Genomic DNA, 108,954 nt, shown 5'->3' with positions numbered 1-108,954 from the left:
AAGTTATGTAAAAATTATGTAAAATATTAGCATTTTCAGAAATCTCATATATACAGTCGTGGCCAAAAGTTTTGAGAATTACATAAATATTGGAAATTGGAAAAGTTGCTGCTTAAGTTTTTATAATAGCAATTTGCATATACTCCAGAATGTTATGAAGAGTGATCAGATGAATTGCATAGTCCTTCTTTGCCATGAAAATTAACTTAATCCCAAAAAAACCTTTCCACTGCATTTCATTGCTGTCATTAAAGGACCTACTGAGATCATTTCAGTAATCGTCTTGTTAACTCAGGTGAGAATGTTGACGAGCACAAGGCTGGAGATCATTATGTCAGGCTGATTGGGTTAAATCGGCAGACTTGACATGTTAAAAGGAGGGTGATGCTTGAAATCATTGTTCTTCCATTGTTAACCATGGTGACCTGCAAAGAAACACGTGCAGCCATCATTGCGTTGCATAAAAATGGCTTCACAGGCAAGGATATTGTGGCTACTAAGATTACACCTCAATCAACAATTTATAGGATCATCAAGAACTTCAAGGAAAGAAGTTCAATTCTTGTTAAGAAGGCTTTAGGGCGTCCAAGAAAGTCCAGCAAGCGTCAGGATCGTCTCCTAAAGAGGATTCAGCTGCGGGATCGGAGTGCCACCAGTGCAGAGCTTGCTCAGGAATGGCAGCAGGCAGGTGTGAGCGCATCTGCACGCACAGTGAGGCGAAGACTTTTGGAAGATGGCCTGGTGTCGAGAAGGCCAGCAAAGAAGCCACTTCTCTCCAAAAAAAACATCAGGGACAGATTGATCTTCTGCAGAAAGTATGGTGAATGGACTGCTGAGGACTGGGGCAAAGTCATATTCTCCGATGAAGCCTCTTTCCGATTGTTTGGGGCATCTGGAAAAAGGCTTGTCCGGAGAAGAAAAGGTGAGCGCTACCATTATTCATGTGTGGGGTTGCTTCTCATCCAAGGGAGTGGGCTCACTCACAATTTTGACCAAAAACACAGCCATGAATAAAGAATGGTACCAAAACACCCTCCAACAGCAACTTCTTCCAACAATCCAACAACAGTTTGGTGAAGAACAATGCATTTTTCAGCACGATGGAGCACCGTGCCATAAGGCAAAAGTGATAACTAAGTGGCTCGGGGACCAAAACGTTGACATTTTGGGTCCATGGCCTGGAAACTCCCCAGATCTTAATCCCATTGAGAACTTGTGGTCAATCCTCAAGAGGCGGGTGGACAAACAAAAACCCACTAATTCTGACAAACTCCAAGAAGTGATTATGAAAGAATGGGTTGCTATCAGTCAGCAATTGGCCCAGAAGTTGATTGAGAGCATGCCCAGTCGAATTGCAGAGGTCCTGAAAAAGAAGGGCCAACACTGCAAATACTGACTCTTTGCATAAATGTCATGTAATTGTCGATAAAAGCCTTTGAAACGTATAAAGTGCGTGTAATTATATTTCACTACATCACAGAAACAACTGAAACAAAGATCTAAAAGCAGTTTAGCAGCAAACTTTGTGAAAACTAATATTTGTGTCATTCTCAAAACTTTTGGCCATGACTGTACATACGGCAGGGGTACTCACATACTTTTTGTAAAGGTCCATAAACCTGGGTCTGCCGCAGGGTGAAGGTCTGAGCCGCAAAAAGAAATGTATGGAGGGACAGCACCAGTGGCCTGCAGTGCTCTGCGGCAAGTTTTTTTTTTCTTACAATAAGCAATGCCTTTAATCCAACCCAATCCCATTAAGGTCCCAATACCATAAGAATGCCCCCCTTCCCAGACAGTAATGATGCCCCTTAGTGCCCCTCAGGCAGTATGATGCTTCTTTAGTGCCAACAAAGAATATGATGCCCAATATTGCCTCCCCTCACAGTATGATGCCCCTTAGTGTCCCCATGCAGTATTATGCTCCTAAGAAACTAAGTAGTATCTTAGGAGCAGCACTGCTCACACTAGGATACCCTTTAAGTGCCCCCACACAGAACTAGGCCCCTTTAAATGGCCCCCATATAAAGTGATGCCCTCCACGTGCCTGCCACACAGTATTAGGTCATCTTAAGTGGGCCCACACAAAGTGATTTCCCCTTGAGTGCCTCCTTCCCAGAGTAACCCAGAGTGGCCCCAGAATTATGCATCCTTAAGTGCCCCTTAAATTCCTCCAACACAGTATGATGCCCTCTTCAGTGCCCCCTCAAGTGACACCCCCTTAAGTGGCCCCCCAAACAGTATGATGCCTTTTTGTATCTCCTCACAGTGCTGTCCCCTTAAGTGGCTCCCTCACAACGATGCCCTCTCAAGTGCTCCATCACTGTCATGCCCCCTTAAGTGGCCCCCACACAAAAAATATGATGGTCTCTTAAATGCCTCCTTGCATGTCCTCTTAAAGGGAGTCTGTCACCAGATTGTGACCTTATAGACCGCTTACATAGCGCTCTAGCATAGCAGTCTATGATTCTAATGGTACCTTTGATGTTTGCTTGTGAAGTTCCCCCAAGGCAAAAACAGACTTTTATTCATATGTAAATTAGGGCTCGCAAGTGTCCAGGGCGGCGTTCCCCTCGTTGGAGCCCAGGCTGTTCTGCCTCTTTTCATCATATCTCCGCCCCAGCCTCTTCCTCTGCCCGCCCCGCTCTTCCTTTGCGTCCTCCTTCTCTGCAGCGATATCCCGCGCCTGCACTATCCATTGCTTGGCCGGGGCATGCGCACTGCGATGCCCATTGTGGGCACGGCATCGCAGTAGCTACTACGCATGCGCCGGCCAATGGCGAGAAACAGCGGCGAGGAGGCGGACCAGAGACACCCACAATGGGCATCGCAGTGCGCATGCTCCGGTCAAGCAATGGATAGCGGGGCGGGCAGAGGAAGAGGCTGGGGCAGGGATATGACAAAAAGAGGCAGAACAGCCTTGGCTCCAACGAGGTGAATGCCGCCCTGGGCACTTGCGAGCCCTAATTTACATATGAATAAAAGTCAGTTTTTGCCTTGGGGGAACTTCACAAGCAAACATCAAAGGTACCATTAGAGTCATAGACTGCTATGCTAGAGTGCTATGTAAGCGGTCTATTAGGTCAAAATCTGGTGACAGACTCCCTTTAAGTGCCCCTTCAGTTTCCCCCAAAGACTGCAGAGTGTGACCCGCCCATGAAGGGATGCCCCGCATTGTCTCTAATTGAAATATTCACCTTCCGCACACTCCCCCACTGTCAGCTGTGTGGAGCAGACCTTCACTCTGTGCTTTCTGTGGCTCAGTACAGCAGGGGAAATGACATTGCATCACGCCTTCCAGTGCTGAATCATCAGCAGTAAGGTAACAGTCAAACAGGGAGCCAAGAGCTCCCTGCTTCATTACTGTATTCAACTTTTGAAAGGAGTAGTCTGGACAGCTGGCTACCAAGGTCCACTAGTTGAGTACCCCTGGTATGTTCATATCTTCACTGCAGAATAAAGTTTCCAATATACTTACCATCTCAAAGTTGTATGGATTGGCTGTTCTGGAACCTGGTCACATGACAATCCTCTTTTTAAAATCCTACCTGTACATTCACTGGCATCAGGTCCTTTACCAGGTTTCCAGTCTGGTCTATGAACAGGGATGCCACTTCTGAAGTTCAGGATGAGAAAGATGCTATGGCCAGGACCAGAACTATTTGTCTCCCTGGAACATGTGCAGATGAGGAAGATTCAAAAGTTTTCACATGCACCATGAAGACAATTTTTTCTGCCTCAATTCAGAGCACCTCCCCCATCCTGGACTGTGGAAGTAATGTCCCGAACCATAGACCAAGCTGGAAACCTGATAAAGGGCTTGATGTCAGCAGATGTACAATTTTCTAAAAAGGAGCATTCCATGACAGTTTCAGAGTGACTGATCCATGGCACTTTGAGACAGTAAATATATTGGAAACTTTCTTCTGCAAGATATGATTAATTAAGGTAGGTTGCTTGATACAAGAAAACCCATTTAATGTTGTGGCTAGTTAACATTTTGATGTGGTATTTAAATGGGTTTCGTGTGTGTTTAAAATTTATGGTATATAACATAGTAACATAGTACATAAGGCCAAAAAATACATTTGTCCATCCAGTTCGGCCTGTCATTGCAACGGGGTGCCGAAGGCGCACTCGGTCTCCCATCAGCCGCAGACCTGCTGCTTAGCTTCGGGAGCGAGGATCTGTGTTTGACCTCGTTCCCAGGGCGGCTTTGCTAGCTGGGAGGCTCCCTGCTCCTATGTCTGCCTTGAGCGCCGAGCTGATCACTCTGTGCTCGACTGGTTGGTCTGTCGGTCATGTGACGCTGGCCACGTCACATGACCTTCACTCCCCACTATAAATACAGGCAGCCTGCTGGCCACAGGTTGCCTGTTTAGGTTCCTGGCAGTTGTTGGATACTTGTGTACTTACCTGATCCTGTTCCCTGACGATCCTTTTCCTGCTCCTCCTGTACTGCGCATCCTTCCTGGTATATTGACCTCGGCTTCCACCTGACTATTTTTTGCGTACTCCTTTGGTACTTCTCGACCTTTCTTTGCTTATCCCTCTGTACTGCGTTGTCATCTTGGTTTTGACCCGGTCCGTTCATTATCCGTTATTTGTCTTGTCTGTCCTTCCCGCACGTATCCTAAGTTAGGGACTGCCGTCCAGTTGTCCCCTGTCGTCGGGACTCGTGAGGCAAGTAGGCAGGGCCAGGGGTGAGGGTGGAGCGCAGTGGTCACTATCCTCCCCCCTGTGTGTGTGTGTACGTGACCGTTACAGTTATCCTGCAAGTTGATCCAGAGGAAGACAAAAAAAAAGGTAGAAGCCAATTTTCCCCACTTTAGGGGAATAAAAAATTCCTTCCCGACTCCAATCAGGCAATCAGAATAACTCCCTGGATCAACGACCCCTCTCTAGTAGCCATAGCCTGTAATATTATTACACTCCAGAAATACATCCAGGCCCCTCTTGAATTCCTTTATTGTACTCACCATCACCACCTCCTCAGGCAGAGAGTTCCATAGTCTCACTGCTCTTACCGTAAAGAATCCTTTTCTATGTTTGTGTACAAACCTTCTTTCCTCCAGACGCAGAGGATGTCCCCTCGTCACAGTCACAGTCCTGGGGATAAATAGCTGATGGGATAGATCTCTGTACTGACCCCTGATATATTTATACATAGTAATTAGATCTCCCCTCAGTCGTCTTTTTTCTAAAGGGAATAACCCTAATTTTGATAATCTTTCAGGGTACTGTAGTTGCCCCATTCCAGTTATTACTTTAGTTGCCCTCCTCTGGACCCTCTCCAGCTCTGCTATGTCTGCCTTGTTCACAGGAGCCCGGAACTCTACACAGTACTCCATGTGTGGTCTGACTAATGATTTGTAAAGTGGTAGGACTATGTTCTCATCACTGGCATCTATGCCCCTTCTGATGCAACCCATTATCTTATTGGCCTTGGCAGCAGCTGCCTGACACTGTTTTTTGCAGCTTAGTTTGCTGTTTATTAAAATTCCTAGATCCTTGTCCATGTCAGTGTTACCGAGTGTCTTACCATTTAGTATGTACGGGTGACTTGCATTATTCCTTCCCATGTGCATAACCTTACATTTCTCAGTGTTAAACCTCATCTGCCACTTATCTGCCCAAGCCTCCAGTCTATCCAGATTGCTCTGTAGTAGTATACTGTCCTCTTCAGTGTTAATTACTTTACACAGTTTAGTGTCATCTGCAAAAAAATTATATTTTACTATGCAAGCCTTCTACAAGATCATTAATAAACATATTGAAGAGAATAGGGCCCAATACTGACCCCTGAGGTACTCCACTAGTGACAGTGACCCAATCTGAGTGTGTACCACTAATAACCACCCTCTGTTTTCTATCCCTCAGCCAGTTATCTTCACTATACATTATCAATATCAGATTGGTGGGGGCACCCCTGCTGATCAGCTGTTTGACAAAGCCAGAGCATTGTGGCCTCCTTGCAGCTTGCCAAGCACTGTGCTGTCCATTGTTTAGCAGCTGTGCTTGATATTGCAGCTTAGCATTCACTTTATTGTAACTGACCTGCGCCTAAGCCATGTGTTGATGAATGTGACATTACTGGCCCAGGAAGAGGGCTCAGCACTTACCGGTGTGCCACAGCCTCTTCAAACAGCTAATCGATGGGGTGTCGAGAATGGAACCCCTGTGTGAATCAGATATTGATGACCTATCCTGAGGATAGGCCATCAATATTGAAATATCGGACAACCCTTTTAACCTCCTAACAGTCAAGTTAAAATTGGAAAACGCCCTCCCAAAAATGTCACTTTTTTATAGTAGATTTCTAATGTGTGTCTGCAGTAACTCTTGTTGGCGTGACATCATTAATTTTCATCTCAGCTTGCGCCCAGCCAGCCTCGCCACAACTGCCGTTTGAAGCGCCGCCCAGCTCATCAATATTCACTTCGCTGGGCGGCGCTGGGCGGCTACTAGTGTCCCCGGCTATCTTCAGCGCATGCGCCCGGCACCCTCACTGGCCGGGATCGCATCGCGCCTGCGCACAGTCTCATTCTCAGAGGCAGCTGGGATGAAACGCCGCCCCTTGGGCAGATTGAACCCGATTCCAGCAGGTTATAAAACTTCACATTACTGTAGTTATAAGGTGGACAGGGGGGATACTTACATGATTCTTATACACTTTATAATACCTGTACGGTCATATATATACCTTAATATGCTTTTTGGCCCTGTCAGTGTCCCTTTAAGGACCAATAATACTTTCCCCCTTTGTGTTCTAGCAGTCATAACTATTACATTTTTTCTTCTAAATATTTTTTATTTATCGGGATTAGTTGTAGGTTTTTTAGGAACCATTTTGGGTTATATAGTGTATTAAATAACTTTTATTATTTTATTTTTAGGGGGAAAGTTAAAATAATGTAATTGTATTATGTGGGTCAGTACATTGATGATAATACCACATTTCTATATATTTTTCTCTCCTCCTGCAGCCTATCAGCTCTGCAGCTGCTCCCTCATTCTCCTCCAGACTGAAGGGGGGGGGGCTGCTTTAACTGCTCATATCTCTGGTTTGGTACCAGCCTTCAGACAATACCAGAATGACAGCAATACATTCGGTACAGGGGAAGATATCACTGATAGAAAGGGAAATAAAAAAAAACTGATTTAACCTGCCATTATTCCTGACTTGATTTCTAAAAGTGATTTCTCCTTTGGAATGTCAGCTTTCAAACAAGACCAGTTGCATGTTTCTAGCTGCTACCATTAAGGAGATAGTAGCATCTAAAGCAGCTACTTCCTCCATTTACTGCACAAGCCCAGCTTAGGCAGAACAGTTAGCTGGACTCTGGGAAAACAGTTAGGTGGTTAAAAGATCTATTCTCTGTACACAGCAGCAACAACTGTTGCATATACAAAGATAGGAACCTGCCTCTTTTTTATTTAATAACAGAGTGTTTTTTACAGTGCTACTGTATGTCAATTAGTAATATCTCAAAGCAGTAATAAAGCCTTGACCTGTAACAATACGTGTGTAATTAGAATTCCACCCACTTTATTTCTCTGACAAAGGTGCTCGTTGGGGATAATTGGAAGAACAGGAATGTGTGCTATTTGACTACTAAATTGTTTTAAAGCTACCCTCTGGTCCAGGGACAAGATTTGACATATGATTAAGAAAGGAGAATAACATTTGGTGTCTTCCTTTTGTACCCTTTGCCTTGGATACCCTCTGTCTTACTACAAAATAGCTACTAGCTTTGGGGGGTGGGGGTGGGGCGCTCTGGCCCCTTAGTGTCCCCCATGTAGTATGATGCTCCTAAGATACTCCTAAGTAGACTGCTCACACTAGATGACAGTATGATTGGAAGAACAAGAATGTGTGCTATTTGACTACTGAAATGCTGTAAAGCTACCCTCTGGTCCAGGGACAAGATTTGACATTTGATCCCTGGATCCGCAAAACACGGACATCGGCGATGTGCGATCTGCATTTTGCGGACCGCACATCGCCGGCATTCTCATAGAAAATGCCTTTTCTTGTCCGCAATTGCGGACAAGAATTGGACATGTTCTATTTTTTTCGGGATCGGAATTGCGGACCCGGAAGTGCGGATCCCATAGAAATGAATGGGTCCGCAATTCCGTTCCGCAAAAACCGGAACGAAATTGCGGACGTGTGAATGGACCCTAAGAATGAAGAATAATATTTGGTGTCTTCCTTTTGTACCCTTTGCCTTGGATACCCCCTGTGTTTTCACAAAATAGCCACTAGCTTCTGTGGGGGGGTCGCTCTGGTAGAGACTTAGTAGCTGTGCAGGAAGCAGGGACGGGGGGAGGGTCCCATTTGCTTCTGGATGACATCAGCAGTGTCCTGTAAGTGCTGGTTCTGGGACTCAGTCAGAAGGTGTTGCTCTGCTGTCACTGCCTCCTCTGCTGCTGCAGGTTCTGACAGACCCCCAGCGCCAATGTGGACAGGACCCTGCAGGGAACACAGAGGAGCAACTAAAGCACTGGTAATCAGCCCTCATCCAACCAGGAGCAGAAGGGGAAGAGGAGTATGTCAGACTGAAAATGAATAGTCCAATATGTTGGTGGCCATTTTAGGACTAAACAGAGGGGACTGTAATACAGTTGATCCATTGCAGAGGGCAGTAAAAAGAGGGCGCCTATAATATTATACCCTATTCTTCATCATATATAAAATATTGTCAGTGGATTGGAGAGACACTTTAAGTATTAACATAGCCTTCTACAGACATGTTGCTTCTTATGTTTTCACTTCTTAGAAAGCCAGGACAGTCAGGTATCCAGTAGAGCTGAATAAAATGGATGTTAATCCTGAGAAATATTCAAGGTGTTGTCCGATAATGTATCCAGCAAAACACAGGCAGAGGCAGACATTTCTTACCTATACTAACAGGAGTAAGGATCGCCGTGCACATTAGGCAGATGATGAACAAATGCTTTTGTGGCCAGCAGTTATTCCGTCCAACCCCCCCCCCCCCCCCCCATACTCATGCACAAACATGTATGTGTTCCAAACGGGGAAATTGAAGTAAGCTACTAACTTATCTCTCTTTAGAAAGAAAAGGATCAGGCAAGTTGAACTTCAACTGCCCAAACTTTCTCTCCCCAGAGATCTGCTCTTGGTGGAGAGACAGGAGGCCCCCATATACATAGGATGATCAACTGGTTCTTCCAAAATTGACGGGTTCGGCCGACATTAATGTAATATCTATGTCCAGCTTAAGGCAGGGTGTTTTTCAGTCTGTGATTACTCTATTCATAGGCAGCAAGTTTCAAAATGGAACTGAAACGCACATGCGCTTTCTTCATGTAAACTTTTCACTCCTTTAGAGAAGCTGTTATAATACAGTTTCTACTAGAGTTTTTCTTCTTTAAAGGACTCTGGTCACGAGATGACATGAGAAGTGACCCTGTCTCATGAAAGTGGCACTTTATTATTACATAGTTTATATACCATAATCAGTGGCATTCTTACAGAGGCCAAGGTTGTAGTTGCACCAAGGTTGTGGTGCTTAAAGGGGTTGTGTCACCTCATACATTGCGGGTATATCAGTAGGATATGCCCCCAATGTCTGATAGGTCCAAGTCCCACCTCTGGGACCCACACCTATCTCTAAAATAGAGCCTACAAAAAGGAGAGAGGACCACACATGCGTGGCCGTCTTGCATTAATTTCTGTGGGACCGGTGAAATTTGCAGAGCGCTAGCCCAGCTATTTCCATCAGCCCCTTAGAAGTGAATGGAGCGGTGGCTGCACCTGCACAGTGTGCTTCCCATTCATTTCTATGGGAGTTCTGAAAATAGCCAAATGCGCCGCTTGGCTATTTGACAGAGGGAGGCTGCGCAAGCACAGTCCACTCTCCTTTTTGTTTGTGGGCGCTATTTTACAGATAGGTGTGGGTCCCAGAGGTGGGACTTGCACCAATCAGACATTGGGGGCATATTCTAGCGATATGCCCTCAATGTATTAGATGGGCCGATCCCTTTAAGTGATACTGCCCCCCACCACGCGCGCACACACACCGTAACCTAATAGAACAGCAATATTTTCAATGGCAAACAATGTTTTGGAGAACCCTGGACAGATCCTGCAGATATACCATTCCATCCTTAATTACCCGTAAAACAACCTCTACAGAGTACATCCACCAATTTTGTCAGTCCTTATTCTCTTTAATTCTCTGGTAAGTGCCGCGGCCTCCTAGTAGTTTACCAAGCACAGTGCCATCCATTGGATAGTGGCTGTCCTTTGGATCACAGCTTAGCCCTATTCACTTGAATAGGACTGAGCTGCGCCTAGCTCATGTAACCAATGAACATGATGTCAATTACATGAAAAGAAGCAGTGACGCTCACTGGAGCGCTATGGTCTCTTCAAGCAGCTGATTGGCAGGAGTGCCAGGAGTCAGACCCTCTCCAATCACACACTGATGACCTATCCTGAGGATAGGTCATCAGTAAGAAAACAGTTGGACAACCTCTTTAAAATAACTTGGACCTGTCACTTCATTTTGAATGAAACAAATTACTTAATGTTAGCTGGACATGTTCCTTAGCAAGACAAGGAGAAACAGCTTACTGTGCAGTGAGAATTCTATCTGACATAGATGTTAGATGTCAGAAGTGCCACTCAAGTATTGATCAGGCAAGTTTAAATTAGCAGACACCACCCATGCTGATTTCACAATATGCCACGCACAAATAATCACACACATACACTATGCACCATCAGAAAAAATTTATGCAAAAACAAAAACAGCATCTGACCCTTAATCATTCATGTCAGCCTACCGCTACTTAAAAGTGACTGCAAAAACTACAAATGGTGGCTGTCTTCAAAAATGAAGTTAATGGCTCTGACCCTAGAGTCACAACTAAATTACATTCTTGTTTTTCAAACAATTTAATTAAACATGTTTTTGAGCAATATTTTCCAGCATTGAAATTGTTGAGATAATAGTGAAGCAAGTGAAATGGCATGCTTCTCAGAATACAAAAGATGAAAAGTAAAATGGAACCATGGCAGGCCATCCCTTTACAAAGCACTAATCAACGCAAGCATAATGGTTTATTCTGCATATCACATCTCAGGCTTAAACTCCATACACTACCATTCTGCTAAATTAGCAATCTATACAGATTCAACCAAACCGATTAATACATGGATTGAATATTGTATTATATGTATTAGGGCTCATTCAGACGGCCGTATGCTGTCCGCAAAAATACTGAATGCTATCCGTTTTTTTGCGGATCCGCAAAAAAAATGAAACATGTCCTATACTTGTCCGTGAAAATCAGGACATGGCCCCATTGAAGTCTATGGGTCCGCAAAAATACTGAATGCTATCCGTTTTTTTGCAGATCCGTTTTTTTGCGGATCCGCAAAAAAACGGATAGCATTCAGTATTTTTGCGGACAGCATACGGCCGTCTGAATGAGCCCTTATTTGCATTTTGTTATGAGACGCAGACAGCAGAGGATTTCTGTCTTCTGCTCTCCAAAAGCAAATCATAAAATACTCCCACTTAGGTAAGTGTCTCCATCAATCCACTAAATAATTGAGTTATTACATTCCTTTAATAGGCACGGACGTTTCCACGAACTTTGCATAAATGAATAGTTCAAGTGAATATAAGGAACTTTATAATAAATTTTATTAGAGAAAATACCTCTTTCTCCACCAAAGAGCCACTTCTCCTCTCCCTCTTTCCTGCACTGATCATGTTTCCTCAATTCACTGCTAAAAATCATAAGATATGGTTTTATTGAGGGATCTGGTTACATGCTGTCCATAGAAATTCTGTAGAGGATGAGTGAGATGCAGGAGGGAGACAGAGGCACAGGAATGCAGAGACACTGCAAAGGCTCTAGTAAGTTTCTTATCTTACCCTAGTGTTGGATTCACAGCTACACTGCTCATTACTGCTATATAAGGTCCTACAAACTACTGCTTATGAGGGTGTGCTACAGTGAACCAGAATCTCCTCTTATCTTTTTGTGCCCTGTATGGGAGATGTCATAGCCACAAGTGTAGATATCGGTTCAGCAGCACCAATCCATTGGCCCCCCAGTGCATGTTTACAACTGCAAAGACACATCCTAAATCTGTGTTTCCACAATCAGGTTTTGTTCAGGTTTTTGTTGATGCTTTTTAACCACTTAAGGACCACAGGTTTATACCCCCCTAGTGACCAGGCCCTTTTTTACAAATCGGCACTTCACAACTTTAACGGTTTATTGCTCGGTCATGCAACTTGGCACCCAAATGAATTTTACCTCCTTTTCTTCTCACAAATACAGCTTTCTTTTGGTGGTATTTGATTGCTGCTGAAATTTTTTGTTTTTCTGATATTAATCAAAATAGACCGCAATTTTCCAAAAAAATGTGTATTTTTAACTTTTTCTGGTAAAATTGTTCAAATATAATTAACATTTCTATACAAGTTTGTGTAAGAATTTATTGTGCTACATGTCATTGATAAAAAAACAAAACAATAAGTGTATATTTAATGGTTTGCGCAAAAGTTATAGTGTTTACAAACTATGGTACAAAAATGTGAATTTCTGCATTTTGAAGCAGCTCTGACTTTCTGATCACCTGTCATGTTTCTTGAGGTGCTAGAATGCCAGGATAGTATAAATACCCCCCAAATGACCCCATTTTAGAAAGAAGACACCCCAAAGTATTCGCGGAGGGGCATGGTGAGTTTATGTATGATTTAATTTTTTTTCACAAGTTAGCGGAAAATGACACTTTCTGAGGAAAAAAAATAAAAAATAAAGTTTCCATTTCTGCTAACTTCTGGCAAAAAAATAAAAATCTCCCATGGACTCACTATGCCCCTCAGTAAATACCTTGGGGTGTCTACTTTCCAAAATGGGGTCATTTGTGGGGTGTGTTTACTGTTCTGGCATTATGAGCGGGTCTAAATTGTGAGCAACCCTGTAAAGCCTAAAGGTACTCGTTGGACTTTTGGCCCCTTTACGCACCTAGGCTGCAAAAAAGTGTCACACATGTGGCATCGCTGTACTCAAAAGAGGTAGGGCAATGTGTTTTGGGGTGTATTTTTACATATACCCATGCTGGGTGAGAGAAATATCTCTGTAAATTGACAACTTTGTCTAAAAGAAAATCAAAAGTTGTCATTTACAGAGATATTTCTCACACACAGTATGGGTATATGTAAAAATACACCCCAAAACACATTGCCCTACTTCTTCTGAGTACGGCGATACCACATGTGTAACACTTTTTTGAAGCCTAGGTGCACAAAGGGGCCCAAATTCCAATGAGTACCTTTAGGATTTCACAGGGCATTTTTACGCATTTGGATTCCAAACTACTTCTCACGCTTTAGGGCCCCTAAAATGCCAGGGCAGTATAAATACCCCACAAGTGACCCCATTTTGGAAAGAAGACACCCCAAGGTATTCCGTGAGGGGCATGGCGAGTTCATAGAAGGAATTTTTTTTTTTGCCACAAGTTAGCGGAAAGTCTCATATTCCACTAACTTGTGACAAAAATTTTTTTTTTTGCATGAACTCACCATACCCCTCAAGGAATACCTTGGGGTGTCTAAAATGGGGTCACTTGTGGGGTATTTATACTGCCCTGGCATTTTAGGGGCCCTAGACGCTAATCAGCGACTAATCAGTGACTGCGGTGCTGTGGGCTGGGCGCTAACTACCTAACAAGTAGCTAACTAACTGGCGGTGATAAGGGACCCTTAGGCCCCATTCACACGTCCGCAATTCTGTTCTGCATTTTGCGGAACGGAATTGCGGACCCATTCATTTCTATGGGGACAGACTTTGTCCCGCTCGGATCCGGAATTGAGAATCTGCACTTCCGGGTCCGCACTTCCGTTCCGCAAAAATATAGAACATGTCCTATTCTTGTCCACAATTGCTGACAAGAAAAGGCATTTTCTATATAGTTCTGGCAATGTGCAGATCCGCAAAATGCGGAAAGCACATTGCCGGTGTCTGTGTTTTGTGGATCCGCGGATCCGTGGATCCGCAAAACACATACGGACGTCTGAATGGAGCCTTACAGGGGGGTGATCAATGACAGGGGGGTGACAGGAGGGGTGATCAGGGAGTCTATATGGGGTGATCAGGGGTTAATAAGGGGTTAATAAGTGACAGGAGGGGGGGTGTAGTGTAGTGTGGTGCTTGGTGCTACTTACAGAGCTGCCTGTGTCCTCTGGTGGTGGATCCAAGCAAAAGGGACCACCAGAGGACAAGGTAGCAGGTATATCAGACGCTGTTAACAAAACAGCGTCTAATATACCTTTCTGATGCGATTTTTTAAACATCTACAGCCTGCCAGCGAATGATCAGCGCTGGCAGGCTGTAGTTTAACTTCAGAGCTGCGCGCCGCTGTTCACGCAAAATCTCGGGTCTCACGAGATGACGCCAATAGGCGTCGCTGAGACCTGAGAGCGCTGCCGCCCGGACGCCTATCGGAGTTACAGTGGCGGCAAGCGGTTAAGCCCCCCCCCCATCTTCACAACATACAATAATGCTGCCTGGCAACTACCCAAACCTCTTTCCCCTAAATGCAAAGTTGGGGTGCCTTCACACGTGGCAGATTTTGTGGCAGAAAATTCTGTGACTGAAAATCTTTTCCATTCATTTAAATGGGACAACAAGCACATGGATTTCTGCAAGCCCCATTAAGGTAATTTTTAGCCACAAAGTCTGCCACTTGTGAAGGCATCCTTGCAGACCTCAAACCAGGAAAAAAAAAATCACCATTCACCAAGCGCCACGACCACCGCTTTGGCTTTTCCTGCATAGCAGAACTGTCTCTCGATGCCATATACAGCTCCATAGTGTGAACTACGTTCTGGCGATATACACTATTGGGACCTAAGCAGCGCTGGCACTTGCAGAAGAGGACCAGGGATCAGTGAGTAAAGCACAAATTAATATGCTCAGTGGACGTCCTGTCCTTTAAAGCTATAATGGAAGTGCTCATTTGTCAATAGTGCCTGCCTGTTGCGCCCCCCCCCCCTTGGGGTAGCGACGTGGCTCCCAGTGCAGTCACACCCCTAGCCCAGTGCTAGAAATGGCCCCATCCTGTACACAGTCAGTATTTGTGCTCTTTGTGTCCGTCCCCCCCCCCCATGGGCCTGAGTATGCTTTAATGTTGCCCCTTACACGTATCTTTGCCCCTCCAAAGCATTTGACACTGTACCGCATAAAAGGTTAGTATATAAAATGAGAATGCTCGGACTGGGAGAAAACATCTGTATGTGGGTAAGTAACTGGCTCAATGATAGAAAACAGAGGGTGGTTATTAACGGTACACACTCAGATTGGGTCACTGTCACTAGTGGGGTACCTCAGGGGTCAGTATTGGGCCCTATTCTCTTCAATATATTTATTAATGATCTTGTAGAAGGCTTGCAGAGTAAAGTATCAATTTTCGCAGATGACACTAAACTGTGTAAAGTAGTTAACACTGAAGAGGACAGTATACTACTACAGAGGGATCTGGATAGATTGGAGGCTTGGGCAGATAAGTGGCAGATGAGGTTTAACACTCGTTAAAGTTATGCACATGGGAAGGAAAAATGCAAGTCACCCGTACATACTAAATGGTAAAACACTCGGTAACACTGACATGGAAAAGGATCTAGGAATTTTAATAAACAGCAAACTAAGCAGCAAAAACCAGTGTCAGGCAGCTGCTGCCAAGGCCAACAAGATAATGGGTTGCATCAAAAGGGGCATAGATTCCCGTGATATGAACATAGTCCTACCACTTTACAAATCGCTAGTCAGACCACACATGGAGTACTGTGTACAGTTCTGGGCTCCTGTAAACAAGGCAGACATAGCAGAGCTAGAGAGGGTTCAGAGGAGGGCAACTAAAGTAATAACTGGAATGGGGCAACTACAGTACCCTGAAAGATTATCAAAATTAGGGTTATTCACTTTAGAAAAAAGACGACTGAGGGGAGATCTAATTACTATGTATAAATATATCAGGGGTCAGTACAGAGATCTATCCCATCATCTATTTATCCCCAGGACTGTGACTATGACGAGGGGACATCCTCTGCGTCTGGAGGAAAGAAGGTTTGTACACAAACATAGAAGAGGATTCTTTACGGTAAGAGCAGTGAGACTATGGAACTCTCTGCCTGAGGAGGTGGTGATGGTGAGTACAATAAAGGAATTCAAGAGGGGCCTGGATGTGTTTCTAGAGCGTAATAATATTACAGGCTATAGCTACTAGAGAGGGGTCGTTGATCCAGGGAGTTATTCTGATTGCATGATTGGAGTCGGGAAGAAATTTTTTATTTCCCTAAAGTGGAGAAAATTGGCTTTTACCTCACAGGGTTTTTTGCCTTCCTCTGGATCAACTTGCAGGATAACAGGCCGAACTGGATGGACAAATGTCTTTTTTCGGCCTTATGTACTATGTTACTATGTTACTATGTTACTATGTATCTAATAGACAGCATGAAGCAAGTTTTACGTTGACATTGGGACCTCAAACTTCTTGGCCCCTCTGCATCTGCACAAGTTGTGTGCATGGTATGTCTGCCTTTGTGAGAGCTGCTTTAGTAGTTGGGGTCATACAGTACAATTTGCAAATATGTCATCTCTTGCACTGCTTTATAGCATTTCATCTTCCAATTTCAGGAAATGAATGTCTAATGGAACTTATTTCCTAATTCTTGTAGAAGAGAAGGGCAACTAATCAGTAGGAAACCAATAGTTCAGATCCTGTGTATCACTAGAATAAATGGCTTGCAGGGTAAAAAAAAAATGATAAGAGTGTAAAACCACTTTGTCTCCTGCTAGCTTCCCTCTGCATTTTCTGGAGGCTACATGGTTGGCCCAATGTATAGTAGTCTGTAAGAAGAGGAGCAAATATTGTCAACTTTGTATTACCCATCAGCAGCAGTCATAATAGTTTGAGCTTCACCTATCAAACATCAGTACAGTATCACTATCTGTACTTAGAAATAAGCATCCAGACCATTAGAAACCATGAAGAATCTAGAGTATTGAAAAAGATGGTGGCTTCTATCACCAGCCAGGAAACACAACTGAACATTTCAGTGCTTATCCAATGACTCCAGCGTTTTAACCAAGATGATGACCCTGCTTTGTGCTTTCCCTATAGACCGAGAAGTAAGATGTTACATGTAGCTTCTGCTGTCATTGCGTCCACACAGAGGTTACTTTTGGGTCACAGTGTGGGTCTGCGTTTATGTTACATTTTAATTAAATCTAACATTAGATCCTTTTGGATGATATTCAGGTTTATGTGTGACCAAGTACTGAAAACCCCAAATCAAGTGGAGTACTCGAATTCCATTAATGTATATAACCTACTAGAATAATCTTCAATTTTCCATGAGGATAGACATCGTTTTTATACTATATATTATCTTTGCTTTTTATATAATAGTGTTATGTTTAACAGTACACAACATGTAGCTGTAGAGCCTTAAAAAAAAATCTGAGAATATGGGATAGTAAGAATAGTACACATGCCATAAGTATCAATGTTTTACAACGTGATTTACTTAGGCTACATGGACACGACGGTGAAAAAAAAGTCAGTTAAAAACAGATAAACTGTCCATTTTTAACGGACATTTTTTTCACGGATGCCTTTCTAAGAAATGGATTCAATTGTATGGGGTCAGTCGGCAAAAAACGGACAAGATAGAACATGTTCTATTTTTTTACGTCAGTTATTCACTGGTCATCAAGAAAACTGCTGTGTGAATAACCCCATAGACTACCACTGGTCTTCAAACAGATATGTGATGGTTGTTAAAAAAAAAAAAAACGTCCACCACACGTTCGTTTTTCACTGTCATATGCATGTAGCCAAACAGATCCAGGAGTCATACAATGTGAGGTGTGGCTTATAGTTATTATCTAATGTTAGTATATATGACACCTACTTACTATACGGCCACTCGTGTAGCTGCTTCGCTTATACATCTCCGGTGGTGAAAATAGATCATCTAAAAGCAACTTAGAATAAATGAAGACATGAAAGTAGTGCAAAAAACATTTCAGATGAAATTACGCCTTGCACTTTTATTGATCAATCCCGACAATAAAATGTTATAAAAATGCTAAGTCTAAGTGATTATTTTAATGTGCTGCATTAATAATGTATAATTATTAGAATTGATGTTTCGGAAAACCTAACCACATGTTTACAGTAATAATAAGCTTCCATTACAAATATACATAATTACATTTTGAAAAGATGCACGTCTTGGGTTCATTTTATTTTATATTCATGCTATGGGTAAAATTAAAGGCAAATTGATTAGGAAAAGACGAATTTCTACGTAAGCTATTTTTTTTTTTTTTTTTTAATACGTCCCTACTATCCCTCGATGTAAACGCCATGTTGCTATGGCAGCACAGATGGTACTTAACTCTAGGCTCCAGCAGAAGGTGAATAATAGACATGCATTCTTTGTTGAATAAGCAAGCAGCTGGTTTTCGACACAGCCCATTCAACAAAGTACAGATGGGTTGATTATTCGAAGCTTTTCAGTGGTCCCCCTTTATTCACGTAGACACTAATTACTTTGGATTGTCATGCAATGACCTGCACTCATTCTGAGGGGAAACAGCACACTGAATTCGGCACACGCCGCAGCAGATCTGCTCCTAGCTCCTTGGGTAAAACAGCCAAGCAAAGTACAAACGATTTTATAGATCGGGCCCTTGCGAAGGTGACTTGGATATATTTTGGCATTAAAATTTAATAGTATCTGCAGCAGATTTTTTTTTTTTCCCTCCCTCTCTTCCTTCTGCTTTCTCTATGGGCTGTGCTTATAAGGAGATCCGTTTACTGAAAAGTGGGAGGAGATTGACAGACAAAATCTCCCCTGTATTCTTTTTTTTTCTTAAGAGCTAAGCTTCAGCACAAAGGAAAGATCCGTGTATTTCAACAGACATCACACGCTTGGCCGCTGCACAACCTGTCAGTGCAGGAAGATTTGCCAAGATCAGGTAAGACCAAAGAATTCAACTCACCATTTACAATGCACTTTAACTAACGGACAATGATATGACTCCATCAACAGAATGAGACCACGGATACAGGACACATCTGTATATTCCTAATCGTGGCTATCGAAGCATAAATAGGTTTGTCTTTAGCTTGTGTTTCTGTTCCTTAGCATACAAAATGGCTTTGTATTTCAATGTATATATCACGTTCATTCTGCCTTACAAAACAGTCTCGGCAGGGAGCATGAAGCTTTTTACAAACAGATACGGTTCCTCTGCAGTGTTCAGAACAAGGGGCTGTAGAAAAATGACAAAATCCACGAGAGCTACGCTGTACATTAGCGTTCGAAAAGGTAGCAATATGTTCAGCGTATATCGTATACGCTAATCGTATAAGTTCAAATTGCTTTTATGTGTATAAAGCGATAGTAATCCTACCCTAGACAGTGCAAAATGCTGAAATGTATAGGCAGGGTGCTTTGAGATTTTGTCTCCTATGTTCCCTATTAAACAATAAGCGCAATAAATTATTAAGATTGTAGGACAAATGATAAGTTTAAGCTTATATTGAAATATAAAAAGTTACGATTGCTTGATAATAATAGTACCTAATATTATATTCATTATGCTCTAAAGCATTATTAAGATTCGATTTTTGCTGTATTTTTCAGAGGGTCCATCGTACTGTCTGAGGGAAGGATGAATCCACCAGCAGGTAAATATTTGATGATGCCGTTAATAAAACATTTCAAGTTATTTCATTGCAATTATCTCCTGGTATCTTTAATATGTGAAGGCATACCACCATTTTCTTATACAGTTGGGGATGCATTGCAGTGAGCAGCATGCAAAATCTATCTCGATCATATTACATTGCATAGAACGGTCTGGAATCTGAATAATTTGCATGGATAAACGTTTATGAAAATGGAATCATTACATTGTATCCATTATGTGTGAATGATTACATGGTGTCCATTAGGTAAACATTACAATTAGCAGACTGCATTCGGAAAATGAATGCAGAATTGATCTATATTAATAAATATCGTATACATATATTATTTGAGACTTGTTAATGCTGTTGAGAGGCAATTGATGTAGCTTGGAATAATATGGAGATATACAAAGGCTGATAAAGTTTATGTCATTCTGTGGGTTTAGGACTGAACTAATTAGAACACAGAGATTATTCTTGGATTTCTTGGCATCTATACTTGTGATGTCCATTATATCAGTGCTGCCCTCTTAATGTTGGCATCTGTGCAATTAGTTGCTGCTCTGGGATAGGATTTTAGGATGAAAGAACACAACAGCTTTTCATTTTTTTTCCTCTCATTTATCCTACTATAGCTCGGAGGCGTTTCTGACTATACACTTGTCCAATTCTGCATTAGATCATTGGGGGTCGGTAATTGGCCATAATAACATGTTACTAGCCTAAACAGCATGATGAGATTGAGATATAGTAAAGTAAGGTAGATGGAATTCATATGCTTGATAAGTTAATATCAATTTGTATACACATCAATTATCTTTACTATACCTGGGTCCATGGGTTTCATGCTGACTCATGTGATGGTTTAATAGTGAATGATTTTTACGTCCACCGATGGAAAGGTTTAATGTATACGTGTGTTTATTATTAGGTTTGTATTTTACACTCCTCATATTTTATTGCATTTTTTGGCTTTAGCTTATTCATCTCCCCGCTTTTTGATTTGGCAGAAATGTGAATTTAATTGTCCCACCATCTCCTGGGAGTACAAGATTTGCAGAGCTATCTGCTCCAGATAACCGACAGCTGCTGCATAGAGCCAGTGCTGTACAGAATTTTTATTTCACTGTTTGAACAGATTGTAATAGCCGCACAAAGCACTTACATGGTACTGTAGTTCATCAAACTGGAGAGATTGCGTCAACAAGGGTTCAAATACTTTAGGGTTTGCTACATAATAGCGGAATACATTCTAGTTAAAACAAAATGTATTACAAATTATGATCATGAAGCTAATTATTGGCTTTTCAAACAGATACAGTGTGCATATAAATATTGATGTAGTAGAGCTCAACTTGTCAACTAACATAAAATTAAGGTTTACTGCAGTCCAATGGAAAAGCCAGACAGAACATACACATATATCATCTGTATCTAACATAGTAACATAGTAACATAGTACATAAGGCCAAAAAAAGACATTTGTCCATCCAGTTCGGCCTGTCATCCTGCAAGTTGATCCAGAGGAAGGCAAAAAAAAAACTGTGAGGTAAAAGCCAATTTTCCCCACTTTAGGGGAATAAAAAATTCCTTCCCGACTCTAATCAGGCAATCAGAATAACTCCCTGGATCAACGACTCTATTATCTATCTCTTCTATCTATTATCTATCTCTTCTATCTATCTATTATCTATCTCTTCTATCTATCTATCTATCTATCTATCTATCTATCTATCTATTATCTATCTCTTCTATCTATCTATCTATCTATCTATCTATTATCTATCTATCTATTATCATCTATCTATTATCATCTATCTCTTCTATCTATTATCTATCTATCTATTATCTATCTATCTATCTATCTATCTATCGATTATCTATCTATCTATCTATCTATCTATCTATTATCATCTATCTCTTCTATCTATCTATCTATCTATCTATCTATCTATCTATCGATTATCTATCTATCTATCTATCTATCTATCTATCTATCTATTATCATCTATCTCTTCTATCTATCTATCTATCTATCTATCTATCTATCTATCTATTATATATCTCTTCTATCTATCTATTATCTCTTCTATCTATCTATCTATCTATCTATCTATCTCTTCTATCTATTCTATCTATCTATCTATCTATCTATCTATCTATCTATCTATCTATCTATCTATCGCCTATCTATCTAGGGGATCAGCAACCTTTGGCACTCCGGCTGCTGTGAAACTACAACTCCCAGCATGCACACTAATATATACATATTGTAAAGTTACACAATGTCTAATGTAAATAATTTCATACATTTCCTAATATTTTGTCCTAATATCATGTTCAGTATGAAAAAATAGATGGAAGAACTGCATAGCCTGTATTTCATCTCTTTTATTTGATATTTTAATAGTGTTTCTCAAGGATCTGAGCTGGCAATATTTCAGTAGATTGTAATTTAGTCATTTGCAGATTTATGCCCGTTACATCCACCACTTGCTCATCTTATTGAATTGCAGAGCTGCAGCCAAGTGTCAATCAAAAATATCTATTTTCTAGTCGATTGGATGCATAATAAAAGCTTGAGGAGTGTAACAGAATGCAAATATATCTGCAAAGGACTATTTTCAGCCCAAAAAATGAAGCTTAATGAATACATCCCTTAAAATGTCCTAGGAAACCATTTAATTTGACAATTGTCATGTAAATGACTAACTTTAGTTTCGGGTCTAAAATTTCTAGAATAGTGGGGTGACATTTTTATATTTATTTCCTTTTTGTTCACCTTCATAAACTGTAACACTCTATAGGCTTAAGTCATTGCAGTTTTAAAATGTCATGGACTCATTTAGGTCAGATTGTGTAACGGTTTGCTTTAAAATAACCATATTGGATTTTTTAGAATATATAAAAACAAAATAGGTCATTGTTTCAAATTATTCTTTGCTATTATGGAGCTTAAAGATAAGCGTGAAAGGTTTTATAGAATTGTATGTATATATGAAAAAAAAAAATCTGCAATGACTGAAGGGAATTTGTGAGCTCTCGACAGAAGCTCGATGAATTTTATTGATTATACTAATAAAAAAGTGGTTACATACTGAACTTGTATTAACAACTGATCTCCAGGTCAAGGAGTTTGAAGAGGAGCTCCCAATGTCATGCAGCAGGGAGTCTTTAGACTGGAGCTTCAATATCTTTTAGCCATTTGTTTAGCTAAAATAAGCGTTTTTGTGGTGTTTTTGCCCAAATAGTGTTTGATTACCTGACAATTTTTTTTTTTTTTTTTTTTTGCGGGCCTTGCATTTTCATATAGAAAAGTAAGTATCATCTGATGTCACTTGCTCCTTAGAGCAACATTGGGAAACACATTATTAATAAAAGAACGACATGCAAAAACACCATTAAAAATACACCATATGCATTACTGCTTGCGTTTTTTAAAGCAGGGTGTGCAAACAAATCTGTGAAACTCTACTGAACTAAAATGCCTGAGATAGAGGGCGGAAAATGACACACCTAAAGCATGCTGTGATAAAAAAAAAAAAAAAACGACTGACACAAAAAACACTTCAAGTGTCAGAAAAAGCCACTACAAAAATAAATTATGTTTGCTACATTTATTATTTCCCATAGACTTCCATGCAACATCTGGAGCTGGTGTTTTTTGCTTAGAAAATGCAGAAAAAAGGGGCAGTAAAAATCCTATATGTGAATCTAGCTTTAAAGTTAAAGCTCCTTGCCATATAAACTAATACTTAACAAATCTGTGGAGGAGATGCACCAGGTTGGACTTAACTTTCCTCTTGGAAGAAATGACACAAGTCCTGTGCTCCATGCGTCTCTATAGCTCCACCTGGGTTCCTGATGTGTAGAAATAGTGGTGCAGGTTTTTTTTACAATATGAAGTTCAGCCAAAACATCTCATTCTTCTATGTATTTACACTGGGAAATTGGTGTAAAGATATTGATTAATGGTTTTAATAATCAACCTGTTCACATGATAATTATTGACTAGGTTATTAAATATAAGTAGATTGGGCGGTTAATTAGAGATTTTTAAAAATGCTTTCTGGCTGCTTTACCACAATCACAATTGGTACGACCCCCAATCATTTAACTGGAAACCCAAAATGCCTCACAAATTTTATGAACATAGAAAGGTGCATCACACATTTTATGAACATAGTAAGGGACAGCAATGGTGTACTCTAGTATTAATGTACATAGCATTTATAGAGGCTAAAAAACATCTAGAGAACACTACACAGTCCTCATAACTCCTAGGTCGGAGATACTACAGTATATCTATCTAGCCATCACCTACACATTAAAAACAGTGGTTCCATTTTTATTTATATTTAAATATTATAAAAAAAATGATATTACCGAATTCTATACTTTCCTTTACTTACATAGCCTTTGACTATACCGTAGAGTTTAGAATCAGGATACATACCAAAATTCAAACAAATAGGCAATTGTTGACCCAGCTCATTGGAGCATATGATCTGAAGGAGAGGAGGCTAGTGACAGATTAGTTAGCGGTGTCTATATTTTTTACAATGGACAGGCCGCATTCGAGTACAATAGGGATGTATAAATAATGGTGAATGAGGCGTTTGCACAGCGATCATCCGTGTGAGCATAGATAGAAAGGAAAAAATAATGTGGTAAATATAAAGGATAAGAGAATGAGCAACTGCAGATGGAAAAACTGTTCGAAAACAAGAAAGCAAATAAAGGCTTGTGGAAAATAATACCTAATCTAATACATACTGTACATACTTGCAATATTAATGTGAATTCTAACCTTGTATTTACTGGGTTGATATTAGAAATCATCATACTGAGGATTACTATTGGATTATGTTTCCTTTAAGATACATACTCAAACATCCCCTCTATTTTATGAATGTCTGCCATGCACAAGGGTTTAATTATAAAATTACTGATAGTTTAATTGGTCTCTTTTTATAGGATTCCTTTATTTGCTTATTTTTAAACCTTATGTTTGTATATAGTTGTACAATCTATGATTTATATAGTATTCTGTCAATGTGTAAGGGAAGGACATGTATACTTCTTATATACTTGATCATTTCACCAGTGGGTTACAATTTGTGCCAGTATACCATTTATCTAAGAACAAGGAGGACTGTGAACTATAGTGGCAGGCCCTGCCATTGTTATAGGGGAACCGAAGGTAGAAGAGTGGTGTTGAACCGCCCCTCCCCCGAGTGCAGATTGGGTTGCCTTCATGCTTGTTATCAATAGCACTGTGGGTGTCAGGTAATTTTATACAACCTACAAAGTGTAATTGATCGTAGTCAACGTGAATGTGTAAATTATCAAGGGAATTTAATTATGGGGCTATCGTTTTGTATATCTGTGTCCTGTTTTAAGGTATGTCCTACACCATTGGTATTTTACAAGATCTCTGTAAGAAAAACATTATATGAACAGTTGGCACTAAATAATAGCTCAGCACCAATATGCATTTATAAGTTTACCTCTATACAAAGGATCAATTGAAAAAACAAAACAAAAAAAAACATGGTAGAATAATAACTGACATTTTCATTTTTTAGCTAATAAATTGTAAAGCGGAAAATGAATTCTTTCGGCCAAAAATTCGCGAAATATCGCGATTTCGAATATTGCCTATGCCGCTCATCGCTAATTTTCAGTAGCAGAAAATTCTGCAACAACATTTACTGCTTGTGAATTCACCCTTCAAGGGAATCTGTCACATTGAATATGTAGTCTGATGAGCCAGTATGTTACAGAGCAAGAGGGTGTGTGCATATTAATACTGTATACATGGTAGTTTTGTCAGATAAAAAAATTACAATGCAACAGCACTCTGCAAACCAAATAAAGTACAATAATGCCATAGTTATAGAAAATATTCTGGTGTGAGACTGAATAACTTTGGACTTAAATTTTTAAACTTGAAAACCAAGATCTGAAATTGGCTTCAGAACTAGGTACTAGCCAGTGTCAAAGCTGATTTCGGACCCAAGTTTTAAAAAGATTTTTAAGTTTAAAAATTGATGCCCAAAGTCCCGTGAGACTTCGGTGATAACAAATTTCACCTCCCAGGAGCCGATATATTGTAATGCTGTATGGAGACTGATCTCCGCACAGCATCAAAACGAAGTTTTGAATGAACCAACTTCAGATCTTAGATCCGAAACTCGATTCGCTCAACACTAGTCATATGAGTAGTCCTTCTCAGTGACTGAGAGCTATCTTTGTAGGGGCACTCGCACAAAGAAGGCTACTTTAGAGTGGGACCACCCACTGGACTCCTAAACCCAGAATGAACAGAGACTTAAATGGAAACAATGCAAGTTGTACTGAATCTTTTCCCATAAAAATTTACATAATTTCTAAGGTGTCATATTTCCTTTAAGGTGACAACTATTATTATTTTTTACAAGGCTATTGAATTACTTTTCTTTAAAGGGGTTGCACAAGCATGAATCTTACCCCCTTTTCACAGGATAGGCAATAACTAACTGATTGGTGGGGGTCTGACTGCTGGGACCTCCATCGATACCAAGAACAGGTGTCCCACATTCCCATCATGACGGAGAGCCAGGCCAAGCATGCTCTCTATGGGAATGCCAGAGATAGCCAAGTACAGAACTCGGCCATTTCTGACAGGTCCCATAGAGAATTATTAGAGTGGCAGGGAGCATGCTCAACCTGCAGCTCTATAAGGATGAGAACTGTGGATAGGGGATATCGACTATCTATCTATCTATCTATCTATCTATCTATCTATCTATCTATCTATCTATTTATCTATCTATCTAATGGAAAGGCTATGAGATATATCTGTTCTTGTTCCACCTTCTAGAATGACTGTAGAATACCCCTCTGGCCTGTGATATAGTGATATAGCTGAACTGTAATTCAGAAAGTGTCTGTTCAAATTGCACAACTGTCTAAAATGTATTCAGGTGGTCTGATCTGTGATTCAGTCTATTACTGGCAGATTGGAAAACTTTAGAAACTAAAACGCAAGGCAGTCAACAATTTAATGGGACAGAGAACTACAGCTCCACTTTATTAAAAAGCTTTCTCCATCTAAATGCTGTTTTTGATGGGTTTTCTTCAAGTTGTTTTAGAATCATATAGCCAAATATAAAATATTTTGGACGTGGTAAGGATAATTGTCATCTACTGACATTTAAATCCTTCTCAATATCAATATTTTTTTCATCAAAATGACACTACGCAAATATATACTAAGGATTCTTATATAGTGACAGTTGATCTATCCATCAATGTGATGTTGTGTGATCCTTAATGTGTGATGTAATCTTCATAGGCTTCAACGTGCCTTGATGGATCCCATCCAAACTTGATCCAACTTAAAATAATGCAGTGTGTTTTAAAATAAACAAATGTAACTGTAACTGCGGAGGCACTGCTTCTTGCTGTCCATTTCATCCAATCACAGCACAGCTTTCATTTTACAACAGAGGTTCTGAATCTGCCTCTTCCTGTGTGTTGTCTGAAAATAAGGACTTTTGTCATTCAGACTGGCAATTTCCCTACCTGTGCTGTCTAAAGAACAGTTTGTTGCCCATAGCAACTAATCAGTACAACTCTCATTATTGCCCATAGCAACCAATAACTGCACAGCTTTTATTTTACTACAGCGCTTTTCAATCTGCCTCTCCCTGGATGTTGTCAAATAATCAGGTCCTTTTTGATTCAGAGTGGGGAATAATTTATATGTCTGGTAGATCCAGAATGCCTCAAGAAATGGAAACCTATTGGACAAGTTGAAAGCAAAGAAAGTAGAATTACTGCAAGTAACTGAGACAATGGAACAATGTGACCAACAGCTTAGGAATGAGTGGGGAAAGATCCAGGACATCAAGGCCATTAGAAACCACAGAACAGTGTGAGGCACAACTTTAACATATTGTGGGAAAGTGCTAGTACATCAAGGGCTGCAGAGACCCTGGATCAGCATCAGACCCATCCCAAATTAAGAGGGAAAGAGTCAGTACATCAAGGGCTGCACAGACACCAGAACAGCATCATGCTCAAATTCTAAAAGAGTTAGTACATCAAGGGCTTAACAGACCCTGAAACAGAATCAGGCCCAAATTAAAAAAGAAAAGGAAAAAGTCAGTACATCAAGGCCTGCACAGACCCTGGAACAGAATCAGGCCCAAATTAAAAGAGAAAAAGTCAGTACATCAATGGCTGCAGGGATTGTGGAACAGCATTGTGTCCACATTCAAAAAAAGAGTGAAGGAGTCAGTACATCAAGGGCTTCCTGGGACAGCCTCAGGCCTGAATTCAAAAAGAGAAGGAAAGACCCAGTGCATCAAGGGCTGCAGAGACCTTGGAACAGCATCATACCTGAATTAAAAAAGAGAAGGCATTCAATGGCATTCAATTTGTTGTTGAAAGGTTTTCAATATGATCCTCACAAGGACTACGATCAATATATGAATGTTATTATTGGATGAATAGACCAAATATGTAGCTTACCGTTCATTTAGAACCACAGAACACAACTTTAAGAGCCTTTTTTAAATTATAGCAACAGGACCCATTTTCAAAGACATTGCTATATTCTGCGGTTCCCCGATATTACACGTCGAATGCATAAAAAAAGGTCTTCTTTAAAATAAAACCAAGCCTACCATTTCCACTGATGCAGTTGCCAGTGAAGCCCTGGATCATGTCACCACAGTTAATCCAAATTATGCTGAATATTTTTTTTCTCAGAATGCCTCTTCATACAATTCGAAGACCATACTTCGTGAAGTAAATGGCAAAGTATGTCAAACATATTCAGAAGCTTGCCAAAAGTTTGGTTTACTTGAGGATGATCAACACTGGGATATTACATTATTAGAAGCAGCATTATGGCCTTTTCCATAGCAAATAAGTGATCTCTTTGGCATTATACTGATGACCTGCAACCCATCCAACCCTAATAGTTTATAGGAAAAATATTGAAACAGCATTAGTGAAGATATACTTACCAAAGTCCAAAGTGATAATTCATCTATTGATTTAAAATTTCCCAAGGAAATTTGAAACAAGGAGCTTATACTGTTATAAGATAGATGTCTAGCCATCAGTAACAAGACATTAATACAGTTAGGCGTACAACCTCCAGAACTAAGTCAGAATGTTCTTATGAGAGAAAAGAACAACAATATTGAGGAACTAGGATTTGTAGAAGCAAATAGAAATCAACAAACACATTCAGGATCAAATAAAAGCATATGACACCATAATAGATTACATTGGTAGGCAACAAGGTGGAATTATTTACCTTGATGCTCTTCAAGGAACTTGCAAAACATTTTTAATTAATTTACTTCTTGCTAAAATGAAAGCACAGAATTATGTGGCACAACCATCGCTTCATCTGGGATTGCAGTCACATTCAGCACTGAAATTATCCTTAAACATAGCTAATGAACAGAATTCCAGGTGCAATATTAAAAAAATGAGTGGCCATGCAGAAGTGTTAAAAATATGCAAAGTCTTCATGTGGGATAAATTCACCATAGCACACAAGAAAGTGCTTGAAGCCCTTGATGGAGCTTTCAAAGATTTAAGGGTGAACAATAAACTGATGAAAGTAGCTCTGGTAGTTTTAGGCTACTTTCACACTAGCGTTTGGGTGTCCGCTTGTGAGCTCCGTTTGAAGGCTCTCACAAGCGGCCCCAAACGGATCCGTCCAGTCCTAATGCATTCTGAGTGGAGGCGGATCCGCTCAGAATGCATCAGTCTGGCAGCGTTTGTCCTCCGCTCCGCTCAGCAGACGGACACCTGAACGCTGCTTGCAGCGTTCGGGTGTCCGCCTGGCCGTGCGGAGGCAAACGGATCCGTCCAGACTTACAATGTAAGTCAATGGGGACGGATCTGTTTGAAGTTGACACAGTATGGCTCAATCTTCAAACGGATCCGTCCCCCATTGACTTTCAATGTAAAGTCAAAACGGATCCGTTTGCATTATCATGAAAAAAAAAAAAAAATTTTTTTTTTTTTTGTTCATGGTAATGCAAACGGATCCGTTCTGAACGGATCTAAGCGTTTGCATTATAGGAGCGGATCCGTCTGTGCAGATACCAGACGGACCCGCTCTGAACGCAAGTGTGAAAGTAGCCTTAGCTAGTGACTTTCGACAAACTCTTCCAGTCATACCAAGGTGCTTGCCTTAAAACTTTAGCTCTTTGAAGACATACTGTATTATAAATATTACATGAGAGTATGACTTCTACAGGATTTATCTGCCCAAGGTTTTGCTGACAAACTTAAAATTGGTGAAGGTACTCTCCCCACTGAATTGTCAACTGGAGAAATTGTTTTCCCAGATGATAGGTTTAACCTAGTGATCCATTGACACAGTCATCATAGATTCTGATGAGGCTGCAAATTATCCAATGGAGTTCCTTAACTTTCTCAACCTGCCTAAGATGCCACCACATCGTCTACAACTTGGCACACTCATCATGTTGCTTCAGAATCTCAACATTCCTAGGTTATGCAATGGTACGAGATGTTACTTAAAAAATAAAAAGCTTCCCAATGTCATAGAAGCAACAGTACTGACTGGGAAAGGAAAGGGAGACAATGTATTCATTCCTCGCATTGTGATGATTCCAACAGATTTGCCTTTCAGTTTTATGTGATTACAGTTCCCAGTACGGCTGGCATTCAGTATCACCATCAACAAGGCACAGGGCCAGTCAATCAAAATGCTGCGGTATTAACTTGCAGTCACTTTGTTTTTCCCATGGGCAGTTATATGTGGCATGTTCATGAGTAGGCTCACCAAATCATTTCTTTATCTTTGGAACAGGTGGAAAAAAACAAAAAATTTGGTTTACAGACAAGTATTACAAAGATTGTGCCTGCCGGGGGGCATCATGTATCACCATCAATAAAGCACTATAGCTCAGAATAACAAATACATTGCATGTTCTAGAGAATGAAAAGTTACTAAATACATTTAAATAAAAATGATTGAAAAATGAAGAGCTGTTAAGTGCTAAAGAAAAAACATATGGGGTTATTTATCAAACTGGTATACATTAGAACTGGCTTAGTTGCCCATAGCAACCAATTAGATTCCACCTATCATTTTTGAAAGCTCCTTTGAAAAATGAAAGTTGGAATCTGATTGGTTGCTATGGACAACCAAGCCAGTTCTACTTTTAGTTTGATAAATGACCCCAATAATTAAAAAAATTGCATATGTTTTCTTTACCTCTCTAATTGGGCCAAAGAAAAAGATGAGTATTTCTAAATAATAGATAGATGTACATTCGGGCAATGCCGGGTATATATGCTACCAATGGCTATATCTGTTGAGGAAGCAACTGGATTTCAAATTCTCTCTTTTAGTCACTAAATTGTTAGATGTGTCATACGTGATATTGTAAAACACTGCTAGCAAGTAGATAAAGAACTTACACTTTGGGTTCCATAAATATAAGTTAACAATAACTAGAGATGCAAAATTAATAAAAATAAGGCACCACTGCATGGTCACCTATACAGTAGACATGAGCAAATTTGCAAAGATCCTTTATTAGATTCGGATTTGGATCAGTATAAATTTGACCTGAATTGAAAGAATCCCAACTTCCCTAAAAATTTGTGTATGAAATTCTCAGCTCTCCTAATACTTTATCCAACCTCTTTCAAGCGCTTTAACACCATGACATCAATTAATAATGACAAAAATGACAGTGACATATATGGCTATGGGTAAATACACTGTACCCAGTGGTAAACAATACTGTTGGACGAACATCGTCCGGGACGATTCGCGAACGCAATCAAATGTTTGCGAACCGCAAGTTCGTGGCAGGCCCCATTCACTTTAATGGCAGGCGAACCTGAAAAACCTTCAGCTCATATTTGCAGCCACCAAATACTTACCAGAAGTGCACAAATAGTCCCACAACACGGACAGTGACATACGCGAGGGGGATCAATGACGAAAATTCCCACAAAAAAATAAGTATTTTAATCATGGTCCATTTTTATTAGTCTTAAAGGGAAATTCTCAAAATGTGCCCTGCTGGAGCCTAGAAAAAAATTATTTTAGACCACAGGAGTACGGGCCCTAAAAATTAGGCATTCGCCTGACATTAAATAAATTGTGATTATGTGGCTCGAGATACATTATGCGGTCACTGAATAACAATTTTAGGCCTCATGCACATGACCGTTGTTTTATTCCGTGTCCATTGTTCCGTTTTTCGTGATTTTCTGCGGACCCATTGACTTTCAATGGGTCCGTTGAAAACTCGGCTGCTGCACCGTTTGTCATCCGCGTCCGTGGTTCCAGTCCGTCAAAAAAATATGACCTGTCCGATTTCTTTCACGGAAAACGGTTCGCGGACCCACTCAAGTCAATGGGACCGTGAAAAAACGCGGAGGCACACAAGATTGTCATCCGTGCGTCCGTTTTTTTCCTATCATTTGCATGTCAAAAATCAAGGAAGAAAAACGGAAACGGATCACGGAACAACGGAACCCCATTTTGCGGAACGGAACACAACAACGGTCGTGTGCATGAGGCCTTACTGTAGCCCACTGGAGTACATGCCCCAAACATTAGGCATTCACTGTACAGAAAAGATCAAGTGATTATGTGGCTCGAGGTACATTGGATGGTCATTGGATATCAATTTTACTGCAGGCCAGTACAAATATTTGTCAAATACATATGTTTAAAAGAACTAAAAATATAAAATTGGATTAAAAACATGGCTAACAAAATCCCCCTTCTCAAATAAACCACAGATCCTCATTCCCACAGCTAAGCAACAGGTCTACGGGTAATGGGGGACCAAGTGCACCTTCGGAACCCCGTTACAGTACTCGCAACTGTTTCTCTGCGGATGGAAATTCCTCTGCCAGCGCCCGCAACAGCAGAATGCAGCATCTCACAGCAAGGCCTGGAAATTCTGCATTCTGACAGCCCTCTGTGATGCTGGTAACATGTTCGCCATTTTGTATTTGTCCTGGGGGTCTAAGTACGTTGCCACCCAGTACTGGTCATTACCCTTTATACTTTTTATACGGGGGTCCCTCTTCAAACACTGGAGCATGAAGGCCCCCATTTGCACTAAATTGGAAGCGGTGGAGCGCCCTGGCTCCTTCTCATCACCCAGGTGAATGTCGTCCTCCGTCTCCTCCCCCCATCCACGGACAACACCAGGGATCCCATAAAAGTTTAAAGCCTGCTCTTCTTGCTCCTCCCCCTCCCCCTAGGCACTATCCTCCTCTGACACCTCTTTAGATTCCTGCTGACTTGTCTCAGATGGAGTAGCCCCCCTGGGAATTCATTCAGCATTGCGACTTCCTCTTCTTCCAGCTCCTGCTCCTCGACGGCTTGATCAAACGCAATGCACGCTCCAGAAAGAAGGTGTAAGGTACGATGTTACTGATGGCGCCCTGGCTGCGACTGACCAGTTTGGTGATCTCATCAAATGGCCGCAGAAGTCTGCATGCATCGCGCATGAGCAGCAACTGGAGCGGTGGAAAAAAAAACAAGCTCCCAGAACCTGTCCTGCTACAGAGTTCGTACAAGTAGTCATTAATGGCACGTTGTTGCTGGAGCTGCCTATCAAGCATATACAAGGTGGTATTCCAGCGTGTCAGGCTGTCATAAATCCGACGTCTTGCAGGTGGTGTCGCCACTGAACGTCAGCAAGGCAAGCCACAGCCGTGTAAGTTCTTCTAAAATCGCCAGAGATTTTCCTGGCCTGCCGCAAGATGTCCTGGCAACGAATCGCTAAACGACTAAGTTCAGGACGTGTGCTATGCACGGATGCGCAGTACAGGAGGAGCAGGCAAAGGATCGTCAGGGAACGGAATCAGGTGAACGGAATCCGTATGTCATTTTGCCCTGTTTCAGCGTGCTCAGCAGATTGGCACCATTGTCGCACACCACTTTACCAACTGTCAAATTGAGCGGGGTTAGCCACTGATCGGCCTGTGACCGCAGAGCTGAATGCAGTGCAGAACCGGTGTGTCTCTTGTCTTTCAGGCACAACAGCCGCAGCACAGCATGGCAACGTCTCACCTGGCACGTTGAATAGGTTCTGGGGAGCTTGGGGGTGTAACGGAAGAGGCAGTAGCAGTGGAAAAGGATGAGTCAGCCAAGGAGGAGACGGAGGATGGAGTAGGAGGAGAAGAAGAGGCAGGCCTACATGCAATCGGTGGTGGTAACACCAAATCCACACGGTTGCCACGGGTTGCATGCTTGACAGCCGTCAGAAGGTTCACCCAGTGGGCAGTAAAAGTTATGTATCTTCCCTGCCCGTGTTTGCTAGACGACGTGTCTGTGGTCAGATGTATCTTGGCACTGACACTGTGTGCCAGAGATACATTCACTTGTTGCTGAATGTGGCCATATAGCTCTGGGATGCCCTTCTGGGAGAAATATTTCCTTCCGGGGACCTTCCATTGCAGTGTGCCAATGGCCAAAATTTTTATAAAGGCCTCCAAGTCCACCAGTTGATATGGCAGTAGTTGACGGGCTAGCAGTTCTGACAAGCCAGCGGTCAGCCGTTGAGCAAGAGGGTTATCTAGTGTCATCAACTTTTTACGTTCGAACATTTGGGCCACGGAAGCCTGCTTTTTGCCAGATGAATGTGACGATGGCACGGTGGAAGGTGGAGTGGAGGACAAATGGGAGGAGAGAAGGAGAAGAGGAAGGACGTAAAGCGCCGGGAGTGTGGCTTTGTGGGTTATGACGGTGTTGCTCCCACTGGGCTCAGTGATGGGAGGCCAGGTGCCTTCTTAAGGAGGTTGTCCCTAGGTGAGTGTTGGGCTTACTGCGAATTGACATGCGCTGACAGCACAGGCTGAAGATGACAACACTATTGTCAGCAGCTGACACGTAAAAAAAGCCCATACTGCGGAGCCATGTGCCGGTGTCCTGGGAGCGCCAGATGTGACCATGCATGGTGGATGGCTTGCTCCAGATACATTTGCAGTCTGCTTTTTGCCTCCTGTGCACTGCGAGTTCTGCCTGCTTCTCTTCCTTCTACCCCCTATCTGCTGCTCTCTTTCTCCCTCTGAACTACCCTCCTCTTCCTCTCTTGTGAGCACCCACGTGACATCCATCGACACGCCATCATCGTCACCTTCACCACCACTGACATTAGAGTAGGCAGCAACAGCGGGTACCTCTGTTCTTGGGCTGATATGGGTACTGTCGTCAGAGCACTGGGTGGCGGCTGTTGCTACCTCCTCTTCCTGATCCGATGCCAAGAATGGCTGCGCATCGGTAAGGTCTGGGAATGGATGGGAAAATAATTCCTCTGACTCGAGTGTAGGGGCTATGGTGGTGGTGGTGGTGTCTTTAGGGGTGCACACAGCATAGAGTGAGGAGGGTGCAGATACAGAGGATGAGGAGGGTGCAGAAGCTGAAGGCTGAGTGAGCCACTCAACCAACTATGGTGCGTCCTTTAACGTAATCGCACGCATCTTCTCAAGCTTCCCACTTAGGCTCTGGCCTGGTGCACCTGCCTGTACCTACCACCCCTGCAGAATGGCTTGCCTAATCCTCTGCCTGTCATTTTCAAAATGACCCTGTGACAAAGTCACTACAGAAGAGCAATGTTTATGGAAGCGGGTATATCGCAGGCCTCAATCAATATTTGGTGAAAGCCGGTATATCAATCCCCTCTATCAGTATTTTGTGGAAACAGGTATATAGAACCCCTTAATGAGTATTTGCTGGAAGCTGGTAAATCAAACACCTTAATCAATATTTGGTTGAAGCCGATGTATCGCAGGCCTCAATCAATATTTGGTGGAATCAGGTATATAAATCCCCTCTATCAGTATTTTGTGGAAACAGGTATATAGAACCCCTTAATGAGTATTTGCTGGAAGCCGGTAAATCAAATTCCTTAATCAATATTTGGTTGAAGCCTGTGTATCGCAGGCCTCAATCGATATTTTGTGGAAGCTGGTGTATCACACCCCTCAATCAGTATTTTGTGGAAGCTGGTATATCGCACCCCTTAATCAGTAATTTGTGGAAGCAGGTATATCGCACCCCTTAATCAGTTTCTTTGGGGGCAACAGGTAGATCACACCAGTTGCAATTAGTTACTTCAAATAGCGTTTGTCCCTTTATCTAGCTGCGGTATCTCAGCAGAACCGCACACAACTGCTGCACAATACAAATGCACTATAATATACTTTCTATGTTAGAAAGTATATTATAAGTATTTCACACCCCTCAGTATGTCACACCTATCAATAGCACACTTATACCAGTCCTTAAAATGACTTTTGTGGCCCTATTAGCTAGCGTTTGGTGTCCATAACAGTCTGTCCCTGCTCCACACAGTCTGTCCCTGCATCTTTTTTTCAATTCCACCCCATTTGGAATTTCTTTCCCTCTTCCCACTACATTGTATGCCATACTAAATGATGGCATTAAAAAGTTTAAATTGCCCTGCAATGAAAAGTGGCCCCCATATGGATATGTGAACAGAAAAATAAAAAATTATGACTCTGGGAATACAGAGAAGAAAAATGAAAATGCGAAAAACAAAAAAACCTCTGGTATCCAAGGGTTAAAGGCTATGGAAACCGTAAAATGTATTTTACTCATTTTGGGCTATTTTTTTTATTTATTTGGTCTTTATTTATATTTTTCAACACATGCTGTTAAAAGGCACCTGCCATTACAGAATGCAGTGCTATTTGCACACAGGATGTTATAGAGCAGGGAGAGCTGAACACACTGGTATAAAGTTTTATGGGAGAAGATTCAGTAAAACTTGAAGTTTATTCAAATAAACCTCTGCTTTTTTTATGTTTGAGAGTCATGTGTGCGGAGCAACTCAGTGATTGGCAGCTAACTCTTAGGTCCCTTTCACACAAGCGAGTTTTCCGCGGGGGTGCAATGCGTGACGTGAACGTCTAGCACCCGCACTGAATCCTGAGCCATTCATTTCAACGGGTCTGTGCACATGAGCGTTGTTTTTCACGCATCAGTTCTGCGTTGCGTTAAAATCGCAGCATGTTCTATATTCAGCGTTTTTCACGCAGCCCTGGCCCCATAGAAGTGAATGGGGCTGCATGAAAAACGCATTGCATCCGCAAGCAAGTGCGGGTGCGATGCGTTTTTCACTGATGGTTGCTAGGAGATGTTGTTTGTAAACCTTCAGTTTTTTATCACGCGCGTGAAAAACGCATCAAAACGCATTGCACCCACGCTGAAAAAACTGAACAACTAAACGCAATCGCAGACAAAACTGACTAAACTTGCTTGCAAAATAGTGCGAGTTTCACTGAACGCACCCTGAACGCATCCGGACCTAATTCGTCACGCTCGTGTGAAAGGGACCTAAGGCCCCTTTCACACAAGCGAGTTTTCCGCGCGGGTGCAATGCGTGACGTGAACGCATAGCACGTGCACTGAATCCTGACTCATTCATTTCAATGGGTCTGTGCACATGAGCGTTGTTTTTCACGCATCAGTTCTGCGTTGCGTTAAAATCGCAGCATGTTCTATATTCAGCGTTTTTCACGCAGCCCTGGCCCCATAGAAGTGAATGGGGCTGCATGAAAAACGCATTGCATCCGCAAGCAAGTGCGGGTGCGATGCGTTTTTCACTGATGGTTGCTAGGAGATGTTGTTTGTAAACCTTCAGTTTTTTATCACGCGCGTGAAAAACGCATCAAAACGCATTGCACCCACGCTGAAAAAACTGAACAACTAAACGCAATCGCAGACAAAACTGACTAAACTTGCTTGCAAAATAGTGCGAGTTTCACTGAACGCACCCTGAACGCATCCGGACCTAATTCGTCACGCTTGTGTGAAAGGGGCCTTAGGTCCCTTTCACACGAGCGAGTTTTCCGCGCGGGTGCAATGCGTGACGTGAACGCATAGCACGTGCACTGAATCCTGACTCATTCATTTCAATGGGTCTGTGCACATGAGCGTTGTTTTTCACGCATCAGTTCTGCGTTGCGTTAAAATCGCAGCATGTTCTATATTCAGCGTTTTTCACGCAGCCCTGGCCCCATAGAAGTGAATGGGGCTGCATGAAAAACGCATTGCATCTGCATGCAGGTGCGGGTGCGATGTGTTTTTCACTGCTGGTTGCTAGGAGATGTTGTTTGTAAACATTCCGTTTTTTATCACGCGCGTGAAAAACGCATCAAAACGCATTGCACCCAAACTGAACAACTAAACGCAATCGCAGACAAAACTGACTAAACTTGCTTGCAAAATAGTGCGAGTTCCACTGAACGCATCCTGAACGCATCCGGACCTAATCCGCAACGCCCGTGTGAAACCAGCCTAAGCATACAGGGAAGGATGTCAATCACTAAGTAGGACTGCCCACATGAGTCTGATACATAAAAAGAGCAGAGATTTCAATGAATACATTTTACACATTTTTTCCCCACAAACTATATATACATTCTGATAAATTCCTCTTGCTTTAGAACATGCTGCATGCAGATTACACAGCACTTTGTGATAAGTAGTTTGATTTAAAAATCAGTCTATTTACAGACTGTCCCTCCTGAGTTCCGTCAGCTGACTGCTCATGCTAAGCCGTGTCTCTGATCTCCAGAACTCCTAAACACTCATTATAACTAAACTCTTATCAAACTGATAAAATCATGGATTAATTGAGTATTTATTAGGTCAGGAGATAAGACATAAGGCTTCACATGAGCCATCAGTTGATGGAACTATAAGGACAGTCTGCAAATGATTTTTAGCCCAAAATTAGTAAAATGCATTCATAAAAAATTGCCCCAAAGGTTTCCATAGCCTTAAACTAACTAAATACAACAGAGGTTTTGGGTCACTGAAAAGGATTTCGGATGGATGCTTTCTGCCAACATGAACAAGCTTGGCAGATGCTGACCAAAGACAGATATGTCATAAAGTTCATTTGTCATGGTGGATTTTTTCAGTAATTTTTTTTTTTGTATTATCACCCAAGATGGCAGCATTCAAAGACCAACCATGGTAAACAAGTTGTTTAGAAGGCATCCATCTGAAATCCCTAATGTATGGCCAGCTTTTGTCAGGTCCAGTTTAGAGCTTGTTTCCTGATTGAATTGATTTAAAGGGATTGTCTCACTTCAGCAAGTGGCATTTATCATGTAGAGAAAGTTACTACAAGGCACTTACTAATGTATTGCGATTGTCCATATTGCCTCCTTTTCTGGCTTGATCCATTATTCCATTGCATAAATATATTGGAGTTACGGCCACCTCTGCAGTGCAGATACGAGGTGGTTGCACATGCGTGCCTATGTGCGCTCCCATGGTCCCGGCCACCACTGCTATTTTGCAGGGTGGTTGTAACCCCTGGAAACGAGCAGTGTATTATGTGATGGTAAAATGAATCCAGCCAGCAAAGGAGGCAATATGGACAATCACAATACATTAGTAAGTGCCTTGTATTAACTTTCTCTACAGCAGGCATGGTCAACCTGCGGCTCTCCAGCTGTTGTAAAACTACAACTCCCACCATGCCCTGCTGTAGGCTGATAGCTGTAGGTAGCCTGGGCATGCTGGGAGTTGTAGTTTTGCAACAGCTGGAGAGCCTCAGGTTGACCATCCATGCTCTACATGATAAGTGCCATTTGCTGAAGGGAGACAACCCCTTTAACAAGAACACTCCCTTTTACGCTCATGCTGATCCTGTGCTAGTTTATGAGTATGATTTATTTTTAGGCCTGCAAATTTCATTGCTTTCAGTTTTCATAGTTATGACAAGAAATCCCCTAACGTGTGATTGATAAATGATTGGTAAATTTACTTGAGCCAATAAAAAGATCACTCTCTGTGATAAGGGTAAAATCCACTGCACACTTAATAATGTAATCTATTATCCATAAAGCCATATAAATAAATCACTTCTTTAGGTGGTCATAATATACAGTTTTACAGAGAGATACTATAAGAACATGTCCGATAGGTCAATGTATACCTCAGGAGACATTCAAAACATAGGGCACTATAATATATCCTTCATAGCCTGTTTATTATCTTCCATCATCACCAACATTGAAGAAAACCTGACACCACGAAATGCAATGCAAACTGCAAGCAACATAGAGCAGATTATAGAGCAGGAGGAGCTGAGCAGATTGACTTTGATATAGTTTTTTGGGAAAAGATTCACCAAAACTTGTAATTTATTGATTACCACCCCTTCTATTTCTGAGCGCATTTGCTCAAGTGAGTGGATAAGGCCTGGGCTACACTGAGATTTTTTGTAGCGTGACTGATTGATTTTAACTATTGAGTGACAGCTGCAGTCCAGGATATTGCATTCAACTGAATATATGCATTTGGCCTCATGCACACGACCGTTGTTTTCTTCCGTGTCCGTTGTTCCGTTTTTCGTGATTTTCTGCGGACCCATTGACTTTCAATGGGTCCGTTGAAAACTCGGCTAATGCACCGTTTGTTATCCGTGTCCGTGATCCGTGGTTCCAGTCCTTCAAAAAAATATAACCTGTCCTATTTTTTCACGGAAAATGGTTCGCGGACCCATTCAAGTCAATGGGACTGTGAAAAAATGCGGAGTCACACAAGATTGTCGTCCGCGTCCGTTTTTTTTCCTATCATTTGCATGGCAAACTTGACTTAGACTTTTTTTTACTTTTCTTCATGTCTGGTGATCCTCCAAAAATAAAGGAAGACACTCGAAAACGGAAACGGATCACCGAACAACGGAACCCCATTTTGCGGAACGGAACACAACAACGGTCGTGTGCATGAGGCCTTGGACTGAGCTGTAGTTCAGTAGTTAAAATCGAGCAGTCACACTCCAAAATGTTGAGTGTATCCCAGGCATAAGTCTGCCCATTTGGATTACTGAGCTCAGAAAGAGCAAAGATTGTGATGAATAAATTGCAAGATTTGGTGAATCTTCTTCCACAAAACTATATGAGCTGAGCGGATTGATATATAGCTTTGTGGGAAAAGAAGCAGTAAAACTTGCAATGTACACTCACCTAAAGAATTATTAGGAACACCTGTTCTATTTCTCATTAATGCAATTATCTAGTCAACCAATCACATGGCAGTTGCTTCAATGCATTTAGGGGTGTGGTCCTGGTCAAGACAATCTCCTGAACTCCAAACTGAATGTCAGAATGGGAAAGAAAGGTGATTTAAGCAATTTTGAGCGTGGCATGGTTGTTGGTGCCAGACGGGCCGGTCTGAGTATTTCACATTCTGCTCAGTTACTGGGATTTTCACGCACAACCATTTCTAGGGTTTACAAAGAATGGTGTGAAAAGGGAAAAACATCCAGTATGCGGCAGTCCTGTGGGCAAAAATGCCTTGTGGATGCTAGAGGTCAGAGGAGAATGGGCCGACTGATTCAAGCTGATAGAAGAGCAACGTTGACTGAAAAAACCACTCGTTACAACCGAGGTATGCAGCAAAGCATTTGTGAAGCCACAACATGCACAACATTGAGGCGGATGGGCTACAACAGCAGAAGACCCCGCCGGGTACCACTCATCTCCACTACAAATAGGAAAAAGAGGCTACAATTTGCACGAGCTCACCAAAATTGGACTGCTGAAGAGTGGAAAAATGTTACCTGGTCTGATGAGTTTCGATTTCTGTTGAGACATTCAAATGGTAGAGTCCGAATTTGGCGTAAACAGAATGAGAACATGTATCCATCCTCTGATGGCTACTTCCAGCAGGATAATGCACCATGTCACAAAGCTCGAATCATTTCAAATTGGTTTCTTGAACATGACAATGAGTTCACTGTACTAAAATGGCCCCCACAGTCACCAGATCTCAACCCAATAGAGCATCTTTGGGATGTGGTGGAACGGGAGCTTCATGCCCTGGATGTGCATCCCTCAAATCTCCATCAACTGCAAGATGCTATCCTATCAATATGGGCTAACATTTCTAAAGAATGCTATCAGCACCTTGTTGAATCAATGCCACGTAGAAGTAAGGCAGTTCTGAAGGCAAAAAGGGGGTTCAACACCGTATTAGTATGGTGTTCCTAATAATTCTTTAGGTGAGTGTATACATTTAAGGCTCCTTTCACATTAGCGTTTTTTGCGGATCTGTCATGGATCTGCAAAAACGCTTCTGTTACAATAAGGCTACAGCTACACAACGACATTTGTCGCGCGACATTTTGTTGCACTAATGTAGCGCAATAATTTTTATAATGGCAGTCTATGGTGTCGCACTGCAACATGCGACATGCTGCGACTGTGACGCAACAGTCGCAGAAAATCCATTCGAGATGGATTTTTCTGAGACTGTTGCGTCGCAGCGCAGCATGTTGCATGTTGCAGTGCGACACCATAGACTGCCATTATAAAAATTGTCGCGCGACATTAGTGCAACAAAATGTTGCGCTACAAATGTTGCAGTGTAGTTGTGTCATATCTGTATCTATCAAATGTCGTGGTGTAGACGTAGCCTAATACAACCACGTGCATCCGTCATGAACGGATCCGGTTGTATTATGTCTTCTATAGCCATGACGGATCCGTCTTGAACACCATTAAAAGTCACCACATGGCGGACAGAAAAAAGCTGCAGGCAGCGTTTTGGTGTCGGCCTCCAGAGCGGAATGGTGACTGAACAGGGGCAAACTGATGCATTACGGGCAGATCCTTTTCCATTCAGAATGCATTAGGGCAAAACTGATCATTTTTGGAGCGCTTCTGAGAGCCCATTACGGATCTCAGAAACGGAAAGCCAAACGCTACTGTGAAAGAGCCTAATGCCCCTTTCAACGCATTGCGCCCGCACGGAATCCAGACCCATTCATTTCAATGGGGCTGTGTACATGTGCGTTGGTTTTCACGCATCACTTGTGCGTTGCGTGAAAATCGCAGCATATTCTACATGCTGCGATTTTGACGCAACGCTGGCCCCATAGAAGTAAATAGAGCTGCGTGAAAATCGCCTCCGCAAGCAAGTGCTGATGCGTTTTTCACGGATGGTTGCTAAGAGATGTTGTTTGTAAACCTTCAGTTTTTTATCACGCGCGCGCAAAACGCATCAAAACACATTGCACCCGCGCGATAAAAACTGCGCAACTGAACGCAATCGCAGGAAAAACTGAATGACTTTGCCTGTGAAATCGCGCATCCGTTCTGTGGAGTATTTACGCCACAAATGAGATGCCATAGGAGAAGTATCATAACTAGTACCATGGAAAGATTAAAAATTTGCAACTGATCAGGTGCCTTTTTTATTTTGTAAAGGATCTTGGATTCTGATGCTATAAGCAATCCTTCCACTTTTCTCTTGCACAGGGTTTACTAACCCCTGTAGTCTTTGCTGTACCCGCTATTCTAACCCCAAAACATCTCAATTATTTTGAGCAATTTCATATTTAGTAACAACCTTAATCATGCCCTGTGAGACTGTTGGGGTTCTAAAAGTAAAATGTATATGACTGGACCTGCTATGATTAATGATGCTTGAAGTCTTTCTTTCTTTTCATGTCCTCCTACAAGGGTTGGTCTGGGAAGAATATTTTTCTGTATTTCATCTTTTGCTTTCACATTCATTCCTCGTGCAGTCATTTACACATGGATTCACACTTGGAAATTGGGTCTATGCTCATAGGAATTGTTAGATTAAAATACCAGACCTAGGGAGGTGTCTGCCAAAGTTTCACAGCAAATGATTCTGCTACTGTTATGCTTACATGCGACAATGTACAAGTGTGTGTAAAATTTTAATTTAAAACCAGTTGTGCGTTTAATTTGCTATGCCCCCTTATGTCAAAGTATTGTGCATTCTGAGGAACACTTTCTTTTTAAAGTTATGATACTAGTATAGTATAGTATAGTATTTTTATGTTAAAGAGGTTATCTGGAAATTTTAAATTAATGGCCTATCCTCAGGATAGGTCATCAATAGTGATGAGCGAATTGACTTCGGATGAAACATTCGAAGTTGATTCGCATAAAACCTCATTCTAATACTGTACGGAGCAAGAGCTCCGTACAGTATTAGAATGTATTGGCTCCGATGAGCCGAGGTTATTGCTTCGCGAAGTCTCGCGAGACTTTGCACAATAACTTCATAAATTAATTTGTAATGTAAAAAAAACATTTCCCGAACTCGGGTTTGGTTCCAAGTGGTACCTTGGAACCGAACACGAGTGCGGGAAATGTTTTTTTACACTCCAAATTAATTTATGAAGTTATTACGTGAAGTCTCGCGAGACTTAGCGAAGCAATAATGTAATAATATTACTGTAATAGTATTGTAATAATATTACAGGCTATAGCTACTAGAGAGGGGTCGTTGATCCAGGGAGTCATTCTGATTGCCTGATTGGAGTCGGGAAGGAATTTTTTATTCCCCTAAAGTGAGGAAAATTGGCTTCTACCTCACAGGTTTTTTTTTGCCTCCCTCTGGATCAACTTGCAGGATGACAGGCCGAACTGGATGGATAAATGTCTTTTTTCAGCCTTATATACTATGTTACTATGTAATGACTTCGGGTCATCTGAGCCAATACATTCTAATAGTGTACGGAGCTTCTGCTCCGTACAGTATTAGAATGAAGTTTTATGCAAATCGACTTCGGATGTTTCATCTGAAGTCGATTCGCTCATCCCTAGTCATAAATATGAGTTTGGAAGGGGGTCCGAGTCAGCGTTGTGGTCTCTTCCAAGGCCAGTGATATCACATTATATCGGTCACATGGCCTAGGTGCAGCTCAGTCCCATTCAATTGAATGGCACTGAGCTGCAATACCAAGAACAGCAACTATCCCAGATCAGCTATTAACAGCCATACTAAATAGCAAAGTGTCAATCAGCATTAGCTGTCGCTGACACATGAAAATACCGCCTCTTACTTCATTGAGGCCAAGAACCTCGGTGACACATACCTACCATCAATGACGACCCCCTGTACCTTCCTACAAAATATATATATATATATATATATATATATATATACACATATACACACACACACACACACAGACTCACCTAAAGAATTATTAGGAACACCTGTTCTATTTCTCATTAATGCAATTATCTAGTCAACCAATCACATGGCAGTTGCTTCAATGCATTTAGGGGTGTGGTCCTGGTCAAGACAATCTCCTGAACTCCAAACTGAATGTCAGAATGGGAAAGAAAGGTGATTTAAGCAATTTTGAGCGTGGCATGGTTGTTGGTGCCAGACGGGCCGGTCTGAGTATTTCACAATCTGCTCAGTTACTGGGATTTTCACGCACAACCATTTCTAGGGTTTACAAAGAATGGTGTGAAAAGGGAAAAACATCCAGTATGCGGCAGTCCTGTGGGCAAAAATGCCTTGTGGATGCTAGAGGTCAGAGGAGAATGGGCCGACTGATTCAAGCGGATAGAAGAGCAACGTTGACTGAAATAACCACTCGTTACAACCGAGGTATGCAGCAAAGCATTTGTGAAGCCACAACACGCACAACCTTGAGGCGGATGGGCTACAACAGCAGAAGACCCCACCGGGTACCACTCATCTCCACTACAAATAGGAAAAAGAGGCTACAATTTGTACGAGCTCACCAAAATTGGACTGTTGAAGACTGAAACAATGTTGCCTAGTCTGATGAGTCTCGATTTCTGTTGAGACATTCAAATGGTAGAGTCCGAATTTGGCGTAAACAGAATGAGAACATGTATCCATCCTCGGCTACTTCCAGCAGGATAATGCACCATGTCACAAAGCTCGAATCATTTCAAATTGGTTTCTTGAACATGACAATGAGTTCACTGTACTAAAATGCCCCCCACAGTCACCAGATCTCAACCCAATAGAGCATCTTTGGGATGTGGTGGAACGGGAGCTTCGTGCCCTGGATGTGCATCCCTCAAATCTCCATCAACTGCAAGATGCTATCCTATCAATATAGGCCAACATTTCTAAAGAATGCTATCAGCACCTTGTTGAATCAATGCCACGTAGAATTAAGGCAGTTCTGAAGGCAAAAGGGGGTCCAACACCGTATTAATATGGTGTTCCTAATAATTCTTTAGGTGAGTGTATATATATATATATATATCTGTACACACACACACACACACACACACACAGGCTTGGACTAGCCCACAGGGGTGTAGGTAAATCCTTGTGTGCGCCCCTGATCAAGGTGGTACTCTAGTCTCCCACTCCATGCAAAAGTGGCACATAGAAAAGCCTCTGCCACTCCCCTGTGCAGGGCCTGGCACTTCTCCGCCTGACATACTGTTAGATCAAATAAATAAATAAAAAGGAAATTAAAACACCCCCAAAAAGTTTGTAACTTTCTCACTTCAACACACAACGGCTAATAAGCCATTTTTTTTGCCACTAATACACACCAAAAAGTGCTTTAGAACATATAACTGCACTACTGAACAGCAAATATATATTTTTTTGCAACTAATTTTCTCACTTCACCACACAAGGGCAAATACTTTTTTTTGTGCCACTAATACTTGCCAAAAAGGTTTTTAGAACATATTACTACACCGCTGAATGGCAAATAATATATATTTGTTTGCCACTAATACATGCCAAAAAGTGCTTTAGAACATATAACTGCACCGCTAAACGGCAAATAATATATATTTTTTTGCCACTAATACACGGCAAAAAGGGATTTAGAACATATAACTGCACTGCTGAATGGCAAATAGGCCATCATTTCTTTCCACTTATACAGGCCTCAAAAGGCTTTAGAGCATATAACTGCACCTCTGAAGTCATAGCCATTTTTTGCCACTAATACACACCAAAAATGGCTTTAGAACATATTACTACACAGCTGAATGGCAAATAATATATTTTATTTTGCCACTAATACATGCCAAAAAGGGCTTTAGAACATATACGGTAACTGCACCGCTGAACGGCAAATAATATATATTTTTGTGCAACTACTACACGCCAAAACGGGCTGTCATTTTCTCACTTCACAACACAACGGCTAATAAGCCCTTTTTTCCCACTAATACAAGCCAAAAAATGCTTTAGAACATAGAACTGCAATGCACAAGGGCAAATAAGACGTAGAAATATTTTCTTGTAATAAACCATAAACCATTTCTTGTAATAAACCATGTTAATGGCTGTATCAAACACTTGCACCCCAATAACAAGAATGGTTTGCTGGAATTACAGAGCTGTATAATGGTAATTTGGATCCCCAGTCAGTGCAGCAAGGTGTAATAGGATTGTTCAATACTGTGGAATGATTCCTCCCTATCCTTTCCCTGAACTTCTATACAGCAAAATAAAAGTTTTAAAGTCTTTTCTACCACTGTCCCTAGCGCCTGCTGACGTCTCTCTCCTTGCACTAAGTATATTGGAAAATGGCAGAATCAGAGATGGCTGAGGCTATTTAAAGGGCTGTGACTAGAGAATTCGATTCGCAATTTCCTCGCGCTTCATGGTAACGAATCACAATTTTCCTAAAATGGCAGCTACATGTGTGAGGACTGAGGACATGGGGCATGGAACTCTGGGAAGGTGGGATCACCCAGATTGACATGCCTGCATGCAGCCAATCAGCAGCCAGCCCTGTGATGTCACAGCACTATAAATACGGCAGTCATTTTAGATTCTGATATTTTCTAGCGTTCAGAGTGCAGGGACAGACGTGTGAAAGCGCTAGGAACAGCTATTGGAAAAACCTCTATGTTTAAAAAAACAACAGAAAAAAGGATTTATAAGTGCAGGGAAAGGATAGGGTGGAATCATTTCACAGCATCTTAGTGCAGGGAGAGATGTCAGAAGGCGCTAGGGACATTGATAGGAAAGTGATTTACACTGCTGCAGTTATTTCTGGTGAAAGCGTATAGGGGCGTATTACAGTAAAATAAGAAAAATATATATGCGCTGTTTATATGCTATTTCATTGTTTTCTGGTTAAAGCGTATAGTGGCCTATTTTATTCCAACAAGAAATATATATTATCAGGTCACTTCTGCAGTTATTTCTGGTGAAAGCGTATAGGGGCGTATTTCATTAAAAAAAGAAAAATATATATGCACTTCACTGTTGCAGTTATTTCTGGTGAAAGCATATAGTGGCGTATTTCAGTAAAATAAGAAAAATATATACACGCTGCACTGTTGCAGTTATTTCTAGTGAAAGCGTATAGGGACCTATTACAGTAAAAAAAGAAAAATATATTCTCAGTGCATTTCTGCAGTTAATTCTGGCGAAAGCGTATAGTGGCCTACTTCAGCACAAAATGAAAAATGCATTCTCAGCTCACGTTGGCGATGGTTAGATGTGTTGAAAGCGTTTAGTGGCCTTTTTTAAGTACAAACAGAAAAATACATTCTCAGTTCACGTTGGTGGCGGTTATACTGTATGTGTTGAAAGCATGGCTGGGAGTCAGCAGGGTGGCAGCAGTGGAAGGTCGGGAGCCAAACCTGCCCGGGGTAGAGCACCTGCTTCGCAGCAGCCTACCTACCCGGGAACTAGCAGGGGTTCATGGAAGTAGCGGGTGTAGCAGTAAATCTGTGCGGTGGTTATATGTAATAAAATCTTTATTGAAGAATTTCGGTTGAAAAACAAAATTTATTCAGCGTTCATCGCTGCGGTTAAATCTCCATGATGTCTCCATGATAAATTTGCAGCGTGGGGGCCCTGTGTGGCTTCTACACACTTTCAAAATAATTATTTAGCGGAGTCAGTTGGCCGCTGCCTATCTGCGCCATCGTCCATCCTCTCGCAGGTATGACCGGGGGGGTCCTCTGTGCTCATGTTCCACTGCCATGGCTGCTGGGGAGGGGTGGGGTGGCAGGAGCAGTACCAGCTTCATCAGCAGTAGCCTGAGTCTACAGTCTCTGATGAGTAGCTTTCTTCATCGCATAGTGGAGAAACTACTCACCAGCAGCAGTAGTAGGTAGACCTGGAGCAGGACCTGAACCAGCAGGTGGTGGCATACTTGGACAGCACCCTGCCACCCCACATTGAAGATCCGCTGGACTACTGGGTAGCCAAACTGGATTTGTGGTCGCAACTAGCAGAGTTTGCCCTGGAAAAGCTGTCCTGCCCGGCCAGTAGTGTGGCATCAGAGTGGGTGTTTAGTTCAATGGGGGCCATAGTTACCCCAAGGAGAGAACTCGCCTGTCCACCCAAAATGTGGAGAGACGGACCTTTGTCAAGATGAATCAGGAGTGGATCAACCACCAATTCCTGATGCATCAGACTAGATCATCCATGGTGTCACACCAACACTTTGATAAAAGAGACTGGTTTTCTCTAACTACCTGGCTCCGCTACTACTCTGATGCTGCAACCTGCCTGATGGCACACATCTGATGCCAAGTGCTCCTTTTTGCACCTACCTTCGTCAGCGGGTACTGGTATTGCCACCCACTGCTCCACTCTGTTACCGGGTCAATTTGTGGTCTCTCTTTAATATTGATTGTACCCTGGGCAAGAATTTACCTGGGCCCCCTGGATCCCACCTTCCCACACCCTAGCATGCAATCACACCCTCCACCACAACACACATACAACCTCATCAATACAATGCATAGGAATGTGCAGTGTGTGAGTATATCATTGCCAACCCACTGCTTTCCCATAGAGAAGCATTGGGAGGCTATTGCGCATGTGCGGCTTCATAGAGATGCTTTGAAGCAATGCATTTCTATGAGGAGTGTTTAGCATGAATGCTGGACTAGAAAGCACCTCTAGTGGCCGTCTGATGAGTGACCACTAGAGGTGTTCCTTGGCAGTAATGTAAATACTACCTTTTTTTCTGAAAAGGCAGTGTTTATATTAAAAAGCTTACAGAGACATGCTATAGACACCAGAACTACTATGTTTAGCTGTTGTGGTTCTGGTGACTATAGTGTCCCTTAATATAGAGGGGGAAAAAATCAGCACAAAAGTATCAAATAATATGGCTGTATCATTATTAAAAAAAAATAAAAAAGCACAACTTCTGACACAAATATATAGTATTTTTTTTTTACAATGTGCAGATAATACTGTACTACTAACCCCTCCACCCACCATCTCCAACCACCCAAGTAATATATATAATATAGCTTACAGTGAATTACTGTACATACTTCCAGTTCTGAAGACTCCAGCGGCTCAGGATCAGTGCTCTGGGCAGCTGGGCTCAGGCTGGAAGTGGGCACCGCTCTGCAGTTCAGGAAGGAGACCGGGGCTCGGGTCACCCTAGCTTTGCAGTGCCTCTGTGCAGTGTCGGACTGGGGTACTTAGGGCCCACCAGTGTAACTGATTCTTGGGGCCCACCTTAGGGCTCCTGAACACTAACTTATTTGTTTTCCTCATGTCTGTACAGTTCAATTAACTTCAATGGGGCTGAAAAAAATAAAAAAATAAAGACTCAGTGTGCATTCTGTGTCTGTATGTCTTTTCCATCACATTATACACAGCACGTATCCGTGGTTATTACCACCGTGTAATCCAGCAGCGGTGGCCGTGCTTGCACACTATAGGTAAAGGTGTTGGCCTATGAGCACTTCCAGCCTTTCCCTATAGTGTGTAAGCATGGCCACTGCTGATGGATTACATGATGGTAATGACCACGGATACGTGCTGTGTATAATGTGATGGAAAGGAGGCAATATGGAGAATCACAATACATTAGTAAGTGCCTTTTATTAACTGCATGATAAATGCCATTTACTGAAGTGAGACAAACCCTTTAACTCATTTAAAGAGGACCTTTTATGGGTCCAGACATTATAAAATAAGTGGCACGTTAGGTAGGGCATCAAACAGGGATCTAATAGAGCTTACTATTATTCCTGGGCGCGGCTCCGTTCGCCCGCTGTGCCCCTGTTTAATTATCGCACCTGGTATGCTAATTACTACCATCGGAACAGAGAGCAGACGCCAGGGTTTCTCAATTGGCGTCTCCTTCTCTCCTTCTCCTTTCGCAGCGCAGAGGGTCACAGCCAGGGAAAAAATACCTTCAGAGACATTACATCATATGTGACCGATATCAGCCGCTCCTCTTATGAGGCTCCAGTACTAATATAACCTCCAGAGACATTACATCACATGTGACTGATATCAGCCGCTCCTCTTATAACGCTCCAGTACTAATATAACCTCCAGAGACATTACATCACATGTGACTGATATCAGCCGCTCCTCTTATAACGCTCCAGTACTAATATAACCTCCAGAGACATTACATCACATGTGACTGATATCAGCCGCTCCTCTTATAACGCTCCAGTGCTGATATAACCTCCAGAGACATTACATCATATGTGACTGATATCAGCCGCTCCTCTTATAACGCTCCAGTGCTGATATAACCTCCAGAGACATTACATCACATGTGACTGATATCAGCCGCTCCTCTTATGATGATCCAGTACTGATATAACCTCCAGAGACATGACATCATATGTGACTGATATCGGCCGCTCCTCTTAGAACGCTCCAGTGCTGATATAACCTGCAGAGACATGACATCATATGTGACGGATATCGGCCGCTCCTCTTATAACACTCCAGTACTGATATAACCTCCAGAGACATTACATCCTATGTGACCGATATCAGTTGCTCCTCTTATAATGCTCCAGTGCTGATATAACCTGCAGAGACATTACATCATATGTGACTGATATAGGCCGCTCCTCTTATAATTCTCTAGTACTGATATAACCTCCAGAGACATTACATCCTATGTGACTGATATCAGCCGCTCCTCTTAGAATGCTCCAGTGCTGATATAACCTGCAGAGACATGACATCATTTGTGACTGATATCGGCCGCTCCTCTTATAACACTCCAGTACTGACCGATATCAGTTGCTCCTCTTATAATGCTCCAGTGCTGATGTAAACTCCAGAGGGCAGGGGGTGATGTCAGAGGGTGAGATGGTTGGTGGGAAGGGATCTGTGTTGGAGCAAGGGACACAGGGGAACACTAGAGTTGCAGGGGCTCTGTAAGGTCAGGGGGGCACAGAATTGGACTTGAACACAGGTTATAGGTAGCACCTTCAGGACTGACTGCCCCCTACAGTAACTTATCCCCCTGCTGCTGTATGTAGGAGGGATGCAGGGCCCAGTGAGGGGACTTCATACTTGAACTTCCAGCACCACACATGAGGCGCACTAACATTACCTGAGGTGAAGCCTCAGTCTCTGCAGGCCAGCTCTCGTCTTTTCCTGCAGCCACTGAAGGTCTGGGAGGAGTCCCCGCCCCCTCCTCACACGGACTATCACACTGCAGAGAGGAGGGGGAGCTGCCTTCTCTTGGGGTCAGTAAACTTTAATATGGGCTGCCCGATGGGGGCAGCTGTGAGTGGCCCCTATTTTGCCTCTTTGCAGCAGCCAGCAGGGTCCCTGACAGCGCTCAGTTACTGCCCTGATGGTGACCCTGCTGCGCTGCTGACACCCACTTGTATGATAATGTGGACCTGTCTGCACTGACGACACAGACATTGGATTTCGGCCTGGCTGACATCATCATGTACTTGACCCTTCTTCTGATCTGTCAAAAGGAAGGAAAAATGAGACGCACAACGGATCCTGTCTGTGTAGCAGCTGTAAGGCCTGTATGGTCCCATCAGAATTGGCTTGTGATTTGGTAGCCAAAAGCAGGAGTGGGTACAAAACACAGAAGACATGAAATATTCCAGTCACGTGTCATCTCTGTTTTGGATCCACTCCTGTGTTTTTTGGCATTAGCAATACTGATAGATTACTGACCAAATGCTGACCGAGTGAAGGTGGATGCTCCACAGACAGGATACGTTTTTGTGGGTTACTGTTCTGACGGATCAGAGGAAGGGCAAAATAATCAGTGACATCAACACAAACATACTGCTGACACCCTTTCCACTCTGTCGGGGGCTCTACTTGTATAAGCATTTAATAGAACAGGTTCTGTAGACATCTATGTGGAATCAGCTGACGACGGTGTAAAAGGAGTGCGCTTCTTCTTGGCGCTAACATCGACCTGTAAGGCTGAGTTCATACGTGAGTTTTTTGGTCAGTTTTGGCCCCGTAACTGCCCAAATAAGTGAAGTGTGCAGTGATTCTAAGAGGCCTGTCATGTGCATGTCATATTGACTCACAGTATTATTTCACTACTGCAGCAGACTCCATATATGTGTTACTGCAAGGCACAGTGTTCTACACCACTATACAGGCTCTCTGCAGCCAAGAAATAGCTGTTTTTTTAACGTAATTCACCGCAAATATATTTGTATCGAACCGAATTTTCCCCGAAAAATTTGGCAAACCAGTGAATTGAATTTTTGAAAAGTTCGCTCATCTCTAGCTGTGACATCACAGGGCTGGGTGGCTGCTGATTAATTGCATGTATGCCATTGTGGCTGATCCCTTGTTCCCAGAGTTCCTTGCTCCATGTCCTAACAATGCGATTCGTTACCACGAAGCGTGAGGAAAATTGGATTTGGTGTGAATCGAATTTTTCCTGAAATTCGGATCAAATTCCACTTTGATTCCCTCTTCTCTATTGGGAACGAGTGATGGCATTAGTGATCGCTTCTCCCCATACTGTGGAGGAGATTGATGCATGTGAATACAGCAGTCTCCTTCACTGACAAGCAGATGATTGTCGTGATGGAACCTTTCCTTCCCAACAATTGTCTCCTCAATTGAGCAGCGTAAAGGGACTTTTAGTTTCAGAAAGTACAAATACTGTAAATTAAACAACCAAGGAAACAAAGGAATTCTTGCAATGTTCAAGAAGTATAGAAAGGTGAAAAGTGCTCTTTAAGCAGGATCCAATAGTCATTATAGCAACAACACTGTGACCTTGACAGAGTCATTATATTCTAACATTGCAGGGAACATAGATTCTAAGATATTCTAGACAAAATTACCAAGGTCAAAGCTCATTATCTTGTGAAGCTGAAGAAAACATTACTGATGTACAGATGCACACGGTTTCAATTGTTATTTCCCCTTTATTTCTCATTCCACTGAAACATTTGATGTTTGAGTCAGCATTCTGCATTAATTAAAGCTAACTGTGTGGAACACGTGCCTCTTCATTTCCCCATTTAGAATGTACATACTATACATACAGAGATTTCTAAGAGCATTTCTTCATCATTCATCGCAGTGTTTGTTATACCCTGACAATGGTTTTCCTTGCCAATTGAAATGGCTTTGTAAATGGCTCATCATAAAATGTCGTATAGTATATTACATATAATATACTCGGATTATTGTTAGTATCCTTGTACTGATATCGAGAACAAGGCACAGACATACTGTAATGTACAGTCGTGGCCAAAAGTTTTGAGACTGACACAAATATTAGTTTTCACAAAGTCTACTGCTAAACTGCTTTTAGATCTTTGTTTCAGTTGTTTCTGTGATGTAGTGAAATATAATTACACGCACTTCATACGTTTCAAAGGCTTTTATCGACAATTACATGACATTTATGCAAAGAGTCAGTATTTGCAGTGTTGGCCCTTCTTTTTCAGGACCTCTGCAATTCGACTGGGCATGCTCTCAATCAACTTCTGGGCCAATTCCTGACTGATAGCAACCCATTCTTTCATAATCACTTCTTGGAGTTTGTCAGAATTAGTGGGTGTTTGTTTGTCCACCCGCCTCTTGAGGATTGACCACAAGTTCTCAATGGGATTAAGATCTGGGCAGTTTCCAGGCCATGGACCCAAAATGTCAACGTTTTGGTCCCCGAGCCACTTAGTTATCACTTTTGCCTTATGGCACGGTGCTCCATCGTGCTGGAAAATGCATTGTTCTTCACCAAACTGTTGTTGGATTGTTGGAAGAAGTTGCTGTTGGAGGGTGTTTTGGTACCATTCTTTATTCATGGCTGTGTTTTTGGGCAAAATTGTGAGTGAGCCCACTCTCTTGGATGAGAAGCAACCCCACACATGAATGGTCTCAGGATGCTTTACTGTTGGCATGACACAGGACTGATGGTAGCGCTCACCTTTTCTTCTCCGGACAAGCCTTTTTCCAGATGCCCCAAACAATCGGAAAGAGGCTTCATCGGAGAATATGACTTTGCCCCAGTCCTCAGCAGTCCATTCACCATACTTTCTGCAGAAGATCAATCTGTCCCTGATGTTTTTTTTGGAGAGAAGTGGCTTCTTTGCTGCCCTTCTTGACACCAGGCCATCTTCCAAAAGTCTTCGCCTCACTGTGCGTGCAGATGCGCTCACACCTGCCTGCTGCCATTCCTGAGCAAGCTCTGCACGGGTGGCACTCCGATCCCGCAGCTGAATCCTCTTTAGGAGACGATCCTGGCGCTTGCTGGACTTTCTTGGATGCCCTGAAGCCTTCTTAACAAGAATTGAACCTCTTTCCTTGAAGTTCTTGATGATCCTATAAATTGTTGATTGAGGTGCAATCTTAGTAGCCCCAATAGCCTTGCCTGTGAAGCCATTTTTATGCAACGCAATGATGGCTGCACGCGTTTCTTTGCAGGTCACCATGGTTAACAATGGAAGAACAATGATTTCAAGCATCACCCTCCTTTTAACATGTCAAGTCTGCCATTTTAACCCAATCAGCCTGACATAATCATCTCCAGCCTTGTGCTCGTCAACATTCTCACCTGAGTTAACAAGACGATTACTGTAATGATGTCAGCAGGTCCTTTAATGACAGCAATGAAATGCAGTGGAAAGTTTTTTTTGGGATTAAGTTAATTTTCATGGCAAAGAAGGACTATGCAATTCATCTGATCACTCTTCATAACATCATAATTTTGCCCCTTCTATATATAGTTGAATGATTGCCCCTTCTCACTTTGTATATATCTTATTTTGCCCCTTCTCACTCTGTATATATCTTATTTTGCCCCTTCTCACTCTTTTTACAGCTTATTTTTCCCCTTCTTACTCTGTATACATTATATTAGATTTTTTTCCCCCCCTGTTTTATATATATATATAGCCAGCGGGCCTCCTTTCTAAATTCTTACATTAAAAAAATACTTACCTCTGTATTGTTCCGCTCCATCTCTGTTTGCGCAGTCAGTTGCAAACACATGCCGTCATACCCTCTGCTGCGCCGCGTGATCATGTCATCCTGTCATCCCACAAGACCCATGAACTCCTCCAGCGCCGGGTCTCGCCAACATGACATAACAATGCAGCGGTGGCGCAGGAGAGGGTATGGGGATATGCTCAGCTGCACTGGCTTATATAATGCAAATTCGAAGGGACTGGCTAAAAACACTTGCGGGCCCCCTCCCCCGCCGGGCCCGATCGCAGTCGCACCTTACAACGTACCTGGTAATCCCATCCCTCTGAGTGGAAATGATCTGAAAGCCCTTTCCAAAAGGCAGACAAATTATGTATGCAAAAAACCTGATTTAGAAGCCATCTCACTTCACAAGATCCCACAGTTTTTAACAAGCTTGTTTTTTCAAACATAGAACTAAATGTTCTGACGCTTCAGCAGTATCCTCTTGAGCTTCACAGTCTGCAATTTTTTATTTTTTTTGCAGAATGGTTAGAATACATCTATTCATAAAGGCAATGCAAAATGCAGCTTTTTTGATGACACAACAGCAAAAAAAAGTCTGCAGAGTCCCGTTATTCAGTATTCACACGCTAGTCCGTTATCTGCCAGCCAAAATCTCCTTGTTAGTTTGATTTCCAGAGGCCTCTTCGAAATCTTCTACATAACATGAACCCTTGGCAGTGATGTTAAATGGATCTAATGAGTTGCAGAGTATCTGAGAAGTTCAAGCAAAAATGAAAATCATTTATGAAGCTTGTTTACAAATACGACAACAATACATTTCTTGTTACGCCTGTGTAATTGAAGTGACGAGGAACCATGGCAAGATTCAAGAATGCCGTTTGAACCCAGGCACCTGAGCATATTCGGGATCTGTATGTGTTCCCTGTAGAAAGCGTCCTGTATGTGCAGATGTTAGTTTATAAGCCCATGCACACTACCATATGCACAGCCCACATGAATAAAATAACAGCATGCTTAATTGGATAACCTTTGACTTTAAAGTTTTCGCCTTTAAAGTCAAAGGATAATAGAAAACTAGTATCTGTGCATATGGATATGTGGAAAATATCTGCACTGACTTCTGCATCTGAATGTGTTTTTGCTTTTGAAACTAAAGGGGTCATTTATTAAGACCAGTGTTTTAGACACTGGTTTTAATACCCCTTGCTCTGCTGGTGGATGTACCTAAGTTATGGAGAGGCGCCAGCCTCTCCATAACTTAGGTTTATCCACCGTCTGTCTAAATGTACGCCAGCTTCCTTCCTTGCGGGGATATAAGACAATGGGGGCATTTCCTAGCGATATGCCCCCATTTTTAATGTTCCAGCTCCTGGCTACCGTTCACTTGCGTTTCTGTCACACGGGGTGCTAGAGATGCTCCTAATTTGTCATCTGCCTCTTAATGAATTACGCGTATCTTAGGCTACTTTCACATCAGCATTTTTGCTAGATACGTCATGGATAAGCAAAAACACTTCCGTCATGATAATACAACTGTCTGCATCCGTTATGAATGGATCCGGTTGTATTATCTTTAACATAGCAATGACGGATCCATCTCTAAAACTATTGTAAGTCAATGGGATGGATCCGTTTTCTATTGTGTCCGAGAAAATTGATCCTTCCCCATTGACTTACATTGTGAGTCATGACGGATTCGTCATGCTCCGCACCACATCGTGGACAGAAAAACGCTGCTTGCAGGGTTATTCTGTCCATTATTCTCTCCAAATGGAGCGGAATGCATTCTGGTGCACTTTGTTTCGTTCAGTTCAGTTTTGTCCTAATTGACAATGAATGGGGCCAACCCCCCCCCCCTCCCCTATGACGGATCTCAATAGCTGAAAAGGAAAGCGCAGATGTGAAAGTAGCTTTACTCTAGCAAAGGGGGATCAACACTGGTGTTTGGGATATATATTGTAGGTATCTGCCCCAATGGTAGCCTTCAGATAAGAACACAGCAGCAGCCTTTTAGCGGTGAAAGCAAAGCAACGGTTGTCTTTTATTCTTGACAAAACAATAAGGCAGTAAACGGCAGGGACCGGCTTGCTCCAGCCAGTCTTAAAGAAACAATAAAGTCCCATATCTATAGAATCACGCAGGTATGGTATTGCACAGTACCGTAACCCCACGGGGTGTATGTGGACCTCGCTTTGTCCTCAGTCTTTCAGGCTTTGCAACTCCACCTCAGACTCTGATCCCACAATATTAGGCTAAAAATATGCGAAATATTATGAAAACGAATATTGCCAATGCTACTAGTCACTAAATTATAATAACTGCAGAAGCTTATAAACTGTAAACTACAGTACAGTACCTATAAGAAAAATAATGAGAAGAAAAGTGACACACATACAGTGCTGTGAAAAAGTATTTCCCCCCTTTAGGGTATTTTCACACTAGCGGCAGGACGGATCCGACAGGCTGTTCACCCTGTCGGATCCGTCCTGCCGCTATTTCGCTGTGCCGCCGGACCGCTACTCCTTCCCCATTGACTATAATAGGGACGGTGGCAGAGCTCCGGCGCAGCATGGCAGTTCGCGGTGAGAGGCCGCCGGACTAAAAAGTCGGACATGAAGTACTGTATATATAATACAGATAGTTAGTGGGAGATGGTCAGTGTAGGTTAGATAGGGATATAGTGTAGCTGATAGGTTCCAGTGCAGGGTGTTAGGTAGTGTGATAGGTTCTGCTTTCCATACATACATGCTGCATAGTGCTGTGATGTCACAAGTTCACAACAATACTTAGTACATCAATCAGTGATATGTAGTCAGACCTGCTAAAATGTGAAGTTGCACGTATTGCGGCAAAATATGCGCATCATTAATTGCCGATTAGTGCAATCGCGAATATATTGGAGCACTCTATCTGGATATAAAGCTATTGTAACGTTCTGCCGTGCCAACCATTTTCTCCAGTCTCAGGAAACTTCTAGCAGCTTGAATAATGTAGCAAAAGTCACCCACGAGCATATTACATAGCCAATTTTCGCAATCAAGAAAATAATGGCGAATTCTCAAATTCGCTAATTTATGACAAATATTTGTGAAATATCGTGAATTTGATTATTGCCCCTGCCGCTCTTCACTACTATTAATCTGGTGACAAAAGCCCTTTAAATCTTTATTGCCATATCTTCATGAAATGTTCATTGATTTATGGCACATTGAAATCGTTTTTAGAAAAATAACAACTGAAATATAAATTTTCCTAAATTCATCCTGCATTGGGTGCATAGTAAGAAGGTCATGAATGCTTGCATGGATGAGGTTGATCAACCACTATCCAGCGACCTTATTCATCTGAGCCCAACAAGGACTAGATCTCAGGTGGGTTTTCCTTCCATCAGGATCAGGAAATCTCTAGCACTTCCTGGAAATAATATTGTTACCCAAATCACCCAGGGCCGGCTCCAGGTTCATGTGGACCCTTGGGTGATAAATCTCAGTGGGGTCCCCACACAGTATAATGACCCCACAGTGGCCCTCCATTCAGAATAATGATGCCCAGTTGCCCCCCATTCAGTATAATGACCCTCCAGTGCCCCCCCAGTGGGTTCACATCACATTTTTCTATCCGTTTGATGTATACAAAAAAGGTACTGTATACAAATGGGCAGCACACCACGTTTTTGTATCCTACAGTCCAGTAAAAAAATACATATGTTAAAATGATGGCAAAAATGTGATGTGAACCCGGACTTAGTGCCAGAATAAGCACTAGTACACAGCGGGACAGAGAGGGGGGCCGCCATGTACTGGCAAAGCGCAGCCTGGTCCTGGTGGTCAGCAATCTACAACTTTTCCCCACTCATGCCAGGCCTAAAAAAGGTGGCGTAGGCAGGGAAGGGGACACAGTTATGGCCATACAGTTATTGGATAACACCTCCATATAGTGAGCAGATTAAACCGCCATACAGTAATTGGATAGCACCACCATACAGTGACTGGATTAAAGGGTATAAGAGGGCACAGTACAGGGTATAAGGGGGCATAGTACAGGGTGGGAGGCACAGTCAATGGACCCTGTGACATTATAAGATCCTTATGGTGCATGCAGTTTAGACATCACCATAATGAATGGCAGAGGAGTCATACAGGTGACCGGGGTCCTAGATGGACAGGAGCAGTGGACAAAGCAAGTAAGTAGGTGGAAGTGGCTCGGAGGGGGGCCCATACAAGAAGTAGGGGCAGGAGGTCTGCGCAGGGCAGTAATAGGAGACCGCAGGGTGGAACAGGAGCTCTGGATACATGAGGGAGGAAAGGAGACAGCAGGGGCTCCATGAGGATGGGGTAGGACAGGATATGGGGGGCAGGGGCAGGTGTCATGGAGGAAAACTGCTTAATGAGGCAGTAAAACAGCCAAATAGCATGAAACTGCTGGTCTACTACAGCATCCAGCAGCAGCTAGAAGATTTCCCTCCCCCCTTCTGTCCCACAGAGAAGAGACAGTCATAGTGCAGACTCACTCACAGACTGCCTTCACACTTCTGCTCCGCTGGCGTCTCTCTCCTCCTCAGGCAGCACCCTGTGTAGAGGGGGCGTGTTTGAAGCTTGTATTGTAAGGTGCTGCTCTACTGGAGTGAAGAGGTGGCGTGTGTGAAGCTCCACAGCACGGAAGCTTGTAAAGGGGACAGCAGCGGCTGGACTCTGCATGCTGCTGAAAAAGGCTTTCATGTGACTAAGCTCCCTGCGCTCCAGCAATGAGCACTTGCATCTGTATTGATGGAAGCGCTCATAGCAGCACACTGGGCCCCCCCTGGAGCAGTGGACCCCGACACTTGCCAGGGTATGCCGGGTGCTGACGCTGACCTTGAAATCACCTATTATATAAATACATATCTGTATAAGTAAATTCCTGTTGACTTCTGTACTATCAAGAAGAGTATTTTTCTGTTCAAATCAACTGATCCTATTTTGGGGCCATTATACATAGTGAAAAGAAATCAAAGTTTGTAAGATCTTTCTTTAAAAAGTTACATTTGGAGACTAAGGCTACATTCACATGACCATGAAAAACCAAATGGCCATTAGAAATGTCAAAACCATCCTTTTTTAACAGATAAAAAGGCCTAAAAACACCATCTTGCATTGCATGGGGTACTATCTGTCTGTGAAAATGGAGAAAATAGGACTTGGCCAATTTTTTTTATGGTCATTATTCACGGGCTTTAAAAAAATATTACCATTTAAATAGACCCATAGAATGTGGCCTTCGGTCTTGTTGGGTACAAAAATGAAGTTCATCCTCCCAAAGACTCAATTTTCATGTGTTACTGGAGATGAAAATTAGAGTGGACATGCTCTATACAGCATTAAAAAGTACATAAATTTTCTATTCTTTGCTCTTTCTCAGGTATAAAGAAAAAAATTATGAAGTCCCATTTTCCTAAGCTCTACTACTTATCCTATCACTGCGAAGAAATCTACTTGTCAATATCCAGGGTGCTGAAAGTTTCTGAAGGATAACAAGAAGGTGAGTCATAGAAAGATCTGCGATAAAAAAAAAGTATGTCATAAGTAACACGTTCATGAAAGCCCATTATAATCCTGATGTAGAACAAAGTAAAGGTTTCACACTGACCTTTTAAGTGTAACACGTGGATTTCCCCTTGTCAGTTTGCACTAGTGTCAAATGTCCAATGCATTTTATATGAGGCGGCTGCTGATCTCTCAAACATACTTGTAACACTGTAACCAGGTTGCCAGCAAGGACAAAACTGGAAAAGAGAAAGCAAATTTTAAATGCTAAAGCAAATGGTAAAATTCTTCATACTGAAGTCAATTGACTCGAAATAACATTTATGGAAATACCTTACATTTCAACAAGAATAAACCTCACATCCAATTACTATATGTCTTTTATGATTGCTACAGAGATACCTTCCAAATGAGAGATCAGAGGTGGAGATTTAGGATGTAGGAATTTTCATTGTATTAAAAATTGATTGGCTATTCTCAGAATAGGTCATCAATATCTCATTGCCGGTGGTTCCAATTCCAAGCACCCCAGCTAATCAGCTCCTTGAAGGGACTGTGAAGCTCAGGCACATGCTGTGTCCTCAGCCTGGGATGTAAGGTCCATCAATCATATGACCTTTGTGGCTCAGTCCCATTCAAGTGAATAGGACTGAGCTACTGTACAATTCCAAGCACAGCACCTACACAGTGTATAGCGTTATGCTTGGCATACTAGGAAGCCTTCAAACAGCTGATCGATGGAGGTGCCTGGAATCAGACCTCCATCTTTTAGACATCAATGACTTATTCCTATGTCAGCAGTTTTTTAAGTCTTGTAAAACCCTTTAACTGAGTTTTAAAATTTCAAGTTAGGCTCCAAGCTGAGAACTGATACTTTATGGCCTTTATTAGTTTGATTGTACATACATTTTCATACAGAAAAAGTTGTAGACATACTGGGATAGATGTATTTTTGTGAGTTTTCAAACAAATTTTTTTTAAGCAATTAACATGTGGGCCCCTGGGTAGGTGTGCAACTCATTTATCAAACCTTTTCAAAATGTTTCCACTTAAAAGTGTGTCAAGAAAGCAGCTCCGCCCTGGCATTTTGGTCACCTATGGCACAACTATTAACAAGAAGAATAATATTTCAGAACAACAACCAAAAGATGATTACCATAAAGAGATACTTGTGCACTTCATAGGGGACTGATTAATTGAAGCACCCAAACCACAGGCAGCATAAAATACTGGCAGTCTTCCTGGTTTCAAGGGCTTGTTTTTGGCGGGACAAGTTGTAGTATTTAATGGCGCCATTTTGGGGTACACATAACATTCTGATTAACTTTTATTAACTCTTTCTGGGAGGGAAATGGGAAAAACAGCAATACTGCCACTGTGTTTTTTACGTTATAAATTTTACGGCATTCAGTTTTTGGCATAAATAACATAATATATTTATTCTCTGGGTCATTACGATTACAGTGATACCAAATATATATATATTTTATTTTTTTTTGCAATAAAACTCCTTTTTTTTAAATAATTATTTTTTTACATTGCCGCTTCCCAAGACCCATAACATTTTTTTTTTCTTTCTATGGAGTTGCGTAAGGGCTTGATTTTTGCAAGATGACTTGTATTTTTCAATGGTATCATTTTGGAGTAAATGGCGCTTTTTGATCACTTGTTATTACGTATTTTCGGTGGCAACTAAGAATAAATTAGCAATTCTGTCATTTTTTTTTTTTGCTTTTTTTTTTACGGCGTTCACCGTGTAGTCCGGGTCGTTATGGACGCGGCAATACCAAATATACGGGGGAGGTTTTTTTGCAATTTTTTTTATTGAAAAGCGTATTTTCAATTAAAAAAAGTTACATTTTTTTAATGGAATTTTTTTATTTAATAAATGTTTTTGTTTTTTTACCACTTAATAGTCCCACAAGGGGACTATAACAGGCAGTATTTTGATTGCTTTTAAAATGCAATGCATTATCCCTGCCGGTCCAGGCTGTTAGAGCAGGGCCGTGGGCCGTGGCTCTAATGTGAGAGCCGGGTCCCCGCGCCTCACTGCACGGGAGACCCGTGCAGCGCTTACACTGGGATGCCGTAAAAAAGCGGCGGCCCAGCCTGAGGCCCCTTAGTGACCGCCATAAAAACACATTTCGGTGGTTACTAAGGGGTTAAAGATGCTTCTTCAATGTTGTTTCCTCCTCTGCAAAATATATGATATATATATATATCTTGGTTGTTCCACTACATTGTCACATAAATCTACTATCTAAAAGTATTTTATGGCAAATATCCCTCCAAAAACAATTGACGATAAGTAAAAGTTTTAAAAAAGCTTATACTGTTAAGTATTTGAAGAACAAGTAAATTTAGACTAATCATATTACAAATGTACCAAGCCAGCGTAGAATTCAGTGACTTGCACACCAATCAGCAATAACATTAAAACCAACAAGTGGCATCAATTACAATGACACCTGTCTATGCATGCAATATCTTAGGCAGCAAGTGTAGAGTCAGTTCTTGAGTCTGCTGTGTTGGAAGCATAAAAATGGACAAGTGTAAGAATTTAAGTAACTTGACATTGGCCAAATTGTTTCTGAATTGTCAGGTCTTATGGAATGTTCCCAGTATGTAATGGTTAGTAAGTGGGCCAAGGAAGGACAAGTAGAGAATGGGATTGAGTAGAGGGTGAAGGCTAGCCTGACTGGTCAGATCCCACAGAAGAGCTGATATAACACAAATTGCTGAAAAAGTTTAATGGGTGTTCTGGTTGTTAGGGGATAACTATTAGATACGTGAGGGTCTATCTGCACCCCTTGGTGCCCACCAAAATGAATGGAATAGCAGGTAAAGCATACGCACTTCCGGTCCTGCCACTCCATTCACCTCTATGGGGATTGCAGAGACAGTTGAGTACAGCGCTAGGCTATTTCTGGAAATGTCATTAAGATTACTGGAGGCGCAGTTTGGATGTCCTAACTGAATATCTGTGCATTTTGCGGGGCTCCAAAAAGTACAGGGTTTTTGTTTCCATGTCTGGTGGGGTTCCCAATGTTAGGACCCCCAGCGATCCAATATTTATCCCTTATCCTGTGGATAGGGGATAACTTTACCTAGCTAGAATACCCCTTTAATGCTCACTATGATAGAAGGGTGTCAGAACTAGTGATGAGCGGCAGGGGTAATATTCGGATTCATGATGTTTCGCAAATATTTAGTAGAATATTCGTCATATATTTGAAAATTCGAGAATTCTCTATTATTTTCTTGATTGTGAAAATCAGCAATGTAATATTCACTTTTGCTGCATTTTCTAAACTGCTAGAAGTTTTCTGAGACTGGAGAAAATGGTTGGCACGGCAGAACATTAAAAATGGCTTTATTTTTTTATGCATAGAGTGCCCCAATATATTCGTGATTGCGCTAATCGGCACTTAATGATGCACATATTTTGGCACAATACATGCAACTTCACATTTTAGCAGGTCTGACTACATATTACTGATTGGTGCAGTAAGTACAGGTGAAACTCGAAAAATTAGAATATCGTGCAAAGTTAATTTTTTTCAGAAATCAAACAAAAAAGGTGAAACTAATATATGAGATTGACTCATTTCATGCAAAGCGATATATTCCAAGCCTTTATTTGTTATAATTTGGATGATTATGGCTTACAGCTTATGAAACCCCAAAGTCACAATTTTGAGGTACCCTTTGCTCAGGGGGTATGGATTATCTAGCTGACTAGAGTGTGACACTTTGAGCCTAGAATATTGAACCTTTTCACAAAATTCTAATTTTAAGCTGCATTAATGCAATTCCTTTTAATTTGCATTACTGAAATAAATGGACTTTTGCACGATATTCTAATTTTCGAGTTTCACCTGTATATATTAGTAATTGGTGCACTAAGTATTGTTGTGAACTTGTGACATCACAGCACTATGTCTGTAGCATGTATGTATGCACAGCATCACACTACCTAACACCCTGCACTGCAACCTATCAGTTACACTATATCACTATCCAGGGCTTTTTTTCTCAGAGAAAAGGTGGTGGAACTCACCCCCCCCCCCTCCCCTGGCCACGCCCCTACCCACCCCTAGGACCGCCCCCTAAAACCGCCCCTTTAGAGAACAGGGATGCAAGTAAAATTGCCAGTGACGGTCGTGACAGCCAGGCTGCCAGTGCCCGCGGTCGCCGCCGCCCTAGTCCGCACATGGGCAGCGCAGCCTGGCCTGGCCCCTTCCTTCCCTCCCAGTATAAAATGCCCCTATTCAGATCCCCCATATAAAATACCCCTTCTTTTTAGCCTCTGTAGATGTCCCTATAGTGCCACCCAATAATGTGCCAGTAATAAGTGCCCCAATAGATGCCCCCCAATCATGTACCAGTAAGATGTGCCCCCATATCATGTGCCAGAAAGATGTGCCCCCATATATGCCCCCCAATCATGTGCCAGTAATAATAGCCCCCCATCATCATGTGCCAGTAGCCTGAGTGCCCCCCTATCATGTGCCAGTAGCCCCCCTATCATGTGCCAGTAGCCCCCCTATCATGTGCCAGTAGCCCCCCTATCATGTGCCAGTAGCCCCCTATCAAGTGCCAGTAGCCCCCCTATCAAGTGCCAGTAGCCCCCCTATTATGTTCCAGAAGCCCCCCTTATGTGCCAATAGCCCCCTTATCCCTAATGTGCCAGTAGCCCCCCTTATGTGCCAGTAGCCCCCCTTATCCCTTATGTGCCAGTAGCCCCCTTTATGTGCCAGCAGCCCCCCTTATGTCTGTTCCAACCCAGCAGCCCCCCTTATGTCTGTGCCAACAGCCCCCCTTATGTCTGTGCCAGCAGCCCCCCTTATGTGCCAGTAGCCAGTAGCCTCCCTTATGTGCCAGCAGCCCCCCTTATGTCTGTGCCAGCAGCCCCCCTTATGTCTGTGCCAGAAGCCCCCCTTATGTGCCAGCAGCCCCCCTTATGTGCCAGTAGCCCCCCCTATGTGCCAGCAGCCCCCCTTATGTGCCAGTATCCCCCATTATGTGCCAGCAGCCCCCCTTATGTCTGTGCCAGCCCAGCAGCCCCCCCTATGTCTGTGCCAGCCCAGCAGCCCACCTTATGTGCCAGGATTGTCATTTTTACATATAAAAAAATAATAATAAACTTATACTTACTTACCTCCTCCAGGATGCGATGCAGGCCACTTCCGGCCTGTGTCCCTCACTGGCTCAGGCGGCGCGATGCACCGGCCTCTGATAGGCTGCCGGCCTAGTGCTGTCAGCCTATCAGAGGAACAGGGAGGGGACACACCCCTCCCTGCCCTGCCGCATTACAGACATTTGTATTGCCGTCCTGAGGACGGCGATACAGATGAGATGACTTTGGAGATGAGTGAGCGCTTCCACAATGAAAGCGCAGCGCTCATCTCCTGCTGTGCCCTGCCGGTGCCCCCCACTTCTGACAGCGACCCGGGCGGCTGCCCGGCCCGCCCTCCCCAAGAAACGGCCCTGCAGTAACTAAAGGGGGGCGGGCGAGTCGTTCCGCCAGAAAAAAACTACCTACACTGACTATCTCCCACTAACTGTCTGTATTATATATATACGCTAACTAACTAACTAACTAACTAACTAACTAACTATCTAATGTAATTAAACAGTAGAGCACAGAGCACAGACACTGCTGTCTCTCTCAGAACTCCATAAAACTACAGAAAATGGCTGCTGGGGAGATTCTTATACAGTAAGGGATAGGCAACTTTCGAAAATACGAATATACACTCACCTAAAGAATTATTAGGAACACCATACTAATACGGTGTTGGACCCCCTTTTGCCTTCAGAACTGCCTTAATTCTACGTGACATTGATTCAACAAGGTGCTGATAGCATTCTTTAGAAATGTTGGCACATATTGATAGGATAGCATCTTGCAGTTGATGGAGATTTGAGGGATGCACATCCAGGGCATGAAGCTCCCGTTCCACCACATCCCAAAGATGCTCTATTGGGTTGAGATCTGGTGACTGTGGGGGCCATTTTAGTACAGTGAACTCATTGTCATGTTCAAGAAACCAATTTGAAAGGATTCGAGCTTTGTGACATGATGCATTATCCTGCTGGAAGTAGCCATCAGAGGATGGGTACATGGTGGTCATAAAAGGATGGACATGGTCAGAAACAATGCTCAGGTAGCCCGTGGCATTTAAACGATGCCCAATTGGCACTAAGGGGCCTAAAGTGTGCCCAGAAAACATCCCCCACACCATTACACCACCACCACCAGCCTGCACAGTGGTAACAAGGCATGATGGATACATGTTCTCATTCTGTTTACGCCAAATTCGGACTCTACCATTTGAATGTCTCAACAGAAATCGAGACTCATCAGACCAGGCAACATTTTTCCAGTCTTCAACAGTCCAATTTTGGTGAGCTTGTGCAAATTGTAGCCTCTTTTTCCTTTCTCTAGTGGAGATAAGTGGTACCCGGTGGGTTCTTCTGCTGTTATAGCCCATCCGCCTCAAGGTTGTGCGTGTTGTGGCTTCACAAATGCTTTGCTGCATACCTCGGTTGTAACGAGTGGTTATTTCAGTCAACGTTGCTCTTCTATCAGCTTGAATCAGTCGGCCCATTCTCCTCTGACCTCTAGCATCCACAAGGCATTTTTGCCCACAGGACTGCCGCATACTGGATGTTTTTCCCTTTTCACACCATTCTTTGTAAACCCTAGAAATGGTTGTGCGTGAAAATCCCAGTAACTGAGCAGATTGTGAAATACTCAGACCGGCCCGTCTGGCACCAACAACAATGCCATGCTCAAAATTGCTTAAATCACCTTTCTTTCCCATTCTGACATTCAGTTTGGAGTTCAGGAGATTGTCTTGACCAGGATCACCCCCCTAAATGCATTGAAGCAACCGCCATGTGATTGGTTGACTAGATAATTGCATTAATGAGAAATAGAACAGGTATCCTAATAATTCTTTAGGTGAGTGTATATCACTATATTCTAAATATTCACGAATTCTCGAAGTGCCGATATTCGCGATTAATAGTCGCTATTCGAATATTCGTGCCCAACCCTAGTCAGAACACACAGTGCATTACTGCTTAGCTACGTGCTAAGTAATACCGTTATAATATTTTTGACCGTATAGTAAATGGCAGTATATATTTATATATAAATATTCTGATGTAGCCTGAAAATTCTTGTAACTAGGTCTGCACTGTAACATAGAAGACACATTACTATTACTTGCTAATTATCTTTTGACAGAAAATCTGCTATCACACATTTGAGAAGAGCAATGTGTTATAAGATGTCCTCATTGTGTGAAAGGATGAATCACAGTATGCGTGTCTATCTTGCTTAAACCTGGTGGTAATAATGATATTTTAGCAAGTACCCACAACATGTCTTCTGAAACGGAAGATTCTTACTTACCTGCTCCATGCTGCTTCGGTCTTCCATGCTGTCTCCATCTTCCAGTCTCCACAGTATTTATATCTATAAGTGCATGGGCATGGTCACATGCATCGCTCTAGTCAGAATCTTCAGTTTCAGGAGGAAGGCTGGGGGTACTTGCTGAAAATTTATAATTACCAGAATACCTGCGGGATCCGTAACAACGCTAGCCCATGTGTGCCACCGGAAGTCTGCTCTGGCCCCATTAACTATAATGGAGACTGGCGGGAGATGCGGCCGCAGCACGGCAAACATGCCGAGAGGCACCCGGACCCCTGGCCCATCCCTATTATTGTGAATGGGGTCGGAGCGGACTTTGGGCGGCACACACATGGGCAAGCGTTGTTACGGATCCGGCAGGGGAACGTTTTAGCTCCATATTCGTCAACTTCGCTAATTCTAGCAATCAAATAGAAAAGTTGACTAGAGACAGCTAAGTTTTTAATTCGCTATGCGATAATATTACTTAGCTTTTTTTAAATAAATAAACTAATTATAATACTTGATAATTATTATTATTCTATTTATTTAAAAAAACAAAGTAATATAATCGCATAGCGAATTAAACACAGCTATCTCTATAGTCAACTTTCCTATTTGATTGCTAGAATTAGCGAAGTTGACGAATATGGAGCTAAAACGAAGATGGAGAATACTTTGTTATCTTCGTTTTGTGGAATATGACGAATACATTCGTCATATTCGTCATCTTCGCTAATTCTACCAAGCCAACCATAGTAAACCAGGTCTAAGTTAAAATCGCAATGCGATTACTTCAAGTTATTTTAATCGAATTGCGATTTCAACTTAGAGCTGTGTTTCTAATGGGTCAGCTTACTAGAATTAACGAAGTTAACGAATATGGTATATAGCAGTGCTAAGTTGAAATCGCAATTCGATTAATATAACTTGAAGTAATCGCATTGCAATTTCAACTTAATTCTCACATCCGACAGTACATTCTAGTATGGAGGCGTTCCCATGGTGACGGGGACGCTCCATGAGCACAGAAGTCGGCAGAAGCGGCAACGGGCACTGACTGGAGCAGCCGGGAAGCCAGGAATCCTCAGGACAGGTAAGAACTACTTTTGGGAAGTGGGAAATAAAAAAATATAACAATAAAAAAAAAAAAAAGAATATTCTAAATAGCGAATTTATAGTGCTATATTCGAAATATTCTCGAATTAGCGAAGTGCCGATATTCGCTATATTCGCGCTCAACACTATAAATCAATACCATTTGAGAATATGATATATTTTTCATCCATATTAGCATAAAAGTAATAAATTCCAAATAATATATTTCTTTTTTTCATTCAGCCCTCTGTCTTTTTAACAGAAATTACATTATAATGAAGACAATGGAAAGTATAAATGCCTCAAGCAATCTGGTAAAATTCATTATATTGTATTGCTGATTTAGATTTTATGTCTATTTTCAAGATCCCTAAAGGGGTTTTCTGGTTTCCATTAATATTCTTTAAAAATAATAATTTATGAAGGCAGCTGTAATTTTGTATTATATTTCTTTTACCTTTATTGCTCCTACATTCCATTCTGGGCTGTGGTCACATGACCATGTCCATGCAGCTCTTTCTTATTTCCTGTGCTGTTATGTCCATTGGTGTGTCAGTGATGGGGGAGTGTCTGTAACTAGTTGGTTTGGAGGAGCTATAAACTAGCTGGGTGTTGTTAGGGGTGGTGCTGGATATGTGGCATCATGGGTTTGGTTAGATACAGCAACAGGAAGTGCTGCATACTGGATGCAGTAAACCAGATTGTTTTTTTATGGTGAAAATGGATCAGGGGAGTGCAGATTTAAAAAAGAAAAAGTATGGGGAACATGTGCATGAGATAAGCAACTACATGAGCATATCTGTTAAAAACCATAGTTATCCTGGAAAACCCACTTAAGCAATATTGCATTTTCAAATACAAATGGCAGAGAATTAGTGAATGCTATACTAAAAGAAATTCTGCCAGGGATTTACCAATATTGTGAAGTCTGACAATACTTTCATGTCCATTCAAAGCCTTTCTAGAATTCTAAAATAATGAAGGGGGTCATCATCTGTTAGCCAAAGAGCTGCTTGAAATTACAAGACCTCTTGTTCTGGAGGACCTAGTATATCAGTGCATTGCATGGACAATCTACTGATTAACTGTCAACACTGTTATCTGTTCAGAGCACTACAAGCATACCTTTTGTGGAGTTTTTCTCATCAAGAGTAGTAAGGATATGAATGTTTATTCTGCCAGATTCTGCTCCTGCAAGTGCACTGGAGGCGGAGCTTTACTGTGAAGTGTTCTGCATTGAGCTGCTTCACAGCCCCTCCCTTTTGCTCTAAGTGACAGCTGCAGCATCTATCCAGGAAACCACTAGAGCAGAAGGGAGTGACTTTGAGGCAGCACAATGGAGAGAACACTTTACTGTGAAACTCTGTCTCCAGTGCAATGCAGGAGCAGAATCTGGCAGAATAAGAGTTCATATTCTTATTACTCCAGAAAATAAACACTCCACAAGAGATATGATTGTACTGCTCTCTCCAACCCCCACCTAATGATGTCTGTATTTTAGGATGGTCACAACTGCCAAGAGAGTCCCCTTAATTTGGAACACTATAATGTTTCCTTTCCCATACAGAGGTGCTACGGTGTAATTACTGCTGAATTCCTCATCGGTTTAAGGCTGATTGTCGGGGTCTCAGCAGGTCTCCCTTTATAGGGGTTGTCCACTTTTGCTATATTAATGACCTATAGGTCATCAATATCAGATTGGTGGGGCTCGACTGCTGGTACCCCCGCAGATCGGCTGTTTGAATAGATTGCAGAACTTGTATGAGCGTTGCGTTCTGTTCACTATTTACCTGCTCTCCCCCGACTGCAGCGGCAAGCAGTGTAATTACAGCTTCATTTACTTCAATAAGATGGCTCCCTTCTGTTGAAGTGAATAGGATGGAGCCATCCCATTGAAGTGAATAGAGACAGGTTGCTGTAATAACACCTTCTCGCAGTTGCAATGTCTGATGCTCCATTTATTCTCTAATAACCAAACTCTTTGTTGAAGGGGGCACTACAGGTGGCCTGGCAAGCAGGTTTCAGAAAACTATGAATTGCCTAGCATTCTTATATAGTGTTATACTTCATGCATGGAGCTTTTATTTGCCCACTGTTTGCGGATATTATTTGGGCATTGTATAGTGATGTTTACGTTGTGTAGCACTGCTCTTTAGATATTGCCCAGTACATTATTTTAGTATAGAGAACGATAGTGGTAGCACTGTATATTATTTTTATTTTGGGAAATATGTTAGTTGACCAATGTATGGCACCATTATTCGGGTACCATACTGTATGGCAGTATGGTACTTATAATGGTATAGTTATTTACTGTATAACCATTTACCATGGGATGGGTACCAACAGGATTCCTTCCACAGTATTTCATCCATGCCACTTAACACCAAGAAGAAGGGGATGAACAAATTCATGAAAAAGACAGATTTCAAGTTCTGTTGGTCCTTGTACTAAAAAGGGGTGTGAGGTGGTTGTTTAAAGGGCTTCTGTCACCCCACTAAAGTGATTTTTTTTTTGGGGCTAGTTAAATTAGTTATATTGCGATATATGAAAATATAATTGTGTTACTTACTTTAATCCAGCAGTTTATTAAAAAAACAAAGTTTTATAATATGCAAATTTGGTCTCTACCAGCAAGTAGGGCGGCTACTTGCTGGTAGCTGCTGCAGAAATCCGCCCCCTCGTCGAGTTGATTGACAGGGCCAGCCGGGATCTCCTCCTCCGGCCAGCCCTGTCGGCATTTCAAAAATCGCGCGCCTGTGTTGATTTGGCGCAGGTGCTCTGAGATGAGGAGGCTCGTCTCCTCAGAACTCCCTCAGTGCGCCTGCGCCGATGACATCACCGAAATAGAAGACGTCATCGACGCAGGCGCACTGAGGGAGTTCTGAGGAGACGAGCCTCCTCATCTCAGAGCGCCTGCGCCGAATCAACACAGGCGCGCGATTTTTGAAATGCCGACAGGGCTGGCCGGAGGAGGAGATCCCGGCTGGCCCTGTCAATCAACACGACGAGGGGGCGGATTTCTGCAGCAGCTACGAGCAAGTAGCCGCCCTACTTGCTGGTAGAGACCGAATTTGCATATTATAAAACTTAGTTTTTTGAATAAACTGCTGGATCAAAGTAAGTAACACAATTATATTTTCATATATCGCAATATAACTAATTTAACTAGCCCCGAAAATAAAAATAACTTTAGTGGGGTGACAGAAGCCCTTTAAAACAGAGATTTCAGTACTAAGTGTAGGTAACCTTTAAGCACTGAAGGAAATATTACATCACAAAATATACCCTGTGTATTCCAACTGATGATTTTATGTGTCCTGAAAGGAATTAAAGTTTTCATTTTTTTTTATTAGCATAAAAACGGATGGTGTTTTAGGAGGAAACAGATGTCAGCCAGTAAGACACTTAGAGGTATGTGACATTTACATTTATATACTGTGAGTATATATATATATACAGTGGCGGAAATAATTATTTGACCCCTCACTGATTTTGTAAGTTTGTCCAATGACAAAGAAATGAAAAGTCTCAGAACAGTATCATTTCAATGGTAGGTTTATTGTAACAGTGGCAGATAGCACATCAAAAGGAAAATCGAAAAAATAACTTTAAATAAAAGATAGCAACTGATTTGCATTTCATTGAGTGAAATAAGTATTTGAACCCCTACCAACCATTAAGAGTTCTGGCTCCCACAGAGTGGTTAGACACTTCTACTCAATTAGTCACCCTCATTAAGGACACCTGTCTTAACTAGTCACCTGTATAAAAGACACCTGTCCACAGAATCAATCAATCAAGCAAGCAGACTCCAAACTCTCCAACATGGGAAAGACCAAAGAGCTGTCCAAGGATGTCAGAGACAAAATTGTAGACCTGCACAAGGCTGGAATGGGCTACAAAACCATTAGCAAGAAGCTGGGAGAGAAGGTGACAACTGTTGGTGCGATTGTTCGAAAATGGAAGGAGCACAAAATGACCATCAATCGACCTCGCTCTGGGGCTCCACGCAAGATCTCACCTCGTGGGGTGTCAATGGTTCTGAGAAAGGTGAAAAAGCATCCTAGAACTACACGGGAGGAGTTAGTTAATGACCTCAAATTAGCAGGGACCACAGTCACCAAGAAAACCATTGGAAACACATTACACCGCAATGGATTAAAATCCTGCAGGGCTCGCAAGGTCCCCCTGCTCAGGAAGGCACATGTGCAGGCCCGTCTGAAGTTTGCCAATGAACACCTGAATGATTCAGAGAGTGACTGGGAGAAGGTGCTGTGGTCTGATGAGACCAAAATAGAGCTCTTTGGCATTAACTCAACTCGCTGTGTTTGGAGGAAGAAAAATGCTGCCTATGACCCCCAAAACACCGTCCCCACCGTCAAGCATGGGGGTGGAAACATTTTGCTTTGGGGGTGTTTTTCTGCTAAGGGCACAGGACAACTTATTCGCATAAACGGGAAAATGGACGGAGCCATGTATCGTGAAATCCTGAGCGACAACCTCCTTCCCTCTGCCAGGAAACTGAAAATGGGTCGTGGATGGGTGTTCCAGCACGACAATGACCCAAAACATACAGCAAAGGCAACAAAGGAGTGGCTCAAGAAGAAGCACATTAAGGTCATGGAGTGGCCTAGTCAGTCTCCGGACCTTAATCCAATCGAAAACCTATGGAGGGAGCTCAAGCTCAGAGTTGCACAGAGACAGCCTCGAAACCTTAGGGATTTAGAGATGATCTGCAAAGAGGAGTGGACCAATATTCCTCCTAAAATGTGCGCAAACTTGGTCATCAATTACAAGAAACGTTTGACCTCTGTGCTTGCAAACAAGGGTTTTTCCACCAAGTATTAAGTCTTTTTTTGTTAGAGGGTTCAAATACTTATTTCACTCAATGAAATGCAAATCAGTTGCTATCTTTTATTTAAAGTTATTTTTTCGATTTTCCTTTTGATGTGCTATCTGCCACTGTTACAATAAACCTACCATTGAAATGATACTGTTCTGAGACTTTTCATTTCTTTGTCATTGGACAAACTTACAAAATCAGTGAGGGGTCAAATAATTATTTCCGCCACTGTATATATATATATATATATATATATCACATTTTGGTTCTGAAAATCATACATGAATTGCAAATTATGGTTTAATTAGCTCTCCAGGAATCACTTGTGAAGCTGGTCTACTCTCACCCTTCAAGTTACCATGTATGTACGTAGTGACTACATTAGACAGTGAACGTTTTTATAAGGTCAGTGTTCTTACTTTTGAATACCATGTAATTTCTCAATTAAAATTATTAGATTTAATAATATGTTAATACTTACCAAATTTGATATCCCTAGAAGAAAGAATTATCCTAATTATTAGTTTAACTGTAATTTGTAGTAAAGTGTACCTATTATGTGTTTATGAGCCACTAATATGTGCCTTTCAGATACCGTGATTACCTATGGGGGTCACACAATTAACACACTAGACAATCCCTTGGCTTAATCACACTGCATGTCTTTTCTCTATGCTGCGTCGGTTGCTTTTTTTTCTTTTTCTTCTAGGATTTGTTGACTGGTGACCTGAGCCATTTTGTTCTGTCAACCAATCATTGGTTCTCTCGAAAATTGGAGTCGTCATTGCTGCCTCCTTTTACTGCCAGGTTAGCAATTGAGGTTTTAATTTCATATAAAAAGTAACACTACAGTTGTTTACAGGAAATTTTAGCTTTTATGAACAGATGGTGCTGGTTCTGCAGCCAAAATAGAGCACTCAAAGAAAAGAATAATGTGTTCTACACTGTGCCACATATCTCTAAGCATATTAAGTCAAAAGCAAGGTATATCCCATTGATTATATTGTATGTGAAGACGCGTGATGTCAACATTACCATATTATAGGCGTGTCAGAACAGGACCTTCACCTGTTCTTTAACATAGAAGTGGTATCCTCCACGCCAATTCAATATCCCCTACTAACAGAGCAAAATAAGATCAGTTAGGTGGGAGCTTTTTGATTGGATGGACTAATTTACATTAGAGCAGGGATGCTCAACCTGTGGCCCTCTAAATGTTGAAAAACTGAAACTCTCAACATGCCCTAAAAGCTGTAGGCTGTACAGGCATGCTGGAAGTTGGAGTTCTGCAACAGATGGAGGTCTGCAAGTTGGGCATCCCTGCATTAGAGCATCTTATGTCAAATACAAAAAGGCCCTCCTTTAGTAGTAATCATTGGGCTTCAAAGTGGCTTGTTTTATGGCAATCTATTTTGTGGGCCCTGTCATCCACTTAGCAGAACTTTAGGGGGCACATGGCACATTGCTCATTTTGATTGGTAATGTCATAAATCATTGTAGAGGGAGCCGAATCTACAGTCATCTTGGCTAGGGATATCTTCCCTTTCAGCAAAGATCATATACTTGTCCATATATAAAGGATGTGCAAATTTGATTGCTGATTCAACTATTATTAATATAAAATATTTCAAGCTCGGGCATTATTGTGTAAGATATGCCTAGTTGCAATGGTGCCATAGACTCCAGCACTGAGGTATGGTGACTTATGCAGTGATTATAGCATAGAGAACATTACGCAAAATATTCCTTCATGATTTCCTTCTATAAATGTGACTGGAGCTTTAACTAAGTGCCTTCATTTTACTAATCAGCTAAAGATCATTTGCTTGTCAGCTTTAAATTGCACCAGATAGCATGTTTAATGGGAATTTACAAAGTGTCAGTTCATCATGAAGAAAAGCTAAATTTAAACCAGCCGTCATAAGTTGCACCTTCTTTGTGTCAAGAAAATGAACCAAACGTACGATAATCTGCAGAACCAATTATTTTTTTTCTTCTATCTGAATGTCAACACGCTCTAATCAATATCATCCTTTAAGCCTTGAAGACCCAAGTGTATACAATTTGTGACAATGATCCGCCACCTACTTTGCCAATCAGCATGAATTTAAGATGTGAGTTGAGGCCAGATGTAATTAGGAGGCAGCAGAATTGAATTACTGGTACATAACATTGCAGGCACAACTGAACGGCATTTGATAGTGTATTTATTTCAATTCTTTTCAGATAAGTGCTTTGTCTGTGGAGTGCTATTTCCAGAAATCAATGCGTTGCTGCATGCGGGGAAGAAGCCATGATCCGTTACTCTGCACGTACAGTACACCTCAACAATCACATCGCCAGGGTGATATTTCATTTTAAGGACCTATACAGATGGTCTCTTGTACATGATTGAAAACTGGAATACCAATTTCAGCTCAGGAAAAGGGAAATGATGAATACCCAACTAAATTGTCGCATCATGTAGGCTACCAAATACGTTTGATGTATGTTGGGAAATAACTGATAATGGTTCATTCGAAATAATGCAGTATATATGGAAATTTAGTCTTGGAGTGTTGATCTGCTGCCGAAGGGTTCTGTGCCTGTTTACTTAGAAAAATCCATATAATAAAATGTATGGATATGATACTTTTAAAGAAATGGTCATGTTAAACCTCAATCAGCTCCCCTCACATCACTTATAGCACTGGCTTTCTCCATGTCGAAGAGAGTCATGCGTAGGTGTGCAATTTCTGGACCTGCTATAGTTGCCCCTAATCACATCCACATAGGCTGCTATCTGTGTGTTTCTGTCTAAATAATCACTCCCCGATACGGCCCTTGAGATCAACGCTCTCAGGACCAAATTTCAACCATAAAGGTATAGAGCTCCTTTATTTTTTCATATATTCAGCATGGAGTATCATCTGTAGTTTGTTAGATATAGATCTGACATAGGGGTACCCAAAGGTCAAAAACCTTGCTGGAATCTACGTATAAGCGAAGCAGCTACATAAATGGTCGTATAGTAAGTAGGTGTCATATATACTAACATTAGATAATAACTATAAGCCACACCTCACATTGTATGACTCCTGGATCTGTTTGGCTACATGAATGAAAAACCGACATGTGATGGACTTTTTTTTTTTTTTTAACAACCAACGCATATCTGTTTGAAGACCAGTGGTAGTCTATGGGGTTATTCACACAGCAGTTTTTTTGATGGCCAGTGAATAACGGACGTTACTATACAGTATACTATGATAGATAGATAGATAGATAGATAGATAGATAGATAGATAGATACAGTAGGTCAGGATAGATAGATAGATAGATAGATAGATAGATAGATAGATAGATAAATAGATGGATGCAGTAGGTCAGGGTAGATAGATAGATAGATACAGTAGGTCATAACACGTTATAATAGTCCTAGATAATTGAAAGTAGATGCGAGTGCATTTTATTAGACTTTACCATGTATAGGTTTTTAGACATTTGCCACATTGTTGAACAGCATCCATTTTATAATATATGCGTAGCATTATGTCTGTATTATTGCATAGCCTCCCTTTACTAACATGTATTCTAAAGCAATCCAATGTAGAATTGAATCTTCTTTTCTTAACCTTGAAAGACAATTCATTTATTGAAGAAAAAGCCAGCTGATATTCTAGCATGCATATTTCCCTTTTATTTTACAAGGTGCTTTGTGGCTTTTAGAACCTTTGTGTGTTTCCAAATGATTCTGCAGATGTTTTGTTTGAACAGATTATCTTGGAAAATGCAGTTTTCTTTATGGGAATAATTAGCGACTAGAAGTCGGAATGCATATTCCTTTTCCGAAATAAGCTTTCACACTCCTTTGATGTCTAAAGACAATTAAGCTAATTACCTCTCCAATGTCATCTGCTCTTATTTGATTGTTTATTTTTTATTATGCTTGAATTAGTAGATTACTCATCTGCTGCATACTATAATGCAGTTAGCAGTACTTAGTTCCCTATGAGGTTGATGGAGATGGTTTGTCCATGGTGATTATTAAAGGAAGGTCCTTGGCCATTGTATGTTAAAAGATATCAAAGAACATAATGGAGTTTCAAGCAAGGGATAATTGCAATGACTGGATGTAGATTATTAGTATCTGGCTTCAATGTTACATTTATATCTAGAGCATTAAGGTTCTGCAAGGGGGAGGGTGGACTAGAAATGAGATATATTAGATGCACCATTGTTTGTATTTCCTGTGTGCCAGATGAAATATGTGCTGCTATCGAGTTTTCTTATGCCATCTAGTTGGGAGAAAGATAATCAACCAGGTCTATCTATTTCTTCTAGTACTGTCTTCTAGTTTATAGGTGGAATTGTAATCTGATCGTTTGTGTCGGAAAAGCTTTTAAAAGCAATAGACATCTTTGATGTAGAATATATGTACTTATGCTAAGGTTGCTTTAAGTTTCATCTGCAATATTTATACCTTCGTTTATTTTCAGACCCTCTGATATGCAATTTACAAACTGCTCCCAGTTTCAGACTTTTCTTATGTCAGCCTGCCCTTCTAATAATACATGGTGGATCTGTGTTCCCAGGATGCAGCTGCCTTTCTATTTGAAATGCGGTGTGTGTGCTTTTCTGGCTATCTACCGCCTGTGTGGGCTGCCCTCTTTGGATTCTCTCCCGTCTCCCCACACACCTTGGCTTCCTGTTTCTGTCTCTGACACTGGGAAAGGGGAGGGGGAGAGCAGAGAGAGCCATCAGAAACAGAATCGGTGCTCTGATGGATTTATGTCATATTCTGCAGCAAAAGCAGCTTAGGCGAAGGACATGCACACACTCTGCAGTGTGGTATGACATATTTAATGAAGACTATTTAGAAAGTTGCATAACTTTGTATTTAGAAAGCGAACAAGAAATAAAAAAATAAAATCAGTGAAAAGATATCCTCAGCCTTTAACAGCAAGCAATTGTTCATGTAGTAGGAGAAAAATAAGTAATGTATGAGGGACAGTGATAGGTATTTTAAATAGAAACCAGTCTGTTACATACTGTGTTATATTGGTTTGCTCCCAACTCCATGAAGTGTGTCTGCAGAGCATTGTTGTAAGGGAATATTATTTTATGTCAATGTGATATTAGTAACATGGGGTTAATTCCTTGAGGTGACTATAATAAGCGATATATTCACCATAGGTCGCACTGCCAGTGACATATCTGTCTCTTCACTGCTGACATTAATTATCCTCTAGTACCTAGAGGCTATAAAAAATTGTCAATGATCATGCTGTGAATAATGCAATTTTAGGTCAGATCTGCTGTCTCTCAGGGCACTATTCTTTTGCACTTTCAACCCTCTATCTTGTAGGTGTATGTTAGTTGTAAGAATGTCTGGTAAAAATCACATTCTCGAGGCAGTATTTTAAAAAAGAAGCCATTTCCTCAATGTTTTGCACTTAAGCACTTTAGACTCTTCAATGTACGAAGAATGTCATTAGGAGATATACAAGTTCCTCACCACTATAATCTCTGCAATGATAAGTATGGTGAATTACACATTTTGAAATAATTGCCACTTATGGCTCCAGTAATCTATTCAGTAGTATGACTCATTACTTCAGGATATATTGTGTTTGAATTTCAAATTGAAAGTTATTTTTAAATGAAATGGATGGAAATGTGAAACCGAACAAGTAGAATCAAGGTTGAGAAAATGTGATGACATGATAGAGATACATACAGTTCATGTGCAGAATATAGGTCATTTTCAGCTTGATTGGAAGCTAATATGGTTAGCAGACCTTGATATTATATGACATCATATTCATATACTACATGGTTCATTGCCCCAATTAACATCTCACATCCCATTGACACCAAGTTTATTGGAATTGATGGTCATGTAGTGACTGAACACACTGGTTGTTGAGCCCTTCTGCGGGCTTTGGCTTCCATGCTCTTTCCTCCTTGTCTGAAACTCATTTTACTTTAAGTAATCTAAGTATTGTTTTCCCCTCATCAATGAGATAAAATGATTAAGGCCAAATCAATGATATTGTCTGCACCTTAGTTGTTGACATTAGAAATGGCATAGTGATATAAAAACAGATCATCTGGTACAAAAATGCAGCTGAATTGTGCAATGTTTCAATATGCTAAAATGTAGAGATGAGAGAATCGATTCTTTAGAATCAAAATTGGATCAGAATTTTTTTTTACATTTTCTGATTTGGCAGAAGTTCATGAGAAAAAAATGTGGCTGAATTTTTATTCTAAAGAAAGGAAAAGAGATGTTCCAGGCATTTTTCCAGGAGTACTTTCGGGTAGAATCAATTCATACCTGAATAGAATCTCAATGTCGATTCCAACAAACTACATTTTAAGAAATTCCCTCATCTCTACTAGAATGCTTTTTTATATCACAGAGATTATAATTACTCATGTGAATGTGAGATCTTTCTAATGTTTAGAGCATTTATGATGTGTAGGGAATGGCAGGCCAATAAGTAAAATATGTGAAGGAAAATGGCATATCATTTCTTATGAGACATGATACAAGGTTCCCAAGATTTAAGTAAAAATTTTATGCCAATCGAATGATTTAATATCTGTTGTAACCAGTCTATGTGTGCATCCCAGTCGTATTATTGGTGAACAACTGCATGTGTATTAACATACTAACAACTGCAGACACACAGTAAATGAAATAACTGAGTCTACAGCTTTGGTTAAAACTAACACCACTTAATATTAACTAACAAGACTAACCAGGAACTAAAGCATGCTATACTAACCTCACTTTCTACTAACCATGCAGAGACACAGCAAACTGTTCCAGTTACTGACTCTGCCCGTTTTTTCTCTTTTTACTACTAACTTGTAAATAGCAAACTCACTAACATCAACTGCCTGTCCTGTCTTCTCAATTGTCTGGTGATGTGATTCAACTGAGTATGAAAACTCAGAGGAAATGATCTGGAGTCTGCAATGCTCATTTACTAACATTTTCTACTACTAACAACACTAACAATATTAAACACACTAATGTACTGAAACAGTTCTGTGCTATTCACATTGACAAATGAACATGGTTTCAAATCACTGAGAAACCAAAAAAACAGTGCAATGTTAAAGAGAAACTGTCACCAGGGGATCCTTTTAGATTAGGGCACCAGAAGGATGCCCTATTAAAGGTGAACCAATATGTGCAATTGTACCAACTAAACGGCCCCATAAGTGTCAAAGAAGTGAGCACCCAAAGACATAAGGTACTCTCTTTGCTGTTTCTTAGAAATCGTGCCCTTCTCAATAACTGTGTACAGTAAGCTCACATACTCAAGGGGCCTAGATAATAAGCCATTTTAAAACCATGGACATTTTGGGAGGCAGTTTAGTGGACACAATTGTACCTGCTAGTTTAGCATCATTAAGGATGCAAATTTGTTGCAGAAATTTCTGTGAATGTAAATCAGTTCTTTCATCTGAATGGGGTTGTTTTGGCTACAAGCACATGTATTACTGCAAGCTCAATTCAGCCTCAGAAATTTTTGAAACATATCTGCCAAATGTGAATTCACCCTAAAGCTTGTTTTCGATATGATACATGTAAAGGGGCCTGTCCTGGTGACAGGTTCCCTTTAACATTCTCCCAATATTATATTATAGAAGGTTAATACTGTTTGTATGGTTTCTGTGAGTGGGGCTATGTATGAAGAATTTTTTCATTAAATTTTTTTACAACAATAATGCCAGCTTGGTACCTTGATCCCAGCAGAAAAGAATATTCTGAGGACCCACCCTTTACATTTACACAATATATGCATGACCACTTTAAATCTCACGATGTGCTTTACATTTATTTTTGCACAGTTTGAGAAATCACCCAACATGGGATAAACTCTATTAACAATTGAGCTGCGCAACTTCTGGATCTCATAGCTTGTATTCCCTCTTGGCCTTGTTGCCATATGAAGATATCTAAAGATCCTCTGGTTGTTTTATTGGCCTGTCTGACCCTTAGGGCTGTATTACACTACCCAATGTTCGGACAGTCTGAGCACCAATGGATGATAAAACATCCAACAGCACTCATTTGCACTGGCTTATGCAAACTGATTGTGGAAAGAACGGTTGCTCCCTCATTCCGTTCAATTAATTATTGGCAGTACATACACCGTAAGATGTCCTGCAGATTATTGGGTATCTTTCATTCTGATGAAAGATGCCCATCAGTCGACAGATGGGTGTTTGCTCGTTCATCAGCTGATCGGCCACTTGTTCCTGATAATTGGCTCAGAAATGGTGCAGAAGAACAGTGCTCTTAATGACATCTTTTAAGCTGTCATTTTCTTTTTGAAGTCCTCAAGCCCAAAATCACAGTTAGAAAGCACATATAGCTGTGTTCATCTAAGCAGTATGCACATCCTACATACTATATACTGCTACATACAAATATTCAATATATGCGCTTCATTTATATAATGTTATATATTTGATATTGTTATGATATTTTTTTTACTATTCTTCTCATCAAAGACTGAGGAGGACTAGTAAGTATATTGGTTTTCCATCACTCAGCTTCATACATAGCCTCCCACATACCTTAAGGTAATGGCAGTAAAGTCCTTTGTCTTGACTTGTAATGAGGGTTTTAGGTGAAATTCAGTTTTTACCACCTTGACATTACAACAACATAGACCATGTAAGCTCAAGTCTCCGAAGCCTAAATTACATCGCTTGCAAAGGATTTGAGGACTATTACCCATAGGCAGTCAATACACTCGTATGTTGTTGAAACCATTAAGATTTGTTATAGTAAATTCTGAATCTAACGCCCAGAAATCATGTCTTTCCTCTGACTGCAAACAAATGTTTAGTGACTAGAGTAGCTTGCCATGATGTTCAACTGTCTTGTGGAAAACAGTATTTTGCTTTAGTACACCTTAGATGCTAAATTTCCAATCGTGCTTTCTAATTCTTTGTGGAACAAATTATTTCTCTCTTTTCTAATTAGAAAATTTTGCATGTTTTCCATTTTTTCTGTTGTCAGATTTACCTGTAATGCATGCAAAACATAGAGAACTATTCAAAGTGTCCTACTAAGTAGCTCCAAATCTTTGTGACAATAATACTAATGCAAAATGCACGCATAACGCTTCATAACATAAAAGGCAATGCTTAAAATTCTTGTACAGAAAATGACTAATACTTACTAACTTCCAATGCATGCTGAAGGCTCCACAAAGAGCATCTGCAATTAACCTATCGATTGATCTTCTACTAATCTATAGCATGACACACTTGATATTCTATCAGTGTATTACCCTGTCTGACTCTAACCATAAATTGCTTTGCTAATGATTGTTATAAGATCTCATGTTGTCTTTAGTCTATATGATTGGACGAAATCTCCAGTTTAAACCCATATGGAGATTTATGTTCAATCATTGCAGGACTTATTGGGTCTTTCTATGAACATCTATTATAGATTTCTACTTGTTTAAGGTGTGGTATGCTGGTGCCTTGCTGAAATATTATGTACTCTGGTGTATATCATTGTAAACCCTCAGTACATTTTAACACGTCATGTGGGATGAGTAACATGATGCATGCTTATGTATACACTAGCATTAGCTTTCATGTGCAGTTCTTCGCTTATGAGCAAAGAAAGTATTTATAGTATGATGCCATTCATTGGACCAACCTATCATATCAACCTGATAGTGAAGTATAATTTAATCTAAAGATAAGAAAAGAGGACAAAGAATCAGAAGTTTTCCAAATATGTGCACAAATTGGGATATCTTTATATAGCAGAGATCAGATGGCCATTATGTATCCTTTATAATGTATAAAAGAAAAATAGTGAACTGTATGTACACTTAAATGGCCTTTAAATGATTGCCATTTAGTAGTTACACAAAGTCATTTGTTGATCCAAGAAGTTATCATACTATTCTCCTGTTCTCCTTTCTTTGTAATAAACATAGTGACATTGTATAGCTATATTAGGTCTCATATATCAAAAGTGGGTCAGAGAGAAAAAGTTTTTTTTGTTGCTCATTGCCACCGTTTAAGATTCAATTCTTTGGATTCTTATTGGTCACCATGGGCACCGAACTGAAATTCTCTCTAAGACAGGTATGACACTTGAAGACCTCTGTAGTTAGAAACTTATCCACAAGTGTGCTTTTTCAAGCTATGGAACATAAGATGTATTGGACTTAAAGGAGTTTTCCTAAAGTACAATATTGATGACTGATCCTCAGGATAGGTCATCAAAATCTAATTGCTAAGGGTACATCTCCCCACACTGCCACAGATCAACTGTTTGGACAGGCTCCAAAGAGTGCTACAGCCTCCTCACAGCATACCAAGCACAGCGCCATACATTGTACAGTGGCTATGCTTGGTATTGTAGCCCAGGCCTATTCACTTGATTGGGCCTAGGAAGAGACCGCTGTGCTCACAAGAGTGCCACGGACTCTTTAAACTGCTTACTGGTGGGGGTGTCAGGAGTTGGACCCCCACCAATATATTATTGATGACCTATCATAAGTCATCAGTATTGTACTCCCAGAAAACCCCTTTAATGCCTGCTTCTGTTGGCCACATTGTCAGTAAAGATCTAGACGACTTTGAGATTTCTATGTAAATGTAATATAATTTTTTTTCCCAGCAGGCCATGTAGAGTGCCTGTAGGGACAACAAATACATGAAATGTGATGGACTATTATGTTATGTTAGAGGAGATTTACTATTGTTTTGTTGAAAGACCAAAGCTTGAGCACCTCTGTGAATGAGGTTACGAGACTCATCCAGATAAATGCCATTTCACTGTTGAGCACAGATTTGCTCCAGAGACAGTTGCTATCAATAGGTCATTAGAGGAGGGTTATTATGTAAACTGCCATAGGCCCAACATTGTCATAAGAGGACTAGATTCTACTAGAATTTACAATGTAAATTTTAGTCACATCTAGAAATCTTTGTGTTTAACCATTTAAGAATCCTGGGTACCTTTTCTGCTCTTAAGTATAAAGTTAAACACTCTAAGTTGACCACAAATTAATGAATATTGAGTAAAATTAAATATTATGCTGTCTTTACTTTTAAGGGCACATTTGTGATCTCCATTGATAGGGCACTTAATCTGAATGAGCCTAAATATTCTTATTTTATCATTTCTCTATCAAATACTTAAAAGCATGTTTATAGACTCTACAAATTAAACATGCACTAAGTTAAAACTGTCCCTGAGGATAATTATAATTCTTCAAAATGCATGCATCACATCAGACTTAGATAAACAGCAGCAGTAATCCTGTTATATTGTACAGTATCTGGATGAAAGGCATTGTCACTAAACCGCAATGCATCTACAAAGATTAATGGAAAGCACTTTATTGGCTTTTAAATAAACACAACAGCAATCTTCTCAAGTAGCTGAACAATGAATAGAAACCTTTAGAATTAATATAATGTTACTACTTTAAAAGAATCTATAATTTTTAGTCATTTTTAGTACAGAACGAGGTTAAAAGTCCTAGAAAATCAGAATATCTTGATATCTCCTTTAATTTCCAGGAAATCTTTACATTTTAATGAGATTCCTCTTCTCAAATCATTTATTCTAAATGTAAGGAATGATGTGGTTTGGCTCTCAGTTCAGTAGTTTAGTGGCAATTCAGAATGTGGGACAGACTATTTGTTACGGTTGTGCAGCCTGACAACTGACAACAAATATTCAACTGAAAGAAGAATTGACACTGTCCTGAGCTGACAGTGGAGAAGAGAAAAGGCCACTTAGAATTATTTCAGTCCCAAGAGATTGCATTATTGTTCAGATTTTTCTAAAAATAAGTTTGGATGAAATGCTTTAAGAAATGTCTTATAAATGATTAATTTCATATCAAAATAAAATTCATGCTACACATTCTGTTCCATTAGATAGCTAAGATTGCACAATCTAAGACAGTTAAGGCAGTGGCACAATAAACTGTAAAATATGTGTTCTCGAACAGAAAATAACACTGCGCCCTCAGGTTCTGTGTGCGCTGGAATTAAATGTATGGCAGCTCTGAGCTACAAGTTTCTTGCAAGAATAATGATGAATTAGCCAGAACTAAGAGCCCCACCCTCGCAACTCTCTCCCTCCGCCCTCACTACACCACCTTTTTATTGGTACTAGTTATAGAGCTCAAATAAAAAGTCATAATACGACAATATCCCAGAAATAAACATATAAGCCTCATTTATGCTAATAGTTTCTTGTTTTTATTTTATTTTTATTGACTATGATACCTAGCTAACTATAGATTTGAATTATTATTATTTTTTTGTCACCTAATGATGTGCTTAAATCTTTATGAATTAAATCTATATTTCAACCTCACTCTCTTTGTAATACATGGGAAAGTTGCCCAATAAATGTTGAGAAACAGGACTGTGTTATATCAAAGAATGAACACTATTTATAAGGAATGACTAAGCCTGAAATACAAGCAGCTATGTTGGTAACATTCACAAAAGTTATATAATAAATCAGGGGAAGCCCGTGGGGTTACTAGACCTAGGTTTTACATTGACTTCTCTATTTCTAGATAAAGTTTCCAAATTTTAAATAGCTGGTTGATTGCACCCACACATATCAACATTGCATTCTCTCATTCTTTAGTAGACTCCACACATAGCAACTGAGATGTTATGTATGTCAATATTTTCTGGTTTTACATTTTTTATGTATCTATTTATGTATTTATTTTATCTATTTATTTATTATTACAAACAAAGGTTTTCAGTCTAAACAATCACATTAGAATTGGGAACATATGGAAGAAAAATGAAAAAAAATTATCTTATTTATCATCAAAATGTTGGTCCAACTTTAAATGATATCAAAAGTGAGGTAACAAATATGTGAATGTAACTAAAGGCTTTTTTCGATTGTATTCTGGGTTTAGTCACCTCATGTGCTGGAATTTGAATATCCTTTTTGAACTCTGCACAAAACTGATTCACTGTGTTATTCCTTGCACAAGACCCAAGGGGGGAGAGAGGGGGTTGCATATTAAAGATTCAAAGGACACCATAAAGCTATCCCCTATGCCATGCACTGTCCCCTCAGGCTATGTATTAGGCAAAGCATGATTTATTAGATTTATCTGGAGCATTATGACTTCTACTAATAATACAACCAATACTGTTGATGGTCGATGAAAGTCATTGAACATCCGTGCAAATATAAACAGATCCTAATATTGATTTTGATTTTGGAATCCCCACAGCACCAATGCCATATTACATTAACCTGATTAATCTAAAGATATTTCAATTAGGACATGGTGTGGAAAGTGATAAAGGCTCCCAAATGAATCATAATACAGTATATGACAAAATTGAAAATTTGGTAAAAGTTAAACTTTTTTGGTATTTTTTGCATCAAAGGTTATACAAGTTCCAGCGTTGCCAATTGTAATGCTCACACCATCTTTTGTTATCTCTCTTTACTAGTACATTGAGTTGGCCTTAATCATGAAATACTACGTTGAAAATTTTAAGAAATCTATAGCCCTTCAACATTTTGATGCTAGAAGTGACTTCATTTTGGGCCATTCTAGTTATCCTACACAGCAGACTTCCTATTACTTTTATTGCAATCACTATCTTTGTTCTTTAGCTATTAACTTTGAATGTAATAACAAGAATGTGTTTTTTTTTCTGTTATTTTGTATGTTGTTTGATTAGTCATTCCTTTGTAAATTATAGACCGTCATGAGACTTATCTTTGTACTTTGTATCTCACATTCGTAGAAAATAGTCAAAATTGTTTCATTATTACTGAAGCATCACAGATAACATTTGTAAGTGATGTAAAAAAAAAAAAAAACAGGCTCACTGTTAAAATAAAGGCCCTTAAAGAGAATGTGTCATCAGAAAATAACCTATTGTTTAAGCAAATTTTTTATGCTTAACAGCAGTTTTCACACTGACCATTAAGTCTAATAATAATCACTTCTTGCTCTGTACAGATCACAGCCATCTTATTATCATCACAGACAGGATTACAATGATAGATATTATTACAGGATATATATATATATATATATATATATATATATATTGATGAACAACAATCTCCAGTCTATTGTGTCTATGGCACATGGTGGCTGAAGTAAAGCATATCTCTAAATGATAACAACAGCTCAGGCAAGATGGCTGCCCCCAGAAAATAAAGTAGATTAGAAAAAAATGGGTCATTATCCGGGTTTTAATTGGCAGAAACAATTATAGAAGACACATTCCTTTCAAAACAAAAACAGCTGATCATGGGGACTGAGCTGTACTTAGGAAAGGTGAAAAGAGTATAACAGAAGGAGAAACTAAAAGCACGCACAGCGGCACACTGTATATAATACCGCTCAATGCCTTTTTTATTTACTTAAGTATTGCTGTCAGCAGGGGCAGATGGCAGCAGCTTTCTGCCTTACACACTCTTATTTGTCTGCATGCAGAGAAAGAACAGGTTGAGGAAATGACATGACTTCACACAGAAAAGACAGTATTTGTGAACGACAGTACAACAAGTGCAATAGTATACTCTAATTACAACAAACAGCATTTTTTTAGAATTGCATAATTCACCCTAAATTTTACTAATTCAAATTTATTTGCATTAGAGTGAACTTTCCAATTTTTCCCTAGTAGTGGCAAATATGATTCTGCCTGACCACATGTTCTGTGAAAGAAATACATTGGTGAACAAAAATTGACAAATTCTAAGACCTCTGTAACATCTGCTAAGCAGTGTCTCTGGGCTGTGATCCCTTGCAGTGTATAAATCTGTGTAATCTTGGCTTTTGCTAATTGATGCATGCTTGATAAGCTGTAGACATATGTCACTGCTCAGACTTTTTAGATTAGATTATATGCAGATTACTTATTTCAAGAGCACGTAAGTATTTACCAAAAAGATTCCATGGATATAATTGTGGATAACTAGCTTTTTATTTCAGGTTTTTGTGTATATATATATATATATATATATATATATACACTAAACCAATTCATGTCAATTAAGTAAAGCCATAATCAGTTAACTATCCAAAACACTTATGTTTTAACTATTGAAACTCTTTAAAGGAAACCTGTCACCATGATTTTGCGCATAGAGCTGGGGACATGGGCTGCTAGATGGCCACTAGCTCATCTGCAGTACCCAGGTCCCATAGCTCTCTGCGCTTTTATTGTGTTAAAAAACCGTTTTGAGTGATATGCAAATTACCTGATATGAGTCCTGTAGCCGGAGATGAGTCAAGCGGAAAGGAGCCCAGCACCGCCCCGCGTCCTCCGAATCTCCTCCTTGCCGGCTGACGTCACAGAGCTGGAGCGCTGAAATCTCGCGATGCGCGAGCTAGCGCATGCGCAGTGTCGGCATCATGTTCATTCCCTGTGCTGGCATCAGCACAGGGAACGAACTACGCATGCTCTAGCTCGCGCATCGCGAGATTTCGGCGCTCCAGCTCTGTGACGTCAGCCGGCAAGGAGGAGATTCGGAGGACGCGGGGCGGTGCTGGGCTCCTTTCCGCTTGACTCATCTCCGGCTACAGGACTCATATCAGGTAATTTGCATATCACTCAAAACGGTTTTTTAACACAATAAAAGCGCAGAGAGCTATGGGACCTGGGTACTGCAGATGAGCTAGTGGCCATCTAGCAGCCCATGTCCCCAGCTCTATGCGCAAAATCATGGTGACAGGTTTCCTTTAAATACTGATTACAGATTTCTAACAATTTCCTGGCATCTATGGTGATTATGGTGCAATTTTAATACACAGCACACTTCTGTCATGGCCTTATGTCATGCAACCAATGGAAATAAAAAATGAAAACATGAGAATCATATTTTTGAAGGGCAGATTTAAGCTACTCTTCATTATTATGGCAGCTTCAATTAATTTACTATGGGTTGGTAAATTATGCAGGGAAGTCATGGATCTCACATGGTATCAGATATTGTAAGTTATGCTGCGCGACAGCTTGCATTTGGCAGTATATTTGGTTTATTTGAATCTAGATTCCATGACAGAATTGTGTTGATTAAGCATGACTAACAATTTTAACTATGTTTTGTCCTAATTCTGCTATGAATGTATCTGATTAATATTACTGACCAATAAAGAACTAATAATACAACATTCTAACAAATCTCTATTAACTTACTAAAACCCTAATCTTTTATTAACCAATGTACTAACAGTGTGCTATTCTAACTGATCTGTCATGAGTGCAACCAGGAAGGCTTGTTTACATTCAGTTTAGTAATATGTGTGCTCAGAGACAATCGTTGAATAATGGATTTGCGTTCCAGTTAATTAGCCAGTAGATTTCCTCTATGCTCAATGTAGCATTTTCTTAGTAACAAAAATACTTCTGCAGAATCAGAGGGATCTCGATGCTTCAGAGATCAATGAAACTGACTTTAGTTACAATGATGAGCATCCAATGGACCCTCCCCCATCATTCTTTTTATATATTTTCAAGAAAGCACCAGCTCATTTCTAATAGATGGGTAGCTACTGTATGTTACGCCATAATGATTCCTACTTTTTGCATAAGAAATATTAGTATGATGGAGTAGTGGAACACTCCATATCACCAACCATTCACCAACCATATTAAATATGACTTAAATTACTATTTATATTTATCATGCTACACATAAAAAACTGTTTTCCTACCTGTTGTTCTCATGACATGTCTTCACCGTCTTGTTACATGAGCTCCAAAGAGCATATCTCTGTGTTAAAGTTCTCTAAACCTAAAATACAAGTTTATTTAATATAAAAAGGACACTTACAAATATATATGTAAACATAGTGTTATCATTACCAGAATAAAGGTGGACATGCCTCTAAATTAACCTTGTTTTCATTAATGGAGGTGTAGGCTGATTCTTGGATTACTCTTTTTTTGAGTTATTCATACTAAATGAGCATTAAACCACATTCATATACTGTTAGTCCAAGCTATTGTATCCTTATGATCGTTACTGTATTTTTAAACAGATGTTTAACCTTTAACAATGTGTTAGAAGGAAAGGGAATACAGATGCCCTTTATGGAAACAGACTGTTATGCAACAAAGTTATTACATCTTTATTCCTTTCAAAGCCCCTATAATGCTCTGGTAGCTAGCTTTAGTAGGTTGCTTTTCAGCAAAATGTTGGCTATTTTGAAATGTTTACATATGTATTTGCGATATACTTTATTATCCATTTTATGCAAATAACTTATATTTAAGGTTTACTGCTCTTTTAACACTGCTGCCGAACAACAGAAGCATCAATAATGGGGAAAAGAAGACAATAGTTAAGTTAAATTTTCAGCTGCCAATTTGTTTTGCACTGAAGGTTTTCTAAAATGCACAAAAGTTTTAGGATCCAGGACACTTGCTGCTTAGGACAGCTAGAATATTCAAACTCATGTAAAAAATCCAATATATATCAAGTACTGGGTGACATTCATATAATCAAAAAACCTGATTGCATTTTAAATAGACTTTTTCTGTTCACTTTTGGTTCTAGATGGGAATATGGGAACATTATATAGTACAGAATCAGAGTTTTTCAAGCAATTTGTTTTTGCAATCTATAAATCCAATATATCCACTCTAGCTTTCTAGAGAACTAGAGAAAATGGACCAGAAGGCGAATGTTCTATCTAAAAATGTTCCTATAAGTGTAGACTTGATAGTGTTAGAATTCGATCTGTAATGACTAGATGTATTCTGGATGAATAAAAACCTCCATAGACACAGCTAAATCTTTAGACAAAAATTGCTTGAATTTCCTAAGCCCTGGTATGAGTTACACAGGAGACCTAAAGGGGTTGTCGGACCCCCAAACCAAATTTAGTTGACACTGAAAATGTGAAATTTAGTTGACACCCAAAATGTGAAAAGTCCCTCACTTCTTGAAAGCAGTTCCTTTATAGCATCAAGGGTGCTATCTCCGCTGCTTCCGGGCCCCAGCAGACTAGAAGTGTGGTGTCTCATCTGTGGTCACATGCACCAGTGGAGCCATTCACTGACCTCAGTGGTGATGTGTCCTCGAGTAGCACGTGAATATAACTTTACAAGCATTCAACATGCTGCTGATTATAAAATGCAAAAAAACCTGCTGCTTTAGATTGAACATTTTGAAAATCATCGGAAAAACAATATAAACAAGTAGAACAATAAACATGAATTGTCTTCTTTTTCCAAAACAAATGAAAAAAAAAAGAGAAAATTCCCCTTCAGGGCTAAGCAATCTTGTTGGCTGTAGAACTGATTTTACAGCATGCCACTCCTAGAACAAAGTCCTAGACTTGGGATGACTGGAAATGTATCTTCAATGTATGCTCCATCTGTTGAAAGTTTAACAGCCAATAAAGGATAATTTATTGCTTATCTCTGACCTAACATTTCTACTGACACTTGTGCTGCCTCTTTTAGCAGAACAAATGCATTGCATGATTGTCCTTATTACTGTGGATCAATATAATCTTTGCCTTGTCTTAACTGTTTGTGTTGTCTGGGGAAAATGTTAATAACATATGCAACAATCAAGCAAGTTGAGGACTTGTACAAAATTCAAGACGGTACTAGTAGCAAAGTGTTAACTATGCATTACTGTTAATTTAATAGACTTTTATGGTCTACAGCATGAAATTCACTAACATACTAACACATGATCTGGGATGTTGCATGCGTCAGAGCATTCAAGAGAAACTTATCTTGACCAGAACAAATGTCCAACAATTTTAATACATAGCAGAGAAAAAGACACATAGCTATGGTTCACCTGATTAAAACAGAGTTCATATTTTGTTGATCTGAGGCTCCATTCCCGAGTTATGATACTTTTTCTAGTTGCACTGTAGCTCTACTCCTTTCCTTGACCAGCCGCTTCCTTACTACTTTGATTTTCTGGGCCAAACAATGGGAAAGCAGTGGGGGAGAGACTATCCACAGAAATGGTTGGAGCTTGGGTAAGAAAAAGTATCATAGCTCAGGAAGGAAACCTCAGATCAACGAAAGAAAACCAGTGTTTTAATAAGGTGAACCACAACTATGTGTCTATGCAGTTGAGAGGAAGGTTGCTGGTGACAGATTTCCTTTAAGGGAAGCTGTAAATTACTTATTTAGCACTCCAAAAGGACATATTGTAAGTGCTTCTGGAAGATAAATATTGTTTAGTGGGTTTCTCCTCTAGTAAGTAACACTGAGAAATCGGAGACGTGCCACTGACAAGTAAGCATAGCGACCAGCCATTCATTTTCAGACTGCTAAGTAAGGGGCTTAAAGCACTCTCAAACTTAGTAAAGCTGTAGAGTAGACATTTTCCACCCACATTTTAACAACCCATCATATAGACGTGTCTACCTAAAGTGCCATTGTCTATGATATGGAATTTATAGAGCATCTATCAGCTTGTTAGTCAGTCCATCCATCTGTCTATCTATTGTACTGTCTTTGTTGCAACTAATAATACATGCTTTAGAATAGAAATACTGCAACGTTAAGTGACCCTACATGATAGAAATGTCATGGAAAACAATATAAAGTACAGGGTGGCCCACAAAAAGGTAGCTTGCCTCCAATATCTTCAAATCCAACTGTCTAATAGTAAATTTGTCTTAGTTGTCCATAGCAACCAATCACAGCTCAGCCTTCATTTTTTCAGAGCCCTGTAGGAACTGAAAGCTGAGCTCCGATTAGTTTATATGGGCAACTAAGACATATTTACTATTAGGAAGTTTGATTTGGAGATATTAGAGGTGGGCTACTTTTTCGTGGGATACCCTGTATAATACTACAAATATTTAAACAATCATCATTTACAGTGTTCATAATATTTTTCACTGAATTGGTGTTTAAGAAATTACAGCTACTGTTAATGTTAATTTGTACAGTATATATGAGATAGTGTCATATTACTGTTGAACTGATTGTTAGATTTTCTGTGTTTGGACATTCAATAAACTCCTTCTGCATTTATTTGTTTAAAATGTGTTACTTTCTTAAAATGTCCAGCACTATGTGCTCCAAATTAAAATATTGATCTATTGAACTAAATAGAGCCAATAAACTAATAAACTTCATGACTTCAAATGAATATTGTGTTGTTGTTTTTTTATGGGAAGAGTATGTACCTAAATGTTCTCCAGAACCCTTTCTAGCAGCTTTAACACTCTTGCAAATGTGTGTCTTCTGATTTAATAGTATATGTGATTATTTTGTCAGGCCAAAATATTTCAACTTATTTTAATCTTTTGTGAGTATTTAATTAAAGGATATCTCTTATTTTTAGAGAGTCATATTTAAGGAAATTTTAGGTAGGTGATTCAAGCCTATTATTTAGGTAGGTCATTCAAGACCGACATTTCAAAAGGAATTTGACCAATCATGTTGACTGTTGGTCAACCTTAAAAATTCACACAGAAAGGCCGTATTATGGAACCATACAAGTTCGGCATTCTATGGTGCCATAATGCAGTATTTTTCCAATTTCATATAGAAGAATATGGAGGTTTACTAATGGATTCAAACTGAAATTCACAGAAAAAGAATTTCTATAATATAGTGTCATACAGAGGCACCATTATTCAGCAGAACATGGAGTACCTACAATTCTATTGAACTATTGGGACTGCTAGGTTCTTACAGCTCCAGGGCATGCCAATGAGTTCTGATATTCAAGAGCTTCTGGCTTTCTCCGCCCCTACCACTGATTTACAGTTTTTTCTGATTGGATTAGCGGCAGGCGGTGAAGAAAATCAGGAGATCATGAATATTAAGGACTCATCAGCATGCGTTTAAGCTATTCAATGCAAGATTTTAGAAAAAGTTAATTAAAGAAATAGTCTAGCATTTTTCTTAGAGGAACTGTCACTAGTTTATGTTGCCCTTAGTGGGATAAATGGACAGATTATCATCATATTACTACATGATAAGACACTGCTGATATTAGCATTCTTATTGTTAAATTTGCACTTCTGTATATATACTGTACTTATTTGGTTTCTGTGTCACAGTTCATAATATATTTGCAATATTGTCTATAAAGTGTGTGAAATAAACTTATATTCATCTAATAATTGGTATGTTTCAATTCTGAAGTGAATATGTAATATATTGTAATAAAATGTATTTTAATACATTGCTTAGAATTTTGTGTTTCTTTATTATAATGATTAAATGTAGCTCAACACACGTCACTTCTGTAAAATGTAATACAATTAGAGATGAGCAAATCAAAGTTGAAGATGTGGAATTCGATCTGAATTTCAGGAATTTCCTAAAATGGCTGCTGCACATGTTAGGACATGAAGCAAAGAACTCTGGGAGCGAGGGATCACCCACAATGCCATGCATGCAACCAATCAGCAGCCAACCAGCCCTGTGATGTCACAGCCCTATAATTTAGCCTCAACCATCTTGGATTCAGCCATTTCCAAGTGTACTGTGTTTCCAGTGCAGGAAGAGACATTAGGCGCTAGGGAAAGTGTTAGGAAAGACTTGAAAACTTTTATTTTGCTAAATAGAAGTTCAGGGAAAGATCATTAGAAGTGTAGGGAAAGGATAGAAAGGAATTATTCCACACTATAAAATGAGAACAGGGTCCAATAGGGCAGTGTACAGCCTGGGTAATAGGGACAATCCTATTACACCTTGCTGCACGGACTGGGGATCCAAATTGCCATTATACTGCTGCTTTCAGGTTTGCAATAGATGATACATCTGTAATTCCAGCAAACCATTCTCTTTATTGGGGTGTCTATCTCCATATTCCGTCCCTTCTATTCTCTTCCTAGACTGTTTCCCTTGTTTCCTATATAACCCTTCATTTTCCACAGGAGTAACATACAACCCTCGCAGATACTTATATATAAAAATAGTTTACTTATAACATAGAGATGACAAAGCAATGGATATTATACATAAAGATACAGACACTACAAATAACATAGAGGACACCTCCACACACAACTGCCTCCCTGGTTGCTAAGCAATGTGGCTAATAATGTGTATGTATATCAAGTATATCCAAAGTCCTGGATCTAAACTTCTAACCAACTCACATCCAGTACCTGACCGGTAGTACTAGAGATCAGCGAATTTTTCAAAAATTCTATTCGGCTGCTTCACCGAATTTTCTGAAAAAAATTGCTTTGATCCGAATTTATTTGTGGCGAATCATGTTAAAAATGGCTATTTCCGAGCTGCAGAGAGCCTTTATATGGATGTAGAACACTGTGCCTTGTAGTAACACACATAGGTAGTGTGCTGGGTTAGTGAAATAATACTGTCAGTGAGGATGACATGCAGATGACAGGCGTCGCTATTAGAATCACTGCACACTTCATTTATTTGGGCAGTCATGGGGCCAAATCTGACCAAATAACTCAAGTATTAACTCAGTCTTACAGGTCCATGTTAGCGTCATGAAGGCTATAGAGTGGCAAAATGACAGAGTCTGGAGGTGGCGGCAGCATGAGGAGACCACAGAGTGTCAGAATGACACAGTGTGTAGTTTGCAGCAGTAAGAGAAGGCCACAGAGTGACACAATAAAAGAGTTTGGAGTTGGTGACAGCATCAGGAGGCTACATAGTGGCTCAATGACAGATTCTGGAGTTGACAACAGCATGAGGAGGCCACAGAGTGGCACAATGACAGAGTCTGGATGAAAGACTAAGAGCTGTACGACGGTAACCTGCAGATTAATGCAACCCTCAAAAGAAAGTTGGGTAAAAGTGGAGATCCAGCTTCTACCTATATTTTCACTATCGCTGAGTTCCTGGCGAATTTCCGTGCCTCCATTTCAGATCTGGGACCAGTTGAGCCTCGACTACTGCTTTTTCAAAAGCAAGTTGGGTTTGTCGGTTCCAAAACCTAAATTTGATCGTGGGGCAGGTGATCCGTCCAAGACCTTCAAGCAGCAGCAGCATGATACCACAGAGTGGCAAGGTGACATAGTGTGGAGATGAGGAGGCCACATAGTGGCACAATGACAGAGTCTGGATAAAAGACTGAGGGCACAGATTGTTGAGAAAGATGCAGATGGAACGTTATCTGTAGAGCTGTACGACGGTAACCTGCAGATTTATGCAGATTAACGCAGCCCTCAAAAGCAAGTTGGGTTTGTCGGTTCCAAAACCTAAATTATTATTATTGTGGGGCAGATGATCAGTCTAAGGCCTTTTAAGCAGCAGCAGCAGCATGATGATAAAAATGAGTGGAAAGGTGACATAGTGTGGAGATGGCAGCATGAGGAGGCCACATAGTGGCTTGGTGACATAGTGTTCAGATGGCAGCAACAGCAGCAGCATGATACCACAGAGTGGCAAGGTGACATAGTGTGGATATGGCAGCAACAGCAGCAGCATGAAACCACAGAGTGACAAGGTGACATAGTGTGGAGATGGCAGCAACAGGAGCAGCATGATACCACAGAGTGGCAAGGTGATGAAGTGTGGAGATGGCGGCAACAGCAGCAGCATGATACGACAGAGTGGCACAGTGACATAGCGTTGAGATAACAGCAGCAGCATGATACCACAGAATGGCAAGGTGACATAGTGTGGATATGGCAGCAACAGCAGCAGCATGAAACCACAGAGTGACAAGGTGACATAGTGTGGAGATGGCAGCAACAGGAGCAGCATGACACCACAGAGTGGCAAGGTGACATAGTGTGGAGATGGCGGCAACAGCAGCAGCATGATACGACAGAGTGGCACTGTGACATAGCATTGAGATAACAGCAGCAGCATGATACCACAGAATGGCAAGGTGACATAGTGTGGAAATGGCAGCAAAAGCAGCAGCATGATACCCCAGAGTGGCAAGGTGACATAGTCTGGAGATGGAAGCATCAGGAGGACACAGAGTGGCAAGGTGACATGGAGTGGAGATCGATGATCTAATCTGCTGCATCAGGCATCGGTGGGTGGAAATCCTTGTCGATCCACACCTGATTCATCTTGACAAAAGTAAATCTCTCCACATTTTGGGTGGACAGGCGAGTTCTTCTTGGGGTAACTATGTCCCCCGCCGCACTAAACACCTGCTCTGATGCCACACTACTGGCCGGGCAGGACAGCTTTTTCAGGGCAAACTCTACCAGTTGCAGCCACAAATCCAGTTTGGCTGCTCAGTAGTCCAGTGGATCTTCAATGTGGGGTGGCAGGGTGCTGTCCACGTATGCCACCACCTGCTGGTTCAGGTCCTGCTCCTGGTCTACCTGCTGCTGCTGGTGAGTAGTTTCTTCACTATGCGGGTGAATAAAGCTGCTCATCATGGACTCTAGACTCAGGCTGCTGCTGATGGAGCTGCTACTGTTCCTGCCACTGCACTCCTCCCCATCCACCATGGCAGTGGAATGTGAGTGCAGAGGGCCCCCCTGGTCAGACCTGCGAGATGATGGACGATGGCGCTGATAGGCAGAGGCCAACTGACTACATAGGATGTCTCTGTAGTAGTTCAGTTTGTCCTCCCTCTCAGTGGGTCTAAGAAAGACCCCCATTTTGGAACGGTAGTGAGGGTCCAACATGGTGGAGAGCCAGAAGTCATCCCTCTGCCAAATGGTGACAATTCTGCTGTCGCTACGCAAACAAGTGAGCATGCAGCGGGCCATTTGTGCAAGTGACTCTGAGGGATTCCCTGCATCCATCTCCACTGCATACTGCCATCGTGTGTCTGGGTCCTCTATCTCGTCTTCCTCATCGCTCTCTTGCTCTTTCGGCTGCTCCTGCTCCTCCTCTCCTGTCACCGCAGTAGAAAAACACTCAATTGGCTACATATTGCCTGTGCTTCATTGTCCTCCTCCCCCTCCTCCTCCTCTTCTAGTTTATCCCCCACAGGACTCACGTGGCCGTGAGATATAGGCGCCACGTCTCTAGTCCCCTGACAAGCCATGTTCACCAGCATCTGTTCCAGGACATGAAGCAGTGGAATGATGGTGTTCATCCCGTAGTCCTGGCGACTGACAAATAACGTGGCCGTCATTTATTTTCGAAAAAAGGCAGTACCAGCCCCACACAAATATGTAGAACAGAAGGTGGGCCAGTCCTTGAGCCTGTCGGTGTCTGCCAAAGTGCACGGCAGCGCCAAAGTGTGGAGCTATAACTACAGTCAGGTACAGTACATGTCCTTTACGGCCCACTGGGTGAATGTGGCTCCTGCACAGCCACACCAGCAACTTGGCCAGGTCACGCCACTTCTGCCTCCACATTGTCACACCGTTATTCCTGAGACAATGTCCGCCTCTGCCTCCTCATCCTCCACCATGTCCTCAGCCTCCACTGCAGGGACAAGTCACAGTGCCCCTTCAGCATATCACATGTGCAGGGCACGGTGGTGTCATGCTGTTCTGCACCTCGTTTCCCTGGGTGAACGGAGTCACACAGGGGTAAAAACTGCTCCTTGTGCTTCATCAAGAAATCAAATCCTGGCTTTCTCTCCAACAACTCAAAATCAGAACCATGGTGTGGTATCCTGATGGTGCTGCTGCTACTACCATCTCCACACTATGTCACCTTGCCATTCTGTGGTATCCTGCTGCCATCTCCACACTATGTCACCTTGCCACTGTGTAGTATCCTGATGCTGCTGCTGCTACTGCCATCTCCACACGATGTCACCTTGCCACTCTGTGGTATCCTCCTGATGCTGCTGCTGTCACCACCTCCAGACTCTGTCATTGTGCCACTCTGTGGCCTCTTACTGATTCTGCTGATGCCACCACCTTCACACTCTGTCATTGGGCCATCTGCGTTCTCCTCATGTTGCTTCCACCTAACCACTATGTCATAGGTCCATTCTGTGGACTTCTCATGCTGTTGACACCCTCCCCACTTCAATACTGGGCCACTATTTTGCCTTTAGGCCTGGCTGACATCATTTGTTTGACTTTTCTTCTGATCTGTCAGAAGGAAGGAAAAATGAGACGCACAACGGATCCTGTCTGAGTAGCAGCTGTAAGGCCTGTATGGTTCCATCAGAATTGGCTTATGATTAGGAAAATCACAGAAGACATGTAAATATTTTTATATGTTTTTTTTTTGGCAATAGCAATACTGATGGATTATTGAGCAAATGCTGACTGAGTTAAGGCTTATTCTCCACAGACAGGATCCATTTTTTTGGTGTTATTGTTCTGACGGATCAGAGGAAAGGGCAAATTCATCAGTGATGTCAACACAAACTTACTGCTGACACTCGGTCCGGGGGGGCTCTACTTGCATACACATTTAATAGAACAGGTTCTGTAAACATCTATGTGGAATCAGCTGGTGACGGTGTAAAACGAGTGCGATTCTTCTTGGCACTTATATCGACCTGTAAGGCTGAGTTCATACTTGAGTTATTTGGTCAGTTTTGGCCCGTGACTGCCCAAATAAGTGAAGTATGCAGTGATTTTTAGAGCGACGCCTGTCATCTGCATGTCATACGGACTCACAGTTTTATTTCACTACCAAAGCAGACTCCCTATGCGTGTTACTAAAAGGCACAGTGTTCTACACCACTATAAAGGCTCTTAGCAGCCAGGAAATTGACGTTTTTTTTAACGTAATTCACAGCAAATATATTCGGATTGTACCGAATTTTTCCCGAAAAATTTGGCGAAACGGCGAATCACATTTTTTTTAAATTCGCTCATCTCTACTTGGAACTCATCACAGACTACTTTTGAAAGACATGATGGAAAACATTACAAATTGTTAGATCTGTACCATGTACCCATAGCCTTGCTACAGATAGGACCTTACTGGCTAATTCCCCCCATGGTCTTAAACTGTGACCTTAGATGGAGTGTTTATGTACTTTTGAGAATTCTCATTTGCCTCATTAATAGATATATAAGTAAGAAACCATGTAGGAGGAATGACTATAAATCTCCACTAAAAATATTGTGATTGTAGTCAGTCCCGGAATACAGGAGGGGACTTGAGGACCAATATGGTGACCTTGGCATACCCTAGAAGTAGTGACAAAATTAGGCGATAGGAGGATGGAGTGGGCACGACCTATCCCCGTGAGGGGGCCGTCATATTACAAAAGGCCTAGTGAGGGACAGACTTCCAAGACTGAGGAAGGTCAGATCAGGGACATTTGAGGGATATGTCATCATATACACATACATAGATCCTGAAAAAAAAAACAGGCAATAAAAATGCATACTCATATATCCAGCTATATAGCTTATACTAGCATTAACATAGATACATCCTGTATCCTTCCAGTACTGCTCTAAAAAGAGGGGAAATGTGAATAAATAGACTCCATTTTGTTCACAGCCTCCATATTTTATATAACAGCATATTTTTACATTAAAGCCATCATGTGTGGTGTATTGTAAAAATCCTGCTTCAACTAAATGGACTCATTCTAAGATTGCATCTGTGTGTGTGTCTGCATTTTAATTGGCTCCCCAAGCTGCTCGTCATTTACATAGAATTAAAGATAGAGAGAGGGAGAGTATAATCTTGGCTAATTTCACCAACATAAAACTAATAGATAAATTTAGTCATCCAAACAATAATATACAGCTGTTAGAAATCGAATCAGGAGTGAAAGCAATGAAAACTGTTTTTACTTTCACTGCTGCATTCACTGTCATCCCGATTATTAACAGCTATATTTTTTTATTTAATGGATATGCTACTGGGATTCTGATATTGTTTGAAAGCTTAGAATGTCATCTTTCCAGGAAGATATCTCTGGCTGCTACCATTCCCACGATATGAGCAACAAAAGCAGCCATCCCCATTTCTTAAGTCACTTTGAACTGCAAAGCTTGCTGAGCTGGGTATTTGGGAGCCATTTTTAGCAGAATAAAAACACTTTTTCTGGACATGGAACAAAGACACAATGTACACACAGGTATGTTTGGAATCTGTTTGCAATCTTCTGTGGGGCAATGCTGTTATATTGTTGAAAATGATCTCACTAACCCCCTGAATAACTTTTGGGTGCTTGTGCAGAATAAGCCAGAAATAACACTTGTGCTTTGTCACAAACCAGCGGGTGTGAACCCACTGTGCCAGGTGTCCTACCTCCTTAAAGGCGTTGTCTAAGTGAACCCCTCAATCTCCACAGTACCCCTAATGGTGCGGATAGACTTTCCCGAGGGGAACACCAGGTCTCTACCTCTTGAGGAGGATAGGAACACGAGGCAGCTGGTACAGGAGGACCAGGCTGTACCTGAGAAAGGTACCAGATGTACAGGCGTTGTCAGCAGGCTGAGTGGTTACCAGGAGCAACAATGCAGGACCAAAGGATGAGGCAGAGGCAAAGTCAGACAGGCAATAGGTCAGGGCAGGCAATACGGGTTGTCAACAGGAGAGTCAAGGCAAGCAGGCAGGGATCAAATGGGTAGCAGAATGCAGGAACATAAGTACGAGTCAGGAACACAAGCAGATATCAGGAACCTTAGCAGGACACATGGACCTTGACACTGAGGCATCTGGGAAGGGGGGCTGAGCCACTTATATATATGCAGGAGGGCTAGGATTGGTTGGCGAGGTCACACGATCCAACAAATAAAACACAGGAAGTGACGCGCGCAGGCCCATAAGGAAATTCTGCAGGAAACAAACAGCAAGCATGCTGTGGTCAGGGCTGAAAGGAAACACTGGCAGCAGATCACCGCTGAACATGGCGCCCGAGGCAGCGGTGGTAAGCAGGGGAACAGAGGCGCACAGCAGCCGCTGTTACATGCATATATAACGGGGTGCAGACATGTTGCTCCCTTTAAGGCATAATTTTGAATAGTTGTACAGAACAAGCCACTCTCTCTTCTGACATCAACATGTCTGTATAAACAGGGGCAGGGATCCCCCAAAACACTGTTTATGTTTAAATATCATCTACTCCCAATAGGGGACAATTTTTGGAAGCTGTATAATATGTAACAGCATAACACATGTGCCAATGCAGTGTGTTTTTAAACACACTGCTTTTATCCATAGCTATATATGTCATTGTCACTCTGACATTACTTGGTATTGCTGTCGATATGTTTAAGAGCTTAATGGAGGGTGGGGGCGAGAGAAAGAGTAAGAATTCAAAAATAATATAAAAAAAAAAATGGTTCCTAGAAAACTAGAGGATGTTATATACCAATTTTATGAGCAATTGGAGCAACTTTGATTTGCGACGAATCGATTCTGGTGCAGACAACTTTAAAAAATTCCCTGAATCAGACACAAAGTGCGTTTGAAGAAGTTAGCTTATCTCTAATGTATTTTTTCTAAAAATTAATAAACAGAAATTTGCAAGGAATTTGGCAAGACACAGCAATTGAAATTGATGTAGACTAAGATACAAAATAAAAACTAGTACATACATGCATCCAATCAGCAATAAAGCATTGTTTCCATAAACTACTGTGGAAAAAAAAAGTTACATTTTGATTGATTAATATAGGCAAAAAAGCTAATATTTTATTTTACAGTATATTGAAAATGTTTGTTCAAATATGTATAATGATACAACTGAATACAGAAAAATGTCAATGACATAAAAAATGATCAACAGTAACCAGATGGTACCTGTAAAACCAATATCTGTATAAATTAAGCTTTTATAATCTTAGTGATTCTAAGTATGGAGTTTCTAAATTACAACATAAAGGCAATGACCTACATGTATAGCATGCTTTGACTTTCCTGGCAAAATCAACATAAAAGGATAAAAGCTTGCTGAATTAACATTATGCAAAGTGGTGCTGAGTCCAGGTGTTCTTAGATTAAAGTTGCCTACAGGTCTGATATAATGGCTATTGCTACGGTTTATGAGGTTATTTTCATGAAAATGACAGTGTGACTTTCATTAGCTGAGGAACTCAACTAAAACTTTTCTTAGACCTAGGAAATTAATTCAAGACAGGCTTTTCAAAAATTGAATGCCCAGGATAAGGTAGGATTTTGAACAGCTTGAAGAAAAGAGAAATCTCAAAAGTAATCTGAAATAAATTGCTAGTTTATAAAGAATTATACTGACAAAATGTATGCAGAAGGTCTATTGTATTGATTAAATAAGGAGATTGGATAGGCATTTATCCATAATTTAGTTTCTAGTTAACGGCTTTCTCAATTGAAGATTATATACTTAATATTCCAATGTGGCACTTAAATTTTTAACAGTTTAAGGAATAAAATGATAACACACGATAACAAGAATGCAGAGATACAAGATGAGGAAATTTTTTCTTTGCAGAGTATTCCATTTAAATTAGTAGTAATGCAATCGAGAACGATAAAAAGAAAAAGAAAAACATTAAAGAGGTCATCAATAGCAGATGGACAGGGGGTCTGACTCTTGGGACTCCAACCAATAAAGCTGTTTCAAAACAAGATGACACTTGTGCAAATGCTGCTTACTGTTCAATATTACAATGTACATCATCTTGCCTGCAGCAGCAGCCCACTATAATTGTAAGTGTTACTCCTGTTCAAGTGAATGAGATCAGCACTTGTAATTACACTGCGCTGCAGCTGTAGGCAAGATGATGCTGTGTCTCCCAGACCCTATTGAGATGTCACCACATGTTGCTGCTTTCCAGAGGGATGGTAAGTAGTGTTGAGCGAGCATGCTCGGCCGAACACCATGCTCAAGTGAGTGTATTTAAATCCAATTTAGCCTCTATTTCTGAAAAGTTTCTGCTGGGATTTGAACTCACAACCTTCTACATTAGAGGCAAGGACTTTAACCACTGAGCTATAAAGCTGAATGATAAACTGTATCAGAAAAACATCATAGTAGTTAGTCATGTAGTAAGTATTCCTATACAGCAGAAGTATCATTTCATAGTTCAGTACAGGTTAACATGTAGCTGTATAGTGTAGTGATTAAGCTTTTTGGCTCTAATGTAGAAGGTTGTGAGTTCAAATCCCAGCAGAAATATAGGCTTAATTTAAAGGGATTCTGTCACCTCGTTTTAGCTTATAGAGATGCGGACATCCACGGCTAGATCGCCGCTAGCATGTCCGCAATATACCTTTCCCATATCTCTGTGTGCTTTTATTGTGTTTAAAAAATGATTTTAGAGATATGCCCGCCTGTGAAGGAGCCCAGCACCGCCTGTGTCCTCCGAATCTCCTCCTTGCTCACAAAGTTAGATCGTCGTAATCTTGTGATGTGTGAGCTCGCGCATGCGCAGTGCCGGCATAGTGTTCCTTCTCTGTGCTGGCATCAGCCTCAGGGAAGGAACTGCGCATGCGCGAGCTCGCGCATCGCGAGATTACGGCGATCTAACTTTGTGAACAAGGAGGAGATTCGAAGGATGCAGGCAGTGCTGGGCTCCTTCACAGGGGGGCGTGGCTGGGCACCAGGAAGGTTCGTACAGCCCCTTGGGCTCCTTACCAGGCTCATTTACATATCTATAAAATCATTTTTTATACACAATAAAAGCACACAGAGATATGGGACAATTATTTTGCGGACATGCTAGCGGCGATCTAGCCGTGCATGTCCGCAGCTCTATAGGCTAAAACGAGGTGACAGAATCCCTTTAAATATATAAGTTTTTAGCCATAATATATTTACATATATTATTAGATATTTAGAATATATAATATATTATAATATATGTAAATATATTATGGCTAAAAACATCAGTAGCAGTTTCCCACATATTATGCATTCATATATATATCAGAAGTATGATTTTTTTTTATATATATACAGTACAGACCAAAAGTTTGGACACACCTTCTCATTCAAAGAGTTTTCTTTATTTTCATGACTATGAAGGCATCAAAACTATGAAATAACACATGTGGAATTATATACATAACAAACAAGTGTGAAACAACTGAAAATGTGTCATATTCTAGGTTCTTCAAAGTAGCCACCTTTTGCTTTGATTACTGCTTTGCACACTCTTGGCATTCTCTTGATGAGCTTCAAGAGGTAGTCCCCTGAAATAGTCTTCCAACAGTCTTGAAGGAGTTCCCAGAGATGCTTAGCACTTGTTGGCCCTTTTGCCTTCACTCTGCGGTCCAGCTCACCCCAAACCATCTCGATTGGGTTCAGGTCCGGTGACTGTGGAGGCCAGGTCATCTGGCGCATCACCCCATCACTCTCCTTCATGGTCAAATAGCCCTTACTTTGAAAGTTTTCCCAATTTTTCGGCTGACAGACTGACCTTCATTTCTTAAAGTAATGATGGCCACTCGTTTTTCTTTACCATGAAACAAATTCTAATAGTCTATTCAGTAGGACTATCAGCTGTGTATCCACCTGACTTCTCCTCAATGCCACTGATGGTCCCAACCCAATTTATAAGGCAAGAAATCCCACTTATTAAACCTGACAGGGCACACCTGTGAAGTGAAAACCATTTCAGGGGACTACCTCTTGAAGCTCATCAAGAGAATGCCAAGAGTGTGCAAAGCAGTAATCAAAGCAAAAGGTGGCTACTTTGAAGAACCTAGAATATGACATATTTTCAGTTGTTTCACACTTGTTTGTTATGTATATAATTCCACATGTGTTAATTCATAGTTTTGATGCCTTCAGTGTGAATCTACAATTTTCATAGTCATGAAAATAAAGAAAACTCTTTGAATGAGAAGGTGTGTCCAAACTTTTGGTCTGTACTGTGTATATATATATATATATATATATATATATTTCATTATTTTATTTTTTTGTTCTTACACCTTTATTTTGTGCCATAAATTTTTTACAATTACAAAAAAAAAATATTAAATATATAAATTTGCCTCTATTTCTGAAACATTTCTGCTGGGATTTGAACTCACAACCTTCTACATCAGAGGGAAGCTTTTGAGCCACTACGCTATACAGCTACATGTTACCCTACACTGAAATATGGAATGATACTTCTGCTGTATAGGAATACTTACATGACTACCTACTATGAGGTTTTTCCGACATAGTTTATCATTCAGCTTTATAGCTGAGTGGTTAAAGTTTTTGCCTCTAATATACAAAGTTGTTAGTTCAAATCTCAGCAGAAACTTTTCAGAAATAGAGGCTAAATTAGATTTAAATACACTGGGTTTCCCCAAGCACAGACTCCATATATGGAGTCAGAGCAGGGACTCCTAAGCCGCAGACTCACACTGGGGGATTCCCTCAATGTACAACGATCTTCTGCATAGACCTCAGAGAGACCTGGTTTAATGCTCGGTTTCTCCCATTGACATCTATTGTGCTCGGGTGCTCTGTAGAGCAGTGTTTCCCAACCAGTGTGCCTCCAGCTGTTGCAAAACTCCAACTCCCAGCATGCCCGGACTGCATTTGGCTGTGCGGGCATGCTGGGAGGTGTAGTTTTGCAACAGCTGGAGGCACACTGGTTGGGAAACACTGCTGTAGAGCACTCGACCATCGCAAAGTGTTCTACCCGAGCACTTTGGTGCTCGATCAACACTAATGGTAAGGAGTGGTCCACTCTGTGGGAAATACATCCAGCAAACCAGTGTTTAAAGTAAAGGATTGTGCTTCATTGCTAGAGGAACTCAAGTGAAAAACAATACAGGCAATACACTGAACTGGCTTTTTCAGTCTCCTACCTGGCAGAAGAATATTCTGTGCTAGGGGAAGGCTCTTCTAGCTGTTCCTCTCTAACAGAAGGCTGACACCATATTCAAAGGGCTGGTGACCCAGGGTCTGCAGCTAAGCATCTTCTTCTGGTCAATCATTCAGTCTGGCAGAATCTCTCCTACTAAACACCTATCCCTATCTGCAGACAACTAGGGGCTCTGACTGCTCTGCCTTTATACAGTTTCTAAGGGCTCTTTCACACTTGCGTTGTCCGGATCCGGCGTGTACTCCATTTGCCGGAATTAAACGCCGGATCCAGAAAAACGCAAGTGAACTGAAAGCATTTGAAGACGGATCCGTCTTCAAAATGCGTTCAGTGTTACTATGGCAGCCAGGACGCTATTAAAGTCCTGGCTGCCATAGTAGTAGTGGGGAACGGGGGAGCAGTATACTTACAGTCCGTGCGGTTCCCGGGGCGCTCCAGAATGACGTCAGAGCGCCCCATGCGCATGGATGACGTGTCCATGCGATCACGTCATCCATGCGTGTGGGGCGCCCTGACGTCACTCTGGAGCGCCCCGGGAGCTGCACGGACGGTAAGTATACTGATCCCCCGCTTTCCACTACACTTTACCATGGCTGTCAGGACTTTAGCGTCTTGACAGCCATGGTAACCATTCAGAAAAAGCTAAACGTCGGATCCGGCAATGATCCAGCAATGATCCGGCAATGAAATTCTCTCATGATCATCTCTGCTGTAGCCTTAGCTATGGCTTTAAGGAGAAGCCTCCTAATGCAGGGAATGA

The 108,954-nt window shown here is 41.1% G+C and overlaps 2 long non-coding RNA genes across 2 annotated transcripts; both read left to right on the top strand.

Moving 5' to 3' along the window:
- Window positions 1–18,954: 18,954 nt before the first annotated feature.
- On the top strand, window positions 18,955–61,220 carry LOC120988820. The gene is made up of 3 exons (XR_005776184.1): window positions 18,955–19,035; window positions 19,707–19,750; window positions 61,116–61,220. It is a non-coding gene; the product is annotated as an uncharacterized LOC120988820 (long non-coding RNA).
- Window positions 61,221–73,119: 11,899 nt separating this feature from the next.
- On the top strand, window positions 73,120–77,765 carry LOC120988819. The gene is made up of 3 exons (XR_005776183.1): window positions 73,120–73,178; window positions 74,919–75,417; window positions 76,837–77,765. It is a non-coding gene; the product is annotated as an uncharacterized LOC120988819 (long non-coding RNA).
- Window positions 77,766–108,954: the final 31,189 nt, after the last annotated feature.

Source organism: Bufo bufo, chromosome 2 (genome assembly GCF_905171765.1).
Source record: "Bufo bufo chromosome 2, aBufBuf1.1, whole genome shotgun sequence".
NCBI classification, from domain to species: domain Eukaryota; kingdom Metazoa; phylum Chordata; class Amphibia; order Anura; family Bufonidae; genus Bufo; species Bufo bufo.
This window is presented reverse-complemented; position numbering and strand designations above follow the sequence as displayed.